General features: G+C 39.6%; 2 protein-coding genes and 1 long non-coding RNA gene across 5 annotated transcripts in view; 1 reads left to right on the top strand and 2 right to left on the bottom strand.

Annotated features, from left to right (window-relative positions):
• Positions 1 to 3,972, bottom strand: part of LOC144090444 (uncharacterized) — an 8,001-nt gene extending 4,029 nt beyond the window's left edge. The window contains exons 1-2 of one of the 3 annotated variants that reach the window (XM_077621882.1): positions 3,720 to 3,972; positions 1,073 to 1,239 (exon numbers count right to left, since the gene is read on the bottom strand). The gene's annotated coding sequence lies outside the window, so the exon portion shown is untranslated. Of the gene's footprint in view, positions 1 to 1,072; positions 1,276 to 3,211; positions 3,684 to 3,719 lie in introns of those variants that run through there. The other 2 variants (XM_077621880.1, XM_077621883.1) reach the window with 2 other exon arrangements.
• Positions 3,973 to 39,773: 35,801 nt separating this feature from the next.
• On the bottom strand, positions 39,774 to 91,334 carry sfswap (splicing factor SWAP). Its single transcript, XM_077622084.1, has 19 exons — positions 90,980 to 91,334; positions 89,710 to 89,873; positions 86,170 to 86,301; positions 82,262 to 82,338; positions 81,474 to 81,699; positions 81,296 to 81,396; positions 80,869 to 81,019; positions 74,838 to 75,093; positions 74,526 to 74,684; positions 74,298 to 74,391; positions 71,840 to 71,900; positions 70,792 to 70,895; positions 70,584 to 70,716; positions 67,246 to 67,424; positions 59,665 to 60,032; positions 57,120 to 57,245; positions 49,949 to 50,083; positions 49,210 to 49,279; positions 39,774 to 40,552 (listed from the first exon to the last, which is right to left on the bottom strand). The coding sequence occupies exons 1-19, from the start codon at positions 91,174 to 91,176 to the stop codon at positions 40,487 to 40,489; spliced, it is 2,799 nt and encodes a 932-aa protein (XP_077478210.1). The 5' UTR covers positions 91,177 to 91,334; the 3' UTR covers positions 39,774 to 40,486.
• Positions 91,335 to 91,351: 17 nt separating this feature from the next.
• Positions 91,352 to 107,061, top strand: LOC144090534 (uncharacterized). The gene is made up of 4 exons (XR_013305427.1): positions 91,352 to 91,706; positions 94,164 to 95,830; positions 96,287 to 96,417; positions 106,453 to 107,061. It is a non-coding gene; the product is annotated as an uncharacterized LOC144090534 (long non-coding RNA).
• Positions 107,062 to 111,032: the final 3,971 nt, after the last annotated feature.

The raw sequence follows: 111,032 nt of genomic DNA, 5'->3' as shown, positions 1-111,032 counted from the left end.
GCTGAAGGAAGAGAAGAAATTGATTCTTTTGCACATTTACTGTCAAAGCCATTTTCAAGATGGACTTTTCAAGAAAAAAAGCTGGAAATCATTAAGAAAGGTCGCATAACTCCAAAGCATGCAAACCTGTCACAATCGGGAACGAACATTTTCAGCACTAAATCGAATAAAAACGTTTGCCAGAAATACGACAGGATAGACTCAACTTTCAGCATTAGTTTCGATGGCGATAGAAAAGAAGGAGGAAAGAAAGGAGAATGGATATTGTGTACAGGTAAAATGATTTTTGGTGAGTAAAATATTGCTATATTCCTAAATAATATTATTATTGATGATTTTTTTGTGTCGCAAGCTGTAGCTGCAGTAGAGGTTTTATAACCATAAAACAGTTTTTGAGGGTTGGATTGATTCCGACAGCTGAAGGCGTCGCTAAATTCATGGACCGTCGCTGATATGTATACACATCCATATATACATATACATATATACATATATATATAAATATACATACATACACATAGATGTACATGTATACATACGGTTGGTCTTAACATTCAGCCATTTGTTTTGTTAAAGAGCCTGGCAGCTGTATATACTTGTATAATGACTGTCAAGTTCTCTCTACTTTCTTCAAATTTTGCCCCAAGCTTGAAAAGGGGCCCCGATCTTTTCAACGCAGGAACAACTCAAATCCTTCTAGTTTACAATTTTATTGAAGATTATGGTGATAGGAAGTGATTAGGTTGAAAACCTTAAAGAAGGAGGAAAGAAGGAAGCATGTGACATCATTCAAGTTTCAAGTTACTATGGTGATCAAAGTGTTGCTCTTGAGTTTACTAATAACATCTTGAATTTACTACAGAAAAGCAGAAGAGCATCAAATGATAGAGTGGAAGTGAATGGGTACATTAATTGATTGAGTAAATCAAACACAAATATTCACTTTACAGAGATTGGTCGTTAAGAGTAATCCAAGTTAAAGGAAAATACAAAGAATGCAACTTATGGTTGTGAGAAAACAAACTAAGAATCAATCAGCTGGCATCTAAATGGTACTTTTATTTGATCCTACCAGTTGCGTGTGATCGGGTCTGAAGGGTATTCCTTGCTCCTTTCTCGCCTGTCTCCTTTCAAGGCTGGACTCTGAATTTTTATATCCTGGCTCATGCCTTATGATCTCAGGCAGGAAATTAGGTGAGGTGACTTTGATTTGTGTTTTCTTTTCTGCCCCCTGTTGGCCTGGAGGAGGGGCAGACATATCTTCTGCAAAGTTGACTTGACAATGACAATAAAAGCATTCAATTCAATTCAATCAATGAGTGGTCTTCAAAACCAATTACGTAACAGAACAACAGGATTTGATGGACTGCATATGATTCAACAGAGTTAAAAACATACTAGTGTTTATCATTTGACATGTTGGAATACGAGGAGGAAGTAAGACCCAGAGAACAAGAGATTATACCGTACAAGTTCAAACTGGAGCACAAAGCACCGTTACTATGGATGTCCCGACATTTTTACTTCCAATCTGATTTTTAAAGAGATGTTTTGCTGTTACTGATCTGTTATAAATCCTATGCCAGAATTTTTCATTCGTTTCATTTTTCATCCAGGCTTATAACCAGTACAGAAAATGAATGAATAAAAATAATGTAAAATATCTCATCTGTATTAAAGTCTAGAGCCACCTTATCGTGTTTTATAGTGTTACCTCCTGCACCACCACGGCTCACTATAATTACACTTTAATAAGAAAATCTCTATTTTAGACCATGCTCTGTTAACATCATTAGAAACCCAATTTATTGTCCACACTTCATTTGCCACTTGGTCATTGGCAAATAAAAATGCAAACACCATTGTCTATTTTCTGACTTGATTGTCCAAGTCATGTTAAATTAATTTAAAATATTTTGGTCAGTTAGTTGTAATCTATTCTAATTATCGTCATTATTATAAACCGTACTAGAAATACCCTGTAATTGACAGTTATAGTTAAATCAGAAGCAATCTCAGAAGTGTTAATCAAAATATTGCATTATTCATTTCTAAGGAAATAGCTCAGGGTCTAAAATATGGGTGAGTGCATCACTCTTTCTTGCGTAATACCCTGTCATAACTAAATACCCTATCATACTCTAGCATCACCATTTCGTACTGTCCCATAAATGATTGTTTTGAGTTGTCTCTTTTTTGGTATTATTATGTTTAAATTACTGGCAGAAGCCTTATTTCATTCAGATGTAATTCTAAAATTGAGATTTCCATCAATCACTGAGATAATTATTGTACTCGCCATCTTTTACAGTTGTTTGGGTAATTTTGTTGTCCGTGTCTCACAAAAGAAAGCAAAATCTGGTGCATTTAGACCTCAGGTAAAATAAGTCACATAAAATTTAGTGTCAATTAAAAATCTATGAGAGCGGCCCAGGGTACGAGTGGTTAGCACCTTGGCCTAACGGCTTTGGGGTTGAGGGTTCGATCCCAGGTTGGTCCTGCTGTGTGGAGTTTGCATGTTCTCACAGCCATGGGTGGGATTTTCCAGGTATTCTGGTTTCCTCCCATATCCCCAAAACATGTTGGGTAGGCTGGTTGAACACTCTAAATTGCCCCTAGGTATGAGTGTGAGCGTGAATGGTTGTCCCTTGCCTGGTGCCCATAGGTAGCTGGTATAGGGTCCAGCACCCCCGCGACCCTTGTGAGGTAAAGTGGTTCAGAAAATGAATAAACGAATAAAAATCCATTGTTTGAAGGATCTGTTTTTCATTTCCTTAAGGCATTGGGGTAGCTTAATGACAAAAAGAATCAGTCGAGTGGAAGAATGAAGTTCAATCTCCTTAATGTGGCAATTATCCATTTCCTGCAAATTATTAGTTTTAGTGGCATTGCCCAGCCAATAGCCAAGCATCGTTGGTATTGCACTTTACACTGGAGGGTATGGGCAAAACGATAGCCTTATGGTTGAAACTCTGCCCAACAGACAACAACAAAAACGCTCATCTAGTCTAAGACAATTGGTTTGTTCTTGTGTTTTCAATTCAAATGAAGAATCCTTTTACAGATGCAGCACACAGCATGAAAGCTGGCCAGCAGCGGGCTCATGCAGGGCCTCAGGCTACTTTTGCACTGCAGGGCCAAATGCCTGCTTTGGATGTATTGAACTTTTTGATTTTTTTATGGGAATATCGTGAACCATGTAAAATCCAACCTTTGTTTATTCCAGATATGTCTTCTCATCTCGTCCAGGAGGCCACAGGGCTCAGGAAATGTTTTAGTCCATCAAGGGAAGTGTCGATCGTTTTTATATTTAATTCCACTATTTAGCCAAGATGGCGCCGTTCACGCAGGAGCCAGTGGGAGTAGCTCTGTATGTTTTTTCGTGTTTTACAGCCCTTCTATCTTTTTTAATTACATTTTAATATTTCTTAATACATCCTTTTTTACTTTACTTTGTACTTTATACTTTTTACTTTAATGTTTTTACAACTTTCCTTGTTCTGTTAGCATGGCTTCTTTCGGCTACTTCTTTTTTGGAACCATTCAGCCATGCCTACGCTGTCACACACATGGGACTAGCTGTTACAATACGCAGCGGAAGTAGCAACACCTCGGTGCCGCCGGAGTTTCGGAGCTGGACAAAAGTGCTGGGAGGAGAGGCAACGCTTCTGACCAACCATTCCATCGTGGGATAAGATGGAAGAGCTGTCGGCGCTTACCAGCCACGGAGTTGAGGAGTTCTGCCCTGCTGCTGTTTTCTTCAGACTACTGAGGAACTGTGCGGATAAACTTGGAAGAGTGACTCTGCATATTCTCTACCTCGGTCACAGTCTGCAGAAGTTCCCCATCTCGTGGAAGACTTCCTGTGTGTGGTTCCAGTTTTTGTCCAACTTTACGTCTTTTTGAGTCTATCCGTTTTTGCTACCGAAACTCGTAGCTCGTTTTGTGTTTTTGCTGGTTTTCTGTCTTAATAATTTGGTGATTCTTAATGATCCAATTGACTTTGATTTGCTTTGTACTTTGTGCTTTTTGCTTTTGCTTTGTTGTTCTGCGGCCTTTGACTGTACTGTCTAACTTATAACTATGCCTTTTCTTGCTACTGTCACAATGAAATTTCCCGTATACAGGATGAATAAAGTTATCCAATCCAAAAAGCAAATCAGTAGGGATCGACTTTAAACGTTTCTTAGAAAAATCTAAGAAAAAGAGTCGCTTGGATCTGGTTGAGAAATTTTTTCTTTCTGAATATACATGCGGAATTTAATGCCTAATTATCAGCGAAGACGTTTACTTGTTCTTTACAACATGTTACGAGTGTCGGATATACAATATTTATGAAGTCTTCAACAAAAAGGAACAGATTAACAGCTACCGGCAGCAAGCGGGGCAGACAGAGCGAGAGCAAGAGTACTGTAATTCAGTGCACAACATTTTGTGCTATTTTCTTGTTAATGTCATGCACAGATTGTTGTTAAAACATATAATTAATCACACATTACCAAACGTTTTGTTAAGTCCCACCCAACTCATATGTGCAACTATAATTAATGTATTTCCTGCATTTGGGAGGAAACCGGAGTACTCAGAGAAAACCCACACAGGCTCAGTGTGAACATGCAAACTCCACACAGGTGGGCGGACCTGGATTTGAATGCAGGTCCCCCCCTGTGAGGCTGGCACACTAACCACTCACCCACCGGGCTACCCTATATCAGCACCACTTATATTTCATAATTTGAACAAGGTGATTTAACATTAAAGCCATATAAGAGGATTATTAGAACAAACATTTTATTTTTGTCATAGGCATAATTTTAAATTGGAAGATTTAGCCTCACAGCTCTGGGGTCCTGGGTTCAAATACAGGTCAGTCCACCTGTGTGGGGTTTCCCTAAATACAAACTGTGAATTACTATTTAGTCATACTTAATGCACTATTAATTATTAGGCTAAAGAAAAGCTCCAAATTTCCCGGACTTTTATTGTTTTTTGTTGGAGAACTTGTTGAGACCATGACGGACGTACCTTCCTAAGGGGACAACTCATGTACATACAAACTCTTATACACTCACACGTCGGCTCAGTGAAACTGCTCATGGCCATTGTTGGCTTTTATTGATGCGTAGACCGTGTTGTTTTACCTTGTTTTGTCGCCGGTCTTTTGGTCGTCGATCTTTTGGTCGCCGGTCTTTTGGTCGCCCGTTGTCGCGGTCGGGGCGACCAAAAGACCGCGACCAAAAGACCGGCGACCAAAAGACGGCAACCAAAAGACCGGCGACCAATCGACCGCACACGGGTAGGCTGATTGGATACTCTAAATTGCCCCGAGTGTGAGCATCAATGGTTGTTTGTCTCCCTGTCCCCTGCAATTGGCTGGCCACCAATGCAGGGTGTCCCCCACCTCTAGACCCAAGTCAGCTAGGATAGGCTCCAGCACCCCCCGCAATCCTGGTGAGGATAAAGCGGTTCAGAAAATGTGATTTTCTACATTTGTAACTCTAAGTTGAACCTTGTCAAAAAATACTTTCAAATTTCTTCAAGGGCAGATCTTTTGAGGATAAAGTGAACAGGAATTATGCAAATATTTCTATGTCTTGCTGCTGGTTCTCTTTGCATCTGTGCACCAAAAGGAGGAATTTAGTACAAACGAGAAGATTTGTTGAGCTCAAAGAGAGGCTGACTGTATGGAAGATTAAGGGTGGATTTCTTTCAAGATTCAACAACTTTGATGTTAATGACTAAGCTTTGGAAAAGGCACCAACTTTCACTAAGGAGAAAGCTTTGACAGCTCATTTTTTTTGCAATACCGAGACTGATCTGTGAGAGGCAGCATGCTACCCTGAGGGCCTTCAGAATGCTGAAAAAGGTGAAAAAATAAATACGTACAGGCAAACCCATGTTAGCTAATTTTATAACTACCCTGGAGTTGCATTGTTATAAAAACTCACTAGAAGACATGAATTATAGATACATTGCATAACTTAACAGTCAGGATTTCTTGCAATATGGAGGATGCAATTATGCAGGTCGAGGAAAGCATGAGATTGGCAATTCCGAGGCACAATTAGCCTTATTCTAACACATTCAAATGATTTTCTTTTCTAAATTGTTGTTCCCTGGAGTCTTTTTCCCCATTTGGGCATAAATAGGTGTCAATCAACAATTTAGCTGAGGTTTTACATTCGTCGCTATAGTTGTTTTGTAAAACATTTTCGTGACCATGGTGGATTTAATCCAGGTGTACCAAGACATAAAACCACATGCATGAATAATGCAAAAACATTGGCATTTGTAAGAGTGTCACAAAATGTAATATTTACCATTTTAATGTAGAGTTGTGAAAAAATTATTTTCCCTTGGTCCAATTTTTATTGAATCGGCCACACATGCTGTTTCCTTTGAATGGTACACAAGCAGGCATTGTTAGACACAATTGGCAGCTACTATACAGCAAATACGACATTTCCACAATATTGCGATTCCATGGCAGATGATCTCATGTCACTACAAGTCGTAAAGCAATCTCATTTAGCTGTCACGATAGACATGATGCAGGGGAGCGGCGATGTACACTCCGGACTAGTCGACAGCCAATCACAGGGTCCATATGACCAGACACAGTGTGTTACTGTCACTGACACTTCAAGATTGCTCTAATGGAAAGCGTGCTCAGCTGGCGGCTTCAGCAGGACCTTAACATGGGTCATGCTAGCTAGAGCCATCAACGCTTTAGATTAACGCTTTTCCGCCTTAATATGATCTGTTGCTGTGCAGTCGCAATCCATCAGTGAATCATTTTCAATTCTCTAATTTGCCACAGAGGTGACAACATTTTACTCTGTGGCAAAGAGACCCCACCCCCTTACCACCCAAAGCAGTCAAGCTCGCTCCTTTTGTGAACTGCAGTGAACAGTGCAGTTGATGAAATCTGATTAAAAATAATTTTGTCCTTGGATAGCAAATATCAGTTCTAATCTTGCTGGACTGTGCAGAAGAACTTAATTGTGAGCGTCATACGTAGAGCAATGGTGTCCAAACTTTGGCCCACGGGCCAAACAAAACGGTGTAGAATTTTAATAGAATGTAATGCCTTTATTGGCATTATACAAGAGAGCTGCCAACTACTTCGGAATTTTCAGAGTTTACCCGGAAATGCAACGCAAACGCCAGGACTTCGGACAACCTCCCTAAACTCCGGAAATCGAAAAAAATTGTCAATTGTTTTTGAAAAGTACCAAATTTCTAATTTAACGGTCTCGACATTCACACCATAGCTACAGCTTCCGCCATATTGATTCAACTGCACTGTAAACCAGAGTTACAAGTTCTGACGAATGATTCGTCTTGTGTGACTTTAGCGTGGCAATCGATTCGGAATCGATTGCATAGGTAGCCTCTATCGCTTTAACATTTTCGTTTTAATTTTTTTCATAAGGGACGTATAAGTATTATTAAGGCTAACTAAACCACCAGTTTTTTGTTTTGAAACAAATTCCGGAGTTATTCTAAAGGGAGTAGGCGTACACAGCACTGGTAGGTCTTATCAATATGCATGCTCGGGTTAAGCGCAAAATGGATGGCGATTTGGAATAAACTTCTAATAAGAAACCCAGACACTCGCAGAAGTTTATTGGTTCATATTCGACGAAATATCCCATGTTGAAGCCGTCTACAGCATTGCACAACATGAATGTAGGACTTCAGGGTGATACATGGTGCAATTACTGACTGTAAAACACACATAGAAGGACCCAAACACAAAGATAAACTTATTTTTATTATGCTGCACTTTTTTAACAGTTTGTTAAAACACCACATTACAATTACTCTGAATGTTCGTCTACATTGCTCTTAGCAAAAATGGTCCCTTATTTACCATTTCAGAGGAGTCAAAATGGTTTCTTAAAGGCCAACTTAGAATATTCATTCATTTATCATCCGTACTGCGCATCCTCACAGGGGTTGCTGAAACCGATCCCAGCTGACTTCGGGCAAAAGGCAGACTAAACCATAGACTGGTCGCCAAACAGCCGTAGGGCACATCAAGAAATAGACAACCATACGCGCTCAGAATCATACCACCACCAAGCGGGAATCGAACCAACACTTGCCCGCACCAAGGTCAGGGGCGTGAACCACCAGGAGACCAGCCTTCAAATAAACCAGACACAAAAAGAGAGTCCCTGCTTTATGTGAAGCAGATACAATTAGGCCATGGAAGCACACCAAGGAGTCCAATTAAAAGCTTTCATATTAGCTCATAGCTATGAAACAGTGAGGTAAATGCATTGTTATCAAACTTAATAAGCATCCTGATGCTGCTCACAGTGCTAATCAGTGGTAAGGCATACGATTCTCAGCAAGAATCCCAAAAAAGTCAAATGACTCTTAAAACGAGGGATGTCCCCCAATCCGATCAGGATGGTCATGTTATTATAAGCAGACCAAAATTGGATCAAAAGGATCGTGTTTTAAAAGAGGTATTTCTTTACATTTCTAAGTATTGACTCATTTGCTGCCATTGATGGTGTGAGACGCCTGAACCATTTTGACTGGCAAGGTTGGCAGCGATCCACGAATAATCGAATTAAATTGATTTGGACGTCTCTCGCTGCCAATGGCAGTGGAACATAATCACTTTCTATGACAGTTACTGAGTTAAAATAACAAAAAAACAAATATAAATATATACTGCAAAGAATGTATATGCGGCCCGGCGGCTTGAGTGGTTTGGATGTCAGCCTCACACCCCTGGGGTTCTGGGTTCAAATCCAGGTCTGTGTGGTGTTTGCATGTCCTCCCTGGGCCTGTGTGGGTTTTCTCCTGGTATGAGAGTGAGCGTGAATGGTTGTCCGTCTCTTCGTGCCCTGCGATCGGCTGACCACCGATTCAGGGTGTTCCCTGCCTTTGGCCCGAAGTCAGCTAGGATAGGCTCCAGCACCCCCTGTGACCCTAGTGGGGATAAAGCGGTTCAGAAAGTGAGTGAATGAATGAAAAAAAAGTATATATATTTACAGCATGTTTTAGCATGTTTATATTCCTTGCAGAAAAAAGGGGAAATGTCCAACGACAGCAAAAGGTAGTCAAGAAATCATTATAGAAATTTGTCACATTCAGTGATCCAAGTCTATACATTGTTGATGTTGATGTAAAATATGTTGTTGAAACAATTGGTTTGCAACCTTATTTGGTGCTGTACGACTGATTTGTAAAAAAAAAAAAAAAGTGAGATTTGTGATTTTTTGAAATCACCCTTTTATATATATATATATATATATATATATATGAGTTTCAGTTTGATTTATTTAACAAGGGACATCACATATTTATGTTAATTTACATATACAGGGTGTTTCAAAATGTTTAACCCCATTTCGTAGGCCAATAATTTCAACAACTCTCACTGGAATTACCTCAAATTTTCACAGCTTCTGTCGAAAAATTTTAAGTTTAGGCATTTTAATCTTTTCAGGTTAAGAAATGCCATTCACTTCAAAAGAAAATGAATTTCGCATGTTTGAGTATGCTCGAAGTCAGTCACCAAAGAGAGTGCAGCGTGAGAAAGAGGCTACTTATGCATACCTAAATCACCAGGACGGCCATGCACATCAGCAGAGACAGGTTGGTGAAGCCCTCCTGCGTAGTCCTTGGAAGAGTGTTAGAAGAACAAGTATGGAAACCCACATTCCAGCCCTTTTCTTGAAATTTTTGGTCCCAATTCCTCATTTGTTTTGTAGTTGGTGCCTTTGCAAAATTTGTGAAAAAGGCACGCTGCACTGAGATGACTGAGTATGAGCATACTCTAACACGCAAAACGCCTTTTCAGCTCATCATTCTTCTACGGTGAAATTTCGGCAATGAGTTGAAAACTCACTGTGTGGAGATTTCATTGAGAATGAAAATAATGAAGACACCACCATAAAACTGAATGAAATAAGATTGAAATAATACTGAGAGCAAAGTAAAGAAGAACCATTTTTAAGAGTGCCCAAGCGTAGCCAATTACTTTGCGATGATTTAAGAGTGCCAAAAGCTTTAAGTTCTTTCCATTATTGCAATTGGCATTAATGGCTTCACGTGTCCTTTGGCAGCACTGCAAGTGCTGATGGAGGCCAAGAGTTTGACACTTCATTACTTTGTCTGCAAAATGTTACAATGTGTCCAATTCCACATTCTGCTGTAGGAGTGTTTTCGTAAATAGTAGTAAAATGTCAACCAATCAAAAACGGAAAACTATGCAAACTCTGGTGAATTTCAAGCACTTTGAAACTAAATTAGAAAAAATAGGTAAATATAGAGTGACACAAAAATAGCAGGTGCCAAAATCTCATCTCATCACATTTTCTGAAACGCTTTATCCTCACCAGGGTCGCGGGGGGTGCTGGAGCCTATCCCAGCTGACCCTGAATCGGTGGCCAGCCGATCATTGGGCACGAGGAGACGGACAACCATGCACACTCACACCCATACCTAGGGGCAATTTGGAGTGTCGAATCAGCCTACCGTGCATGTTTTTAGAATGTGGAAGGAAACCGGAGTACCCGGAGGAAAGCCACGCAGGACCGGGGAGAACATGCAAACTCCACACAGGTGGGTGGATGTGACTTGGATTTGAACCCAGGACCCCAGAGCTGTGAGGCCGACGCGCTAACCACTCGCCCCACCGAAGCGCTGGTGCCAAAATGGAATAGACATTAAAAAAAAATTGTTTATTCGATAAAACTGCAGCTAAATCTACAATGGTATCTCTACTTATGAATGCTTCTATATTTAAAATCTTCAGGTTATGAAACCCTTTGATATGCTAATTACTGTTCCAATATATGCTAACAAAATTCAAGTTACAAAATCCCCTAAACGTAAATACATTTCCTGCATCGGCTATTTCATTTTGAAATCCTGCTTAAATTCCTGCGCTCCGCTGGCCTCCTTGGAACCTTGTAATAGAATGTTTCATCTGTGTAAATCACTTTCATTTTCTCCACCCTGTTATGGATACTCTAAGACCCAGGAGGAACTTTATCTCATCAAATGACAAATGTCCAACAGTTTGGTTCAATCCATGTTTTATTGAAGTACACACTTTTTCAAATGGCATGCATACATAGATTTTTATTGAGATTCCTACACTACTCTTACCTCTATAACCAGCACAACTCTCACGTCATTAAGGACGTCAATAAGTTATGCCGATGCAGGATAATTTCATCCAAAAGACAAACTAGGCAGAGTCAGTTACCATTGAGCTCTATGAATTTTGGTAGTAAAAGGATCAATAAATGCAGGTCTAGTAAATCTATTGAGTAATAAACTAATAAGCTTAACAACTTCAAATTCTTATCTAATTTTCGAAACCGCTTTATCCTCACTAGGGTCACGGGGGGTGCTGGAGCCAATTCCAGCTGTCTCCGGGCCAGAGGCGGGGGACACCCTGAATCGGGGGCAAGCCGATCGCAGGGCACAAGGAGACGGACAGCCATGCACGCTCACACCCATACCTAGGGGCAATTTAGAGTGTCCAATCAGCCTACCATGCATGTTTTGGGAATGTGGGAGGAAACCGGAGTACCCGGAGGAAACCCACACAGACCCGAGGAAAACATGCAAACTTCACACAGATGGACATGACCTGGATTTGAACCCAGGACACCAGAGCTGTGAGGCCTACGCGCTAACCACTCGCGCCATCAGGCCACCCAAACTTCAAATTATCAATTCAAATCAGCTTAACATTATAGCTCCCTGATGGTGTAGTGGTTCACATGCCTGACTTTGTTGCGGGCTCGATTCCCACTTGTGATGTTATGATTGAGAATGTGAATGGTCATCTATCTCTCTGTGTGCTCTACAGCTGACTGGCGACCAGTCTAGGGTGTACAGTCATGGCCAAAGGGTTTGAGAATGAAACAAATATTACATCTTCAAGTCTGTTCCTTTGGGGTTTTAGGTGTTTGCCAGATGTTTCTATGGTATAATTACATACAATTAGAAGCATTTTACAAGTATCAAGAGCTTTTATTCAGAATTGCATGCAATAGGTCAATATTTGCAGTGTTGAGGCTTTTTTTTCAAGACTTCTGCAATTCTCCCTGGCATGCTGTCGATCAATTTCTGAACCAAATCCTGAGTGATCGCCGTCCATTCTTGATGGAGCACCTTTCCAGAGAGCAAAGGTCATAACAAAATGGCTTAGCGAACAAAACAATAAGGTTTTGGGCCCTTGGCCAGGAATCTCTGCAGAAATAAATCCCATTGAGAACTTGTGTTCAATCTTCAAGAGGCGGCTGGACAATCAAAAACCCACAAATTCTGACAAACTCCAAGAATTGATTAGGCAAGAATGAACGGCCATCAGTCAGGATTTGGTTCAGAAGTTGATCGATAGCATGCCAGGGAGAAATGCAGAGGTCTTGAAAAAGAAGGGTCAACACTGCAAATACAGTGGTACCTCGACATACGAGCAGCTTTACCTACGAGATGCTCGAGCTACGATGAAATATTCGATCGAATAATTCGCCCTAGATACGAGAAAAATTTAGAGATGTGAGAAAGCCAGGTGGCCATGGCACTGTCTTTTTTGCCGCATCTCTTTCGTGTATAAAATATATCTACGAGCACGGGGCAGAGCTTTGCATTTCCCCCCGTTTTTTCCCACCGTTAGTCAATGCGTAATACTACATACAAAGTGAACAGAGTTGCAGAGTTGTGCAAAGAAAGGGCGAACGTTGACAATCAACATTAAGCGTGAAATAATTGAAAAATATGAGAGTGGTGTACGTGTCACCGAGCTTGCTTTTCCGCCGGCGCAGTGACATTCATGACGAGATGGAGAGCCTTCTTTTATAGTGGATAAAAGATAAACAGTTTACAGGAGATAGTGTGACCGAGTCAACTATATGTGAAAAAGCCAGCGGAATTTACATGTGTTTAATAACAAAGAAAGGATCTGAAAAGGGGGAGCCTTCAACACCTTCAGAACCCTTTAAAGCGAGTCATGGCTGGTTTGAAATGTTTAAAAAGAGATCTGGAATACACTCGGTTATTAGACACGGGGAAGCAGCAAGTTCCAATTCGAAAGCCAGGGTGGAATTTGTCAACACATTTGCCTCGATTATCACCCAGGAAAGTTACATCCCCCAACAAGTGTTCAACTGCGACGAAACTGGTCTTTTTTGGAAGAAAATGCCCAGGCGGACATTCATCATGGCAGGGGAGAAGGCACTCCCAGTGGTGTAAACCTATCCTGGCTACAAAGGATATCAAAGACATGCTAGCGAAGTGGGAAGAGTTTTCGGATTTTGTAGAAAAGAGGCACCCTGACAAGCTGGCAAGTGGTCGCGCGTTATCGTATTGTGATCCATTTGTGCGCGTCATTTTCGAAATATTTTGAAGGGAAGGCAAAAACAAACAACTCTTGATGCGTTCGTTTTGAAGACTCCGGATGAACGTCCGGGTGGAGTCAACCCGTCGAACAAAGGTAAAAAAGATTAAAACAAAATTAGAATTCAGTTTTGTGTAAAGTTACATTAAATGTATATTTGAGTGTCTGTCTATAATAATCCAAGTTAATTTAAATTTGTTTGTTCGGTTACAAGTGCGTTGCCGTGGATAAAGTCCCCCCAATACCCCCCTCCCCCACCCACCCGCTTCTACGTATGTGTATGTCCGTCCGTGTATCCTCCGCGTCTAATTTCATAGTTCTATTAAATACATTTTAGTACTATTAAACCACTTCTTATTTGTTACTTTGTCAATATATGGCGAATCAGAACAAATAAAAATGTTTTTCCAATCCAATATCCTGTTTTTGGTGTTTTTTCAGAGGGTTGGTACGAATTAATTTGTTTTTACTTCATTTCAATGGGAAACGTTCGCTCGAGTTACGAGAAGCTCGACATACGAGCTCAGTCCCGGAACGGATAAAGATCGTATGTCGAGGTACCACTGTATTGACCTATGGCATGCAATTCTCAATACTAAAAGCTTTTGATACTTGTGAAATACTTCTAAATGTATGTCATTATACATGATATAAAATCCCTGAAGGTATAGACTTTGTGAAAATGTAATATTTGTGTCATTCTACCTTTCACCCTAAGTCAGCTGGGATAGGCTCCAGCAACCTCACGATCCATGCGAGGATACACAATACGGGAGATGAATGAGAACTTAACATGAAATAGAACTTGCAATATTTGTCAGAAATGGATAACAAGGCCCGCTTCACATTTCCTTTCCACCAGTAATTTTAAATGAGTAACAAAGTTCCTTTAGCCACACTTAAAAAACAAACAAAACAGACAAAATAAATAAATAAATAAATAAAACATGGAGACACCCAAGCACAACAGAACAAATTGAATAATGGATAGAGAACATTTATTTATATTATGGGGAATTTTATTATTTGGATCTTGTTTTAGTATTTTGGAACAGTAATTTGCTTATCAAAGGATTTTGTAACCTGAAAATGTAATATGTAGACACATTTTTATGTATAGAGGTACAAGTGGATTAGTATTAATATAACATCTTATGCCTTTTTGCTGCTTTCCAATTCATAATGAAAGAACAAGAAATCAGTTAGAGCTTTTTTTGTTGAAAACTTTATAAGATAATTACAATAATCGACTTGCAAGCAACCTTTTTTTCTGCCTCACTTACGAAAGCACGTACAATTGTCATTAGATTCAATAAAAGATGCTGAATTGTAATTGAGAACAAAGCTCATGCATATCTAATATGTCATTAGTTTAGAATATATGGTAATTACTTCCTAATTAACAGAAAGCCAAGTGTACTTTATGTACACATAACTGTGGGAGCATTTTTTTGCTTCTTTGTCAACTTTCAACATCTACCTCCCACTGAAATGTCAGGATGGTTGCACAGCTGCATCCTGCCTCCATGAATACTTGACTGTGGAGAACACCTTTCACCCACAGGAATTGAAAGAAACAACATTTGGATCACGAAGGGATAAGCTTCATACTGCACGCTTTGGAGAGATGAGGCGGAGAATACACCCACTCAACACTGCAAAGATTCATGGGGTCTCTTCTAGGGACATCCTGACTGCACATTTTTTGCATGCGCCTGATTACCGTTTTTCCGCCAATACAAGTTATATTTTTCAAATGAGTTATGCAGCACAAAGTAAGGTTGTTCACATATGACATTTTATCATTAATTTACTTGTATAAAAAAATAGTCCAATATATGAGAAATTGTGGTTGCGATTTTTTTTTACTTTATGCACCGTGTCACAAGGGGGAAGTGAACACACGGCTGGACTCAAAGCATGAGGGCTTTACATATAGATTGTGTTCTGACAACATCACGTTGCGTGGTTGACATGAACCTCAAGGGTGCAGGAACATATCAAAATGTCATCCAAATACAAAAAAAACAAAATGGTTCAGATCGGCACGTAAAACGGTACTGATCATATTCTGGAAGACGGCGGGAACATTGTAAAAAATGGCCAGACGTGGTGTTGAAACCTGTCTTCCACTCATCGAATCCTAGTAGGCATTGCGTAGATTAGATTAGATTATTTCATCCCGTATTCAGGAAATTTCTTAGTTGCATTAGCAAGGCAGAGACACAAGACATTGTAGACCTAGGTAAAAAATGATTGATCTTAGTAAAAAAAATACGTGCCCCATGCAGGTATTCAAAAGCGCTTGACAACAATTGGATTGGATTGGATTGGATAACTTTATTCATCCCGTATTCGGGAAATTTCGTTGTCACAGTAGCAAGAGGGTGAGGATGCAGAAATAGGAAAGGCATTTTAGACATAAATAGATAGGTAATAAGTAAGTTAATAAATAAATACATGAATAAATATATAAATAAATAAGCGTGTCTCTGAAGTATATATATATATATATATATATATATATATATATATATATATATATATATATATATATATATATATATATATATATATATGCATATATATAAAGGTACGTGTCCAATCTAGTTTAACTGAGTGACTGAGAGCAATTGAACAATTTGACCATTTGCTTGGTCAGTTCAAAATCTCAGGTTCGTAATAGAGAAAAGTTTCTGTTTTTGTGTTCACCACAATTCATGTGCTAATTTTCATAGTCCCACGGTGCCATCTAATCTTCAGGCTGTCTTGTCTGTATAATTACCCCCCTCCCGGTCATAGTATTACATTTGGGAATTGTTCATTTTGTAACACTTTCACATCTATCCTTGCCCTGTTGCAGCTTTCCTGATTGTGAGTCATCTTCCCCCACTGTCACCTCTGTGGCCTGCTGCTCTACAGCACAATATTGATTTTTCTGTCTGGCAAAAACAATCTTCACAATATCATCTCAAAGCTCTACGAAAGACACAGAATATTTTTTTCTGATGTCAGATCAGAAATACAGTTGATTTTCAATAATAATCTGAGAAAAGCCTGAGAATTTTTTGGTCTAATGTCATGGCAGCATGGAATGTACTGTAACAGGTCATGTTTGAGGTGAACTGGGAATGTTGGAGGTACACAGTGTATCATGTTGTTCTTTTCATGGCAGACACTACTGTAGTAGCTACAAGCAGCTATCCTGTCTTGAATAATAAATAAATAAAATTTTCTTGGGCAATACAGCAGAGGAGTGGTTTGCACGTCTGCCTCAAAATTCTGAGCAATCCCTGGTGGGTTCCGACCTTCCTGTGTGGAGTTTGGATGTTCTCCCCATGCCTGCGTGAGTTTTCTCCAGGTACTCTGGTGTTCTCACACATTCCAAAAACATGCTCGTTAGGCTAATTGAACGTTCAAAATCAGCGGTGCCCATTACGTAGATCGCAATCAACCGGGAGATCGCCAAGGAAATATTGGTAAATCGCCAAGGCACTATTGGTAGATAGCACGACAATAACATTTTGATCCCTCCCCTCTGTTGGTTTCCTTAGCTAGGCTTTTGTGAATTTGGCATGTCCGCTGTAAGCTTTAGCGTGAATCGAGAGAGGATTTTCACCCCTGTTCCCTGCCGCTCCCATACATGCTGACAGTCTAATGCACAGGTGTCAAAGTGGCGGCCCGGGGGCCAAATCTGGCCCGCCGCATCATTCTGTGCGGCCCGAATAAGTAAATCATGAGTGCCAACTTTCTGTTTTAGGATCAAATTCAAATGAAGATTATAGATGTATATTATATTTCCTGATTTCCCCCTTTTTAAATCAATATTTGCAATTTTTTGCCATTTTTTTTCTTTTGGTGTTTTTAGGTCAAAAAGCATTTTGGAAAATCTAAAAATAAATATGTAAAAATATTTTCGGTTTTCCACTTTAATATTGAATATAATTCTTTAAAAAATTGTTTCCATTTGAAATGGAAAACAAATGGTTATTAGATGTTTTCCCTTACTAAGAAAAAAAAGTTCAAATAAACAGTTTTATATCTATAAAAAAACTGAATATTTAGGGCTTTTGATCTAGTTCTTATAATCCAATTTTTAAAAAAATCTAAATATTATATCTAAAATGGTCCGGCCCACATGAAATCGAGTTGATGTTATTGTGGCCCGCGAACCAACCTGAGTTTGACACCCTTGGTCTAATGCGAGTTACAGACGCTCCCCTACTTACGAACATTCAACTTACGAACAACGGTACATACGAACATGTCTGCAAATTGCGTTTAAGTCCAAAAATGTTCGCAAGTCCAATTTTGTATTTCGCGCCTTTTTCGGAGTAGTACTTCTTTCCGCCGCTAATACCGACGCCTGGCGCTGTGAGAGCTCAGCTCACCCAGCATCTACCTTCTTCTTCGTTGCAATGCAGAAGTGCGTGAATGTATCTCCAGTGTGCAAAGAACCTTTTTCATTTGTATCATTAAATATCTCATGCATCCAATATTGAGTATGGTTGGTAAAAAGCTAAAGGCTTCTATTGAGGGAGTTGCAAGGAAGAGGCAGGCCATTTCATTTGAAACGAGTGGCAATAATAATGAAGCTTGATGCGCGTGAGAGTGGTGAGCGTTGCACATTCAACACCATTTATAAACAGAAAGATCGAGCAGCAGGACATAAATATTGAACGTTGCACAAAGTTTGCAAATCAATTGAATGATGCCAAACAGTGCTACCGCATCATTTATGATGAAAAAAAGAAGAAAACTGTGCAATCGTCATTAGGTCGCTTCTTTTGGCCAGTTTCTAATACATAAATCTCTCTCTCTCTCTACAGTACTGTACATATTCTCTCCATTTTATTAAATGTTTTTTTTTCAGTACAAACCAATGCGTGTTACTTATACAAGCCTTAAACATACAAATGCACTTATATAAACCTTCAATATACTTATATCGGCCTTAAACATAAATTATAATACAAAATATAGCACTGAATCAACTTACAAACAAATTCAACTCATGAACAATCGCTCGGAACCAATTGCGTTCGTAAGTAGGGGAGCGTCTGTATATCATTACATAGTTGCTAAGCTTTGTCAGTAGCCTGCAAAATAGATAGATCGTATACGGTTAACTCCTTGAAAAGTAGATCTTGAGGCAAAAAAGTCTGAACACCCCTGCTGTAAATTGTCCCTAGCTATGTGAGAATAAGCAGTACGGTATCCCTTCACTTCACAAACACTTTCCTTTCTGCAATTTTGGAGGAGATTTTGTGTAATCACTCTTAACTCATGCTAAACCACAAAATAATCTTTCCCAATGATCTTAAAAGCCACTAGATAATTTGCTGACTTTGTCCAGAAGTGGGAATTATGTTTATGGTCATAACATGCTCTAGTGATTCATGTGCTGGGATGTTTTCTCTGAAAGTTGAGCTTTGCATTGAAGCCGGAAATCCTCTCCAGGTGCCTTGACGTCCTTGAGTGCCCAACAAATTGCACTTGAGCTGCCATACACAATTTAGTGTTTGCAACTTTGCTGCTCGAGTTATGAGAATCTATTTCCTGCCTATGTACCGGTCTCCATGCTTTAAAAATGTCTTAACATTCTTCTGCTCTGCCAACCATGACTGTTATCAGGAATTGAACACGTTTATGTGCTTTAATATTCATTTTTAATTTAATACCAGAATGATCTATTGTCTTCAGGTTAGCTACCTTTTTCCATGTGTATATTAATTATAATGTATGTACAATTTACATGAATAGTGTCAGAAAATGTTAAGCATGTGTGCAAACTGTTTAAATTATGTGATTTATTAAAATGATGTCTTGTCTGCATTTTTATTCAAGCCACATCAAAGATCCTGTGACAGGCATAGCACGACACAACGCTCTTTCAAGAAGTCATCAGAAAGATAAACACGGACCTCCAGGGGGCCAGACCGTCAAAATGCCACCTCTTGGATTTAGTAGAACATAATCCACCTGCAATCTCCGGACAGCCTCTGTTTGAAGTTGCTCATAAATTGACAATAATCCTGTTTCCTCCCTCCAAAAGGAATTCGAGACGCAGTGTGTATCCTGGGTACAAAATATTCTTAAACATTCTTAAAATAAATGAAATTATTAAGATGTCCCAAACAATGTTCCCTCTAATTTTTTGTTTGTCTGGGCAGAAAGACAACCTCCCCGAGCACACTGAGTACCGGTGTGAGCAACATCATCATTGCTCGCTATGTGCACACACCAGTATCACACCTGCCATAAGCAGGTGTATGTCTACTACACATAAATGATTTAGTAATAATAAAATGTAATGATTAATATCTATGAATGGGCGGCCCGGCGGATGAGTGGTTTGCGCGTCGGCCTCACAGCTAAAAAAAATAATTGGGATTTTATTTTGTGCGCTCCATATGATTTGCTGTGCGCAGAGAAGACGAGAGTAGTGGGTAATTGCGCACGCGCGCAGCTTGGAGGGAACATTGGCACCAAATATGATCATGTAATTAATTATTAGAGGATCCAAATTGGGTAAAAAAATCTTAAAAATGTATTTTTTCTGTATAACCAGATTGGCCGCCATTGATGGTGATAAATGGTGTAGATCAGGGGTCGGGAACCTTTTTGACAGAGCGAGCCATAAACAATTAATATTTTCTAATGTTATTTCTTGAGAGCCATTCTCGGGATTGAAAAGTAAAAATATATGAAAGTGGGATTTTTAATTTTTTTTGTCATTTCATCACTTTTAACGTACAACAAGTCTCTGAATTCTTTTGACAACATTGTTATGCTGTGGCTAATAAATCAGTATCAATGATGTCATGCATGCAGAAGAGTAATAAAAAACTAAATTATGATTAAAGTAGGGGTACAGGTAGTGTCGACACCGCAGTGACGCTCTTATTAGTGCGTTCGGGACTCAGTTCTCTCACCAATGATTTCCATATTTTACCTCACAGGTTAGTGGAGAGCCATATGCCCCCATGGAAAGAGCCAAATATGGCTCCCGAGGCATAGGTTCCCTACCCCTGGTGTAGATTAAATTTTACTGGGAAGGTTGGCAGCGTTCAGATGATCTAGTTAAAGTAGTTTGGACATCCTTCGCCACTAATGGCAGTGACACGTGAGCATTCAATGCAAGGCTTCAAATCCATTTCAAATGCAATGGATTTGATGTCTGTACCTGTGCACACAACTGTGTGCTTTAGTAAATTCAATAGAGTGGATTTTGGTGAGCCACAATCCATATTGATTTTCTTTGTAAAATACACTAAAAAGGAACAAAAAAAAGTTTTATTTCTAGTTCACCCTTGGCGAGAATATTTCAGTACTACTATTGAGTGACGTAATAAACGGACGAGTTCTTTGCGAACATGTCCTCCTCCATTTAGTTTCATTATTGTTAGTACTTCAACTCTCCTTATCCCTGGGTCAGTATATACTTCAGTATACACGAATGCTCTTCCATTTACTTTCATTGCTGTAGCGGGCAGCATTTTAGTTATTTGTTTTTTATTCCTAAGAAATTCAATTAGTATTGTGTAAGATATTTGAACAACACGGATACTGCCGGTATAAGTATTTACTTTTTTCCATCCAACCGAACAGTGAACTTAGAAAATTGGACAAAGAAGGAAGTAGATGCAGTTTGAAAATATAGTCTATTCTGTTCTTTTAATCCGAATATTTTCCATGAAACTGCTTTGACCAAGTGATAAATGACGTGTGGCCAAAGAGATAGGTTGGTTTATGAGCTAAACTGCAGTAAAATATACCCATGATAGATGGATAGCTTGGCATGGGAATCAAAACAAAGGCTTTTGTTGTCCCGCCCGGCGTCATGGAAAGCGTAGTAAAAATTTCAGTTTTAATATCAGATGATACATTATTATGTGGGCTTGCCCGGTGAATGAGTGGCTGGGTCAGTCCTCCTGTGTGGAATTTGCATGTTCTCCTCGGGCCTTCGTGGGTTTTCTCTGGGTACTCCCGTTTCCTCCCACATTCCAAAAACATGCATGGTAGTCTGGTTGGACACTAAATCAGGGGTGGCCAGGTCCGATCCTTGAGAGCCCCTATCCAGTCTGTTTTCCATGTCTCCCTCCACCAACACACCTGAATCAAATCATCGGGATCGGTATGAAGCTTCTGGACAGCTTGCTGCTGAGTTGATCATTTGATTCAGGTGTGCTAGAGGAGGGAGATATGGGAAACAGACTGGATAGGGGCTCTCGAGGACTAGACTTGGCCACCCCTGCTGTAAATCGTATGAGTGTAAGCGTGAATGGTTGTCCGTCTCCTGGTGCCCAGGCCACGAATTCAGGGTGTCCCTCGCCTCGTGTCTGAAGTCAGCTGGGATAGGCTTCTGCCATCTAGGTTCAACTGCACTGTAAACCGGATGAATTCGGTCAGACGAGTGCATTTTGAATCATCCGAGTTACAAGTTCTGACGAATGATTCGTCCTGTGAGACTTCAGTGTGGCAATCGATTCTGAATCGATTGCATAGGTAGCCTCTATCTCTTTAACATTTTCGTTTTCATTTATTTCATAAGGGAAGTAAGTATTATTAAGGCTGACTACACCACAAGTCTTTTGTTCTGAAACAAATCTTATCATTTCCGAGGTTGTTCTAAAGGAAGTAGGAGTACACAGCACTAATAAGTTTTATCAATATGCCGCCTGCTCGGTATAAGCACAAAGTGGATCATAATTTGGATGAAGCTTCTTATAAGAAACCCAGACACTCGCAGAAGTTTATTGGTTTGTATTCAACGAAATATCCCATGTTAAAGTCATCTCCAAAAGGACTGACATTTGCACATTGCATGATGTGGCAGTGCGTGTTAGAGACCAGCTGAAAAACTTATGTTAATGTTCTGGAAATTGGAATTTGCCAATAAATGATCAACAAATTATATTTTGTTCACTTTTTATACTCCTTTTCATTATGCTGTCAATAGTTTGCAAAAACAATATTTCATTCATTCATCTTTCATACCGCCCATCATTGAAAGGGTTGCGGGGGTTGCTGGCGCCTAACCCAGCTATCATCGGGAAAAAGGCAGACTATACCCTAGACTGGTTGCTAGTCGGGCGTAGGGCACTCAGACAGACAAACAACCATCCGCACTCCCAATCATACTGCCACCAGCGGTAATTGAGCCCGCGCCTGCCCGCACCGAAGTCAGGCGAGTGAAACTCGACACTACAAGGCGGCTTCACAATATTTGAATTAATATAAAAACATGATAACAGTTTCATTTAAATTGTTCTATGTTATGTTTTTTTAAAAACATTTTATATCGATTTTGCGTGAATTGCATTCACTCATGATGAAAACATAAAACTTCGGAAATGGGACATGGGTACTCCTGAAATAGGGTCGTCGGAGATTGGCAGCTCTGTTTAAGGTTTTTGTGCAGTCAACATTCAATTGTATTTTCATTATTAGTTGCGGGCCTATAAAAAATGGCCATCGGGGTGAAGTTTCCACCTGCCATAGTTTGGACACCCCTGCGTTATGGTGTCCTCAAAAATCAAAACACTTTTATACGAGACTGAAGTTTAGGCATATTGTAAATAAAAGTAAAGTCATTGGATTTTTAAGACCTTTCAAAATTGTATTTTAGACGTTTTATGAGATTTTAGGAGCATTTTGTGACATTTTAAGGCCTTCAATTCCAAATTAAGACTTTTTTTTGTTTAGACTTTTTAAGATCGCACAAATACAATGGATTAAGACATATGTAAAGACAGATGGAAAAGAAAGTCATTACATGCTACATAAATGTTTTCTATTAGTGTGAGTGGAAAAAGACTGCCTACTTCTAGTTCTGAAGGCCAGTTCATCTCATCTTACTTAGCTTGAGTGGAATTGATCTTTACATCTCACAACGAGGAGCAAACACTCATACAAGCACATTTTCTCAAAACGCTGAACCATGAACAAAATGTCCATTATACGCTTCACTCACAGAGACTAAAAGCAAAAGCGAGTGAAAAATATTGCTTAGAATTTCTTGTTCTCCACTGATATATATCTTTGGCTGTTTCTGTTTTTATCATCTTAATTGAATCCTAGTTAAGGTGTTTTATTGTTTTTTTTTTAAACTAGTCTACTTTCTATCAAAGTATTTCATTAATACCAGACCCACTACTATTTTTATTGGTGGCGATGCACCAGTGGAGCGCACAGAAAAGTACGCAGCAATGCTCCAAATAAATGCGGCGATCCAAAGAAGGAGCATCTCCCGGTCAAGTATTACTTCCAGTCAATAGTAATTGTGTGAAGAATCTGAGTGCAGCCAATATCAGAAAGGATTAATTAAAGGATGAACATGGATCCATAGGCATTCTCATTCCTCAATATAAGTGGATTATCATTGTCTACTTTAGCTCCATGAAATTGCCTGATCCATCCAAACTGTGTGGTGCGTTTAGGCGCACACAGTGACGTGCCCTTCAGTGCACAATGGATGAGTGGAAGGCCATTATCCTGCATAAGATGATCCCGATCTGTTTGTGTGCCTTCCTTTCCTCTATCATCTACCTGTAAGGAGTCCCTACTAGACATTTTTATCTCACCAAAGCACAGATGAAGGCAGGATACTGTCTGTCCTTCAGTACAGCCATTTTCATAGCTTCTGTCATTAAGGTAGCGGGTGAGCTGCAGTTTATCTCGGCTGATTTGAGCGAGAGGGCAAACAAAAATGGACATCAGGTAATGACTGAGTGGCAGTCCGCCAGGGATAGAGCTTAGCCTGTGCTGGAGGGGCTTCTAGGGGTTCTGAGCAGTGTGTTGATCTCCTCTCGCCATGCCAGCTTCACAGCCGTAGCTACGGCGTAAATCTCTCATATTGCTGGTTCTTTTTTTTTATTCTTAGCGGTTACCACCCGCTTGGTGTCCTTGGAAAAAGATATCACTGCCGTTTTTCAAATGTTAGCTTCTTTCTCGGTATAACGCACGCGAGATTCATTTACCGTATTTTCTCACATATTAGCCACCTCTGTGTATAATCCACACCCTTAAAATTGCCTTAAAATCTTTGAAGTTTACAATTTCTCTCATATAAGATGCCCCCTCATTCACAATTTCCACCTCCATATTCATGGTTTTAATAGGGAGAACAAATGTGTTACTATGAAGGGAAAATCTTATGAAAAATCATCGAACATGGTATTTCTGAGATGCTCTATAAATTGATTGTTGGACTGCAGATTCCTAAAGGGTGTTGCCTGCACATAGACAAATTCAAAAAGGAAGTCATGTGAGCAGTACATCCAAGAAGTGTGTGCATGGTGGACTGGTTTCTCATCCCTAGGCAAGATGGCGGCACACTGAGCGAGCAATGGCACGCACAAGTAATTGAGTTTTTCACGTTTTATGCAAGATATGGTTTATTTTTTCCTTGAATTTTATTAATAGACGTCAAAATATATTTGTCTTGCGTTATGGCGTTTCGTCATTGTCACCTTGAAGTTTCGTGCATGTCAAGTTTAATTTGTGTGCATATAAGCCGTACCCTCGATTCAGTCATTATTCTTTTGAGTGATAATTACGGCATATATGCGAGAAAATGCCCCAACAGCATGTTACGCCTTTAGCATATGTAGCAACGTCACTTTTTCGGTCACTGTCATTGAATGCCTTAGATGCCCCAGGACGCTTAGGGGGCATTTTTAACGGCGACTCAAAATCCAAACAAAGCTGGAATAGGCTCGGCGTAGTCTTTCTCCACAGGTGATGTGCGCGATGGGAAATTCACTCACAACAAAACAGGAGAAGGCAAGATGTCCTCCTTCTCGGCCTTTAATATTATTCAGCGCGTCATTCTTCGCAGAATCGCTTCCTCTCCAGCGCTAAGTGCCACCCAATTAACCGCCAAAGAAGAAAGGGAGCCCTGACTTGTGTCATTTTTTATGCCGTCTTCCGTTTGCAAGTTTCAGAGTGAATTTTGACATTTTAATGAACTTTAAAAATATATATTTAATATAAAAAAACACAATATACTGAACCTGTTAAGTGGTGAATGATGACAGTATTGCTTTTATATTATATATTACTATTTATCTCATCTCATTTTCTGAAACACTTTATCATCACTAGGGTTGCGGGGGGTGCTGGAGCCTATTCCAGCTGACATATATATATATATATATATATATATATATATATATATATATATATATATATATATATATATATATATATATATATATATATATATATATATATAGCCTAATTTTATAAACTTGGTAGGCAAACGGCAGTTAGTTACACATTAAAATACATACGAAAGTACGTTTTTGGTGGCAATTGGCTTTGCTTAGACAGGGTGCTCTTGGCAAATGCCCAGCATTAAGCTTACTATTACTAAATTTAAAAAAAAAATTACACAGTCCATCCTTTTCTATTCCAATCTCTTGAACCAATCTGATTAATGGGCCCAAACTATGTGCATTGCCCCCAAAGGACACGCACCACACAATTTACATGGGCACTGCAGATATACAGGCATATTACAGTCAGAAAGTAGCAATGAATAAAATGTTTTAACAAATGTCAAGCATTCACATCCTTTCATAGGCCCTTCTTTTATCTCTTGGCTGAGTTATCCCAAAGGAGAAGGATGTGTTTGATTTATGAGTCCACTGATTTGATTATGAAATGCTCAGCGTAGTAACCAGTAATTGGGTAAAGTGAGGGATACCAGAGAGCGTCACAGCTGGGGTTTTACCCTTAATTGGACGACCAAATAGGACACGTGACCTGATAGGAATAGTGTCGAAGAGGAAGTGAAACCAAAACAAAGGAGTCATAACTCCATTCTTTTCTTAACTGGCCTTTCTACCTTCTTGATGATCCTCTTTTCCATTCAAATGCACCAATGAACCTGCTCCCAGAAGACATTTTTATGTAATTGAGGTCAAACCCCCTGCAGAACTGTAAAGAGTACGAGTGGGTAAGAGCAAAGGTTAGACAAGATCACTCGCCTTCTCTAACGAAATACAAGGAAAGTCATTCAATGACATGACATTCCCTGAATGTAAATTGTGATTAAATACCCAGTGAGGCAGATATCGCTGAGGAGTTTGAGGTACAATCTAATGGAGGGAAGATGGTTTGAAAGACATATTTGCTTAAAATTGCCTTTAAAGTTATTACAGGCAAAAAATATGAAATTGCATTGTTTAAAATGACAACAAAATAATATTAAAATGTGGTGATAACGCTTTAAATTTGGGAAAGAAAGACATAACACAATCCAAAAACACTATTTTGCCCTCCCTAATACATTTCCCTGGCATCAAGCCAAGACTCGGTATCGGTAGTTGCTCAAAACAGTGTGACTCGCAATCACATGCAAAAATGTGTGATCGGGACATACCTTTGAATAACATAATAGGCAGGGTTGCTCACACCTTTTCAGCATGCGAGCTCTTAAATGAATGATCAAGTCAAAGAGATCTACCCAAATATTTTATTATTACAACTTATGTCAATGGTTGTTGCATAGTATGTCCAATTCAACTTTATTTGCATATGCGGGCACGTAAATACACAGGTGCAAGGGACAGACTGTGTGCTATTGCTCCTAAAATACTGTGATCCTTCTTCACTTCGCAGCTTCAAATTTTGCAGTTTCACTACACCACGGATTCCTTTCAAAGGTTAAAAAAAAGTTTTTTCACGTTTCATGCAAGATACTTACATTTTATATGTTTATCTTTTCTCTATTTTGAAATAAATGAAAGTACCGGACAAATTCGCTTACGTCTTGACGTCACGCGCCAACGCACCAGCGCCATTTTTGTCATGGCGTCATCGTGACATGACGCCGTCAATTTGCAGGTTTTTTTGCATGTCATGTTTTTATGCGCATATAAGCCGTACCCTTGATTCAGTCATCATTTTTTTGTTCGACAAAAGCGGCGTATATGCGAGAAAATACGTAGGATAAAATAAATTTTAAAACATTAAAATTGCCAAATAATCAGGTGGAAAAGAATTGGGTCTGTACTGTTTTTTTCTTATAGATTGTCAAATCCATTGCAGCCTCATTGGTTACGGGAGTAGTGACGCACAGATAGAATAACACAAGCAGAAGAGGAGAGTCAACAAACACTCCAACCGCCTCCCCTTGTCTGTTGTTTGACAATGAAATAACAGAGTTGAGAGTCAGATCTGACAAGTGAAAGCGCTGGCGCAGAGCATGGATTGGAGCGCACGTAGTCAAAGAACATGCTATCAAGTGCAAACACACAACCTATGATCTTTTAAGCTTTTAATCCAGAGATGAGTCGAAGCCAGCTAGATTGAACGGGCTCTTTGCGCCACGTCAAAAAATTGTCGGCATATTTGTCAGTGACTTGACCGCAAGCAAGCGGTCCCCCGCCTATTGCGTCTATCCACTATGCACAAAATTGCTTTCTCTTGTGCCAATCTATGCCATTTGCACATGCCGCGTTTAACTCTAGCTGCAAGAACAAGTGCACATCACTTCCCGTCGCTTTGTAAGTAACCACAAAATATAAATAGCAACAACAAAAAGTAGATGATAAATGTGGATGAATAACTTTTTTAGACCATGAATATAGCCAAACGAGTGGGGAAAAACGCACTGTAGTGCTTGGGGGTACGTCGTTGTTTGTAACCATCAATCGTCGTCATCCACCGATCCAGCAGTGTGCTCTATAAGTTACACTTCATTAAGGGCTGAATGTTTTCAGATATTTTCCACTTCGTTTTACACTCTGCTTTCACATGCTAAAGGCCATTGGGAGGCAAAAGATTCTGATTAAATACAAAAAAAACAAAGAACTGATAAGTAGGGCCTCAAATCACACGAGTTCAGTATCAAACTGCATGTTCAACAGGGTGGAAAAAGTTTGGATTGACTCTTCCTCATATTCCGACAAGCACCTAGAAGCGTTCCCAAAAGAGGAGGCTTTCTTAAGCAATCACCGATCCGAGAAGACACTTCCGGTTTTGGTTCAGTAGATCTTCCTACCGGCCAGCCATCCCTAAATTTCCCAAGTGTGTACGCTGGCTTGTTTAGAAAAACACGGTGAAATGAAAAAACACTGGAAAATTCTAAATATGTTTTATGAATGGAATGAAAATAGGTCAAAAAATTATTTAATAATGACTAACATATATTCTGCCCAGGTTAATGATATTTATGTAAAGTAGATGAGCTGCATAGATGTATTTAAGGCTTACCATCACCTCAGGAGCTACTTTACTGAATTTAAAAGATTGGGCTTCACTGAGCCACGACCCATGTTTTTTTTCTTGATAAAATAAACCAAAAAAGCAAAAAAAGGTTTTCATCCCATTTTCCTGTTGGCCAGGAAGCCATAGTCACTTACTGGAAGTTCATTGATTCATCATCCATACCACACGTTCTCCAAGGGTTCCAGGGATTGCTGGAGCCCAACCCAGTGGAATTCAGGCGAAATGCGGACGACACCCTAGACTGTTCGCCAGTCAGCTGTAGGGTACACATACAGCAGTGGTTCTTAACCTTGCTGGAGCTACCGAACCCCACCAGTTTAGATTATATTATATTAACATATATTCATCCCGTATTTTAGAAATTCAGTTTGTAGCAGTAGCAAGCACAGACACAGGAAAAGACAATGTAGACCTAGATAAAACTGGAACCACACACAGGAAGCCCACACAAGGTTGGGACCTTCTGCAGACTGAGGCTAAGGTTGAAAATATGCAGAACCACTCATCTGCACAGTCCCTCAGTAGTCTGGAGCTGATCATCAGTTTCATATGCGCACTCACCGAACCCTAGTTTAGTGTAAAATAATATATGATTTTTTTCAAATTCAAGATATATAAATTCCTCGCAGCACTGATTGGCCAAGCAATGTCACGTGATCATCTGTATCCAGTGATGGTCAAGTGGGAATAGACACGATGAGTCGATGTGCCTTGACCCCCGCGGCAGAGGCTCCACCGAACCCCCAGGGTTTGATCGAATTCAGGTTACCCACTGACATACAGACAACTATTCACACAGTCATGAGGCCACCAAGCGGGAATCGACCCACGCTTGCCTGCACAGAAGTCAGGAGAATGAACTACGACAACATCACGTGGATACTTACTGGAAGCGATGTAAGCAATGGTAGGGTTTTTCATCCACTTAGTTTCATTGCTGTGACTGCCAGTGTTTTTTGTTTTTTTTTTCAATCCGGAAAAGGCTTTTGCGAGCGGGGAGCTTGAACTGGCACTAGGGAATGGAATGCCGACTCGGTAGCTCGGGCGTGGAAAACTGCTCCGCTCCTCCTTCCTCGCTGTGGTGCTTGTTGCCACCTCCAGGCAGACAGCGCAGCATGACCGTCGTCCACCCCCGAGATTCGGGAAGGGTCACGCCTCCATATTCCCCCCCAAAAAAGGAAAAGTTTATTTTTTGAGAATCCGCCTCATTAAAGTTTTTGTTAGTTCACTCTACTCCCTGTCTTTGCTTGCTTCCCTGTGTTTGGGTCCAACCACGCTTCATGATCCACAAAACCAAACAAGTGGATACCTGTTGCAAGTGTGATCAGTTGATTGCAGCCAGGGGCTACTTATTTTAGAAGACCCCTCATTGGTTCAACTGTCGACACTGGATCGGTTGAAACAAAGACCAGGACCCACGAGGCCCTTTGTGGAATTGGTTTGAGACCCCTGCTCTAAGGTGATTCTTTAAGAGATGACTGTAGGACATTGGGGAGTAAAAAGCTTCATTCCCAGCTCTGTAGGAGCCATTAAGTGAGTAATAGAAGAGAAGAATTGCAAAGTGGGTTGAGTGTCGTCAATTAGGGTTTAAGTCAGACACCAATAGGATTAGCATAAAGGATTGCATGGTACTCCATTCCCCATGGCCATTTGGGATCTTGTGGTAGCAATTTTAGTAGCTGGCCCTCGACACAGTGCGGATTACAGCCATTGTCATACGGGCTATTAACCGGAATAAGTTGCAAGGACATTCTAAAGACTGCACGAAAAGATCCACTTTCAAACCATGGAAGTCATTTCCTCCCCCAAGAAAGTAAATGAACTAATGCTTGGTTTTCAGAGCTTCCTCTTCTCGTAAAGTGTTTATAAGTCAATATTTATGATACCAATATTAGAACGATTCACCTTGAGCAACATTTGTAATGTGTTCATCACATTTTGATTGTATTTACATTTAAAATTAAAAATGATAACCTTTCGTTACCAGCCACCAAAGCCAATTCTGAGCCAGCGTGAAGGCAATCTTCCTCCTACTGCCAACGAGAAATTGGGAGTGATAGTAATTCACCATGTGTGACTATGCCGAAATGACATGGCATCTCCTGGAATTTATGTCAAACTTTAGTAAAGTTGAGGAGCTGTAAGAGCACAGAACTCCCTTCATTCATGCCCCAAAATATTATCAATCACTGCAAATTTGTGTTGGATAGGCTAATTCCTTATCAAATTATCATAAAAAATCATAATTTTCGGACTTGACTGTGACTCCATTTCTTTAAAATGTAGTCACCTCTTCCATTTGATATACCAAACAAGTTCCGCATGTTTGATAATAATTCTTATTTCATGAGTTTTCTTGAACACAATGCACTTCTTATTCATTTTACAGTCATTTGACAGTGTCAAGACAACAAGAACAGCAATATTTGTACAAGAAAAATGCCTCTTCAATCTGACGAAGAGGACTTGGACTAAAGCTCCAATCACCTGTTTTTTTTTAATTTAAATCAGGCGCAAAGGAACGATTTTCACTGTGAATACAGTACAGTATTTAACATTTTCAAATTATAGATTATATTTAGATATTAATACATTATAGTCTTCATATCCCTGTAACTGTGATATTTAATAAATAAACTTCTTGATGATTGTACTTGTGTACTTGTATTTTCGCATAGGTGCGAAAATATAGTATGGTCTGTAGTAATAATAGGATTTTTTTGATTATCGCGGCCATGTCTGGTCTACGTTATCCGCAAAAACGAGAGATTCGTGTATTGGTTTATTGCATAATAGATCAACAAACCTTTGATGGGCACCCAATTTCAGAGTCTCCGGGTGTTCGCTTGAACTAGACCTGTGGATTTCTTTCAGAATCGCCCAAGCGCTTGCAAATATTACTCTCTTCACCCCTTTGATTAAATAAAATTCCTACCCAAAAGGCATGATGACCCATCTCGCCCAATTGTACATCCTCCCCGATCCCATTACTTCAACTCCTGACACTCTCTTCAGTTCCTCGAGGACTCTTGTACGCTTTATGTAGAACACTTGGCACCCACACACACTTTCTTCGATGTCCACTTGTGCCAAGATGAGACTAGCTGTTGTCATGCATTTACAATCAAACAGTCTAAAGCGAGCTCACAGTACTATTTGAGATTGCCCATTTGTCTCTTCACTGTATGTGATGAATACATAGTCATCTTTCCTCACAACTCGTCAGTGGAGATGGAACCTCAACCACTCGAATAATACTACCTCATTTTAGCCTGTAATTTGGGGAAAAATGATTCAATACTCCTGGAGAAAACTTCATATTGCATCGTAATTGAGCTTTGCCGCCATCTTCAAGACCTAACTCCAGCCTGGCCCAATTGAGGTAGGCTCTTTGTTTTTTTTTGTTTTGCCTGTTTTGGTTTCTTTCTAAATACGGTGGTACCTTTATTTACCAAATTATTTCATTACAGAAGTGGTTATGTAACTTCGTATCTTGTTAACTTTCTAGACTACAGAAATATTTTATATTGAATTACCATAATACATCGACAATCTTCAATTATACCCTCTAAAACATTAAATTTTTAAATGATCTCATCTCATATACATATATACACACACACATATATATACATATACACACACATATACACACACATGCACACACACACATATATACAGATATATACAGATATACACACACACATATACACACATATACACACATATACACACACATACACACACATACACACACACACATACACACACACACATACACACACACACATACACACACACACACATACACACACACACACACACACACACACACATACACACACATACACACACATACACACACATACACACACATACACACACATACACACACATACACACACATACACACACATACACACACATACACACACACACACACACACACACATACACACACACATACACACACATACACACACATACACACACATACACACACATACACACACATACACACACACACACACACATACACACACATACACACACATACACACACATACACACACATATACACATATACACATATATACACATATACACATATATACACATATACACATATATACACATATACACACATACACATATATACACATATATACACATACACACATATACACACATTACACACATATACACACATATACACACATTTATACACACATTTATACACATTTATACACATTATTGTGTTGGCGCACTGGAGACAGAGTGGAGAGAAAGCAAGTGAGAGGTTCTGGAACAATAAGCAGTGTTTAATGCGAATATAAACCATGCAAGACCATAGGTTTGGACAGGCATGGCGGGAATGAAGCGCTCTATCATGGAATATCCTCAATGTTAACTACCATACAGAGACAATGCTGTATGATCTGATCCAAAGCCTCCAGAGAAGAAAGACAATAGTGACTTCCAGGTTTTAGGCTCAAAAGCCTGTGGTCAGCCATTCAGTCTCACTTATTAGAGGCTTTACCAATTACAGCAGACCTGTCTCTGTCTTTACCAGGGTCACAGATATTCACCAGTCTTTTGTTTCCAGAGCTGTGTTCCAGAGTTTAGAACCTAAAGGGGCGAATATGAAGGATTCCACGCTGTAGGGGAACAATGGATGTCCTTCTTAAAGTGCGGAGCAGAGAAGCTGCCTGTGAGGAAAAGGTAGGAGACTCAATGAGACAATAGCGAGACGGAGGACGGACACAGGCTTTAACCCGCCACAACATTGTTGTTGTTTATCTTGCTGCCATACTCACACCTTGGCAGAAACCCCAGTCTTCTCTCTCTCCGTATTTTCCTGCATTGTCTGTTCTCGGAGAGAAGACGATAAGAATGACAAAAAAAATTCACAGCAGCTCTGTATCGGAGGGGGACTGCAACAAGAAACTTTAAGATAAAGAAAGCACCGCAGCAATAAATCACGGCAAGATGGATTGGAATGGTTCTGCTGTTGTAACGCAAACGGCGTGGGACTAAGAAAGTGAATGATGCGACGGAACAGAAAAGTCAAAGTTTCACACGGAAACAAATGATCAGAAAGCGGGGGTGGAGACTTGCTACTAATAGAAAACGGACACAAAAGTCAGAGAGGCTATGGAGCATGAGAAGACAGAAAGCTTCATTCATGAGAGCTCCACATAGGCTGAATATCAAGGGGAAAAATGATTCCATCCTAAGAAACTGAAACGGCTCCTTCATTAATTTCAACATATCAATGCATATCTTAGGTCTTTATATATAAAAATAACAGTAGACAACCAACTTACGTTATCCCCCAAAACTGCATTTGGTAGCCTTGTGTAAGGACACCTGCGTTGCCAATCCGTTTCTCAGGAAGAAGCGCCTGTGGCCTCGCAGCATGAAGGACGCCAGATTGTTTTGCCGGCAACTAAAAGCAACAGTGAGGCAGTGGATAAGCAAAGCAGCCACCCAGCTTATCCCTAAGTGGCTTCGGGAAAATGAAAAGCTCCGTGAGGCAAAGATGGCAAACTCCCCTCTGTGAAGTTCTTTTGGCAAATCCTGAAATCCTCGCTGAGCGGCAATGATGTCACCTTAGGGGAGATTTCTAGGGAAGACCAGCATCCACGCTGCGGCGATAGCTTGAATTTCCTTTATCGGCTGTCTTATTATAATACGAACTACCTGTAAATGATGATGTAGGCCATATTGATTCTCACCATTCTAACCAATAGAGTTAATACAATTAGTATAGTACAGTATAAATATATTTGTGCAGATTTGCACCTTTGTGCAGATTTCTTTAGTGGTGCTCTTAGGATAATTCATGTGCTATTGAACAGTACTTAACGTAAATTGTATAAAATATAGGGTTAAGAGGGTTATGTACTTTATATAGATTCAATGAAGTGGTGGGTGGTACAACTATGCACAGTACATTTGATGAAAAAATAGCTTTCATGAGAAATAAAATGCGCTGAAAACACATTAAAAGGGAAATAAAAAAGCAAATATGCTTAACATAAACCGGTTCTTTTGTCGGCTTTCATAAGAAATAAACCATGATATTATTTTTTGTGGCATTTGAAATCACCAGTAATGATAATAATACTATTAAAATATAAGATGATTAACTTATAGAGAGACTCCATAAAGTGGACTGCAATGAAGCCAGGATACCTGGGAGTGGGTACTGAGAGGCCTCTGTCAAGACGATCCAAATGGATATTGGGCGAAAATAAAAGCTTTTTTCCAACTTGGTTCTTTTCGATTTGGCTCTCAAAAAGTGCCATTCTGTCTTCTCCATTACTTTGCAGGATGCCTGGGGTGCGAGCGGTTTCATGAGGCTAATAAAGGCCAGGATATTGAGCAGCACAGGAGAGGACCCGAGGACAACCACATCATCTGGGAACCATAAATGGCATTACTGTAGCTAAGGCCAACAGTGTATAATATGAAAAAAATGTTTAATTAGAGTTAGAGTTCTCTTTGGTTTAAAAAAAATCACCTTATTTATCCAAAGAAGAGCAAAAGAATATTGCTTTTCCCCAGGATCATATGCTGCATCTAAATCCCACTGAACATTTCTTTTCACAAAATTGTTTTTAAATCGGTAAATTCTTCACTTAATAGCGGTTTTGTCAACCTACAATGGCTGAAGGAGAGGAAATGGTTATGATTGCAGATTTACTGTCAAAGCCATTTTCAAGACTGACTTTTCAAGAAAAGCTGCACATCATTAAGAAAGGTCGGATAACTCCGAAGCAAGCAAGCCCATCACAACCGGGAACGGACATTTTCAGCCCTAAATCGAATCAAAACTTATGCCAGAAATCTGACAGGACAGGCTCGGCTTTCAGCATTACCTTCGATGGCGATAGAAAAGGAGGAAAGAAAGGAGGATGGATTTTGTGTACAAATAATAAGGATTTTTGGTGATTAAAATGTGGCTGTATTCCTAAATGATGTTTTTTATGTGTCGCAGCTGTAGCTGCAGTAAAGGTTTTATACTGTAAAATAGTTATTGAGGGTTGGATTGATTCAGACGTAGCAATACTGAAGGCGTAGATGTGAAATGTATGGCCCGCCACTGTGATTTTGTGGATCTACTGACAAAGAGTCACTATCTGATACCAAGGAAACATTTGAGGGAAAAACAGCTCATCAAAAATGCTCCCCTGCCCCAATTTGAACAACGCTATCCATCAATAACACTATATAACAGGTTTTTTTTTTTTTTGCAAATCACTTGAACAGCACAAAATAAAGCAGCAAACAAATCCCGTTGAAATTTTCGGTTCTTATAAATAATGTGCGTCGTGGCTTGCCAGATCCTCTACCAGACCCTTATTTGGGATTTCCGCCGGCCTTGTGGGGGAGGGGGGGGGGTGTACTCTCATGACCAGGGCTAGACAGGTCGGTGGATGCGTCTGTCACCCAATCATAGGTCCAACACCAGGCGGGTCGAGCAACACCATTTGTAACTCATCACCCTCGCTGATCTACTTAAGTGAGCTAGAGCTTGATCTGTTAGTGAACCTTCCTACGTTTCTTACTGTTCTTGTTATCTGATCTACAAATTTTTGTTTTGCCCTAGGACCACATTTGTCGGCGCAGATCTTGTACCGTTGTCTTAGATTATTCTAGACTTGTTTATTTGCTTTTTCCTGAGTAGTACTCTGAGGAAATGTGAGATAAGAAGAGATGTGGACTGCCAGGAATTTGAAAGTCTCCACTCGCTCTACACATTTGCCGTTGATATACAGGGGGGACGGAGCAGCCTTGTTCCGTCGAAAGTTCAGGATAAGTTCTCTGGTTTTGGAGACGTTCAGCGTCAAGTTGTTGAGAGCGCATCACTCGCTGAGTCTAATCTAAGGACCGCATCTCTGTAGGCAGTCTCATTCTCCCCTGTGATCATCTCCACCACCGTTGTATCGTCCGCAAATTTCACAATGATGTTCTCAGGGTGCGTGGGTCTGCCGTCGTGTGTAGAGCGAGTAGGGTAGTGGACTCAGCACACAGCCTCGGGGCGAGCCGGGGCTGAGCGTTAGGGCAGATGAGAGGTGGCGTCCCAGCTTCAAGTGCTGGGGTCGGTTGACCAGGAGCATGTGAAATAATGTATTATAGTTGTCAAACACAGGCGTATGTAAATCACAAAACAAATAGGACTCAATAGTAATAAGTGATAAGGTATGAATTGATGCGGTGCCCTGACATTGTATTTTAACCTTGTTACAAAGGAATTTTGCTTGGAGGATGTCACAGTCACTCACCAGCAATCTTCCCTCTAAGCTGCGCGTGTGTGCAATTGCGCACTGCTCTCGTCTTCTCTGCGCACACCAAATCATATGGAGCGCACAAAATAAAAACCCTTTTTTTTCTTTTTTTTTCTCTTTTAGCTGTGAGGCCGACGCGCGAACCACTCATCCGCCGGGCCGCCCATTCATAGATATTAATCATTAGATTTTATTATTACTAAATCATTTATGTGTAGTAGACATGCACCTGCTTATGGCAGGTGTGATACTGGTGTGTGGCCATAGCGAGCAATGATGACGTTGCTCACACCGGTACTCAGTGTGCTCAGAGAGGTTGTCTTTCTGCCCAGACAAACAAAAAATTAGAGGGAACATTGCTCACCAGTATACATTGATCTTTAAATTGGAAAAAAAATGACAGAAAAGTAGTAAATTTAAGAGATAGAACAATCCACAAAAAGACAGAACAAAATTTAGTTCTTGACTTTGTACGATGAGGAATAATCCATTACTTATTAGGTTCAACAAGTATCAAACTTTGTACGTATGTATGCACACAACATTGTGCTCCAACATATATTCACCTTAGTTGACAATTGATTTTGCTAACAAGTGCTGTAGAAACAGTGCTGTTTTCCACCTCAAGACAGATCGAACATTCATTTTGGATCCTGAAACTCCACAATTTCAAGGATGAGGTATCTTTAAGTGTCTAACTATTGAGCTGCAATCTTCCATGGGCCGTGGTGAAAAGGTCAAACATGAGCTGAGTGTTTGGGCTGGCGCTTTAATAAAGATCTTCGGCTGCTGAACCTCAACAAGACATTGCCCTTGCTAAAAAGATATTGAGGGCTTAACACTGTACATTCATTACATTAATTGACCTATAAAAAATATTGACATCACCGATTCCTATTGAGGCATTCACCAATGCATTATTTCTTTTTAACAAAGTGCAGAACATGTTCTGCAATTTGCACAACACTACTTTGATGCCTTTAGTGTTTCACTTAGCAACGACTCCCTATGAGAACAGAGCCCCTCCAACTTCACTTAAGTTACATATCCAGCTGAAGGAAACAACCTCAACCGTGGTAATAGACCAGCATATTTTCTCTGTTCTTATGGTAATCATGTTTTTGAGGTTCACGTATGCATTATGTGACATTTAAACAGGACAGTATAAAGCTGGGCGATATGACAAGATTTGTTACCAAAATGTTTAAAAAAATATCAGTTGATATCGAAAATTATCATGATAACTCAAATTTGAAACTTCAAACTTCTGTGAATAAGTAAATAAATTACTTTCCTCATTCAAATGTCATAGTAACTATGTTACCTTACTTCATAAGAAAAGAGAATATGAAATATGATTTTAAAAAGTATTTTTGTTGTTCTGTTGTGCAATGAAGATAAGACAACTCCCTTCTTACACTAAGAAAAGTAAAGAATAAAACCTGCAGAAATTTTGACAGGCATCTTTATTTTTATTAATTTTGCCTTCAAACCAAAAGTTGCTGTGCAATATGAAATAAAATAATCAACTGAAGACATCATCACCATTGGCAAGCAGACTGTTTTCAGCCTCACAAAAAGAAAGAGTAAGTTTAACTCAAATATGGCCATTTACAAAAAAAAGTTGGATGAACTTAACCCATTTTAACCCACGATAAGTTTTAGATTTTTGCAGTTTTCAGAACATTTACAGAAAATGGGGAAACATCTTGATATCAAGTAAGACAAATATTACAGGCTATCCTCAAATGAATTTGAGTTTGATATATTTAATAAGGAACAGCATATATGAATGAAATATTTATATTCATGTTAATGAACATGTAACTATTTAAGATTGTAGCTGAGGGCTAATTTCCATCTTTAGTTCCTTGTGTAGGTTGAGTGGGTTATGGATGAGTGTGTTAAAGACATTTTCGGTAAAGCTGCTCGTGTGGTGAGGTATTAACAAGGCATTAAAAAAGAAAGAAAATGGCATGGAATAATTCACTTGGATCTTTTAGTGGGTCGGCTCGGTGTTATCTTGCATCTCATAATCGCTTATTTTGGCCGTGTAATTGTCCGTTTGCGTTCATGGTCCGTGTTAGCAACTATTACTAATATACTAAAACGTTTTAGATGACAAGGAGACGTGTTTTAGTAAAAATCTTTATCCTCTTCTTCTCCCGAGCGTTGGTCTGGAAACTAGCATCCATCTCGCAACAGGGCCCCATTCTCGGTGTGGTGTAATTACAGTTTAAAATGATCACATTTTTATCAAAAGTTTTTAATATTATTGTTGACAAAAAAGTTCACGATAATTATTGTTATCGTTTTATCGCCCAGCTCTGATAGTGGTTACGGAAAGCAGAATGACTTCATTGTTATATTTTTTTTGTCCTTTTGCAGGTGGTTGCTAAGTTCATTTAGGTTAATTCATTTCTCAATGTACACATCAAGTGACAGAAAAGGACATAATTTGTTAAATTTTTGGTGATTTATGGAAAAGAAATAACATTGCCATAAGTATTCATTTTCAGACCCTTTACTAAATGTTAACTAGGAATCCTGTTTTGTGCTAATAGAGGCAGAAGTCCTATTGGGAATGATAAAACAAGTTTCACACCTGGATTTGAGGATCTGCTATCAGATCCCAGACAGTTCTATCAGAACCAGCTGGTGAATGTTGGGACCTAGAGGCGCTGTCTGTAAAAACGGCCGCAATATAACAGTAAATTATTTCATGTCTGAAATCTGAATACTTTCTGCACCAACCATACAAAACCTGACTACCTAAATGTGTCAAAATTTGTTTACATTGATTTACGAACACTCGTTCACTAAATTGCCCATGAAAACATAATTTGTTTGAGACAAAGCAACAACAATAAAATTGTTTATTAAACTTTATTAACAGTTTTTGATCAGGAAGAGAAATACTATCCCACAGTAATAGGGGAAGTACAAAATTAAGATAAACAGTTATGGGGGAAAAGAAATACATTAGACTACACCTATTACTTCAAATTCTTGCTCATTTTAGATTTCTGTTAAAACTAAATGATAAACTTGTTTTGAAAATTATAACAAAAAAAGTTCATACAGAGTTAGGGAATATCTAGTTCATTTTTCTGTTTTTTTGTTGTTGCCAAAAACACACATTCCACATTTTCTTTTCTATATCTTGATCAAGTGCTATAGATTAATTGGCACTGCTGTTCATTAAAATGAACAAGAAATTGTGGCAAAAAAGTAGTCACAACGTTTGCCCTCTGGGGGTTGAACGGAGAGCACCCATATTTTAATATCAAACATCCTTCATAGAAGGAGCATCAAGTCTTTTTGGATGATTTCCAAAATAATGAATTTTTGAAAGCAAAAAAAAAAAATGTAATTGATGATTGGAAAAAAAAAAATGGAACGATGATCTGTCCGTGTCAGCTGAGCCACCTTCTCTGACTAGATACTTCAGTTTAAGAGACTGACTTTCCAATCATGGTGAATCAAAGATTCACACGAAATGAGCTCAAAGTGCCTACAGCAAAATAATCTCCTGGTAAGCAATGAGCGTTAACTGCCGGTCAAAATGTCTTCAGGATGTGGGAGGCTGGAAAGCCTTTGATGAGGCAAGCATGGCACGTACTTTTGCCATCAGTTCCTTAAGAGAGGGAGAGATTGAAATAAGGTCAAGAGGTTTTTGCCTTCCAACAAGTTAGTCTTGGAACATTTGAAATGAAGAAGTAATAACATGGATTTGCTTCTTTCTACACTTTTATTCAGCTTTTAGCCTTCAAAGTACCTGCTACGCTCAAAACAGCGCTCCTATATTGACCATTAACTCTTGTTTCAGGGTACTTAGGAAATGGGTGGAGTAATAGAAACCACTGCTGGCTTACGCAATACATTTGATAATTGAGAGGAAGGGGAAACAAATGATGAAAACAATACTAATGCTCCATTATATGGAATATATATTGAATTTGTATGTCGACCTATTGAACTGTAATGTATATTATGTTGAATTTGCTAAAATGGACCAATTTGTGCTCACACACGTTTCTAAACTTACTAACAACCACATTGGAAGAAGTAAATATGGGCTGGTATCCGATTTTGACAGTATGAGAAAAAAATATCACAGCATCAAAAGGAAATCTTTCAAATCTCGTTTGACCTCCATTATTGCCAAACAAGGGTACATAACAAAGTATTGAGATGAACTTTTGGTATTGACCAAATACTTATTTTCCACCATATTTTGCAAATAAATTCTTTAAAAATCAAACAATGAGAGATACATAGATACATATATATATATATATATATATATATATATATATATATATATATATATATATATATATATATACATACATACACACACTTTAGACATTATATTAATGTAAAGATCAACCACATCCCCTCAAGAGTTAATGAATAAACCAGCAAAGTGAGTCTCTCTATGCGCATTCTATTGCAAGCGTATTTAATGACCATTGTAAACATCAGAAGTTGACATCTATTGATAATCATGCTGCCTGCTGTGCTCAGATAAATTATTTTACCCTTTTCATTAAAAGTCTCATCTACAAAACATGTTTACATATATTCCCTGTATAAATTAGCCTCCAGAGGTTTTAGAAAGCTAAACAAACATTTGTATAACGTCTAATAATAGGGCTGCTTCATGAATTCAAAGCAATTGTTTTAAGAGCGTTCAACACTACCTTACGCTCAACGTTCTCTAAGCTGCACAATTGCACACAAGACGCGCACACATGAATTAACTTTTTTCTGTAGCATTTTGCCCTGTAATTCAGTGAGTGACAGATGTCCAGCGAATGATAGGTTACGATGCAATTACACTACGCAGCCAATGACGGCATTGACAGTAGTTGCGCATGTGACATTGCGGCAGAGTTAAGTGAATGTGATACGTCGACTCCCCAAGCCAAAGTAAAAAGAACTGCAGTTCTTTTAAGTTAAAATGGCTGTCTGTCCAAACAGAAAAACAAGCGGTGAAACTGGTACTCGGACGTTTGGTCGCCTGGACGTTTGGTCGCCCGGACGTTTGACATGACAGCTGTTGAAACCAGCTCTCAAAATTATATTTATGAGAGAGAGATTTTTTCTAAATATCTACTGTTGAATCCAGCTCTCAAATTTATATTCACCCGGGCGACCAAACGTCCGGGCGACCAGACGTCCGGCGACCAAACGTCCGGCGACCAAACGTCCGGCGACCAAACGTCCGGCGACCAAACGTCCGGTCACGGGTGAAACTGGCTGGCTTTTTTCTTTTTTGAGTGAGAAAGGTCTGCTCTGCAAAACATGCAGCAAAACTAAAGTTGTAAGCGAGTGTTCCGATGGAAAAATTTGGACTAAATGTAAACGACTACTGCAACATTCACCCGAAAAGTCGTTTGAATCAAAATGTGAAGTGACACAAATACTGTTAAGATGTTACTGCCAATGGCTGTGCGTGACCTCCAATCCCTTTGAACTGGAAAGGCTAGTGGTCAATAAGAAGTTTCAGTGCCAGTGATGTGGATGTACGTCCGATTGATTTAATTTACCGGGATGCTAGTGGACTTTATGGTGACCCTGAATTATATTAAGTTTACTTCAAAATAAATTAAAAAAATCCAACACTTTTCCTGGTATTGACAATGGGCAGAGGAAGAAGAGAGAAATGTTCACATTGACAATGTGCTAAGTACTTTGCATCCAGAAACAGACTATATACAGGGTGTTCCAAAAAAATGTATGCACATTAAAAATAATTGTAAACGTGGTGTTTAGAATTTTATTATTTCAAAAGTGTGAGAATATTTGCAAGTATTATTTTTTATTAACTGCCATAATTGTACCTATTGGGCACCTGAGAATCCACATGTTACTGTCGACCGTCATGTCAATTTACCGGGAATTACTGTATGGTGTGGTTTATCATCAAGAGGATTAATTGGACCATTCTTTTTTGACGCAACTGTAACCGGTCCCATTTACTTGAACTTTCTGCAACAATCTGTTATGCCATGCATTAGAGACGATTTTGAAGATGAAGAGGTCTATTTTCAGCAAGATGGTGCACCCCCATATTACCATTGCGATGTCAGGTCCTTTCTTGATGAGGTTTTGCCAAACAAGTGGATTGGACGAAGAGGTTTTGTTGAATATCCTCCCTGTTCACCTGACCTCACACTACTCGATTTTTTCCTATGGGGATACCTAAAAGACCAAGTTTACGCTACGGAACCCGCAACAATTGCTGAATTAAGAGATGCCATTGAGCATGAATGCACCCAAATACCAAGAGAATTGTTTCATAATGTGAGCAATTCTATTGTTTGGCGTTGTCAGCATTGCCTGGATCAAAGTGGGCGCCAGTTTGAGAACAAGCAGTGAAATAACAGAAAAATTATACTTGTAAATATTCTCACACTTGAAAAAATAAAATTCTAATTAAACACCACGTTTAAAATTATTTCTAGTGTGCATATTTTTTTTGGGACACCCTGTATAGACTGAACCTTTCTGTTGATGGGTTAGCAAATGTGCGTGAGCTCACATCTGGGGAGTAATTCACAAACAGACAAATATCCAACCCTAAGCTCTGCTGACAGAAAAGATAAACTGTAATAAGAGGGTGTGGAATTGCCATATCACCAATGTTCCCTCTAAGCTGCGCACGTGCGCAATTGCGCACTACTCTCGTGTTCTCCGTGCACAGCAACATATGCAGCACACAAAATAAATTCCAACCTGACTTGTAAAAAACAAACACGTTACAATTTTTCTGTGCCATTTTGCAATGAAGACAAAAACGGCAATTTCGAATAAAACTATGACCAACACTGTGTACAGCCAATGATATGATGTGGTTCACGTCACGTGTTTAGTTCCGCAGCATGAGTAAATATTAACGACATTGATTGGCTGCGTTAGTTACGCGTTATGCCTGTTTTGCCGGGTAGCATATAGCAAACGGTTCGTTAGAGCTGCTGCCAAACCTTTATCATGGCAAAACGACCGGGCAGTGGCAGAGCAACTCAACAAGGCAAAGTAAAATAGAAATCCGGTTCTTTTAAGATGGAATGGCTGTCGGAGTATGTGCACATAGTAGAACAAGCAGTGAAATTGGGAGAGAAAGGTGTCCTCTGCAAGACATGCAACAAATCTAAAGTTGTAAGCGAGCTTTCCGGTGGAAAAATATTGCATATACAGTGGGGCAAATAAGTATTTAGTCAACCACAAATTGTGCAAGTTATCCTACTTGAAAAGATTAGAGAGGCCTGTAATTGTCAAAATGGGTAAACCTCAACCATGAGAGACAGGATGTGGAGAAACCCCCCCCCCCTGAAAATCTCATTGTTTGATTTTTAAAGAATTTATTTGCAAATCATGGTGGAAAATAAGTATTTGGTCAATACCAACAGTTAATCTCAATACTTTATGTACCCTTAATTGGCAATAACGGAGGCCAAATGTTTTCTGTAACTCTTCACAAGCTTTTCACACAATGTTGCTGGTATTTTGGCCCATTCCACCAGATCTCCTCGAGAGCAGGAATGTTTCGGGGCTGTCGTTGGACAACACGGACTCTCAACTCCCTCCACAGATTTTCTATGGGGTTGAGATCTGGAGAAAGGCTAGGCCACTCCAGGACCTAGAAATGCTTCTTACGAGGCCACTCCTTTGTTGCCCTGGCTGTGTGTTCGGGATCATTGTCATGCTGAAAGACCTAGGCACGTCTCATCTTCAATGTCCTTGCTGATGGAAGGAGATTTTCACTCAAAATCTCTCGATACATGGCCCCATTCATTCTTTCCTTTACACAGATCAGTCATCCTGGTCCCTTTGCAGAAAAACAGCCCAAAGCATGTTTTCCATCCCCATGCTTCACAGTAGAGTATGGTGTTCTTCGGATGCAATTCAGAATTCTTTCTCCTCCAAACACGAGAACCTGTTTCTACCAAAAAGTTCTATTTTGGTTTCATCTGACCACAGCACATTCTCCCAGTCCTCTTTTGGATCATCCAAATGCTCTCTAGCGAACCGCAGATGAGCCTGGATGTGTACTGACTTCAGCTGGGGGACACGTCTGGCAGCGCAGGATTTGAGTCCCTGGCGGCGCATTGTGTTACTGATAGTAGCCTTTGTTACTGTTTTCCATTTTCTAATAATTGCTCCCACAGTTGATTTCTTTACCCCAAGCATTTGACCTATTCCAGATGGTCTTGGGTCTTGGCCATAGTGGAGTTTGGAGTGTGAGAGACTGAGGTTTCGGACATGTCTTTTATACCGATAATGAGTTAAAACAGATGCTATTAATACAGGACACGAGTGGAGACCTCGTTAGAAGTTAGACCTTCTTGACAGCCAGAAATCTTGCTAGTTTGTAGGTGACCACATACTTATTCTCCACTCTAAGTTGGAAATAAATTCTTTAAAAATCAAATAATGTGATTTTCTGTTTTTATTTCCACATTCTGTCTCTCATGGTTGAGGTTTACCCATGTTGACAATTACAGGCCTCTCTAATCTTTTCAAGTAGGAGAACTTGCACAATTGGTGGTTGGCTAAATACTTATTTGCCCCACTGTAGATGTAAGATTCACTATCTCAAATTACACATTCAGCAGAAGTCCTTTGAATGAGAATGGGAAGTGAAAAGGACAGAGGTGATAAAATAAGGTAAAATTTAAGTTTGGATTGTGCATATTCTAGTGACATTTATTAAGATGTTTGATTCATAGATATTAATCATTAAATCTTATTATGAGTAGATCAATTATGGGTGGTAGACATGCACCTGCTTATGGCAGGTGTGATACTGGTGTGTGCCCATAGCGAGCAATTATGATGTTGCTCACACTGGTCCTCTGTGTGCTCAGGGAGGTTGTCTGTATGAAAAATTAGAGGGATCATTGCATATCACCCAGAGTGACTAGAAATGTACAATAAACACACTTGTCAGTGCTGGCTTGCACTTGCTTGTTCCTGTGTGGTCCTCGTAGCCTCATTTTCTTCCTTCGAGTGTGAGACCACGGTTACAAGGTACGCACAAGTCAAGCAACAAGCACCATAACGATCACTTGATGCTTTTTATATCCGTATTCCCTATTATGCCATTGATTAGAATTTTGGCAGTTCCTGCAACTAGCTTCACCTCAACATTCACCATCTGTTTTGCTTTACTCTTCACAGTCAATTCCAGGATTCCATTGATTAAAGGAAAGGCTTTGAACCACTACCTACGGGTTTTGATTCAATTTCAGACAAAAAAAAAAAAAAAAAAAAAAGAGACCGACAAACCAAGACTCGAATAACACAAAATGGAAGCAAAACCTCTTGGACAGGCAAGGTATGATGGTTCAGATTAAGAATCTATTTAAGTAAACCCTTGATGGTGTTCTAAATTGGAATTGTAAATAGAATGACATGTTTTGACAGGGTTGATGTACCAATCTCCATCAATGTAATTTATGACCTCATCCTCTAAAGCGTTTTTGAATAGTGCAAAACAAAAAGAACCCACCCCCGCGATTACTTCTGTGAACCCCGTAAACACAGCTTCTCAGTATGAAAACAAACAAACAATCATTAAAGGATAATGGCATTTTTAAGTAGCTTTCTATCATGCGGTCATGAGCCGTTTCAAACAGCCCATTGTCGAGCAGAACGTCACTGTACTTGTTTTAGAACAGCCGATGTCACTATGCATCTAATAAGACAATTAAACAAATCTAACAATTTCACATGCACCAGGGAAACATCAGTGTCCTCCTCTCACCAGTTCTGCCTAAAAGGAACAAACAAATCAATGTCAGCTCTACAGTTGTGCCGCTGATGCCAATTTAGTGGAAATGCTGGTTTCTTCAGGGTTTTGTTTTTTCACAATAATAATCTACCCTTACTTTGTGTGTGATAATACAACTTAATTTGGAACACCGCTTGCTTTACTTCCCGACTCTAGTTGGGTCTCCTGTTCTTTGGGTTCACTATCCTGGGATTAATCTGAGTTTTGTGAATGATAAACGAAATAATTCCTTAGAAAGAAGTAAATATTTATATACTTGATGTAGCGCAGATAGCCCACCTAATGGCTTATTTATACCAATTGCGGTTAGTCAGCGTTCACGTCACAGTTTTTCTCAAGCATAAAAATCAATCTGACAACTTTCATCGCCTGCAAAACATCTACGAGGTGACAGATGTAATTGTAGTCATGACGCACAAGTCAATTTTTTTACAGACGTCGCTACCCAACATCACGATATTGACATAATTCCCCCATGCTGAAAAGGAACGTTAGCACTGATACATAAATAAAAAATTCAGATTTCCTTAAAGCAAATGAAGCATTGTTGTCAACGAGGATTGTGGAATCTGTCCATATGCTCCATTGTCTTGAGAACTTAAGATGTTTATTTTTTATTTTTTCATGAGGCTGTAATTGTCCTGATGCAGAAAAAAAGGAAAACTTATGACAATTTCAATTTAATTTTTTTTGTGGGACGTGCCAACTTCATGTTTGATGTGGAAATCACGTTATTGCGAGATTGCTCCTGTATTTACGTATTCTCTTGAGATCCTTCATAATTTCCTGTCTGATCGCAGCAAATATTCGCAACCGATAAACTTTGTTCTGTAATGTTTTCATAGTAGTGATGCAGATGTATTTCCTGGGGAAGAATAATGCTGCAAGATGGATGCAACCCACTGAATTTGAAAACCCACGGCAGAGATGAGGAGAGGGGAAGGCAGTGTCTTACATAACAGCGAGTCGGAATGAGGCGAACAGCAACAAGGCTATTAGAATGTTTTGAATTTTTAATGCAGTGTTTGTAAAACATCACAGGTGGGGGTAGAGTAAATTGTCTAACAAGTAGCTATGACTCCCACAACTCTGCAGAAAGCAGGAGTGAGGAAGCAAGGGTGGGATGCGGCAAGAGGAGTACAGTGGTACCTCGAGATACGAGCTTAATTCGTTTCGGGACTGAGCTCATATGTCGATATTCTTGTAACTCGAACGAATGTTTCCCATTGAAATGAAGTAAAAACAAATTAATTCATTCCAACCCTCTGAAAAAAACACCCAAAACAGGATATTGGATTGGAAATTTATTTCTTCTAATTCGCCATCTATTAACAAAGTAACACATAGTTGTTTATATTACTGAAATGTGTTTAATAGAACTAAAGTTAGACGGATTTCGCGGAGGGTAGAGAGAGAGGGACATAGAGGGGGGTGAGGGGTAGGCTTAGCGGGGGAGTTTTAGCACCGGTGAATCGTAATATAACAAACAAATTAAAAATGAACTTGGATTACGATGCAGACACACACTCAAAAATAAGTTTAACCTAACCTTACACTAAACTTAATTCTAATTTTGTTTTATATTTTTATACCTTTCTTCTTCCGGCCGGGTTGGCTGTTTGCTCCGCCTCCACCCTGACTTTCACTATCGATGGGCTGTTTGCTTTTGTTTTGCCTTCAAAATATTCCAAAAATAACGCACGACCACTTGCCAACGAGAAGTAATATATACTCCTCGTACTAGCGATCGCTACGGCATTCGCGCTGAGTGACGGAAAAAAACCCTGAAAAAAATGCAACAATCCGCCCAGTGCTCGTAGATATCTGTTATACACGACAGAGATGCGGCAAAAAAGACAGTGTGCTAAAATTATAAACAGCCTCTCATGTCTTGGCCGCCTGGCTTTCTCGCATCTCGAAATTTGTCTCGTATCTCGAATTGCTCGTATGTTGGGGTGCTTGTATGTCAGGGTACCACTGTAGTGGCTTGGTTTTCAAACAGTAGCAGTAGTAGTAGTAGTAAGGAGTGAAAACGCCTCTCTAGCCAGATTTACCTCATTCAACTTTTCCACAAATCAGACATTTTAATTCCAGGAACAAAATGTGCACACGGATGAAGAGATTATGGAGAGTCGCCTGATGCCCACCATAAATTTTGCGAAGCGCAGCAGAATACAGTGATACCTTGACATACAAGAGTCGCAACATACGAGCAATTTGAGATACAAGTAAAATTCCAAGCAAATATTTGCCTTGAGAAACAAGACAAATTTTGACATACGAGCATACGAGATAGCCAGGTGGCCGAGACGCGAGAGGCTGCTTATGATTAAATTAAATTATTTTGTAGATGATGACATGAACTATATCAGATTTTTTTAACTATTATTATAGTTACTTATTCATGATAAATGGTGTTTTGGAGAATATATAATATTTTTTCTCTAATATATGAGATTTATGAATTAGCATTAGGGAAATGACCACAATACCTGAGTTATTTTGGACTGAACAGCAGATACTATCGATGCGGTCACAGGCTCTTTCTCCTGAGACGCACCCCTGCAGAGAGACAGGAGGAAGACAATAGGACATGCAGTATTGTTGGCGAGTGAGACAGAAAACATTCAACCCTATGTTCCAAAACATTAAAAAAACAAGGGAATCGGAACAGCCAAATGAGCAAATATATGCATATGACAAAAAGCGACAAAATTCGATTCAAAGAGAGGATCCGCTAAGAAGAGTAGGCTAACATTTTCCCTGGTATATGCGCTAACCTTGTGGTAAAGGACAACAAATGTTTGATTGCTGCGCGTACAAACAGGGGGTTTGCCATCAAGTACTAAGTGCTTTTGGTTATGGGATGAAATACTTATTTCCCTAATTTGAAATACAAATGAATTAAAATGTATTCTTCAAAGCTATTTTCTGGATTTTCATTTTGATATTTTGTCTCTCCAAGTTTAAGTACAACTATCATTAAAAGTATAGAATAAACATGCCTTTATTATTTGGTAAACAAACAAAATCACTGAAGGATCAAATGCTTTTTACACTCATTGTACTTTTATCATTTTAAAAAGATTTTTACGGTGTTGTATTAAAGATCGTGGAACAAATTAGGCCAATACAACGCAAAACATGTCTCTACTTGCAAATTTTTTTTATGGATCAATTAATTTCCCGAGTAGGTACCAAAGCAATCAAAACAGACAAAGCAAAGCCTACCTGGATTGGGCTAGGCTGGAGTTGGGGCTTGAAGATGGCGACAAAGCTCTATTTGGTGATGGGTAAGGAGAAACAGAGGAACCGGACATCTTTTTACTTCCTAATATGGAGCTCTTTCGTTTGCCAAGAGGGGAGCTGTGAGAAATTATAAAAATATTAAATGGAGACAGCAATACCGTGTTTTATTCTATAGTAAACACTCAAGAGTCTAAAATTTTCCCCAAAGTGGATGAGGCGCACAATAAGTTGGTGCGCCTTTTGTATGCACTAAATTCAAGATTCTTTAGATTTTTTCTGTATGACGCAGACCGCTTAACTGTTTGGGTGCATTTCTTGCCATCGACGCTACTTTTATACAGTGAAAAGGTGGTGGCTAGATGACAGGATGCGGATGTGAAAGCGGATGTCGCGGGGGATTTAAAGAATAGAGCATGTACCTATAAATGTCCGTAACTATCACTTATTTAGGTCTTTTGCCGAGTAAACGCAGCTTATGGAGAAGCACCACCAATTTCGTCATACGCAGTTTCTGGGTGTGATGACAAGTAGGCTTTTTGTTGTTGATGATGTCGACAGGGCCTATGTCCGATTATTATTAAATAGTGCAGTTATGTGTTGTGCGAAACAATATCAGTTTAACCCCCGAAAATGGCACATATTGTCCTTCTTGGTGCTTTCGCTTCATGAAATTGGTCCATATATCCATCCAGGCGAGAACTAGGGTGGCTCAGCAGCTTTCGGCAGACTACAAGGAAAAGATGACAGCCTTCTGCTCCTACTGCTGCAAAAAGATTCTCGACAGGTGTATCCAGCCCAAACACCACCAATATGGTAGACATGCTGCTTACTTTCGACATTCCGAAGAACCACACTGTCGGCAAGAAGGGAACCAGCACGGTCGCATTACGCACAAGGGGCCACGAGAAGGCAGCTTTCGCTGTTGTGCTTGCTTGCCATCGGAACGGTCAGAAACTAACACCATGGTGATTTTGAAGAGAAAGACGTTGCTTAGAGAAAACTTCCCAGCCATTGTTTTTGTCAAAGCCAACCAGAAAGGATGGATGGACCGGGACAAAATGAAACAGAGGCTTAATAAGGTGTATGTGAAGAGACCAGATGGCTTTTTCAAGACATCACTGTCGATGCTGATCTGCAACTCCATTAGCACCCATTTCACGGCTGAAGTCAAACACCAAGTTGAGCAAATGAACTCCGAGCTTGCCGTCATTCCGGGAAGCTTGACAAAAGAACTATAACCACTGGACATTGGCATAAACAGAGCATTCAAAACAAAGTTGCAAATGGCTTGGGAGCAATGAATGTCCGATGGTATACATAGTTATACAAAGACTGGCAGGCAGCGACAATTTATGAATGGATTGTGTATGCCTGAGCTCAAGTGTCGGCCAGCACTGTAGTTCGAGCTTTAGCCAACCCCGGCATCAAGTTCACGGAATACAGCGGCAACAACTTTGATTCAGAGTGAAATGGAGCGTACCGTGTTGGACAGCAAACTTGCTCACTTGGCTCAACTCTATATCAGATACCGAAGATGAAGAGTTTGGGGCAGCCCGGTGTGTGAGTGGTTAGCGTGTCGGCCTCACAGCTCCGGGGTTCTGGGTTCAAATCCAGGTCATGTCTACCTGTGTGGAGTTTGTATGTTCTTCCCGGGCCTGCGTGGGTTTCCTCTGGGCACTCCGGTTCTGGTAGGCTGATTGGAAACTCTAAATTGCCGCTAGGTATGGGTGTGAGTGTGCATGGTTGTCTGCCTCCCTGTGCCCTGCAATTGGCCGGCCACCGAGTCAGGGTGTACCCCGCCTCTGGCCCGCAGTCAGCTGGGATAGGCTCCAGCACCGCCCCAGACCCTAATGACGATGAAGCGGTTCAGAAAATGAGATGAGATGAGTTTGATGATTTGTAGATGTTTAAATGCGTTAACTTCTATTAACGTGAGTACATATTACCTCAATAAAGCACAATCAAACTTAGCTTTGCTTCTGCTGCCTTTCAAAAAAAGACATGCGAGCATAACATACGCTAGCATAGACCTGGGCGATAAAACGATAATATTTTTTTTGTCAACAATAATACTAACATTTTTCGATAATATTTGATGATTTTAAACTACAATTACACAACCTGAATGCTGCAAAGAAGGGAGGCGCTGATGCAAAATGAACGCTAGTTCCAGCCCAACATTCAGTAGAAGAAGAGGTTGGTAATGAAATGCTTTTTTTAGTATGGTTTGACGTGATAATTATGAATAGATTGATCATTTTTTCTTTATCATAACAATTTTTTCCATATCGCCCAGGGCTATGCTAACATAAAATACGCTAAGCCGAAGCGCCTTTTCTATTGGTAAAAAACAGAAATTGCACCTGCGCTCAGTCGGTAAACCCTATAAGCGTGAGGAATTTTTTGGGGTGGTGGTGGTTTGTTTAGTTGGAAGTTTAAATTGTTTGGAAAATCAAATTGTTCTAGTTAAGAACAATGTCTTCTTAGCATGTTGCCATCATCATTATTTTAATAGAACCCAGAAAAAAAATATTAGTACTTGCTAAAAAACATCCGCTCCTGGTAGAAGATGTCTAAAAACTATGTAAAAGACATAAAAAGTAAGATTAATAAATGTTTCTTATGTTTCTCAATGTATTATTGGTTTGACATTTGAAAATGCTGTTGACATAAGCTTATTCTTCAATTTTCTGTTGAACCAGAGCTAAGGGGCTTGTAGAAATGACTTAATTCAGACATACTTTTGATAACTGCTTGAATTCATATACCAGGCATTGCCCGTCTACTGCGACACAATGGCCAAAAATCTTTTGATTCCTTCCTTTCTTTACAGCACAGATTCAATTGCAAGTGGGAAGAGCACCATTTCACAAGTTTGATCAGAAATGACCAATCGTTTATTAAAAGTAGTGAAAGAGTAGGATCTCTACTAACAGCCAAAGGGTTTGAACTGTTTGTCCTCTTTTGTGTCATACAGTTGATGCATAGTAATTGGCCTATAATGGATGAGAAAAATATAATCTTCCTACAATTAATGTCCCATTCAAGATTCGATTAGCATTAAGGGTTTGTCTGGTCAAGTTTTAATTTTTCTTGCTCAACTCTGGGAAGGAAAAGAACCAAAGGAAAGTTTATTGCAGCTTGTCAGAGCAAAATACCCCTTTGGTGACTGTTACTTGCTTCAGGGAGGGAATGATCAACCACATCTTAGATGCGCTGATTAAAGCTACAATGGAAAAGTTACGTTCATTATCAAGCTACCAGGAAGTGACAACAGTGTATCAATGTCTAAATGGGATACTCAAGGCTACAATTTCACAATTGATTGCTTCAATGGATTTACTGTTGATTTCAGCATGAAGCTACTATTCCCCTATAAATTAATTTAATGCGTCTGTTACAAAAGCGAGAAAAGGAGGACATCAGTGCATGCCCTGTGCAATGTTTAATTACTTTTCACTCTTAGACTCTTGTGTCTAACAGTTAGTCTGATCAGCTACCAAAAAAATCCTCACAAGTAAACATGGAGCAAAGCATTATTTTCCACGATCTATCACATCTAGAATTGTCTTGAAACTGCAAATAGGGTTTTGATGAGTCCCAATGTAATTTATTAAAGTCTCATCTCATCTTTTTCTGCTTATCCAAAGTCGGGTTGCGGGGGCAGCAGCTTCAGCAGAGAAGCCCAGACTTCTCTCTCCCCATCCACTCTATCCAGCTCTTCCAGGAGGACCCCAAGGGGTTCCGAGTTGCCGGGAGACATACTCTCCCCAGCGCGTCCGAGGACGGCCCGGCAGCCTCCTACCGGGGGGATGTGCCCGGAAGACCTCCCTACGGAGGCGTCCAGGGGGCATCCTGATAAGATGCCAAAGCCAACTCATCTGGCTCCTCTCGAGGAGCAGCGGCTCTACTCCGAGTCCCTCCCGGATGACCAAGCTTCTCACCCTATCTCTAAGGGAGAGTCCAGACATCCTGCTGAGGAAACTCATTTCAGCCGCTTGTATTCGAGATCTCGTTCTTTTGGTCACGACACACAGCTTGTGACCATAAATGAGGGTGGGAACGCAGATCGACCGGTAAATAGAGAGCCTCGCCTTTTGGCTCAGCTCCTTCTTCAGCGATGCAAAGTCTCAATTAAAACCCTTTGAAAATACCATTGTCCTAGCCGATGTTCCCTCTAAGCTGCATACGTGTGCAATTGCGCACTACTTTTGTTTTGCTTTGCACAAAATACAATTCAACCTGAATTGTAAAAAATAAACCCATTACAATTTTTATCTGTGACATTTTGCAATGCAACTCAGAGTAGCAACCTGTCACTGAAAAGCGACGACAAACGGTAGCTCCGGATAAAAATATGATTAACACTGTGTTCAGCCAATGATATGATGCGGTTCATGTTTCTGATGATATGATCTGTTCCTCAAGATCAGTCCCAGACTGGTCTCCGCTGAACTATTTTCAAGCCATCAAATGTTGTTGCCTACCCGTATCTCAGCCTTGCTGTTGCCTTGTGTCACCCACCTGTTCTCAATGTCTCGTTAAGTCATGCCTGCGTATTTAAGACCCCTTTGTTGTTAGTTTATTGTTGCAATGTTGTCAAAGTCACGTCAATGTTTGCTGTGCGTTTGTTTCCAATGATATGATGCTGTTCATGCATCCATGTATGTTTACTTACACTGCTTGAGTTAATGTTAACGACATTGATTTTAATTGGCTACGTAACGGGTTATGCAGCCAATTAATGTAATTATCAGCGCTAGTGTTTTGCATTTTAGGATATTCACCAAGAGTTCGTTGGACCTGCTGCCAACCCTTTTTTTATGACGAAACAACCGGGCTGTGGCAGAGCCACTCAAAAAGACAAATTAAAAAAGAATTGCGGTTCTTTTAAGACGAATGGCTGTCGGAGAAAGTGTGAATCGAAGAAGTAAAACTCGGTGACATTTTTTCTTTTTCAAGTGATAAAGGACTGGCTTGAAAAACATGTTGCGAAGCCAAAGTAGCAAGCGAATTCTCGGAGGAAAAAGTGTGGACCGAATGGAAGTTCGACTATCTCAAGCGTCACACTAAGCACAAAAGTAATTTGAATTCTGTTGGAATTGTATGAAGACGCAAGATGGGAATGGGGATCAGTACATTATTGCAGGAATGCGCAAAAGATCGAGAGAAGAGGAACGAGCTGTCACACAAATAGAAATCCAACCCCGGGCAAGTCAAAGTTCTCATCGACAATATTCTACTCACCATCAAAATGAATGCATCAATGCTGTATGTTCAGCAAATCCACAATCACATGGCGAAGTATGCGAGTATACCGGAACGCTGGCGAAGTAAAAACTATGCCTCTGAATTTGTGAACTCAATCAATGAGATGAGACGCAGAATGAGACAATGTGCAATGTTAAAAATGCACCCTGGCATACCCTGATAGTAGACGAGAGCACAGACATAACAGTGAAGCAAAAGCTAGTCTTGTAAATCAAATACAGGGAGAAAAATGACCTCAACTATAAAACTGTGTTCGGAGGAATCATCCAGCTGACAGAATGCACTGCTCACGATATTGCGCAGGAAATAATTCAGTTTTACTCCTAGCATGGACTGGATTTGAAGAGAATGGTGATGCTGAACTCCGATGGTGCCTCAGTAGTGCTAAAAAAGCAACACAAAGTTGCAGCTTTATTAAAGCGGCAAATATCCCACCTAACAGAACAGTATTGGGTTGCACATAGAGAGGATTAGGCATTGAATATGCCTGAAAAGATGTGCCCTTCATGCGAGATGTGGAAACTTTTCTTAGAACTATATATTCCACTTTCTCTCGGTCCACTCTAAAAAAGTTTCACCTGTTGTATCCCTTCTGGCTTCCCATCCCTTGTGTGACCAGGTGTTTGTAGTTTGTCATCAACCCCTGGTATTGTATTTAAACCCGTGTTCTGGCATGTCTTTGGTGGGAGTATTGTTTTGTGCTTCGTGTTTCCTGTTGGATTGAGTGAGTAATGTTTTGCCTCTGTCTAGTTTGATTAACCTTGTCTCAGGTTGTTGTATGATTATTTTGGCATTAAAAGACTGAGTAGTGCACCAGCACTTCCCTCTCGTCTTTTGCTTACCACATCATGGGTTCGACTTCGCTGCGCAGCTGAGGCAAATCATGACAGTGGCCACAGCGAGCACTTCTGATGTTGCTCACAGTGGTCCTTAGTGTGCTCAGGGAGCTTGTCTGTATGCCCAGACATATGAGAAATTAGAAGGAATGTTGGTCTTAGCCTCCCTGTTTCCCTGCGATTGGGTCTACCCCCGTGTTCACGCCCAAACGTGACAGAAGGGCGCAACCAATTTAGGGACTGAGTGGAAAAAAGTAGCGGCGTGCTTGCGTACCATCAGCCCCCTTTGGCGTTGAGGAGTGCACAGGTTTGAATGCCTTGCGGCAAGGACTGCATCGGTTAAGCTCCCTCTGGCGACCAGTGTCGAGCTGCTTCTGGCCCATCCGGTGGTGAGGAGTGTGCCACTTTGACTTTGTCCGGCAGCGAGGACTTCAGCGCTTGACCTCCCTCCAGGGAGGAGAACATTGCTTCAGCTCCCTCTGATTTTTCAGGGGGCCATGCTGAACAACCTCCCTACAGGCCTGCTTGCTGGTTCCTCAAGATCAGTCCCAGACTGGTCTCCGCTGAACTATTTTCAAGCCATCAAATGTTGTTGCCTACCTGTATCTCAGCCTTGCTGTTGCCTTGTGTTACCCACCTGTTCTCAATGTGTCGTTAAGTCATGCCCGCATATTTAAGACCCCTTTGTTTGTTAGTTTCTTGTTGCAACGTTGTCAAAGTCACGTCAATGTTTGGTGTGCGTTTGTTTCTCCGGCTTTTGGTTCATTTTGTAATTTTGGATTCCCTGCTTTTGTTTGCACTTTTCTTTTAGGTCTCTTTTTACTTAAAACTCTTTGAGGATATCATTGTCCAGGCATCCCTATTTCCCTGCGATTTAGTCCATACACCTGTGTTCACATCCACACACCCGCACAACTTGACACCTTTGCTGTGAAAGTCAACGCCATTTACTTAAAGGAAAGTATTGAAATTCCAGCACAGGACATTTAAACCCCTTTGTAATAAACTGCTTAGTAACTGTACTGTGCTTAAACTAGTAGATTCACCTGGATGTAGAATGCTCTCTGGGAAGGCGAGAGCTATGGTGATGAGACCCGTGATTCTTGACATCATGTCTCCGCTCTGATGATGGACCTTCCCGGGCCTTTCTTCGTGGAGAGTGTGAACGAGATCTTGTCAGACACACAAAACCACCCGGGTATAAGACAGCGCTCAAGAGGAACTTACAGAGATCTCAAAATACCCCCAGGGTAGAGCTGGGCAATATGAAAATAATTGTTATCACGATAATTTATTTTTTTAAATTATCAGTCGATGTTGATAATTATCACAGTAACTATCACGAAAGCTATGAAGTTATTTTCTTTCCTTCTTACTGATAACCTCTATTTGGTACCTAACTATCCTCCTGAGGTAGAGCTGGGAAATAAAACGATAACGATAATTATCATGAAATAATTTGTCAACAATGATAATAATAACTTTCGATAAAAATTCGATAATTTTAAACTGCAGTTATACCACCCGACCATAACAGAGAATGGCAGCGCTGTTGCGACCTAAATGCTATTTCCAGACCATTGTTCAAGAGAAGAGGACGATAAGCAAATGTTTTGAGCTTGGTTAGCAATAAAGACTAACAGGGGGTATGAACAGAAAAGGACAATAACGGTCAGAATGAGCGATTATTAGATGCAGGACAACACAGACCATATCAACTAAAAGATCCAAGTAAATTCTCCTTGTTGTTTTCTTTCTTTTTCTTTTTTTTATCTCTTGTAAATACCTGTGCAAAAAGAGCAGCCTTATTGAAAATGTCATTAACCTACTGTCCTCATTTGAGGACAACCTGTAATATTTTTCTTACTTGGTATTAAGAGGTTTCCCCATTTTATGTAAATATTCTGAAAACGTTGCAAAAAAAATCTTATCTTGGGTTAAAATGGGTTAATTTCATCCAACTTTAAACATTTTTTTTGTAAATGGTAATATGGGATAGTGATAGTTATCGTGATAATGATTGATAGACTGATAATTTTTATTGTGAAAACAATTTTTGTCATATCGCCCAGCACTAACTGGAACCGATTAATTTAGCAAGTAGAGGTACCATATTTTGCTGTTTAATACACCCCCACATTTAATATACTATATATTAAACGGCAGGGGTAAATTAAATGGTGCACAAACGGGAAGGTACGATCCACGATGCACTCTCTATGCCGTGACGGGATGCATCAATGTTTTGCAGACTAAAACTACTTACTGCTCAGGTTAAAACTACTTACTGCTGAATAAAGTCTGACTTGGAATTTTAATGAACTTAAGTATCTATAATTATGCCCCCATGAACACCATACAAATCTTACCAAAAAAGCTGAATTACCATTTAATATACCCGGGTATATTAAACGACAGGGGTATATTAAATGGCGCACAAACGGGTGGCTCAAAAAAGCAAAAATCATTTAATGTATATTAAACTGCAAAATACGGTACCAATCTACATGCACACAACTAGCCAGATATTTTGTAAAAACAATTGTCTGATATTAATATTGGATTGAATAATTTTCTTACGAAACAAGCACATTAGTTAAATTATTCCCCAAAAATATTTTACGATAAAACAAGGACCCATAATCTAGTTCAAATGAAATGTTAAAGAATAATACCTGTTTTGGATTTCACACCCAAAACCATGTTAAAAAAACAAGTAAGACCTAAATTAAGAGATATTCAATTTTCAGTGAATCTTTCTAAAATTGATCGGGCAACAGAAATATGCAAATTTTGACATTGGGAGTCATTTTTTCATCGACCAAATTATTGATTTTTGTTTCTCATTATTATTGTTCTAGAATGGAAACTAGATCTGGGGTTACACATCCCTACTTCAAAATACACCATTCTTTAATGTTTGTGACTGTGTTTTGGGTCATTGTCCGTTTGAAAAACCCATGACCTGTGACTGAAATCAAGCTCTTTGGCATCGGCAACACATTTCTGTTTATGGTTACAAAAAGTCTAGAGCAGCGAGAGCCCCTATCCGGTCTGTTTCACATATCTCTCTCCACCTACACACCTGAATCAAATAATCCAGATTGGTATCTAGCTTCTGGACAACTTGCTGATGAGTTGATCATTTGATTCAGGGGTTGTAAAGGAGGGAGATATGGAAAATAGACTGGATAGGGGCTCTCGAGGACCGAAGTTGGCCACCCCTGGTCTTGACGGTCTTATGATTTCATTGTATCTTAATTTTTTAAATAAATATTTTAAAATAAAACCTAAATATTTTGTATTTCATATAATTGATTGACAGTCAGCACTTGAGTCGTATGTGGTTTGAACATGAATGTTACCGACTACAGGCCACGCTGCCTTTTCCCGTAAAGCAACAACGTTTTGTTAATGCAAATTTGGTATTCTTGTTAAACAATAATCTTTTCTTTGATCCAATTGAATAATTTCTTAATGTTGGCTTCAATGCCTTAGTCCCTTTAAGTCATGTGGATGGGCAATAAAAAAGATGTACCCTATATTTAAAGTAATCTGTATGCGAGATGAGCTGATTTAAATGACTCTTACCGTGACCTGTGAGACCTTCGATAGGCACTGGAGAGGTGTTTGCTCTTTGTCCTCGATGTAGACCTTGACCGTGACCTCCTCTTGTGTTTTTTCTTCTTTTTGTCTTTTTCCCTTTCCTTATCCCTATTTCTGTCAATTTCCTGCTCTCGATCTCTGCGTCTGTCCCGATCAGTGTCTCGGTATCTGCCTTTTTTGGAGTTTCTGTCTCCACTTCGAGATGGAGAGTAGTGTGATGAGGAGGGTGCCTCCCTGCTATGACGGCTTCTTCGACTCTCGGAGTGAGACCTTTCTTCCTGAAGATTTGCGGATTTAGAAGAGGAAGCTTTTGACAGCGGTAGATCAGACAGAACAGAGAGGGCCTCTTGCATCTAGAAACAGACAAGGGGTATGGTAATTCAGAAAAGTACTGGGCATGTTGAGCCGCAATTGCATTAAACCCTTGTTGAAATTTGAAAGCCAAAAAATGACAATTCATTGATTAAATTCCACAGCCACTTTTTCAATGTGATGTTAGTGACAGCTGCCTTTTTCTAAAAACACTTAACAGAGCCATTAATTTAGAGATGCAATGCAAATAAATTGGTTGCAATGTTATGTTCAACAATGTCCAGAGTTTTGAAAATATCGTGGGTTGATTTTGGCACATTCTTTTTAAATCATCCAATATTACAGACAGATAGACACAAAACGAAACGAGAAACGAGCCATTGAAAATAAACTATTCAGAACTATAACAGGGATACAGTGTACCTTCAGAAAAGTTAACGATATCAATCAATTCTTCCAATACCCAACAAAGTGAAAACTGTGCAATTGGACAAAACATTAGACAAAAAGGAAAGTGAGGAATGAGGGAAAACTAAATGGATGCCTAATATTGGTAGAAGCAGCAGCAGTAGATCAAAGCAGAAGGCAGAACTGGCAAGGTCTGGAAAGCTGAATGCATAGAACAACTAATAGTTATTTAAAAAAAATAAAAACAACCAGGTAAGTCAGGAGAAGAATATTTATCACACCTTTCTGTTGCCGCCCTATCAGGCGAAGATAATGAAATGACAGCAGGGTTTGTTTAAAATTAGGTCTGACTTGTGGAAAGCTTACCCCAACAGTCTGAAAGACGTCAAATTATCTCACCTGCTTGGGCAAGATACACATACATACTTATGTTAGAGCCGTATCAAGAGGAAAAATACCAACAGTGTTTATGGAAGGTAGTATAGATCGAACGATTATTGGTCGTGCCGATTATTGCTGCCGATATTTGGTGATTTAACATATCGGTATTGGCCTTTTTTATTCAGACCATCCGATATAAAGATATCAGTTTAAAATTGGGTTATTTCTGCTAATTTGCCTCGTTTGTACCGTGACGCCCCAACGTGCCAAGCGCAATATTTACACCTTTTTTGAACACGCATATCTGACTATTTTAACAATTAACAGGCTCATCAGGATCTTAAGTGGTGTCAATAGCATCGCCTAAAATTAACGACCTGTTGAAGCTGCTCGTTAAGTCGAGGCTTTGATGTTGTTGCCGCTGCCATGCTTCAATTCGGTGCCCTTTGTTTGTAATGAAACAAGTCTCATCTGCCTTTCCTCTGAACTATGTGCCAAGTGAGTTTAATGATGTAGACACTCGTAGCCTAAAAAATGCAGGCAGACATAGAGGATCTTAAGATAAAGTCCCATACAGTAAAATACACTCCACATATGGATTACCATATTTTCTGACATATAAGCCGCATTCGTCGCTCAAAAAAGGATGACTGAATCCAGGGCACAACTTATATGCGCACATATTAGGCTTGACTTGCACGAAACTGCAAAGTGACAAAGATGAAATGCCATTAAACTGCAAAGTGACAAAGACAAAATGCCATTACGCAAGACAATGCAGCTGATAGGGTCAATTATTTCAAAAGAGAAAAGATAAACAAATAAAACACTGAACAAAATTTATATTGACGTCTATGAATGAAATTCAAGGAAAAAAAATATGTATCTTGCATAAAACATGAAAAAACTCACTCATCCTGGACTTCAGACGGAACAAGCCCGCTCCGCTCTGATGACCTCACTTGGACTACTTAATTTATTTATTATATATTGATGATTTATTTGTCTGTTTGTTGTTATTTGTAATACATGACGAAAACTTTAAATGTAATTTTGCTGATAATATATAATGACAATAAAAACATTCAATTCAATTCAATTACTTGTGCCTGCCATTACTCGCTCAGGGCGCCGCCATCTTACTGTAGTTAAACGTACTCTGACTGGCCAGATGCGAGTAGCCTTGATACATGTCATACCATTCCACCACATGCCAATAGTTGTTAAGGCTGATCGAACGTCTTGCGGTCAATCATTAAAATATCTCATGCTATTGTTGCACCAAGAGACTTGGTGAACACTAGGCCGCAACGGACAGACTTCCTGGTTGTACTGCTCACGTCACTTATTTTTGAATTTGTCTACGTGACGGCAACATATCTTGCATTTACAATTTATTTACTATAGCGCGTTCCAGAAGGCAGCAGGTTGGAGTGGTGGAAGCCGGGATGCGGACTGTTATAAAAGAGAGTACGCATCCCCGCTTCCACCACTTCAACCTGCTGCCCCATGGAAGGCGCTGCAAAGCTATAACTGCAAAGACAAACAGACTCAAGAGCTGTCACCATACTCAACTCGAGTTCTGCACCTAGGACCTAATCAAGACTTATTACTACTACTTAAACTACTTGGTATTTAGCATTTTTACCACTAATCTATCTATTACTATTTTGGATTGGATTGGATAACTTTATTCATCCCGTATTCAGGAAATTTCGTTGTCACAGTAGCAAGAGGTTGAGGATACAGAAATAGGAAAGGCATTTTAGCCATAAATAGATAGGTAATAAGTAAGTTAATTAATAAATAAATGAATAAATATATAAATAAATAAGCGTGTTGCTGAAATATATACACATACACATACGTGTACATATACATATATATAAGCACATATATACATACATACACAGATGTATGTTTTGTGATTTATTTATCATAACAATTTAGTGATTATTTATTATTACTATATATTGATTTCTACGTGTTTGCCTGTTTGTTATAGCGTCCATAGACTCAGCGAGTGGTGCAACTAGGTGCTGAACGTCTCCAAAACCGTGGCACCATCCTGGAAACCCATCCTGGACTTCTGACGGAACAAGCCCGCTCCACTCTACTAACCTCACTTGGACTACTTATTTATTGATAATTTAATGATTATTTATCCACAATATATATTGATTGTATCTGCTTGTTTGTTGTTGCGTTCCTGTATCTGCATTCTCACCCTCTTGCTACTGTCACAATGAAATTTCCCGAATACGGGATGAATAAAGTTATCCAATCCAATCCAAATGTCAGGTGCGATGATTTTTCCTTCAAAGTAAGACATTTGTACTCCTTATTAAAACCATGAATATACAGGTGAAAATTGTGAAACAGGGGTCATTAGGGTCACGGGGGTGCTGGAGCCCATCCCAGCTGTCTCCGGGCCAGAGGCTGGGGACACCCTGAATCCGTGGCCAGCCGATCGCAGGGCACAAGGAGACGGACAACCATGTACACTCACACCCAAACCTAGGGGCAATTTAGAGTGTCCAAACAGCCTACCATGCATGTTTTTGGAATGTGGGAGGAAACCCATGCAAACCCCACACAGGTGGACCGACCTGGACTTGAACCCAGGACCCCAGAGCTGTGAGGCCGACGAGCTAACCACTCGTTCCAACGATTTTAATGCAATTTTGGGGTGCGGCTTATACACGGATGTGGCTTATATGCGAGACAATACCATAATCATGCTTCGTTCGTAAGATTTCAACCTTTTAAACTTTAATACTGTTTTATCAACACCAGGGTAATTTATTTAACTAGATCAAGGTTGGGCAAACCGGTCCTCAAGGGCTGCTGTGGATGCAGGTTTTTGTTCCAACTGATCCAACACAGACAGTTTAACAAATGAGGTTTCTGCTGAAAAAAGAAGCACCTGACTGCCATCCACTGATAGTACTTCTAACATACCAGATTGATGGAAAAGTTTCCTTTTGTGGTTTGGAACGAAAACCTGCACCCACTGCGGACCTTTGTGGAATAGTTGGCCCAGCCCTGACCTAGATGAATACTTCAAGCGAAAGAAGTGCTCGTCGTGCTCAATTTCTCATGTGAAAATGTTATCTCTAAGTGAGTGTTGCAAGAATTTTCGCTCGGGAATATATACCTCTTTATTTTCCTAGTTTGGTAATTTAAAAGGATTTTGAACCTAAGGCATATTTTGTCTTTTTCTGTATTACCCTTCTTCAACATCTCAGCAGCAGCTTAACAATGCGATAAAGTGAATCTATGAGAAATGTCTATTTGCAAAAGGGTGCAAAACATGTTTCTGTTGGAGCTTCGACACGGTAATTTTGTGTCAACCTATTTTCATAGTCGGCTGACCTGGGTTATTTTGCCCATTGTCCAATGTAACTTAATATCAGCTACTGTATTTTCACACCTTAAGGGCACACTTAAAAGTATAACATTTTCTCTAAAATGGACACTGTGCTCAATCAGTCAGTGTGCCTTGTGTATGCATTAAATTCAAAATTCTGTATGACCCTGACAGCTTGACTGATTGGTTTCATTTCTTGCCAACAGGCTACTTACAGCCAACCCAGCGGACATGTGTTCTTGTGGTCAAATGAGCAGACCCTAAAAATATCCCGCCCACGTACTCCAAGGATTAAGGTAAATCAAAACATCCCAGACGAGTGGCAGGCCAGTTAACTTCTGTGTGCTCGTAGCGTTTTAACCCTCAAAAACTCAATCGTCCAAGAAACAACACCATATAGCTAGCTATACAGGGGAAAGGCCTGGCCTGAATGTCAACAGGATGTGGGTGTGAAAGCTTGGAAGACTCAAGCCATAAATCAAACACGAAAGAGCAGCAGGGAGAAGCAGCATGGTGAACAGCTTGGGAGCGATGGGTCTTGGATGGCAAACATACTAGTTAGTGCCGCACGAGTTACGTGATGATTTGGAATGGATTGGGGATGCCTGGGCTAAAGTGTTGGTGAGCACTGTAGTTTGAGCTTTCGTCAAAGTTGGACTAACTATTATGGAACCCCACGGCGACAACCCGACCGTGACATCGAGATGGAACCCAGAATGTTGGATGGCAAACTTTCCCACTTGCCCAAACTCCATGTCGGATACAGAAGATGAGGACTTTCATGGATTTGTAGATGTTTGATTGCTTTGACTTATAGTAGTGCGAACACACATTAACGTCAATAAAACATAATGAAACTCAGTTTTGCCCCTGTCGCCTTTTTAAAGCACGTGTCATGCTAGCACTACAATATGCTGCACTCATTGAGTCGGAGCACCTTGTGCATCGGCAAAATACAGAAATTGCACCTGCAACTAAGACAGCGTCCTTTCAGTCGGTCTGCCCTATAGGTTTGAAAATATGATATATAATTGCCTTGGGGTTTGGCCTCACCCAATTAAGCAGGGCATTATTAACATGGAATTGCAAACTGTCACCACAGCCACTTGTTTTAAATGGTAAGTGGCATGCGCTATGTATGGCTGTCACACCCAATTAGTGGATTGCTGAATTTAAAAAATGTAAAGATGCCACATGCAATTGAAGCAAAGTGTCAAGATCCACCTGAAGTGTTTATTAGGTGTCTAAAACAAAAGTGCTGCCTCTACTCCTGGATGGGTAGTTTACAAACTTTCACTGCTTGATAGAAAGCAATTCATGAAAGCCCATCACTGAGACTATGGTTGTCTGCCAAGCCAGTTTCCCAATTTAATAAAGGCAGTATTTGCCTCTCAAGCGCAAATTTTGGTATCAAATATTGTAGACACATTGCTCACATCACAGCTCCACATTTTAGCCAACCACAAATCCTTGATAATGCAACTGTTGGCGATAAAAACAAGCTGTTAACAGTGGCACTCTTAAAAAATCCAACCGCGTCTATCTCCAGAGGCTGTGTGTCAGACACTCACAAAAATAAAAAATATCACAGAACATCACATAATACAAAGGATCATGTTTGTTGAGTGAAGGTACAGCCATAAACACAATGCCAAAGTAACATATTGTTTCCTGCTGTTGTACAGTGCTGTTTGCTATTATGGTCTATTACCTTTGTGTAACAAAGAAGTGTTGACTTGCAATGTGATAAGCAGAGGTTTGCAGAAAGGGGTTAAAAAAAAGAGAAAGGCATATGTCCAATCACGTGGCTCTTTTAAGGGTTCTGCTGTGAATTTAAATTATTTTGTCACTAGTAGACCTCCAGTCTATTTGTACTGGGAGGGCTAACAGTGAACGATTCAATGTTCATTCACTGTCTGCATGCGCAGTTTAAATGGATTGGATGTCTATCGCCGTCAATGACAGCAAATGAGTTAAATTGGACCTAGTATATGCGGTTTGTCAATTTATAATCACAAGAGACTGAAAAGAAACATTGCAAATCAGGCTATTTATTATTCAAGTGTACTTACATTGCAGTTGCTACGTGCTAACTCAACTACAGTCAACCAATTCATGGAAATGTAAGCATTTCAATATCTCAAAGAAAGATCAACATTGCGTTGGATTTGTCTCTTAGAACACTAATCTTTGCCCCAGTTATTGCAAAATAAGGTTTAAATTTAGTGTAACGTAAGATTAAAACTTATTTTTAAGTGTGCGTGTATAGCAGTGGTGGAAGTCAGGGCCTGCAAGGCCTTCTCTGCTGGCCTAAAAATATCTGATATCACAGACTGATATTAATTATATTTTGGAAATGAATACAAAATAAGGGCGGCCCGGTGGAGTGAGTGGTTAGCGTGTCGGCCTCACTGCTCTGAGGTCCTGGGTTCAAATCCAGGTCATGTCCACCTGTGTGGAGTTTGCATGTTCTCCCTGCGCTTGTGTGGGTTTGCTCCGGGGACTCCGGTTTCCTCCCACATTCCAAAAACATACATGCTAGGCTAACTAAATTCCTCCTAGGTATGGGTGTGAGTGTGCATGGTTGTCCGTCTCCTTGTGCCCTGCGATCGGCTAGCCGCCGATTCAGGGTGTCCCCTGCCTCTGGCCCGGAGGCAGCTGGGATTGGCTCCAGCACCCCCATGACCCTAATGAGGAAAAAGCGGGTTAGAAAATGAGATGAGATGACACATCATAACCATCATAACTAGATAAGTATTTGTTACTTTGTGAGTAGGTGGTGAATTAGAAAAATATGTTTTTCAATTCTAATATCTTATTAGTGTTTTTTCAGAGGCTGGGAACAGATATTCTTCGGATTTAGTCATTTTCTACGGGAAAAATTTATTTGAGATACGAGTAAATTGACATACGAGTTGGGTCCCGGAACGCATCAAGCTCGTATTACTGTTGTAATATCACACCCATGGCCAAACTATTAAAAAACCACTACATACAGTCTGGAATTATTACAGTAAGGTCGAACAGGTTAATGGTAGGTTAAATCATTTATGAACAATAATTATAGTCCATTCTTTATTTAAACATTTACCTACCTCAAGCTCCACCCTCTTGGCCTCTGGCTCTCCTATCAATGGGTTGCGGAGAGTTTGAAGGAATAGTGCTGCCTTCCTCTTCCTTTCCGCCTGTAGCTGTTTCTCTTTGGACTCCTTGGATGCTTGTGCCAGCTTTTCACGAGCTGCAGCTGCTAAACGATCTTCCAGTTTCTGTTTGGCTGAGATGAAAGAGATGGGTACATTTACACAATAGCTTTTTTCTGTTTGTGCTATAAAATGCATTTCTGGTCAAGGCTGGGGAGAGCAGAAAGGGTTTTTGATGCAACCTTGCCAGACCAACAAAGATTGTTCGATACTTCGATACCTCAGTAACAGCCAGGACAAAAATGCACCAAAAAGAGATTCATTTTTCACACCCAAACAATTGTTTTAGTTCAATCTTTTCATCTTAATGATAAGAAACACCTTATTGTGGTGGAAAACAATTTGAAGCATTTGAGATGTCAAACAAAACCAAGAAATACGGATGAGGGAAGAGGCGAGGTGAAATCTGCATAACAATGAGGGTGGAATAAATTCACAGCCTTAGGAGTTGAGAAAAGTGCCACAAACCAGTGGACAAGTGTGAAAAAACTCTCTCACTGAAAAATGAGAAGACTGCAAGAGGAGGGAAAAAGTGTGGGGAAAAACAACCTTAAATTATAAAACGTTAATCCCAATTCCAAGATATTAAACACATTTAATATATTAATTATTAATATATTATTATATTATATGTTGTACCTAAAAATACATGTATTTACAAAACATTATAAAGATGCTATAGTGGTGTGAAAACATTAAAAAGTATGAAATCTTTAAGAAATATTTGTTGTCTAACGAATTGTGAAGTACCGTAGAGTCAAAACAACTTTAAGTGCTTGTGCCTGTTTTTCAGTCCACAGATAAAACCTAGGACGGCCCGGTGAGGGAGTGGTTAGCACATCAGCTTCAGGGTTTTGAAATTGAGGGTTCGATCCTTGGTCCAACCTTCCTGTGTGGTGTTTGCTTGTTCACCTTGAGCTTCCGTGGTTTTTCTTCGGGGACTTTGGTTTCCTCCTACATCCCAAAAACGTGCATGCTAGGCTGGTTGAAGACTCTAAAGTGCCTCTAGGTATGAGTGTGAGCATGAATGGTTATCTGTCTCCTTGTACACTGCACTTGGCTGGCCACCAATTCGGGGTGTCCCCCGCCTGGTGCCTTAAGTCAGCTGGGATTGGCTTCAGCACCCCTCGCGATCCTTGTAAGGATAAGCGGTACAGAAAACGAATTAATGAATGATAAAGCCCATCAGCTGTCTGCCACGGATTCTCCTGCTATCTGATAAAGTTAGGCCTGCTGACCGATGGCCATTATGCCATAGCGTAAAAGACATTCATTCAGCTATTCATTATGGCTTTTTCAAAGCTCTTTGCCTGCTGGTGAGTCATCCCAGGAAAGAGACCATTAGACTGAGACTACTCGGTTGAACCTTAAGTGGACCTGTCAGCTCCCTTGATGCTGCAAAGCACTTGTCTGAACAATCTATGTGTTTGTCTTTCCAGTCTCTATTTAGCATCCGTCTTTATGATCTGGGACAAGTCATTACGCTAAACCTTGTTAACCAATAAATTCTAAAAACAGCCATTTTAAATATGTTCACATTAAGAGACATCATTTTCTTTTGGCCATCTTTCTGTTACTGGAAATAACAGTAATACCTTGAGATACGATCTTAATGCGTTCTGGGACCGAGCTCGTATATCAATTTACTCGTATCCCAAATCAATTTTTTCCCCTAGAAAATACCTGAATACAAATTCATACGTTCCCACTCCCAGAAAAAAACACAAAAAAACAGTATATTTCAATGGAAAAACATCTCTTTTGGTTCTAATTAACCACCTACTCACAAAGTAACAAACACCTATCTAGTGGTTATGATCTTCGATGCTAAAATGTGACATTATTCAGTAAAGACAGATGCGCCTTACCGCGGCATGCAAAGGAGAGAGAGAGAAAGGACAGGACAGACTTGACGGACGGCAACGCGCTCATGACATAACATAAACTTTAAATTTAACTTAAATGAACTTGGATTACGATTCAGACTTAAATATAAATTTTAATCTTAAATTACACTAAACTTACACCTTGTGCGATAACCAAGGCAAAGGTGTTAATGTATTCCACCGCAGATTTCAAGTTGGTACTTGCTGCTTCTCCATGCCTCACATCCAAGTGTATCTCAGTTTGTTTTTTAAAATGATCAAACCAGCCACGACTTGCTTTGAAGGGTTCCGCTGGTGTAGAAGACTTTTTCCAATGCTTGCTTTTACCTCAAGTCCATGTAGATTCTGCTGGCTTTTTCGCAGATTATCGACTCGGTCACGCTATGTACCGCTAACTGTTTATCTTTTATCCATATTAAAAGAAGGCTCTCCATCTCGTTATGAATGTCACTGCACAGCTTGGAATAACGGTTAGTCCTTTGGAAAGCTTGATACCTTTTATAGCATCCTCCTGCTTGTGGATGGTACATATTACTGAGGTACTCCTCTCGTATTGACGAGCCAGCTCAGTCACGCATACACCATTCTCACGTTTTTCTATTATTTTGTGCTTAATATCGATTGTATTCATACGCTTTTTCTTCCGACTGCCATTCATTTCACTAGCTTGATTTAGACCCATTTTTTCCACTTAATTCTGCACTGATTAACGCAAGAAAACATGTAAAAATGCAAACTACACGTCCAATAGTCGGAGATATCTTTACGCCACTTAGATGTGGTGAGAAAGACAGAGCGATGCTGTTCTTATAATCAGCCTATCGCATACTCGGCCATTTGACGGCCCCATCGGGAGCCGCTCCGTATGCTCGTATCTCAAATTTGTGTCATATCTCAAGGCAAAAATTTGCTCGGAATTTTTCATATATCTCAAATTTCTCATATGTGAGGGTATTACTGTAATTCTATTTAAAACTCAGCAGGAGAAATTTTAGTACCAAGAGAGTAAAGTTCCAAGTTAAACTGTGATACGGAATATGAAATTGGCATGCTTATGCTACGTAGTTTACAATCCCTTTGTGGATTCTTGCATTTCTAAATGAGTTATTGATTTGCCAGAGTGGTTATGTTTACAAATGTACAGTAGTTCTCCTCAGCTTCCATTTCTCACTATTTTTGAACCGACATTAAACTGACATGTAACAAATGTTAAATGCATGAGGTAGTGCTGCAACACACAAAATGACCAGAAACCACACTATTATTATACCTATCGAATGAAGATATTTAACTAATAACTGTGCAAAAATGAATGAATATCTATATTTTAAATGGTTCTTTAGGTACCTTGTTTAGCTTCCATTTGTTGTAAACTGAGACTTGGTCTTTTCTCCTCTAGTACACTGACTGACGGAGGTTCTTTTTCAACCAGGTCAGCGCCATCACCTCCCACTGCTTGCAATCTATCACCTTCCAGCACCTGTGAAAAAAATGGTGAGGATAAATATTTTTAATCATATGCCATGAAGGATTAGATTCCAAGGCAGAACAAAACCTTGTCTTCGTCTGAGTCGTCATCCAGCCTGACTCGGTTTTTCTCCAGTGGCAGCAATTCATTTTCTTTTGGTTTGATGGCAAAACAAATTGGTGCAAAAGAAGCTGTGACAACAAAGAACCAGCGGGAAAAATATTGAAATCATTCCCCAAAACATCCAAGGCAGTGTTAGCCAAAATAATAGCATACAGAACTAATTAGATGAGGTTACAGGCTGGAAACATTTGAGCAGTATGTACAATTTTTAATTTTGAAAGGAAACATTAGCGTATTGTTTGTTTTTTTTTTTTTTTTACCCGTCTCGCTTCGAAATGGTTTGGTGGTTGGCCAGTCCTGTAATGCAGTGTTCTCCAACTGTTTTTAGCTGCGGCAAAATTTTTGCATTACAAAAATCTTAAAGCACACCACCATCCTGAAATCTTTTAATTTAAAACTCTGTCAACTATATTTACAATATAAAGCCATTTACATCAAAGTTTTATCAGCAGGAATAAAGTAAACACAAAAAGAAGTATTTTAATATCCAATTTTTATTACAGACCTTAATTTGCCAATGTCTGCAGAGCCCAAACAACTTCCGGCTCACAAGATGTAAAAATAATAATGTACAGATTTTATTATCATAATTTTAATGATTTTTCCTCCCAAGATTACTTCAATCTTTTAATGTTATGGGAAAAGGAGTTTTTGTTACACAGACTACATTCCCAAAAGATGATGCCTGTGAAACCAAATAACTTCCAGTTCACGTTAGATTAAAAATAAGCAATCTATATACAATTTTTTATATATAGATTATATTAAGGTATTAATACCTTACAGTCTTTTCATATGCATATAACTGCAATATTTATTTAATACACGTGTACTTGTATTTTTGTATAGGCGTAATAATAAGAGTGATCCTACATCGCGATTTTCGTTTATCGCGGCCATGTCTGGTCTACATTATCCGCGATATTCGAGGGATTACTGTACTGTAGTTACATAAAAAAACTATTGGGCACAATTAACTGATAATGCATGCTAAATAAGGGTTGAGAAATACCTTTATTCATTTTGGAATCCCCACCGGACTCCTCCAAATGGAGTGTTCCACCTTCTGCCATCTAAATAAGGGAGAAAAAAGTTACAATCAAAAAAGGTTTGAAGATGAAGGCCACAACACAAGGGAAACTACATGGAAGAAGAAACTGCGAATGAAAAAGACTGTTCTCGTACCTCACTTTCGGTTAATGACTCTGGCCAAGTGCAGGAGATTTCAATTGGGATCAAAACTACGTGTTGCCTTTTTAGGGTTATTTTAGAAACAATTGGACTATGGGTTGTGGAAGAGTTAGGTCTAATTAATCCAATTGAGTAAGGTACCCCTGAGATGACAGTGTGACATTAAAATTGTAATGTTTTTGTTAAATAACAGTGACACGAGTGCGGCTGGCCAAAGCATATGGTTACAGTTTTGTCAAGGCCCAGAGCTCACAGAACATCAAAAACAACGATATGCTTTTCCTCTAAACTTTTTGATGCTGTAGGAAAAAATAAAATATAAAATAAAGATTTGTACTGCTTGGAAGAAATTGGTCTTGTGAATGCGTTGCATGGGTTGCAAGATGCACAAAAGCATGACTCAGCACTCCCTCACATGTTTACAATCCAAAATAATTGCCTATAGCAGCATTTGAGAAATTGTGGTGTGTGTGGTCATACATGAGGGTACAGTGGTACCTCGTGGTACGACATGCTCATGGTACGACATGCTCGTGGTACGACGAAAAATTCAATCGAATAATTCGCTCGCGATATGATTAAAATTTCGAGATGCGACCAAGCCAGATGGCCATGACATGAGAGGCTGTTTATCATTGTAGCGCACTGTCTTTTTTTGCCGCATCTCTTTCGTGTAAAACTACTATATCTACGAGGACTGAACGATTTATTCAGACGAGTTTCGACCAGGAAACGCACAACGCGCTGGCAAAAAGAGGGCTTTCTGGGTAATGAAGTATACACGTGCACACAACACCCATAGGCAATGGCACCCTTTCTCAGAATAAAACTTCATTACCCACAATCAGTACGTGGGTAAGCTCAGCTATTGCATTTCCTGTTATTCTTTCTAAGGAAAGAAGCTCCCGCGATCGTTCTTTAAAGACTATTTCGCGTTGGCAAGTGGCCGTGCGTTATCCTCTTGTGAGGACATGTGTGCATCATTTTCGGAATATTTTGAAGGCAATACAACAGCAAACAGTCCATCGATAGCGAACGTGAGGGTGGAGGTGTGGCAAACCGCTAACCCTGAAAACGAAGGTAACAAAAGAATGAGACAAAACTAGAATTCAGTTTTGTGTAAAGTTACATTAAACGTATGTTTGAGTGTGTCTGTATATATTTATCCAAGTTAATTTAAATTTGTTTGGTCGTTTACATGTGCCGATGAAAAATGTGAATCAGGGGGCAGCTTATACGTGAGAAATTGTAAAATTCAACAATTTTAAGGCAATTTTAAGTGTGCGGTTTATGTGTCGTGGCTTATATGCGAGTAAATATGGTACAATTTTTTCTCTTTTTTTTCTTCAGTGCTGAGTCCTAGTAGTAAGCGGAAGACAGGGGAGTGGGTTCAGCTTGCGAGTTTCAGCGTGGATTTTCACATTTTTATGAACTAAAAAATAAATGTCAATAATAGCAGAAAAAATTGTGAAGTGAATTTGTGATAATCGAGGGAAGACTGTAGATACTGTATATTCTTTCCTCGCTTTCATTATGCATCCTATGGCTAGTTCGAGTTATAAACCCAAAAATACGGTACCACATTAGTTGTTTCATAACTATTGGGTATGTGTAATGGCTCGTTTACAGACATTTTTTTAAACAGGCATTTAAGTATTGAATGATTTGATTGTTTCATTTCACTTTAAATGAATGGGAAGACACAACTGTATGCCTACAAAGTCAATTCTTCATGGGTTCCACCTAAATGCCAAGAAATAATCTCAAAGTTAAGAGTGTTGTGATTGTTGTTTGTTTGTCACTGCAGATACAGGGAACGTATTGTTGCAGTTTAGAGACATTAAGGGAGGAATGGAACTTAGCCACTTGTCGTAATAGAAGAACACAGAACTGCCACCCTTTTGCAATGTAGACAAACAGATGGACAAATATCGTGGTTGCATTGTTTTCTCAAAATTTTAACTGTTGGGCATTTGTAGAGGATGTCATGGTTGTGCCATTCTATTATTTTCTGGGTGTCATTTCCATTAATTTAGCAATACTGTGCATATTTTCTTAAAGTGCATCAAAGCCTTTTCCCAATATGACTGAGAACATTTTCATTTTAATATCTTCCCCAACAATATAATTAATTACTTCAGCAAGAAATGAAAGCAAAGAAGAATTTCTATGAAACAAAAATATACACGAAGACTATGTGAGGGAAGAATGTTGAGTGGTCACAGCTGAATGGAAAAATCTGAAAGGGACTTGTAAATTACCACAAAACATTATAATACCTCTGACAAGCCTTTCCCTTCTTTCTGCATGAAGTAATTCTTTTTATACTCATAATAAGTGTTGTACTGATGCCAAGACTGCAGAAAGTCAAACCTGCAGTGAACAGAGTGAAGAACACACATTGTATGAGAATCACAGTTTTGAAAAATTAGCCAATGGCAGTCGAGGTGCATTCTCAAAAGGGACAAGCAATTAAAGCAATGGTTACTTGTGGTAAATATACTCACCGTGGATCATTTTTGGCACGGACACTGGCTTCGAATTTGAGCCCGTTCCTGACGACATACTCTGCCAGCTTGTCAATGACAGCCTGGATGTCCAGTGGTGGGGGGATTATTGCAGGTGCGCCTGCCGCCGTGACAACTGGTGCTTCAGCTTTGAAATTGCTTTCAGTAGAAATAAAATATTTTTGACAAATTTAACCCATTTGTTACCTCTGAACCTTTTTAGGTCGCATCCTTAAATCACTGTACCAATACCAAATTTATTACATCACACAAATATTTTTTATGTTCTTAATGCAATTTATCATGCTCTACCTGATTCCTGCAATGGAGACAGGCGGAACAGAAGCAGTGATACGAGAAGGGTCACCACCTGGTGCCATTGCAATGTTTCCAGACACTGGGGATATTACCAATTGAGGAAATGCCCCAGAAACAGTCGTGGAAGTGATCCCAGCTGAGGGCACACTGCTATAGTAGGAGCTGGCGTCTACTCCTGGGGGTGGTGGGGCTACACAGTATGTTCCGTCAGGAAGCATGTAATAGCCGTAGTACACAGCAGATGCATTTGCTGCAAACAAAGGAAGAGGATATCCAAGTGTGCTACACTGACTGGAGGAATATGTACCGGTTTCAACCTGTCAACATTCCAAAAATAAGAAATCCATCTGTTCTGTGACTAATTGAACGAAACAAAACTACACAATGCAATGTTTACTTTTCAACACAGGCATGTAAGTACCAGAAAACAAAATGTTTGTGATAGTGAATAAAAATATTTAAGAACACATGCACTCTTAAGGTTAGAAACAGATATTTAAGCCCTGATGCATGGAAACAACAGAGAATAGTACGAGCTACAATGAATAAATATCATTACACATGCATACTTTTTTCAGTCAAGTCTTGTTAGATTGAATTGAAAGAAACAGGAATGAATCTTGAATGCAGTGGAACTTCAATGCTAGACTCTCATTCAACCTCCATTTTTTTCGGAATTTAAAAAAAAAATCCTCTCCAAAGGAAATAATGGAATATAGTGTTCCCTCGAATTTTGTGGATAATGTAGACCAGACATAACCGCGATAATCGAAAAACCACGAAGTAGGATCACCTATATTATTACTATCATATAACGTTCTACCGTCTACAAAAATACAAGTCCAATTATCTGGTGCACAAGTCCAATCATCAAGTACACAAGTCCAATTATCAAGAAGTGTATTTATTAAATATTACAGAAATTGGGATATGAAGACTGTAATGTATTTATATCTAGATATAATCTAGATATATAAATAATTGTAAATACTGTATCTTCCGCACTATATGGCACACCTAAAAGCCTATTTTTTTTTCAAAAGATGACTATGCGCCTTATAATCCAGTGCGCCTTATATATCGACCAATATTAAAATTGTTATCACGATAAAATTAATTAAAGAAATCAGTCGATATCAGGCGATAGGGTACATCATCAAAAGAACTTCAGCAGCTAGCTAGGCGTCAACAGAGCATTCAAAGCTAGACTGCTAACTATATATTTGGATTGGATAACTTTATTCTTACCGTATTCGGGAAATTTCATCGTCACAGTTGCAGAGGGTAAGAATACAGACAGAAAAAGCATCATAGAAAAATAAATAGGTAATAAATAAGTTAATAAATAAATATATAAATTATATAAGGATCAATATTAATCCGCAACAGGTCTCACAACTAGGGTAAGCAGCCAGAGACTCCATTTTGCCCTGTGCACGGTGCATACTGGGGTATATAGTTCTTTTGTCGGTATGATGGCGAACACTGAATTTGTGTGCTCGCCGTCATTCCGAGTGGATTGACAGAAGAACTCCAGCCGCTAGATTGGCGTCAACAGAGCAATCAAAGCTAGACTGCGAACTATATATTATACATGGATCAATAGAGCCGCAACAGGTCTCGCAACTACAGCAAGCACCCGCCGAGTCCATTATCCCCCTTGGTAGACAGCGCCGCACAATATACACCACTATCTGCCTGTGGATCTTAAATGCCTGGGCTGATATATCAGTTTCAACTGTGGTTCGAGCTTTCAGGAAGGCAGGAATTGTCACTCAGCTGCCAGACAACCAAAGCGACACGGACTCGATTAATGATGACTTTGATGAGACGGAGCCTGGGTGATGGTTGCCCCTAGCTGTTCAATTTGGACACTGAAGACGAACAATTTGAGGGAATCATAGATGAGGAATGAACTGATAGTGAGTTTTACGTGTTTCTTTTGTGTTTACAGTTGAACAAGGTTGGTCATATTGTGAATATGGACGTCAACAGCTGAATGCTATAGTGCCTCATTGTGTACGTGAATGCCCGCACGGTTCAGCCGCATGAACAACATTGAGATATTATTTGAGTTATTAATGTTATTGTTATTGCTTTGAACTATTACGAGTGTTACTATATTGTAATTGCACTAACGTTAATGTACCGTACCAGTATCAGAATGTTTTTTACGTGTTTACTGAATGCAGGAAACGTTTCCCTCCACTATGTGATATAAATGTTGCACTTACATGTTACACCTTGCTGTTGTTAAAAGATAAACCATGTCACGAAAATACTAATACTTTACCTCGGAGAAAATAATAAAACACTTGTATATTCATTTTGGGAGTAAATGGAGTTGTCATAAAGCTGATGTGCAATCTATTAATAAAGTTTGACTGACCCATCTGACTGTTTTGTTGACACCTTTAGCGCAGCACCGTCTAATGGATGCATATTAATGTAACTCCAGCCTCTACTGTAGCGCCTTATAATGCGGTGCACCTTATATATGGAAAAAGTTTTAAAATGTCATTCATTGAAGGTGCGCCTTATAATGCGATGCGCATTAGTGTGTAAAATACGGTACTCAGTGAAAATAGTTAGGAGTTTGTCCAATTCCATTACCCGTTTATAATGACAATAAAGGCATAGTCCAGTAGGAGGAGAACCATGAAGGGCAGCCCACTTTCAGCGAGCGAGGTGAAGCTTTGCGTTCCGGATGAAACATTTTAAGACCCAGTGCTTTGTGAGGGCTTTCATGATCCAGGTTTTCCTTATGCTTACCCAGGAAAAAGGCTTCGTTCTGGTTTTTAAAGCATGAAGACGGTCAAACTTGTAGATTAAGGCTGGCTTTACCATGAAGCCAGCGAGCAGCATTCCCACACATGAGCCTCAGGCATTCTTTGTGAATCTTAAACCTTTGTACTTTCAGTTCATCTTTGAATAAGAATGCCCAGGAAGGCATCCTCTTCCAAAAAGGCCAGTCTCATCCAAGTTAAAACCTTGCTCTGGAAGATAACAATTCTCTTGTGAGGGAAGTCTTACTCGGCGTGCCGTTTCGCTTCCTCTAGGTCAGCTGAGGAAGAGGAAACACTTTGTAGAGCATACAGCTTACACTTTTCAAACCAGCCCTTTGCTTGCAAAAAAACATGTGTCTCACTAGCGGCACTGGTACAAGGCCAGGGTTCATCTTCATTGTCTTTGTAAGGACATCTTAAAAGATCTTGGCTTTCGTTCTAACCATGTTGGTATCCAGGGCAATCTTCTTGTCCCTACAGTTCGAGATCCAGACCAATAAGGCATTCTCCATCTTAATGATTTTATTTTACCCCTATTGGTTACCACTCACTTGGTGTCCTTGGAAAAAGAGATCGTTGCCGTTTCCCTGAATGTTTCCTTCGTCTTTCTTTATGTAACGCATGGTAGAGTCATTTATGATGCTTTACAAAAGGCAGAGTGCTTAGGAGGCATTTTCAACGGCAGATCAAAATCTAAACAATGCTGGCATAGGGTTCTCGGCTGTATTATTCAGTGCGTCATTCTTCTACGGTGAAATTTTGCTTCTTCTGCGTTTGAGTGTCACCCATTTCAGCACCGAAAAGGAAGCAGTGCCCTGACTTCCGCCATTTTTCATCTCCTGTCTTCCGCTTGCGAGTTTCAGCATGAATTTTTTTTATACTTATATAAAAATAAAAAATGCGATGTACTGAAGCCGCGAATGTTGAAGGATCACAATATTATGTCAAAGTGTGGAATCCAGAAAATAAATCATTTAAATCAGTCGTCAGCATGATCTTAGGAATTACGTGTTGTTTGGTAGGTAGCAGCAAGCATGTTGTCAGCGTAATCAGCAGTCGTGTAAGCACCTGCATTCAAATTAGTCTCCTGAGCGGAACACCTCAGCATACTGATTGGCCTCAGCCATCAATAGCAAAGCAAAGTAGAGGTGTTCATTATGAGGCTGTGATATTTTCACAGTTGCTAAGCCTTACAATTAGTGTTGGACTATGCTGCTCTAAGTCATGTTTTCAATCATTACTCACATTACACACATCCGTTTCAAACAAATTCATTCAAAAGAAAAAGCAGGAACTGCAACTTATGCAATATCTGGCTCATCACATTTTCACTGGAGGGCGGCCCGGCGGCTGGAGTGGTTAGCACGTCAGCTTCACAGCTCTGGGGTCTTGGGTTTAAATCCAGATCGGTCCACCTGTGTGGAGTTTGCATGTTCTCGCCGGGCCTGCATGGGTTTTCTCCGGGTACTCCGGTTTCGTCCCAGATTCCAGAAAAAACATACTTGGTAGGCTGGTTGGACACTAAATTGCCTCTGAGTGTGAGCGTGAATGGTTGTATGTCTCCCTGTGCCCTGCAATCAGCTGGCCACCAATACAGGATGTCCCCCGGCTCTGGCCCGAAGTCAGCTGGGATAGGCTACAGCACCCCCATTACCTTAGTGAGGATAAAGCGGTTCTGAAAATGAGTGAATGAATGAATGAACGAACTTTCATGGGAGGAAAGAAGTGTGGGCGAGGTTGATTAACAGTCAGTGTCAATGAAGGTATAGTGACACTGACACATTAGTCCCTGGACTAGTTAAATAAAATGGCAAATCCAATTTTCTTTAATTAAAAAAATGGAAAAGCAAGCCTACAATCGGTCATTAAAAATGTATGTTATTAGTGAGATGGAGACTTTTATGGTGAAGAACGGCCAGAAAGGAGTTTCATAATTTTCTGATAAATAGATATTGTAAGACAGACTATATTTTCAACACAGAGTGGTCAATAGTTTCACTCATTATGAAGTTGCAAGCAAATCCTTAGGAGTCACCAATCCAGGCTCCTGATGACTCTTATTGTGGATTCAAATCACAAAGATGGACATTAGCTCTGGCACACTTCAACACGAATCAACCTACCACAATTTCTTTCTTTCCATAAATGTCATTACTGTGATCAATCACCACTTCAAGGCTTCAACATTCACAGCTTCAGTACATCGCATTTTTTTATTAAGTATTTTAAAATAGTTCATAAAAATTTCAAAATTCCCACTGAAACTCCAAAGGGGAAGTCGGGCCTCCTCTTCTTTGGCGCTGAATTGAGTGGCACTCAGCGTTGAAGAATAAGCCATATTACATCATAGAAGAAGGATAACACGTCGAAATAATATAAGAAGGCTGAGAAGGACGACTTCTTGCCATTTCCTGGTTTCTTTAAATTACATTTTGAATCACACACATTACCTTTGGAGAAACACTACGCCGAGTCTATTCCAGCTTTGTTTGGATTTTGAATCGTCCATGAAAATGCCGCCTAATCGCCAATGAGCCCAAGAAAAAACGAGACATGATGACAGTGACCGAAAAAGTGACGTTGCGTGCATTTTACCAAGACGGAAGAAGCGAACATTCAGATAACGGCAATGATGTCCTTTTCGAAGGACAATAAGTGAGTGGTGACCACTATGAATAAAAAAAAAACAGCATTATGAGATTTGCACCGTAGATACGGCCGTGAAGCTGGCATAAAGAGGATGTCAACGGCACCAAGAACCCCCCCCCCATTTTTTTAATTTATAGATTATATATAGATATGAATACATTAGTCTTTTCATATGCCTATAACTGTAATATTTAATAAATACACTTGTTGATAATTGTACTTGTGTACTTGTATTTTTAGATAGGAAAACATGTAGTATGGTATGTAGTAATAATACGGGTGATCCTACTTTGTGTTTTTTCGATTAACGCGGGTGGCCATGTCTGGCTTACATTACACGCAATATTCACGAAATTACTGTACCATTTTACCATTGCATAACCTTCACCTTAAATTTAAAAATTAAATTATTAACCACAATTTGCATTGGATGGCCTTTATCAGATGCATGGTATATGTATAATTTAGCTCTCAATATAGCAGTTACTTGCTCAAAATATTTTAAAATGTGTAGCATTTAAAATATGTTTGGCTAAAATTTAGTTAGGGAAGTAGTTTCGTTTCAGAACACAGTGCATGTTATTACTCACAATCAGCTGTGTACTGCGTTACTGTGGTGGGCATGACAGGATCTGACACTTCCTCAGAACTAGTTTGAACTGCAACCACACCATTTTGTTGCTCCTTTGCTCTACGCACCAATTCTGCAAGGGGATGGTCCGGGTCCATCACTCGAAGTGGCTGCAAAAGGGATGTTTGGGAGTTGAAAAAAAAAAAAAAGAGTGTGTTGTCTTGGCTTCATACAAATTGACCAAAGACCAAAATATTTGTGTGACAAAAGCATTTTAAGTGGAATAATTATATAATTAACTGCTGTTGACTAATTGATTGCAATGAGTCTATAAGTGAATTATATATTTTTGGTGAATCTCTCTGTTAATTTGCAAGACTACAAGAAAGACTCCTTTAAATGGGTTCCCTAATGAGTATTTCATTTATATGTCTCATGTTATCTACCTTCATAAGCTCCTCCAGGCGCGAGCATTTTTTGGGTGCAAACAAACTGGGATGGAGGTAATTGCCATCCCCATCATCATCTGAATCATCAGAATTGGATTCTGCAACAAAAAATTGAGGAGAAGAATATTGGCATCAGGGAATAAACATGCACTGTGTGGTTTAGAGTGTGACTCACCTTCTGGCTGTTCTTGTTTGTTGGTGGAACCCACATTGTACCGACCTTCCTTCATGGCTTTCAGAATGTGTTTATAATAAGGGTTCAAGTAATGGTCAAAACGAAGAAAGTCAAACTGGGAATTACCAGACTGCTTGGCTTTCAGCACAATCTCAAACTGGGCACCTTGCTGACATACAAAGGTGGCTGTCCGCTCAATTATGTTATGAGTCTTAATGGTTGCCGGCTAAAACAAGAAAAACGCAACAACAAAAATGAAAATAATGTAAATAGGTAAACAACTTTTTTCCATTCATCCCAAAATCATTGCTTAAAAGCATCCAAGGGCGTCCCTCGCAAAAAAAGTTTCCAAACCACTGGGTTGTGAACTGGGAATAGGATGTTTACCTTCAACATGCACAAGAGACTAAAGGTGGAAATTAGCCCTCGGCTACAATCTTATATATTTACATATATATGTTCATTAACATGAATATGTTAATTAATATGTGCTGTCCTTAATTAAATAAATCAAACTCAAACAAGAACCCTATCCCCTTTCATTTTTTGCAGTTTTTTTTTTACTGTGTGCAGCCATGTCAGCACTGGAAATATAATCTTTTCTGAATTGCTTCATCTGGATGAATAAAGCATGAATAAATATTTAATAAAATCTTTTTCTTGATGTTTTAATTACTGTACATTTCAGCTGTTTATTTTGAAAAGAAAAACAATTTTACACAATGTCATGTGTGCAGTTACTCTAGTATAAATTGTAAAAGAATCAAACTAAGTGGATCAATGCTCACCAATTCTACATCAGAAGGGATCTCAAGACCTTGGGGAGCAACAAATGGTTCTTCACTCTCTTCAGGCTCTGCCTCCTCTTTTTAGTTGAAAACATGCAAGATATGATTGGTTCACAAAAATAAAGACATGTATTAGTTTATTACAAAAGTAGTAAAAGCTAGTATCATGTTTACTGGTAAGAGTGTGAGCAACAAATATGGAATGCCACGAACAGTTTTGTCGGGTTCAAGTATTAAAAGAAAATTCAATGCAAATCTTTTTTTTTTATGTCAGTGTATATCATTACCTGAGATTCTGTTGTTTCTTACAGGGCGATGAAGAATAAGTACAGTGGTACCTCGAGATACGAGCTTAATTCGTTTCGGGACTGAGCTCGTATGTCGATATTCTCGTAACTCAAACGAACGTTTCCCATTGAAATGAACTAAAAACAAATTAATTTGTTCCAACCCTCTGAAAAAACACCAAAAAAAGGATATCGAATTGGAGTTTTTTTTTATTTGTTCTAATTCGCCATCTATTAACAAAGTATCAAATAACTAGTGGTTTAATAGTATACTAAAATGTGCTTAATAGAACTAAAATTAGATGGATTTTGCAGAGGGTAGAGAGAGAGAGGGACAGAGAGGGGGGACGAGCGGGGGAGTCTTATTGCACCGGCGAATCGTAATATAACAAACAAATTTAAATGAACTTGGATTACGATGCAGACACACAAAAAAGTAAGTTTAATCTAACCTCCAATGAGTTTCAGATGCAACCTATTAATGGTAGTTTTGTTTTTCTGTTCCCTTCAAAATATTCCGAAAATTATGCACACAAATGTCCTCACAATAGGATAATGCACGACCACTTGTCAACGAGTAGTATAACTCGTATTAGCGATCGCCTCGCCATTTGCAATGACTAACGGGGAAAAAACACTGAAAAAATGCAATGCAGTGCTCGCAGAGACATTACAAAGAGGGAGTTGCGACCACAGTGATATTACACGAGGGAGTTGCGGGGAGAGAGAACGTGGCCATGATGTTCTTATGAGCGGCATCTCGCGTCCGCTGTCTGTTCGTATATCAAAATTTGTCTCGTATCTCCAGATAAATATTTGCCAGAAATGTTACTCGTATCTCGAATTTCTCGTATGTCGGGCCACTCGTATGTCGAGGTATGTTGCATTTTAACGGTTAGGAAATTATTTAAGAATGCAATTTTTTAAAATATTTATAAATGGATTCTTTACGACTAATGACTGGAAAAGATAAATAAAAATCTTAACACATTTTATACTGCATAAAATTACATTGCTTTGATTCCCTATACAGTAATCCCTCAAATATTGTGGTTAATGTATACCAGACATGGCCGCGAGAAACGAAAAACCGCGAAGTAGGATCGCGCCCAATATTACTACAATACACGCTTTTGCGCCTAGTGTTCCCTCGATTATCGCGACTTAACTTATCACAAATTCACTTCTTCGCAATTTTCTTTCTGCTATTACAAAAAAAAATCGCAACCTGAAAACAGAGGAAAAATGGCGGAGGTCAGGACAGCGCTTCCTTTCTCAGCGCCGAAGAAGGTATCTACAATAGAGGGAGAACGGCCACTCCAAATATCATTTATACAGTGCCTAGATTGCGTATTGCCATTTTCTCTTTTGTTGCGAATGACTTTTGCGTATTTTTTTGAGTCACCGTTGAAAATGCCTCCTAAATATTGACGTATCTTGCTATGCTAAATGAGTAGCACGCAATTGCGGCATAAATGAGTCTACCCTGTGGCGTTCTTTTGTACATAATTCAGCCCTTCCAGCAGTGTATGGAGTTTGACTCGGCGTTGAAAATGCCTCTTGAACGTCCTGCATCATCTAATGCATAATATATGAAACTACCGCGCATTACATCAAGAAAGAAGCGAACATTTGGTGACCACGAGGAATAAAATCATTGTTAAGATGGAGGATGCCCTAATGGGAGAGGATGATTCCTCTGGAAACCAACATGATTAGAACCAAAGCTAAGACCTTTTACAACAGCTTAGCTCCTGACGAAGACAATGACCCTTGTTCCAGTGCTGCGAGTGACCCTACTCGGCAGACCGGGAGGCAGCGAAATGTTACCTCATGGAGGACTTCCCTCACAAAATTCAAGAGGAAGTTTTCAACATTGATGAGACTGGCCTTTTTGGAGGAGGATACCTGCCCGGACATTCTTAGTATTCAAAGATGAACTCGTGCGGATCATCATCATGTGTGGGAAAGCTGCTGGCTTCATGGTAACGCCAGCCTTAATCTACAAGTTCGACCATTCTTAGGCTTATAAAACAAGAACAAAGCCTTGATGCCTGTCTTCTGGATGAGCAACCGGAAGGCCTGGATTACGAAAACCTTCACAAAGGACTAATTCTTAAACTGTTTCAGCCCAAACGCAAAGCTGTACCTCGCTGAAAGGATCCGGACTGTGCAGGTGGACTTGGACTAAAATTCCCATTACCCTGTTTTTTTTAATATCAAGCACAGAGGAATTATTTTTAAAGTAAGTACAGTATTTAAAGTATTGACATTTTTTTATATATAGATTGTGTTCAGATATTAATACACAAGCAGAACCAAAAGACAATTGTTGCGCTATTAAAAAAATCTCTTTTGGAAAAATAGTTATTTAACAAATAAAAGATTGAGTTTACACACTTAGAAAAGGTGAAGAAATTCAATCACTCGTCCATTAGGATCCGACATTCGTTTCTGGCCACCATAAAAATGTTCAACTCTACGTTGCAGGGTTTGGACAAACTGAACGAAAGAATCTTAACATACACACACACACACCCATAAATCACATCTTATAAGGATTATAGATTAATTTATTGTTATTAGCACCTATTTTGTTCAATAGCTCCCAAGCCATTTGACAGACTAACACAAATTTACATAAAATATAGGTAAGTACCTTCTGTTTAACGAAAACCTTTTAGTTTTTCAACAACTCACTCCATTTATTAGTTATTAATTTATTACTGTTATTAGTACATAATATCTTCAATAGCTCCCCAAAAATTTTATGTATTGGCACCAAATTTACAGAAAAGATAGGGTTTGGACAAACATAGCGAGAGAATCTTAACATAAACACACACACACCCATAAATCACGCTTTTTAAGGATTATAGATTACAGTCTTTTCATACACTTATAACTGTAGTACTTGATAAATACTTCATGAGAATTATGCTTGTGTACTTGTATTTTTGTATAGGCGTGAAAAAAATAAATTTAATTCTATTCAGTGTTTTTAATCTGTCGTTTAAAGAAAAGTTGTGACTACAGAGTGATTCCTAGGTATTTAAATTATTGGACTTGTTTTACCTTGGACAAAAATGTCGGGACCATTGTCGGTTGTCGTTCTTTTTTAAAAGAACATACACACAGTCTTAGATATGTTTAAATACAGTTGGGAATTTTAAAGCCAGATATACACGCGTGCCATTACATCTGTCAATTTTCGTGCGACATATTTTCTATCTTTCGCATGGACATATAGAACAGCATCATCAGCATACAATTGTTAGGTAGCAAGTCTCTCTCTCGTCCGCGTTAAGACGCTACCGTCTGTCAGTACTGAATAATGTCACATTTTAGTATTGAAGATCATAATGTAGCTGATAGGTATTTGTTACTTTGTGGATTAGAACAAATAAAAAAATGTTTATTCATTGTGATATCCTGGTTTTGGTGTTATTTTGGAGGGTGGGAACGGATTCATTTGTATTTAGTGCATTCCAATTGGAAAACTGATTTGAGATGAGTAAATTGACATACGAGCTCGGTCCCGGGGTGCAATAAGCTCGTATCGCAAGCTATTACTGTTAGTAATTGCTGAGCAGCCAACACAGGACATGTTTGACTTCTTACCTTTGCGCCTGTTAGCATCCTCTTCTTCTGTAGGTTGGGAAGGGTCATAGTAGTCCGCTGTGTACTTGAAGGCCACTGCATTGTAGGTGCCTTCATCGGCTAGTGCCTCACTCAGACGTTTATATTCCTCCTCTGCAAAAAGCATAATGTTAAGCATTACGTTATTTTATGACAGTTAATTTTACTGAACATACAGAAGTCATTTGGCCCACAATAACAAATCCACAACCATTACAACACAAATCATCATTTTGACACCCTCTTAAAATAATCGCAATGTCACTTTCAAATTTCTCATAAAACACACAAATGAAACAAAGGAGAGATATTGTTTGGTATTTATTTATCTTAAGGTTAGAACATGATCAAGGCAGGAAGTGGGAGGGCATAGCGACAGCTAGCAGTATCACGAGGGCATGATTAAGATAGTATAGTCATATTGATTGTCGAAATACAAGGGGGGTGTATTGGGTAAAAATTGCCATGAGATTTCAGCCATATCACCTGCCATTGACAATAGGAGACGTCCAATTATGTAGCTGTTTAAATCATTCTGCAATTATTTCAAAATTAGTTTTTTACTAGCACACATGATATTCATTTCAACTGGAAAGGATGGGAGTGAATGTACGTCAATGGCAGTCAATGAGCTCAGGAAAAAAAGGTTAAATGCTGTTGCCTTCTTCCTTGAAATTCATACCTTCATTAAAGAATCAATGACAAAATTCTCTCTCATCCTCTTGCATGGTCTTTAGTGGTCAGATGGGTAATATGGGAGTCAGACCGCAAATTCAAGGGCAACCCAGTCTTCAGGGATGGACCCTCTATACGAATGCTTGCGACATCAATCGTTAGGAAAAGTAATTCTATCCAATCACTGGCCAGATGACGCTATATTTCACTCAATGTGGCGCCTTATAAATTTAATTACCTAGCTGAGCCATTGTGTCTTTCTGGAGAGTGTTTTGTCATGAAATTACCCCTTTTTCATGAGAATGTCATATAAATCAGATGTTCCGACAGAGTCAAAAGTGATTCTCATAGAAATGGATCATGAGCCAAGTGATAAAACTGATCAGGGGTTTGTTACGGATGAAAAAAGGTAAAGCTAAGAAACTGTGAATTTTTACAGCACTAACATCTGCCAATGCACAACGCTACTTCCTATATCAAGAACATTTTCCCTATTCTATTTTATTAATTAATATAAATTTCAGTTGGCCAGTGTTAGAACATCTCCCTCACAATTACGAGATCAAAAGTTTAATCTACGGTGAGTTCCAACCAACCTTCCTGTGTGGAATTTGCATTTTTGATAATCTTTTTCCATGCTACGGTCGTTGTTATCTAATTTTTAAATAGGCATCCGCTAACATAGGTTTTTCAATTAACTGAAGCCCAACTGCAAAAATAAAATAAAAAACAAAACAGGCTATCGGTGCTCAGAGAGAAAATAAAAATTGTCGTACTTTACTATTAATCGCAGGCCCAGGCAAACTATGAAACAGTGCGAAATACGGTAGATAGAATACAGAATAGAATAAGTCCCTAACCAACAACCAAGTCTCAAAAGAGTTCACAGGCTAATAGTTGACAAAAATGACAACATCCATTTATCCAACTCTTCTGATCAGGCAAGAATAAAATAAAAGCCCATCTGGGGAAGAAAAAAACTTAAGGGATCACACTATTGAATTTTTTAGTTTTAGACCAATAAATAACTGTTATATATTATATATTTTTCAACTTTAAAACATAATTTCCTGCTAACCAAATGAATTATTATCAATATATGTTGATCATTGCACGGCCACACGCTCGTTTCATAACATAAACAAATTTAAATGAACTTGGATTACGATGCAGACACACTCAAAAATAAATTTAATCTAACCTTACACTAAACTTAATTCTAATTTTGTATTAAAGTTTGATACCTTTCTTCTCTCGGGTTGGTTCTATTTGCCCCACCTCCAACCTGACGTTCACTATCGATGGGATGTTTGCTTTTGTATTCCCTTCAAAATATTCCAAAAATGATGCACACAAATCTCCTCACAATAGGATAACTCACGTCCACTTGCCAACGAGAAGTAATATATACTCCTCATATTAGCGATCGCTCCGCCATTCGCGCTGAGTGACGGAAAAAAAAACTGAAAAAAATGCAACGCTCCGTCCAGTACTCATAGATATTTGTTATACACGAAAGAGATGCGGCAAAAAAGACGCTAAAATCATAAACAGCCTCTCATGTCTTGGCCACCTGGCTTTCGTCTTGGCCACCTGGCTTTCGTCTTGGCCACCTGGCTTTCGTCTTGGCCACCTGGCTTTCTCGTATCTCAAAATTTGTCTCGTATCTAGAGATAATTATTTGCTCGAAATTCTACTCATATCTCGAAATGCTCGTATGTCGGGGTGCTCGTAAGTCGAGGTACCACTGTACGGGCAAAATTTCAGGTAAATATTTATCTTGACAAGTTTTGATATACGAGCATACAGCGGAGGCCAGAGGCTGCTCATAAGAACATCATGGGCACTGTCTCTCTCCCCGCAACTCCCTCGTGTAATGTCTCCACGAGCACTGGGCGGAGCGTTGCATTTTTTCAGTGTTTTTTTCCCCGTTAGTCAGTGCGAATGGCGTATATACTACTTCTGGTTGGCAAGTCGTCGTGCGTTATCCTATTGTGAGGACATTTGTGTGCATCATTTTGGGAATATTTTGAAGGGAAGACAAAAGCAAACAACCCTTGATAGGTTGCACCTGAAAGTCAGGGTGGAGGCAGGGCAAAAAGAGCCAACCCGGGAGAAGAAAGGTATCAAAATCTAAAACAAAATTAGAATTAAGTCTAGTGTAAGGTTAGATTAAACATATTTGAGTGTGTCTGCATCGTAATCCAAGTTCATTTAAATGTGTTTATGTTATGTTACGAGCGTGTTGCCGTGACAAAATCCCCCCCCCCCCCCGTCCCTCTCTCTCTCCCCTCGGCGAAATCCGTATAATTTTAGTACTATTAAACACATTTCAGTAGTATTAAACCACTAGTTATTTGTTACTTTGTTAATAAATGGCGAATTAGAACAAATAAAAATGTTTTTACAATCCAATATCCTCTTTTTGGTGTTTTTTTCAGATGGTTGGAACAAATTAATTTGTTTTTAGTTCATTCCTATGGGAAACGTTCATTTGAGTTACGAGTAAATCGGCATACGATCTCAGTCCCGGAACGAATTAAGCTCGTATCTCGAGGTACCACTGTATCTGCCGTTGACCAACAATAGATGTCTAATTCACTATAAAACCCTGCTAGTCAAGGCTCATCTTTCAGTGCCTTTGACATGGCTGTACGTTCAATCCATTTTGACAATATGAAAGTTCAACTGCCCATTCCAGTCAAAAAAATAAGTTAACTTTTCTGGCCAAAAGTTAACTGGCCCGGCCACCATGAGATCTAGTTAGCACTGTGGCCCGCAAACTAAACTGAGTTTGACACCCCTTTACTATAGGATCATCTACATATTCATGTTGCACACCCTTACCTTGTCTCGCTTCTTCTTCTAGCAAGTCAGTGCGAAAAGCTAGATATCTTTCTTCATCGCAGAGCGCTTCAATTCTTGCCTCTTCCTCCGACAGCTGGTAGGATGTGTTCCACGACCCACTGTCATACTCTGAAAGGTCATGTAAGTGACCACGCCCATCGTATCTGTAAAATGATACTGAGCATTAGCAAGAAAGAAGTCGCCAAAACCTTTATCTACATAAAAAGCCTACTTACCCGGGCCGGGTGGGCTATAACACCCCTAGCTATTATAAAGAGATATTCTGGAGTCCCGCTTGAAGTGGCTGCACTTTTAAAGGCTATAAGTGTTCTGCCGCTAATCAATACAATAATTAAAACCAAGGACCCTAAATCCAAATAAAATCAATGAAAACAACTCCCCTTACCTTACAGGGTTCAACCTGTAACACTCATGAATACTTCTACATCTGCAAAGAGAGTTACATTCACACAAACCCGGGTACATAAATACCTATCCATAAGAACGTAAACGGGTGACATTTTCCTGGGTTCGTCCCTCTATCCCATCTCTCAGTTGTAGTTTCTTCAGGAAGACAAAGAAATGGGGCGGTGAGGTTGGCATTCAGGGATTGCCAGGACCCCTTTAACCAACCTTGCTGGGGAAAAAACTGTTTTATGTAATAAGACATACATACAAAGGCTGTACAGGTGAAACAACTTGGGCCACTGCAGGATAAGGTGGTTCAAAAGAAAGGTTAGTGTGTGTGGTGTAAGCCTTGAAGGTAAGATGTGCTCAGGGAGATATATTTTAGAGCAAAATTTAATTCGGGAAAGGACAAAAAATAAAACATTCACACTATCTACTACATCATATTCATGTGAATAATTAAAGTGAACATTTCCAGAGGAGTTCCAACCTGCCAAATGCCAAGCCCAATTGATAATAAGAAATCAGGAATTAGGGATACAAACTAAGTTTCTTTGAGTGATAGGGACAATAACATCTTCAGCATTGGGTGCTTGCAATTGCAATGTTTGAAACTAAGTATCTGGATAGGTTGCCATCAACAAACTACTCTGGAAATGTTGTTTTAGTGTTGTTGTTTTTCCACAAATACTATAGAAGGTCCGAAAACATGGATGACAAATGATGTAAAAAAAAATCCTGACGGTTTCAGGTATCCACCGGGCTTCAGCAAGCTAACTCCAACCAGTTCCATCAACTTTGAAACAGGCTAACAAACGGGATAGAGGGTTAGCATAGTGTTTCGGTTAAGTGTTCAACCGACCTATCAATCATGATGCTCTTCTCTCCCATCCATGGGATAAGATGCTTTCCATTTTCGTGGTAAAGAGCCCTTTCGTCGTCTCGGAACACTTTACAGGCGTAGCCGAACACCAAAAGGTCGGCGTATTTTTCGCTATCACTTGCATCCGTTGCCGGTTTGTTGTTTGGGTCCTTCTTTGCCGATCCGCGACGATACATCTCCGATCATATATAGTAAAATACCTGCGTTTGTATTGAAATAATAGCTACTGTTTGTGGAAAAATAGCAACGTGACTAGATGGTAATACTTGAGGCACAAAATTCTCTATGTAGTGCAGTCGGTCGCCATGTTGAAAGTGAGTAAATATACTCTTGTCATTTGGTCGGCACTTACGTCATACTGCTGAATAACATGAAATGCATTGTAATAATAGTAATAATCATAATAATAGTGTTTAGACACTTATCTATTTAAAATATGTAGAATGATTTAAAAAAATATTTTAAAGAGCCAAACATCCTTTTGTAAATTCGTTTTCATGAATGCCGAATGTGCGAGTCAGAAAAATAGCTTGGGATTTGATCTACGTACTGTTGTGAATTATGCCTCTTTTGAGGCAGCTGGATCTTGGGGAGACTTAATTTGAGAGGCATTCACGAGACCTTTTTAGCGAAGACTTTGGGTGCCCAATTAGATAAAAGCAGTAAATTTTCATTACCCGAGATTAAATTACAAGTCAAAAGGAAAGTGAGTGATTTTGGTCTGTAAATGTCATGTTAATGGTGTATTGTTACATATTCAAAATAAGTAATCCCTCGAATATCGCGGATAATGTAGACCAGACATGGCCGTGATAATCGAAAAACCGCAAAGTAGGATTGCCCCTATTATTACTACCATACTATATGTTATAATAATAATAATAATAATAATAATAATCGGACATAGGCCATGCCGTCATTACCACAACACAAAAAGCCTACTTGTCATCACACGCAGAAACTGCGTGTGACGAAATTGATGGTGCTTCTCCATAAGCTACGTTTAATCGGCAAAAGACCTAAATAAGTGTAAGTTACGGACTTGTAATTTGTCATTCCGCTGTTGTGGATACAGGTCGCTTACCTCTCGATTACCGCGCACACTTACCTTGCTGTCTGCCACTTACCTTCCTTCAAGTCAGCCAGCAGGAGGCAGATCACCAACCAACCATCTATTCATATGCCGCAGAAGGGAATGTGTGGTATGTTAGCGCGAGTTTAGATGTCTGATGGATGTGGGGAAAAAACTGTCCTTAAGCCTATTTGTCCGAGCTTTGTGGGACCTATAGCGTCTGCCAGAGGGCAGCAGCTGGAACAGATTGTGACCAGGGTGGTAAGGGTCCCCTATGATGTTCTTGGCTCTGCTGAGGTAACGCGGGCTGGCAGTGTCTTCAAGTGAGGGCAGAGAGCAGCCGACAATCCTCTGGGCAGTGTTAATCACTTTCTGCATGGCCTTTTTGTCTGCCGCCGTGCTTCCAGCGTACCACACTGTGATGCCGTACGCCAGGATGCTCTCTACAGTGGTTCTATAGAAGGTTCTCAGAAGATTGGAGCCCAAGTTGTTCTTCCTAAGTACCCTGAGGAAATGGAGTCGTGTCTGAGCCTTCTTCACCACTGCCGTGGTGTTTGTAGACCATGAGAGCGTGTCCGTGACGTGGACCCCCAGGAATTTAAAGGACTGGACCCTGTCTACACATACTCCATTTATGAGGAGTGGGGCCAGATCTGTGCCGTGTTTGCGAAAGTCCAAGATTATTTCTTTAGTTTTCGTGGTGTTCATTGTGAGATTGTTCACCGAGCACCACGAAGACAAATTGTTGACCTCATCTCTGTAAGCCGACTCATCCCCTCCTGAGATGAGTCCGACCACAGTGGTGTCGTCAGCGAATTTGATGATGGCGTTAGACTGGTGGGTGGGTGTACAGTCGTAGGTGTACAGGGAGTACAGAAGAGGACTCAGTACACAGCCTTGAGGGGAGCCAGTGCTTAGTGTAATGGAGGAAGAGATGTGGGGACCAAGTCTAACAGTCTGTGGTCGGTTGGTTAAGAAGTCCTTTATCCAGCAGCAGATTGAAGAGGATAGTCCAAGGTGGGAGAGTTTGTCAGTCAGAATGTCCGGTTTTATGGTATTGAAGGCTGAGCTGTAGTCAATGAAGAGCATCCTCACGTAGTTCCCAGGGTGTTCCAGATGGCTCAGTGCTGTATGAAGAGCAATGGCAATAGCATCATCAGTGGACCTGTTTGCTCTATAAGCAAACTGGTGAGGGTCAATTGAGGGAGAGATTGTATTTCTGATATGGCGGGCTACCAACTTTTCAAAGCACTTCATGATCACAGGCGTGAGGGCAACAGGCCTATAATCATTCATGCTGCCAATGGTTGGCTTTTTGGGGACAGGGATGATGGTGGCAGATTTCAGACAAGATGGGATGATGGATAGTTGCAGGGAACAATTGAAGATATTTGTGAAGACTCCAGCCAGCTGGTCAGCACAGGCTTTGAGCACCTTCCCAGGTACTCCGTCTGGGCCCGCAGCCTTCCTGGTGTTCACAGACGGCATTACCAGTCTCACTTCCTGTTCCCGGAACGTCAGTGTATTGCTGCAGGGTGGTGGTGGGGGTGTTGAGACTGGGTCTGAGTCAGTCTCAAAGCGGGCAAAGAAACGGTTCAAATTCTCCGCTAGTGAGGCATCTGCATTAACAGACATATTATTGTTATTGTTATTGTAGTTGGTAATATGTCGTATTCCTTGCCACATCTTGTTATATGTTTTTGTGCCTATATAAAAATACAAGTACACAAGTATAATTATCAAGAAGTGTATTTATTAAATATTACAGTTATAACCATATGAAAAGATTAATGCATTAATATATAATTATATATATATATATATATATATATATATATAGAGAGAGAGAGAGAGAGAGAGAGAGAGAGTGAGAGAGAGAGAGAGAGAGAGAGAGAGAGAGAGAGAGAGAGAGAGAGAGAGAGGCCCCTGTTTACGTACAAACAGTACACTAAACACGCCATATTATGGTTCCACAAATCGCATGCGCTCAACAATGTAACGGTTATTTCTTATGCCGTGTTCAGAGTTACGTATACTGCAAGGAATTCTAATAATTACCTGAATCAATCACTCGAATTCAATCTTTTCCAGATGGTGAAGAAGCCTTGAGGATCCTTGAACTGCTCCATGCAAGCGACAGTTGTACGAATATCTACTTTGTACGCCAAGTTCAATGACCAAACATTTACCCGTCAAGTTGTAAAGTCGGCAAGCAAGGCAAAGGAGGGGGGGTTATATTGGGGAAGGAAAAGTACAACAACTGCTTCCAAATGACCATCCAATGAGTACGACAGAGTCGCCTTTTCTTCATACATTCCGTCTTGTCTTTTTACGAAGACTGAGACCCATCGGGTGCAATGTTCCCTCAATTTTTTTGTTTGTCTGGGCAGAAAGACAACCTCCCTGAGCACACTGAGTACCTGAGTACCAGTGTGAGCAACATTAAAAAAAAGGGATTTTATTTTGTGCGCTCCATATGATTTGCTGTGCGCAGAGAAGACGAGACTACTGCGCAATTGCGCACGCGCGCAGCTTAGAGGGAACATTGATCAGGTGTATTAATGGTGGCAGGTGTAGCGACAAAGCCTCTTCACCTTCAAAGCAGGCGTGGCGACACTTTCTCATGATGCCTTTACGTATGTCCTCTCTGGCTCTCCATTGTGAGGTTGATGTGAAACAAAATTGGCCGGGTACGAAGCCATGTTTGCACAATCGCTCCCGGGCCATCATGCCCGCCAAGATTCCTTATTGGAAGTGGAAAAATCGATTTATTGAAAAACTGAGGCCCAAATTCAAAAATCGAGCACTGTAACATCCTAGAGCCGTACATTTGCAATCGTTTGTCCAAAACCGCATTCAAATCAGATGTACGGTGTTCTCTCCATTTTGTCCGATGTTAACGAACAAACACACTAATGTACACACACACACATTCTCAGAAATAATAGATTTTTTGAAAAACTGGGGCCCAAATTTAAAAATCAAGCATGGTAACATCCTAACGATCAATACATTTGCAATTGTTTTTTTCAAAACCGCATTCAAATTGGATCCATTTTGGCTGATGTTAACAGAAAAAACACACCAACGCGCACACACATTCTCAGAAATAGTAATATGTATAGATAGTTTAAATCCAAAAAGACAGGTTCATGGGAGTTTTAGTCCTAGTCCTTGAAGGGGACCCCTATTTCAGCAAGGTACAGGTTTGGCTTCGGGATGAAACAGTTTGGGAAGGCTTTCGTGATTCAGGCTTTTCGGTTGCTCATCCAGTAAACAGGGAGCAAGGCTTTCTTCTTGTTTTTTAAAGCATGAGGACAGTCAAACTTGTAGAGTAAGGCTGGCTTTACCATTCAGTTAATCTTTGAATAAGAATGTCCTGGAAGGCATCCTGCTCCAAAAACTTGCTCCGGAAGACAACCATTTTCTTCAGTTATGTTAGGGAACTCTTCCTCGATGTACTGTATTGCTGCCTGTTCCTGCCCGGGCCAGGTCGCGGGTAGACCTTGCTCGCCGCCGGATTGGCGGCGGCTTGAGGCGGCGCACCCGCACCAACCTCGGCTCGCTGTGGGTCCACTTTCCAGTCCCTGATCCGCAACAGGGAGGTAGCGGTGGTTCTGGTAATGATTCTTCCACGGGACACTTAGGAGGTATTTTAAACGACAATTCAAAATCCAAACAAAGCTCGAAAAGGCTCGGGGTTGGCTTTATCCAAGTTGAGCACGATGGGAAATTCCCTCACAACAAAACACCAGAAGGCAAGATTTTGTACTCCTCTGCCTTTTATAATGTTCGTTGTGTCATTGTTCTGCGATAAAATTGATCTTCAGTGCATCTTTCTTCTCTTGCGGTAAAATTCTACTTCTTTGGTGCTGAGTGCCACCCAATTCAGCGCCAAAGAAGAAGCGTAGCTCTGACTTTCGTCTTTTTCCATTCCCTTTTTTCGGTTGCTATTTCAGCGTTAATTTTGACATTTTTATGAACTTTTTTTATACTTAATATAAAATCCGATATGTACTGAAACCGTCAAAGTTGAAGTGGTGAAGGATCACAGTATAATCTCACCAGCCTATCACCCTTTTGACATTACTACTCACACTAATCATGTATTTTGTTTGTATTATCACGCAAGTCTTGTATGTGTTTCGATAGATGTTTATTTGTCCTACACATTCCACATTTATGATGAATCCCATATGTCCTTCTCTGTTAAGACCTGGCTGCTTATCTTTGGGATGTGGGAGGAAACCAGAGTTTCTGGAGAAAAACCACCCAAGCCCGGGGAGAACATGCAAACTCCAAACAATTAGGACCAATTTGAGATCAAACCCTCGATCCCAGAACGGTGAGGTCAACACGCTTACATCGGGGCACACCCAAAAATCCATTTTTTAAAATTTATTTATGTATTTTACCTTTAAAATGAATTTTGCTACTCACTCAAAACTCTGAAACATGTTTTTGTTGTATTCTTTTGGTAAGCTTTTGTTTCCCCTTCTATTATTTACAACCACTGTTAGCACTTAAAATACATCCATAGGGATAGACTAACACACTCAAGAAAGCAGAGAGGAACACGGTGCAATTTGCTCTCGCTTGCTCTGCTTTATTTAGATTCACAGTAATTTTAATTGTAGCTACAGTGTGTTTGCAGCCATAATCAGGACAAATTACATACTGTATCATAAAAATACTCTGCTATGTGAGTTGACTGTTGCCCTGTTACTGAATTTTGGAATAGACTAGTCCTGCCTCATTAAAAGGCTATTATGTATTACAGTTATAGTAATACAGTACAAAATACAGTGGGAGAGCATAAAATGGATCAGGAATGGCCCGTAAATCAAATTTATGAAGTGAGACCTGTGATTAGGCTGTCCCTCTGTCCGACCATCCATTTTCTGAATATTAGGCTGTGGCTATCTGGCAACCAGTTTAGATGGTACCCAGCCCCCTGCCAATAGTTAGCTGGGATGAGCTCTAGCAAAGGTGGTCCTGCCTAATTTTGCGTGCTGGGCAGATAACTACACCTTTCCCCAACCCCGACAAACACACACTCCACCCCCAACTTACTTACACAGAGTAGACAATCTGCACCACAAACTTGATATGGAAATGAAGGATAGTACTGTAGACATACTGGTTTTATATATATATATATATATATATATATATATATATATATATATATATATATACATATGTATATATATGTATATATGTACGTATATATGTATATATATATATATATATATATATATATATATATATATATATATATATATATATATATATATATACATATATATTTAAATTGAGGGCTGCCCAGGGCTCTCCCAAATAGATTGGGCCCTGGGGAGTCACCCCCATAGTCCATAGCAAAAACTGGCCCTGAGTGATTAAGTGATTTTTAGGATAAAACCTATTAATTAACGCACAATATGCAGAAGTATTTTGAGCGATGTACTGTAAATCTCTCAGGCATTTAAATAGGCATATCTGTCAACTCTGAATATTGAAAGCTACAGCAGTTCAGCTATATAAGTTCCACTCTTCATATAGCACCCGCAGTATCTTACAAGGCCACCTTGTGGTGTAGAGGTTCACTCGCCTGACTTCGGTGCGGGTAGCTGCAGGCTCGATTTCCGCTGGAGGTGCTCTGATTGGGAGTGTGGATGGTTGTTTGTCTCTCTCGCTCTCTGTGCCCTATGGCTGACTGGTGACCAGTCTATGTTGTAGTCTGCCTTTTTGCCCAAAGACAGCTGGGTTAGGCCCCAGCAAACCCCGCAACACTTTCGAGGATGGGCGGTATGGAAAGTGAATGAATGAATGAGTATTTTACAAGCACCAGACAAAGTACATTTAGCACAGTTGTACTTCAGTTTCCCCTCAAAATTGTCAGATGAAAAAGAAATGGGGCCTTGTTATAGTTTGGGTAATAAGGGCTCATTTCACCTCCACAGGCCCCCGTGGAGTCGTACCGATATTGAGTTCACCTCAAAGGCATTGTAATACATCAGGAGTTAGTAGGAGCCTAAAGCCAGAGGGAAAGCGACACAGCCAAGCCCCTTATGCCCAAGGCTTTTACGATTATAATTTATGTCTCTCTTGCTGACTGCCACATTTAAAGTGTACATGCTGGTGACAAATGGATCTAGCCTGCACAATTATTTTACACACATGCACATTTCTGATGCAGTCCCCTGATTACCCATTTTATCCATTCAACAAGAGGAATAAAAATAAGGTCTTCCAGTAATAGCCTGAAAAATAATCTGTAGAATTTTACCCACCCTTTTTAAAACTGTTTATCACCAATGTCAGTCCTTCTCATCAACATAATGATTACATTCATGTTCACAAAACAGTTTTCTACTCTGGGGCAGATGTAGACAAATTTCTGTTGCCTGGCTGTAAACAAGATTTTTAAAGGTATTTTATATTTTTACTTTATTGTTAAAACACAGAGAAAATTAAGAATTTAACAAAATATAATGCAGTTCTGTGTTTCACTTGCTTTCATTCATTTTATTGTTTTACTATTTTAAGTAGTTAATCAACATTTACAGTATTATTGAAAGGTACTGAAAAAAATAGTTTTGAATGCAACGCATAATCAACAGTTTTGATTTTCCATTATTTTTATGGGAAACTTAGAATTGAACAGAGTCCAATCGTTTCCCAGAAAATTAAGCAATTTAGGGGTCTGTGATGAGATGAAAACATACTACATGCACAAATATGCAACAATATTGCATTCTTCCATGTAAGAATAATTTGGGGTTGATATATGTTCGATAAAAATCTCTCTAAAATTAGGTTTTGGAATTTACGAAGTGTGCTAATCTCTTCACCAGCCTTAAATGATTGAGCCACAGCGTACACGCGAGGAAAGTGAACAGACTATATGGACAGTTTACAACATGTTTGATACCTAAAGAAACAATGCTAACTGCAAAATACTGCAATTAATTTTAGCATTGACATTGAGTATGTGCTGACCATTAACCTTTACATAGTAAAGTGGGCACGTGACCTGTCAATGGCTTTCTTTGAAATGAATTCCATTCAATTAGTTTTAGCAAGCCGTTTTAGGATTGCCAGTTTGGATAGGACGCAGCCAACAAGGGCAAATGCCTTCCTGCTCCAGCTGTCACCATTATTTAGGAGAAATACAAATCAAGTGAGACTGTTTTGTCGAGGGAAGTTCATTTAGTGGGATTAGTCAGCGTCTTAAAAGACCAAGATTTCAATGAGCAACTCGATTTATCAGCATTCTGCATATAAGGCAAGGTGAGGATTTACACAGTCTGCTTCTGTTATGCAGGGACTCAAGATATTTGTGTGTATGTTTATGGTGAATCAAAACCCCTATCTGGTTTACAGTTACTTCATTTTTTTTTTACTGACAGTCATTTAGATTAGTTCAATACAGTGCCCTGCAGTTCCACTGCAGCTATAAAACCGTCTGAGGTTATATGTGTAATGGATCAATGTGGATTGCGAAACAGAATCATTCTACTGTTTTTGTAACTCATATCATCTCTCAGTTCATCTTCTTCCACCTTTTCCGAAATCGGGTTGTTTTTCTAACCCTATGGTAAAAAAAAAGTTAGCCCAGTGTTCAACTGAATGATTTGATGTACGACACTGCTCACACAAAACTAAAGGAACACCTTTTTCCATTGGGCCTGGTATAAAATCAATTAAACCTGTCTGATAATTTTCTGGTTGGTTAAGAAGCTGATCGCTAATCACTTTCAGCTGTATTGGTGTTCATGGAATTAACAACCTACTCTCTACCCACCTTTCTACCGTAACCATAGTAATGACTGCTGCAATACTTTCATGACCATTATCCAGGACACAGAGTCTATATTCATAAGAAAAATTAAACCAAAACCATAAAAAAGAATCACCTCCCATGGTTGACCCATAGATGCATAAGTAGGTAAAAAATGACCCGGTGAGGTTGTTTTCTTGAAATATCTTCGGACTGAAAATTTGTTATCATTTCATATTCCAGGTATTCCTCAAAAAACATTTTTCCACCTTTTCCGAAATCGGGTTGTTTTTCTAACCCTATGGTAAAAAAAAAGTTAGCCCAGTGTTCAACTGAATGATTTGATGTACGACACTGCTCACACAAAACTAAAGGAACACCTTTTTCCATTGGGCCTGGTATAAAATCAATTAAACCTGTCTGATAATTTTCTGGTTGGTTAAGAAGCTGATCGCTAATCACTTTCAGCTGTATTGGTGTTCATGGAATTAACAACCTACTCTCTACCCACCTTTCTACCGTAACCATAGTAATGACTGCTGCAATACTTTCATGACCATTATCCAGGACACAGAGTCTATATTCATAAGAAAAATTAAACCAAAACCATAAAAAAGAATCACCTCCCATGGTTGACCCATAGATGCATAAGTAGGTAAAAAATGACCCGGTGAGGTTGTTTTCTTGAAATATCTTCGGACTGAAAATTTGTTATCATTTCATATTCCAGGTATTCCTCAAAAAACATTTTTTTATATAATATCATTCACAATTTTTATTTACCTTTTATACATTTTAAGAAATTTCAGTTTTTGTATTACTACCCGAGCTTCCATTAGTGGGTCAAAAATCTCCCGTGTGCATTTTCTATGGAATCCAATGGAACCCACTGTTTCTAATCAACTTTGGCTGTCAGCTATAAATTCACTGTGGACCACGCAGACTATATCAGAAGTGTTACCCCTCAGAATGAATATTTTACACAGTAAGAGCTGATATGTGTAAGTATTATGTTCATTATCTTCATCACTGATGATATAATCCAAGCGGTGAGGAAGTGCACAAACTTGGAAAGATGGAGGGTAGCAACAGCTAGAGGAAAAGAATGGAAAAATGTCACCAAAGAAGAATCATCCCCAGTGATTGTGTCACTGTGGACGAATAGCTTGTGCCATTCAGGGGTCAGTGCAAGTTTCTACAGTTCATGCCAAGCAAGCCTGCCGAGTACGGCCTAAAGATCTTCTGGGTCTTTAGGAAAGGGCCGTAGGAAAGGCTGTTGTGCCCTTGAGCACGATGCGTCACGACAAAGCAGTGGATTAACATAGCAGAAAGAAAACCCCAGAAGTCACATTTTACAACAACACAAAGAGGTGTAGACACCATTGACCAGATGGTTGGCAACTACACGTGCAAGCGCCAAACACAGAGGTGACCCATGGTCCTGTGCTACAACATGGCATCGGCACCCTGCACCCTACAACTACAGTGATGAGACAAGAAGGCAAAACAGGGGAACAAGAGAGGAACTGTCAATCAATGACTGGACAGTTCTACACATACATACACAGACAGTCATTTTCAATTTTCTTTTTCATAAATGTTAAAAAGTGAAAAATAAAGATATTTCAAACTTGAAATCATTCTTGTATGGTCCTAAATATAATACTAAATATTATACAAGTGATTATTCTTAACCAAAATGACAAAAATTCACTCATTGTATTATGGGTCATTTTTGACCCACTTATGGAAGAGTGTAGGGTCCAGTCACACGTGCATCTAAGGGTTAAATGAAGACATACAAGCATTAATGAAAAAACGAGACCTTGCTCTCCAAATATCACTTAAAACAAAAATGATTTATGACAGAGAGACATTTACTTCTCTAAGAAACAAAGTAATAAAATTAATTCGAACTGCAAAATCAAATTTCTTTATAAACATAATTAGCACTGCGAAAGGGAACACTAAAGAGATGTGGAAAAATATTTAAAAACTGGCAGGAATTCCTTCAAAGCACAAACAAATGAAGGAACTACAATTGAAGGAGGAAACAATCCGTGATGCAAGGGACTTAGCTACAACTTTAAATGATTATTTAATAGACTCCATTATAGAACTGACACCTAGCATCCCTCAAATAGAATATCACCCATCACAACCCCTAAACACCAATGGACCCATTCTTAATCTGAACATAGTTTCGCAGTCACTAGTTGAGAAAGCGCTATATCTGGGCTCAAGAGCTCCAAAGCAAAAGATGCGTTTAATATGGATGTAACATTTCTGAAATACCACAAAGAATCTCTCATAGCTCCATTAACCACTATTGTAAACAAATCCATAAATGAGGGTCTCTTCCCTGAACCCTGCAAGTGCTCAGTTATCACACCAGTCCTGAAATCAGGGAACCCCACAATAACCAAAACTACGGACCTATAAGCATCCTTCCAGCCATCTCAAAGGTCTTGGAAAAGTTAGTAGTAGAGCAAATTGTGAATCACATTAACAGCAGACCATACACCGTGAACAGGCTGCAATTCGGCTTTAGAAAATATCATTCTACCAAAACGGCGGTTTGCTTCTCTCTAGAAAACATAAAAGCAAAACTAGATAAAGGCGGGGTCATTGATGCGGTCTTACTTGATGATCTCAAAAAGGCATTTCACACCATCAACCACCTGAAACTGCTGACTAAACTGTCTAATTTTAATTTCTCACCAAGCACGCCAAATTAAATTGAATCATACTTATCTCTAAGATCACAGTGCGTCAGGATACAAAACACAAAATCTAATTCGCGGAATAACAGTTTTGGGGTACAGCAGGGGTCAGTGCTGGGTCCACTGCTCTTCAGTCTTTACATAAATGTTCTGCCAAGCTGTTGTCCTTCAATTGTCACCTGCCAAATGTATGCCAATGATGCTATTCTATGTCCACGCGAAAGACAAAAAAAATGCTGCATAGGAACTCACAGATGCAATGACGGGCGTGAATAACTGGCTTGAAAAATCCCAACTGCACTTAAACATATCTAAGACTGTCTGTATGTCTCTCATCTCATATCATTTTCTGAACCGCTTTATCCTCATTGGGGTTGCGGGGGGTGCTGGAGCCAATCCATGTCTCTGGGCCGGAGGCGGGGGGACACCCTGAATCGGTGGCCAGCCGATCGCAGGGCACAAGGAGACGGACAACCATGCACACTCACACCCATACCTAGGGGCAATTTAGAGTGTCCAATCAGTCTACCATGCATGCTTTTGGAATGTGGGGGGAAACCGGAGTACCCAGAGGAAACCCATGCAGGCCCGGGGAGAACATGCAAACTCCACACAGGTGGAAGTGACCTGGTTTTTGAACCCAGGACCCAAGAGCCGTGAGGCCGATACGCTAACCACTCACCGACCGGGTCGCCCACAATCAATGTAGTCCAAGAATTTAAATACCTAGGAATCACTCTGATTCTCCACTTGTCTTTAAACAACAGATAAAAAACACTGAATAAAATTAAATTAAATTTGTCCAATTTTAGGTTTATTAGAAACAATGTAATGCCTGAGTTACCACTCCTTTCATCGAGAATACATTGGACTGCCTAAGAGTGGAAGTAAGTGGTTTTCAGTATTGGACCTTGAGAGTGCGTACTACTCAATCGCCATGAGTGAGCAGGACAAAGAAAAAAATGCATTTATCTCTCTGGTTGTTTTTTTAAGAAGTTGAAAGAATTCACCAGAGGATTTTTGGTGCTCCAACTACTTTTTAGGGTCTCATGGAAAAAGCAGTTGGTATCTGCTTCAAGTGATATCATTGTCTTTGGCAAAACATTGGAAGAGCATGAGTGCTGGTTGCTTAACGTCCTTGACAGTCTGCAGGAAGTTTTCCTATAACTGTTCCTTTACAAATGCCAATTTTGCCAACCAAATTTCAAGTATGTGGGTCACATTGTTTCTTAGGCAGGTATTGGCACAGATCCAGCATGGACAAATAGACATAGGGACAGTTTTTATCCCAGAGCCATCAGGGCTCTGAACTTGCATTAGCACGACACACAATCCCTTCTGCGCAATAACTTCAGGGTGTGCAATAACAATGTGCAATATCTTAGATTGTGCAATATTTTAGAATTTACCTTGCCCGGACGTGACTTTTTATATTTTTATATTACTGATTCATGTTTTTACTGGCAAAACGCACTTTGTGGAGTAGCACCACCAATTTCGTTATACGCAGCTGTGTATAATGACAATAAAGGCTTTTGATTTGATTTGATTTGCATGCAAAAGACTAATGAAAGAAAAAATGTTTAAAGCGTCTCTAGAGGTAGTGCCGGCTACACAGTGGTGACGTAACGTGTAATTATAAGCTCCTTTCACATGGGCAAAGGGCTACACTAATATAGGTGTGCCCCTAGTAAAATCTATGATAGGTCCAATTCCCAAAAAGCCATGTCAAAGCCCCATATAAGGCCAATATAGAAATGTTGGCTGGGGTAGGAACATTTGCATTGTAAATCGCTCTTACTATAATAAAACTACATAGCACATCTTACATCATATAAAGTTTGGTTTTGGGAATGATAATTCTTTTAGAAACAATTTACATATGTTTAATCTATAAATGCTTTCTTTCAGTAAATTGACCTTTTACTATATATACCCTTTCCATTATTAAATGATATCCAGAATGACAGCAGCTCTTGGCAGACATAAATTAGCATGGCATGGAGCCCATTTTATCTTGACTACTCAGAGTATATGCTTTCATAAGAGCCCACAGTTGGCATGACGCTTGCTAGGATGCAGCTTCCATCCATTTAATCTCAGAATGTACCTGGGATGCCTCTACTGGAATTACCAAAGTAAGCCTCTGTAAAATTTTAGAGACTGTGTTTGGTAAATTAATGTGTAAAGTGGTTAGCACATCCGCCTCACAATTCTGTGGTCGAAGGTTCAATCGAAGAGTCTGTCCCCCCGCTTCATCTGTCCTTATGAGCTCAAGCGGGTGGTAAACCCCTGCGCAGTGCGCCTCAAACTTCCAGCAGCCCTCTGCACCCATGCCACCTGTACTGAAGCCTTACTCTCAAGTGATTTACCAATATTGCCTTGGAGATCGACCCGTCGATCGCAATCGACCTAATGAGCACCCTTGCACTAGACCATTTCAGTAAACCGGTAGGAATCAGGATGACAGTTTTCCAGACGAGATTTTGCAATGAGGAATCAGAACAATTGTAGGTGTTGGTTTTGAGGGATTTAGTTTGGGTTTTGTAGTATTGGCTCTTTCCCTTGTTTGACTTGTCTTGTGATTGCCCATTAATTTCATCTAGTGTTTGTAATTGTCTCATCAGCCCCTGTCTGTCTATTTAAACCGCTATGTTCTGCTCACATCTCACTCCTGTTCTGTTATGTCATGCTTGTTCATATCCAGTGCTCCTCGTGCCCTTCGTGTTTTTACCCGGAAGTTTGATTTCTTTAAGTTGTACTTTGTCACTTTCCCATGGAGTTTTAAGGTTTTATTATTGAAAAGTTTATATACAGTAAAGATGACGTTAGTGCACCCTCATTCCTCCGTGTCCGCCTTTGCTTCCCTGCAGTTGGGTTCAACTATGCTCAACTCCACTTTATGTACCGAGTGTACAGCTGACAGTTACCGGTGAGCGTGTAATTCCTTTGAAACGGAACGATTTCACGATAAAATAATTCGAATATGCTGTTCTCAACCTAAAAAATGACTATCACATATCAGCAATAATTTATGAGACAATATATTGCCCACTAAAATGTGTTATTGTGATAGGTTGTAGTTGTTAAGACATTTTAAAGAAAAAGAGAACTGGGAAAAACATGCGCTGATTTTTTTTTTCATATGCTTTAATGAACATCTAAAAATACATGTATTCATGAATCCATCAAAGCATTTCATGTCTTGCATTTAAAGTCAAAGAACAGCTGCCCACTCGTTGCTGCAGAATGCAGCTGCAGACTGGAAGGGAAAAAATCCATTTAACCTGCTCCCATCAAGTCGTCAATCAGGCGACTATGTCTTCCGCGTGTTGCCTGCTCAGAAATGTTCTCCACTTGGTATTCTTGATGTAAAAAATAAAGTTGTTTCCCATCCAGGTCCGATATTTAAGTATTTGAGCTTTCCAATGGAGAATGATCTTAGAAACAATTCTGGCTCAATGATTTAACATCAATCGATGTCAAGAATCTGGTCAGGTGGACGAGTGATTAACCATTAACCTTACACATGAGATCAAGGGTTCAATTCCAGGTTTGGACCTTGCTCTGTGGATTTTGAATGTTTTCCGCGGTCTTGCATGTGTTTTCTCTTCAGTTACTCCGGCTTCCTCCCACATTACAAAGACATGCATGGTAGGCTGGTTGGACACTCTAAATAGCCTCTAGGTATGAGTGTGAGTAAATGGATGTCAGTGTCCTTGTGCACTGCAATTGTCTGGCCACTAATTCAGAGTTCTTCTTCGCCTGGTGCCTGTAGTTACCTGGAATAGCCTTCTCCCATGACCCTTGTGAGGATAAGCAGTATGGACAATGAATAATTTATGTCGGAGTAATCTTTCTCTAACTTTCACAGAAAATAAGGCAAGGCCACCTCTACATCAACTCCAGTAAGACATAGGAAATGGTGATTGATTTCCGGAGAAACCGTCAACAGACCACACAGGTGAACATCCAGGGAAAATACATTGAAATTGTGCAGAATTTTAAGTACCTCAACAACAAACTGGACTGGTCCAAAAACATAGATGCCCTGTCCAAGAGGGGCCAGAGTCGCCTCCACCTACTGAGGAGACTATGGTCCTTTGGAGTGTGCAGGACAATGCTGAGGACTTTCTACGACACTGTGGTGGCATCTACAGTGTTTTATGCAGTGCTCTGTTGGGGATGCGGGAGCACGGAGAGGGACAGGAACTGGCTGAATAAGCTGGTCAGGAGGGCCAGCTCTGTTCTGGACTGGACTGTAGAGGAAGTGGGAGGGAAGAGGATGCTGGCATGGTTAAAGTCAATAATGGACAACACCTCCCACCCCTTGCAGTTTTGGGCCCCCTCTGCAGCTCTTTCAGTAATAGACTGCTGCACCCTCACTGCAAGAAGGAGCGCTTCCGCAGATCCTTCCTCCCATCAGCTGTCAGGCTCTTCAACAAAAATGTCTGAATGTTAACACCACCTGTGTCCATTTCACTGCAATGTTTACTGTATGTATATATATATATATATATATATATATATATATATATATATATATATATATATATATATATATATATATATATATATATATACATATATTTATTTATTTTATTTAGGATTACAATGTATTTTCCTGTCTGTGTTTTCACCTTCTTGCTACTGCAACAAAGTGAATTTCCTGAGGGCGGGACGAATAAAGTTTAATCTAAGAAGTAAAAATGTGAAGGATCTTCCTTGAATTGAAGTCAACTTTTTATTGTGATGAATACAGCTCTTGAGTAGCTTACAAAATATTCCGTTGTTTTATTTGCTCTTCTCATGCTGCTTCAAAAAACAAAAGATAGTACTTATGTTTTAGCTTCACAATATAAAACCTCTGTCAATGCTTTTCAGATAAAAAGAGCAAGCCGGCATGGTCACTTCATACGGCCACTCAACAATGTATTTTATAAAAATAAAGATATTTCCGGAAAGCCCTTTTAACAAAGTTTCCTACTTAGAGTGAACCAAAACTTTTTTGAGACATTTATCCTGAATAGAGACTTACTGTATAATTATTTATTACCCAAATAACTTGATTCTCAATTATTTTATTATATATTTATTTGTTTGAAGCTTGCAATGTCTGTTTTTTTGCCCGTTTTAAACAGTTATTTGAAGAAAAAACATTTAGCATTTTTCTGGGCTCCTGAGATATTTTGACAATGAGCTACCTTCAGTGTTGGACATGATTGGCTTATATCATTTATGACATTTTTTCATGTTTTTTTTTCTCTCAAATATTTAATACTGTGCATGTGTGCGTTATGGACACTGCACATGCGCCCAACCACCCCATTCGTATTGTCTGTGCTGTGTTTTATGTCCATTCTCCCTTGCGGTCTAATGCTGAATAATTCAAGGCAATGCGCTGTTGTATATTAGGAGTGATCTATGTGTCCCTTTAGGAGAGGCTATCTTTACTGCAGGAATTGTTTGCAAGGTAATAGAGTCGGGACCATGATACCATGTAATGCAATTGAAATTTCCTAAATCCTTCCCAATCAGACACATTCTGCTTTTGGTTAGCCATAAACAATGATAAAGTAGGTGTACTCAATTTTTGTATCTTCATTGTTTGGTAGCATTTCTCTGAGAGACTTAAATAATCATATATATTGTTTACAAAAGACACCACTGAGGTTTCAGCTTACTTATTTAGCTGATCTGTATGCACTCAGGTTGTTTGAGCACCATGAGAGTGTATGTTTGCAATAGATGGCACCTTTGGCTTTGAAAGAGTACAGCAATGCACATCAAGGTAGATCACACGGGAAAAAAATGATGAACATTTTTACCGAACCACTGTTTTTTCTTGGATGGTTTCTGTGGCTGATGCAACGACTAATGTTTTGGATATTTTATTTCTGCTTGTCCAAATGTTACTGAGTACTTGTATATGAACTTGTAAGTACTTTCACACGAATGCAATGTATGCCCATACACCAGTGTCATTCATTCATTTATTCATTTTCATCACCGCTTATCCGTGGCAGGATTGCTGGTTGTTGGAGCCTATCCCAGATGACACCGGGTGAAAGGCTACACCCTAGGCTTGTTACCAGAAAGGCACATTTAAAGACAGACAACCATTTTCCCTCACAATGTCACTGCCATCGAGTGGGAATCGATTCCACGTGACATACACCGAAGTCAATCGAAAGAACCAGAACACCCTCACGGTGTATAGCAATAAGTATCATAAAGGACAATATAATATTTACTTGTTTGATGCAACAGTTTGCAGCTGAGAATGAGATTAGAAGACTATCGTGCCCTCCAAGGAGAAGCCTTTGTTGTCAACGGGGGAGAAAAAAGGTAGATTTGTCAGTGTTGGTGTGATGTCCTGCCTGGTGAAGAAAGGCTGGCTGGAGACACAAGGCAAATCTCCCAATTGAATCTTAGTTGCCACCCCCACCTATTGTCAGTGTAGGTAGGTGCATACTGGGAATGAAAGGATGTTGTTAAATAATCGAGTGTCAGAAATGAGTTTCTCCCACAAAGTATTGGCCTTACTCTCACAGATTAGATTGGACACACTCTGTTAGGAGACTACAAATTTCACAAGTCAAGCACTAGAAATGAATTCTTAAAAGAGGAAAAGGGAAAGCCGTTTATTGTGGGGGGAAAAACAAGTCCGGGGTTGCCAGCCAATCACAAGGCACATAGTAGAAGAAACGATCATGTTAGGGTGGCAGTAGTCATTGACCATTGAAATGGTTAAATGGTGAAAACAGGCAAAAAGTTACATATCTTTTAAGATAGGGATGTCCAAAAATCTTACTTCATTACTGTTCTTGGGATAGACACATGAAAATTGCAGCTCGTCCTTTTTTTGTGAACAGATCAGAATGAATTTACAGTCTTTCCTCCAATTTTGCAGATAATGTAGACCATACATTGCTGCGATAATCGAAAAACTACAAAGTAGGATCACCCCTGTTGTATCTATAGTCCATTACCTATGTTATCGCCGCAATACTATAACTAGAAGCCTGTACTGTCCTCCTTCAGAACTTCACAATTTCAACATTCACGATCTCAGTACATCGTATTTTATATCAAGTAGCCAATTAAAACTTTTATAAAAATATAAAATTGCACACTTAAACTCACAAGCAGAAGACAGGAGATGTAAAATGACAGAAGTCAGGGCAATGCCACCCAACTCAGCGCCAAAGAAGAAGCGAAATTTCACCATAGAAGAAGAATGACATGCCAAATAATATACAGTCACACCTCTACTTACAAATGCCTCTAGGTGCGAAATTTTCAGGTTACAAAAGCTTTTGAAATGCACAAGTGCATTGTGTTGATTTTATTTTCCTGCAAACTTTAATGGGACGTAAAACCACACAATTGTATTCGACTTAGATATTTTCTCAGAGAATGACCATCAGAATTTCATGTCCTTTTCCTGATAAATCATGCGAAGTAGCTACAATCAATAATTGCGAACTCCACCAGCTACAGTAGTTCTCATCCACGGGACATCTGTTACGTGCAGTTCTCTATGTTTGAGCAAACCAATGTCTAGAGGTTGGACAAGAAAAATGATGGCTATTAACTAAAGAAAAGTGCTAACTTTGAGCCACAGGGCACAACACTAGAATACTCTATGCAGTAACCGCTCAACTGCCCAGAGTGACTTAGGCTCAATACCATCCATCAGCATAACATGCAATAAAAATGGCATGACACCACCGGGAGAACAATACATCCACAAGGTTTTACAGTTTTTTCTTAGAAATATACAATGTACAGTCAACACAAATTGGTCATTCATTTTCCATACCGCTTTTCCTCACAAAGAGCCAACTGTGGGCAGTAGGTGTGTTACACCCTGAATTGGTCGCCAGCCAATGGCAGGGCACAATGAGACAAACAAACAATCACTCATAGCTTGGTACAATTTAAAGCAGGGGTGCTCAATTTTTTTTGCCTCAAAGATCTACTTTTCAAGGAGCCAACTTTGCGCGATGATATACCTGATGCCAGCAGGACCCCAACATACTATAGCCAGGTAGTAATCGTGCTTGGACTCACAATGGTGCTGTTTCTCAGCTCAAGTCCCATATGAAATTTTACTACAAATTCAATCCCTGGGTCAAATCTTACTGCCATGTGATCTACCAATAGTACCTTAGCGATCAACTGGTAGCTCGCGATCAACAAATTGAGAAATGTTTTGATATGCAAATTACAGTTTCATGATATGTGAAGCTGTCCAATTGACGAAAGATCAATTGAAGTACTACAAGTAAAACATTTTCATATTGCAGTGCTTGCGAGAGTTGCTAGCACGGAAGACAACCTCACCTGTCACTCACCTCACTCAGCAAAATCTATGCAGAAAAGCCTTATGCTCACCTATTTACCTGCTAATTTATCTTTTTAAATTGTCGTGCTTACCTATTAGCTATC

This window comes from Stigmatopora argus, chromosome 16 (genome assembly GCF_051989625.1).
Source record: "Stigmatopora argus isolate UIUO_Sarg chromosome 16, RoL_Sarg_1.0, whole genome shotgun sequence".
NCBI lineage: Eukaryota > Metazoa > Chordata > Actinopteri > Syngnathiformes > Syngnathidae > Stigmatopora > Stigmatopora argus.
The sequence above is the reverse complement of the archived record's forward strand: the minus strand, read 5'-3'. Positions and strand labels throughout refer to the sequence as shown.

Coding starts and splice junctions, on each gene's coding strand:
- sfswap (XM_077622084.1), bottom strand. CDS start 91,176: ATGTATCGTCGCGGATCGGCAAAGAAGGACCCAAACAACAAACCGGCA. Junction 81,020..81,295: donor GCCTGGAGGAGCTTATGAAG/GTAGATAACATG, acceptor TCCCTTTTGCAG/CCACTTCGAGTGATGGACCC. Junction 70,896..71,839: donor GGATTCCAAAATGAATAAAG/GTATTTCTCAAC, acceptor TTGTTGTCACAG/CTTCTTTTGCACCAATTTGT.